This window comes from Schistocerca americana, chromosome 2 (genome assembly GCF_021461395.2).
Source record: "Schistocerca americana isolate TAMUIC-IGC-003095 chromosome 2, iqSchAmer2.1, whole genome shotgun sequence".
Lineage (NCBI taxonomy): Eukaryota > Metazoa > Arthropoda > Insecta > Orthoptera > Acrididae > Schistocerca > Schistocerca americana.
In genome coordinates this window covers 1,008,311,095-1,008,455,273 of record NC_060120.1, presented here as the reverse complement: position 1 = coordinate 1,008,455,273, position 144,179 = coordinate 1,008,311,095, and the positions used below count along the sequence as shown (strand labels likewise).

Genomic DNA, 144,179 nt, shown 5'->3' with positions numbered 1-144,179 from the left:
ACGCACATACGACCATCATTGGCACCAAGGCAGAAGCGACTCTCATCGCTGAAGACGACACGTCTCCATTCGTCCCTCCATTCACGCCTGTCGCGACACCGCTGGAGGCGGGCTGCACGATGTTGGGGCGTGAGCGGAAGACGGCCTAACGGTGTGCGGGACCGTAGCCCAGCTTCATGGAGACGGTTGCGAATGGTCCTCGCCGATACCCCAGGAGCAACAGTGTCCCTAATTTGCTGGGAAGTGGCGGTGCGGTCCCCTACGGCACTGCGTCGGATCCTACGGTCTTGGCGTGCATCCGTGCGTCGCTGCGGTCCGGTCCCAGGTCGACGGGCACGTGCACTTTCCGCCGACCACTGGCGACAACATCGATGTACTGTGGAGACCTCACGCCCCACGTGTTGAGCAATTCGGCGGTACGTCCACCCGGCCTCCCGCATGCCCACTATACGCCCTCGCTCAAAGTCCGTCAACTGCACATACGGTTCACGTCCACGCTGTCGCGGCATGCTACCAGTGTTAAAGACTGCGATGGAGCTCCGTATGCCACGGCAAACTGGCTGACACTGACGGCGGCGGTGCACAAATGCTGCGCAGCTAGCGCCATTCGACGGCCAACACCGCGGTTCCTGGTGTGTCCGCTGTGCCGTGCGTGTGATCATTGCTTGTACAGCCCTCTCGCAGTGTCCGGAGCAAGTATGGTCGGTCTGACACACCGGTGTCAATGTGTTCTTTTTTCCATTTCCAGGAGTGTACTTTACTTCAGTCGTTGACCATTATTAGTTCATAAAAGTGCACAGAGCATCATGTTGTCGTCAGGTGATAAAACTACGAATACTACACCGTTGTCAAATCGTAATATGAAGTACGTCATCAGTCTATAAAGACCGAGGTATAGAGTATACCCATTCATGTTAAACCGCAGTCGGTGTTAAAGCCGTAAGATTCATACCACACACAGTCTCTTCAAAGGATTAAAGCCGATTACTGTTGTAACACGAATGTAACAGCTTTTTATAGATTAATGACGTAACTTATATTACGACATGATAACAGTATATTTATGGTTTTATTACCTGACAACAACAATTTTATATTTCATCAAACATGATACTGTGAGTACATTTATGAACCTAATTATGGTCAGACGACTGAAGCTGACTGGACAAATAAAGTATTTTACCAGACGTTCAAGGTGGTATTGTGACATTTTTCAAAAATATATGAGCTGTGGGGCACCACCTCCTGAAAATATATTGTGATTTAATAACTTCAGTTCGATTTTCTTACTAGCAGTCAATAGCCGTTCGCTTCTTGTATTTTATTCTTGGAACCTTCAGAATTTGAATGAGAGTAGTGCAGTAAGTATTGTCAAAAGCTTTCTCTGAAGCTACAAGTGTCACAACGGGCCTTCCATAAATAATGAAATATACTTTTCAGCGGGCAATTTCGCTTGGAAAAAAGGAGAATTTGTGGTGGGGCGTCGTGAAATATTCCCGCTTCAGGCCCTATAGTTTCACATTCTCCGATAGGTGGCGGCTTCCAACTGACCTCTGTGTCAGTGAGTTTCTTTTGGAGGAAAACCAGAGATTTTCAGACATTCATATGCGCTTTGCAGAATATCTATGGCGACCTGGCAGTGAACAAAAGCACGGTGAGTGTTTGGGCGAGGCGTCTGTCATCATCGCGACAAGCTCGCGCATACTTGTGCGATATTCTGCGCGTCGGCGCGCCGAAACAGCTGTGACACCTGCAACATGCGGACACTCTCATTCGAGGTGGCTGACGGATCACAAACTAACATCTCGCTGCACTACTGCACATCTCTGTCGGTAGACCTGACACACTTGTCTTCCAGATGGAGTACTCAGATGTATGTGCCCGCTGAGTTCCTCGCTACCTAACAGAAGTCCCTGAAGAGCAACGGAGGGCCATCTATGCAGAGTTACTTGATGGTGGACACTCAGCCAGCAAAGTCATGGCGACAGTCTTCTAGGGCTCTGAAGGATTTCTTCCCTCGTGACGCAACGATCAGCTCGGAATATTGTGCCATCCTCAGAAAATTTAAGAAACGACTTCAGCTGTTTTGTCGGCACAAAAATGAAAACGAACTTCTTCTTCATGACACCGCACGGCCTCATACAAGTCTGTGCACTTGAGAAGAGATAACAGAACTTCAGTGGACTATTCTTCCTCATCCATCCTACAATCCGGATCTCGCACCTTCCTACTTCTATCTGCTTGATCCAATGAAGGATGCACTCCACGGAAAGTAGTACGTGGGTGAAAGGGGTCGGGAGGGGGGGGGGGATGGTTATTGATGCAGCAAGACGTTAGCTCCGACCTCTTTTTTTTTTTTCATGAGAGAGAGCGGGCTGGTGTTAGAGCTTTGCTCTTTTCAGCCGTGGGATATTTGTGCTGTTGGGGCTCCATTTATTTGTAATTTGGGAGAAGATGATGATCGATTCATTTGATTCATACTTCCTTATGTTATATATGCTTTATATATGCTTTATATATACTCTTTCTTTCTTTCTCTCTGAGGGGGTGGTTTTATAATCCCGCCATTTGCCTTACAGGTAAGGGAAACCCCTCTAAAACCTCACCTGGGATTATTGGTTTCAGTTTAGATCTTCTTCTTGATCTCTTCTTTAATTCTAATTTAGTCTTGTTCTAGTAAGTGTCCAATATTATCTTCTGGTCCTGTCTGTAAGTTAAGTTCGTCAAAATCTTCTTGTGTGTGTCTAATGCATTGCATTATGGTGTGTGTCGGATATTTATATTGATATTTGGGGAAGTCGAAAGTGATGATATTTTCTTGTAGCAGTTCAGTTGTCAATGTGCTGGAGTGCAGTCTGTTCAGGCCAATCTTGCTTGCCAGTTCGATAAGTCGACTTTTTAGCGTTGTGATTTTTTGCTGTGTCATAGACTTCACTGTTTCTTGTATAGGTGCCAGATCTTGTGGCTAGTCTTAGGATGCGCCTCTGTGTATTTAGTATCCTATCGGTTTGGTATGCGTTTGCTATCCATACTGGTGCTGCGTATTCTAGTACTAGTCTAATGAGTGATTTATATGTATATACTAGTGTGTCGTTTGGGGCTCCGTTGAATTTGCCTTTGATCAACTTTAGCAGTCTTCTCTCCTCCTGGCTTTTGTAATCACCTTATCAATGTGTGGTTTCCATGAGAGGGTGGAGTCCATAATGAGGCCTAAATAGTTTGCGTTTTTTGTTGCTTTTATTTCTTGTCCCCATAACTGTGGTCTGACATCTTCTGGTTTTTGTTGCCGGTTTTGAGTGTAATTCCGGTGTCTGAAAACCACTGGCATTTGGTTTAATTAGTCATTGGCTGAGCCATTTTTCTAGCCTATTTAGATATGTGGTGTTTGTGAGTTGCAGTTCTTCCGTTGTTCTCTCGTGACACCAATATACTATGTCATCAGCATATAGTGCAAGACCTTCATTGCAATGGTTAGGGCGAGGTATGTCTGCTGTGTATATGCTGTATAGCAGCGGTGATAGTATGGCCCCCTGTGGTACACCGGCTTCTGGTGAGAAAGTATTTGAAAATTTGCCTTCTACTGGAACTGCTGATGGTCTATTGTTTAGGATGGTCTTGATAAGCTGGACTAGTTGTCTGGGTACGCCAAAGTCTATTAGCTTGTGGAATAGGCAATTATGCCACACACTATCGAATGCCCTTTCGATGTCAAGATAGATGGCTGATGCACAGTCTAATCTATTGATGTCTTTTGTTACATGGTTGACTAGCCTCAGGATTGGATCTATCGTAGAGTGTTGTTTCCTAAAGCCAGCTTGAATGTTCGGTATTATATTTTGTTTCTCCGTATGGTGTTGTAGGCGGTTTTGTAGGATGCTTTCGAAGCATTTTCCTATTACGGATAATAAGGTGATTGGCCTGTAAGGATGTCGGTTTGTTGACTGGTTTCCCCGGTTTAGGGATCATAATTATTTTTGCTGTTTTCCATTGTGTCGGAATTTGTCTAAGATTTAGTGCAGCATTGAAAAGACAGTGGAGTGATGTGGCTAGGGCTTTCTTTGGTGCCAGTCTTAAGTGTTGTCTGGTGATCCCGTCCAGGCCGGGGGTGGAGTTTTTGCCTTTATTTAACGCTAGTTCGACCAGTAGAGCGGTACGATGCGAGCATATATGCCTTGCCAGTACGGTGGAGTAAGGCCGTCGCATCGAATGGAGATTATGTTAAAAAATAGGGTTTTGTGTCCAAAAGAGTGGGGACTAATATGCTGAATTCGAGTCCCGAATAATGCCAACCCGCTTTCAGAAACCAATTACTTACTGAACGCCTCTTTCACATAGGTAGATTTTCCTTTCTTCATTCTGGCTTCTAAGACACATCGTGGTGTCAGTTTTGAATCGCTTGTTTCTACGATTCTCCAGGGTTCCGCGAAGTCAGCCTCTACCAGTCTTAGCAATCTTTCATAACCACATAGTTAACTGTAAAACGCTGAGCCTATAATATCTCCACTGAATTTGCTGAAAGTATCACATGACGTTCGAGCATAGTGCTTGTGTGTTATATATTGTTGGTTTCTTACAGCATGTGAGTTAATGATATATTAAAAACCCACATCGCGTCATAGTTGCCCCCTTCATGCTATGCTCGGCACTGCACATGAAGGCCTTACACCAACACCAAAGACATTATTAAGTGTTAACAACAGGAGACGCATGAGACAATACACATTTTTCCAATCCAGGTGGGAGGACTAGTGACATCTTTTTCGAAAAAGGACATTGAAGACTACGTTAGGTAACAGTTCCACGTTGCTATAATCTTCTTTGCAGTCCTTATCTTTGCGTTCTTCTGTGGCAGCTCGTCCTCTTTCACCTCTCCATCCTCTGTTCGTCATGGAAGCTTTTAAGGCTGCCGATCGCTGCCATGCACGTTTTTCCGGTCTGACACGCCGGTTCAAGATCTTTATCACACTCCCCCCCCCCCTTTTAAACATTAGAGTTGCTGTTAAGTGTATTAAAGATCTGTCAGCCGCTTCTGATTCTCACCAAAGACATTTTCGTGAAATTTTGATCTTATTTTTCTAAATGATTTGGGTAATTTTATTTTTCTGGTATATTTCGTCCAGTCCGCTTAATCTACGCTATCTAACTATGGATTTGTTACCTTGCCAAGGACCTTTCGAATTTCTCGCCTTCTCTTAGTCCCGACATTCTTGTCATGCGGAGGCTTTCGATAGCATATTGACAATCTGTTTCAGTTGCATTGTTCGAAACTTATTGACAGTCTTTTATCGTCTGTCTTTCTTTCCTCTCTTTTCTTCGTCAGTTACAGTTACATTATTTCTTCGAGCCGTGTAAAGCTGTCAAAACTTTCTAACTTACCCTATTTCCGTTTGCTTTTTTAGTAGGTTTGTTTGATCGCTAGCTGCTTTTAGTGTTTTTGGACAGGATTTTCGAGATTGCCACCAAATGCAAAGCAGTTGACCCTGACACCGTTTTAGGTTCCTCCAATTACTCTACGTACACATAAATGATCTGACGGACAAAGCGAACAGAAATCTGCCGCTGTCTGCTGATTATGCTGTGGTGTACGAGGAATTTCGTCGCTGGGTGACTGTAGGAAGATACAAGATGACATAGATAAAAGCCCAAATCTTTTATCCATTTGGCGATGAAGTTCTCGAAAACATAACTGAAGATAACTACAGAGAGTCCATCATCATACCTGACCTGTCTTTCAGATCAACTCATTGGTGGCCTCCACCATACATCTTACCTTCTAACAGTTCCCCATTAACATCTGCTGGGTAATTTCGTTGTTCTGTCATTAAATCGGAATTTTATGAGTAAGTCGAATAACAATTATCTGTCGATTATTTCGTATGCTTTCTTCAAGCGCACCAAGACTACTCAGGGATTTTTGAGGAGATTGTTTTCCAGTACTCTTTTCGTCCACCACACAGATGCAAATAGACTGTCAACAGGGTAATATCACCCAGCCTTTAGAAAACGAATATCATGCATGGAGCAGACCTGGAACATTACTGAATTCATTTGAAACCTGGTCGTCAAGGAAGGCAGGATTCGGCTACGATTGTGGACGGGATCGTTATCAGCTACTATTGGTTCCCTTTTGCGATTACACACATTTATTTTAAAACGGTAATTCCAGACTCAGCAATAAATAAAGATATGACACGTTATTAATGAAAGAATAAACAACTGCGTAATTAATAGTGCTTTCAGCGCGTTAAAATTTACCTAGGGAGCATGAAATACAGACACAGCAAACAATGTTTTAAAAACAAGCCAATGTGATCCCAATTAGAATGTTAAGGCAAGTAACCACAGTCACGGCAGAAGGCCTTTAACGCGAATTACGGTAATTAAAAAAATTTATCAGACACACTGTAAAACAGCAATGCAATAGCAAAGGTTAATTTAAAAGGACAGGTAAATGATCACCAAACGGGTGAGACAAAATGATAGTGAACTTAGTAGCACTACGATTTAAACCTACTGTAATGCCAAAAATGGCAATTATATAAAAAGATTTAGAAACATACAATAAAACAGCAAATACAATAATAACGCACAAGGATCAGTCGCAGCTGGTGCACCAGGAATCGACCTCTGAGAAGGTCCGGCAAAAAAACACTTTCGCGAGTGACGAGATAGGCAGCCAAGAATTGCATTCACTCCACAAGATGGTAACTCAGACTAGTGGCAGTCTAACGAATGACTAATGATAATGTTGCTGAGGCTACCTGACGTCCAATAAACCAAACGCAAAGATGTAAAAATACATCAAAGCCGGAACCGGCGGGCTGGACTCCGTCGGCCAAATACTTTGCTTAGAGCGCCTGGAACGAGAAAGGAATCACTACCACCAGAGTAGAAGTATCGCCAACCAACCTCAATCAAGAAAGCTGTCAAAACTACACGCCTTACCGGACAGCAGCGCAAGGCGAGGAAACGTCCACTGCCGTTACATACACTAACCCCCAAGGCAGGTAACTGGGGCGTTAGCGGCCACGAGGCAAGAAAAATGCCGCTGGTTGAACTTAACAGATGGTAACACACTGAACGCAATAAATAGTAATTAGAAGCCCAGGAAAGCTAATCAGATCCGCCTTCCCTAAACACTCCACTCGCTGCTCTTCACCTCAGCAACACTCCGAACAGCAACACGAACCCAAGTCACTGGAGAGTCGCAAGATCTCACAATGGTGGAGGTTTCTCTTCTTGAATCCAAATGCACTCAGAGCTGGCAGGATCCCGTTTACGACGAGGTCGTGCACCCTTATGACCAGAGACCTCCGATCCTGCAGTCCATGCGTGCTGCCAGCAGTCCCAGCGTGTTCTCGCACTGCGCTGATGCGGCTCCTCCTGAATCCCCAACCGAACTGCACACTGACACGACCTGGAAGAACGACGACGTCACCTCAAAGATAGGGCAACAGTTACTGCATATCGATAACCACCGCTGCTGCCACTAGCGGACAGGCAATGCTTCCGAAACCAAGTGGCGGCAGTCAACACGAGAAGAAGACAAACAACCCCAGCCATGTCAACTAAACGATACGGCCTGGCCTCCAACAGAGGGCGGGCACATACGAACAGCACCAACGCGAGCCGCAGCGTGGCTCAATTATTAATTCTGAAATATTTCTAAGGCCACGTGAAATATGGCGCTCTCGAGATGTATGCGAATCCCTTACCTTGGGAGCCACTAAAAGCAGAGTGCTCCCCACAGAAAATATTTGTATGAGCCCAGACGTTCCAGTTGAATGTCCGAAAAGGAATTGCTAAGAATGTTCTCGCAAATTTCCGGTAGCGCTCTAATCAACAGTTGCACCTGAGGCACTAGGCTGATTGTTAGATGCTCTTATGCTGCCTTCTTAAAAGAGAACGTAGCACTTGCGTTGCAATGGCAGCTTTTTATTTTAATAACCTTGTCTCCTTATGCACGAATTATGCGTAAATGATAATTATCAGTGTTCCTTTTTTTTGGTAATCTTGCTGACCTTTGGCAGTAGAAGTGTTCGTGTTTTTTTTATCCATAAAAGATACTAAATTAATTTTCTCATCGCTGGTGTTCAAATAATTCGTCTCAATCTCGTGGGCTACCTTCCATTGAACTACTATAGCTGTTTTACTTCCTCGCAGGATTGTGTGTATACCACAAAAGGAATCGTACCAGTAGAGAGCGTCACGGCCTTGACATGCCGCTGGCTTGGGGCCATGTCTAGAGGCAGTGGACATGCATCAACTTCGCTTCAGCTGCTCGTATGCTGGGTGGCAAAATGTAGCTTCAACAGATGACCCATAAGGTACTATTTCTGTCCCACACGTGTAAGACATTCTCCCAGTAGTAAAGACAGCATTCATAGCAGATAAATAGTCAAGTGTGAGGGGCGAATGCTACTGGCCTCCGTTTTGAGTGTCATGTCTTGTCATTCAGTTTCTTTGTTGTTGGTTCACTTCCTCCTGCCAGCGGTAAAAACAACTTTTTTTTAAACAAAAAGGTTAAATACACACCAATACGAAACATTTGCATTTGTCTCTTAAAATTAATAAAAAAAGTCCATAACAGTATTTACAAAAGCTTAAACTTTTCACGTTCTACGATTTTCATTAGAATAAATAAATTAAAAGGTAAAATAGAAATGTATACAGGGTGAGTCACCTAACGTTACCGCTGGATATATTTCGTAAACCACATCAAATACTGACGAACCGATTTCACAGACCGAACGTGAGGAGAGGGGCTAGTGTAACTGTTTAATACAAACCATACAAAAATGCACGGAAGTATGTTTTTTAACACAAACCTACGTTTTTTTAAATGGAACCTCGTTAGTTTTGTTAGCACATCTGAACACACAAACAAATACGTAATCAGTGCCGTTTGTTGCACTGTAAAATGTTAATTACATCCGGAGATATTGTAACCTAAAGTTGACGCTTGAGTACCACTCCTCCGCTGTTCGATCGTGTGTACCGGAGAGCACTGCAACATACATCGCGTTTCTACAGAATGACCTGCCAACGGTGCTCGAAAATGTCCCACTGGAAACGCGTCGACGTATGTGGTATCAGCATGATGGTGCACCTGCACATTCCGCAATTAACACTAGGCTGACCCTTGACAGGATGTTCGACGGGCGTTTCATAGGACGTGGAGGACGCACAAATTGGCCAGCCCGTTCTCCTGATCTTACAACTCTGGACTTCTTTCTGTGGGGTACGTTAAAGGAGAATGTGTACCGTGATGTGCCTACAACCCCAGAGGATATGAAACAACGTATTGTGGCAGCCTGCGGCGACATTACACCAGATGTACTGCGGCGTGTACGACATTCATTACGCCAGAGATTGCAATTGTGTGCAGCAAATGATGGCCACCACATTGAACATCTATTGGCCTGACATGTCGGGACACACTCTATCCCACTCCGTAATTGAAAACGGAAACCACGTGTGTACGTGTACCTCACCCCTCATGGTAATGTACATGTGCGTCAGTGAAAAAGACCAATAAAAAGGTGTTAGCATGTGGACGTAATGTGCTGTTCCAGTCTCTTCTGTACCTAAGGTCCATCACCGTTCCCTTTGGATCCCTACGTAATTCGGTGCTCTCCGACACACACGATCGAACAGCGGAGGAGTGGTACTCAAGCGTCAACTTTGGGTTACAATTTCTCCGGATGTAATTAACATTTTACAATGCAATAAACGGCACTGATTACGTATTTGTTTATATGTTCAGATGTGCTAACAAAACTAACGGGGTTCCATTTAAAAAAACGTAGGTTTGTGTTAAAAAACGTACTTCCGTGCATTTTTTTATGGTTTGTATTAACCAATTACACTAGCCCCTCTCCTCACGTTCGGTCTGTGGAATCGGTTCGTCAGTATTTGATGTGGTTTACGAAATATATCCAGCGGTAACGTTAGGTGACTCACCCTGTATATAAAGACGTCCACTACGATACATATTTAGAGCAGCAAAACGATAGGTATTCAGTAGGATTATGGAGTGAGCTTACGATTACAGGATGCTCTTGGGCTGTTATGTGGAAATGAGAGCAAGTGTTGGCCTAGATACTAAGAAACAAAAGGGAGTAGCGGTTGGTGTCTAGGAAGGGTAACACGAAGGAGGGTGCCGATAATAATTGCAGTTTTGTATTCACTAAATAAGTTTGGCGCCCAGGAAGCTAACTCCATACAACAGAAATCAGTTGTTTTAATGAGGAAGTGTGCTTGCACACTCCAACTGTCTAGTTACAGGGCAGTGTTAAACTAAAATTGAAGTAATGCTGACAATACTATGAGAAACTATTAGTAATCACTTATTGAAAGAATGCACATAATGAATACTGAACTACAGTGTCACTAGTCTAACCTAACTCAGTGTATGATGACCGCCTAATCAAACAGTTGTTCAATCTGGTCTGGTGTCATGGACAATTTCTAAGTTCAGATTCTTAATAGATAAACGCTGCAAAGACACCCGGCGATGACAGCAGCAACTTGGTGTACTTGCTGATAACTGCTGTCCACTCGTTAGTAACTGCAGCTGAAACTGGAACTGACCCATTGGCAGTGAGCGGCCGCTTAAATTTTCGAACTTTTGAGTGAGTCAATCATTGAGTGAGTGAATCATCACCCTATGTTGCTTCATACACTCCAAGACAGAAAAAACGGCGCACCATGGAGAAATCCAGACACATGTGATATAAATACACAATGTGATCAAAAGTATCCGGACACACCCAAAAACATAAGTTTACCATATAGGTGCATTTTGCTGCCACCTCCTGCCACGAACTTCACATTAGCGACCTCAGTAGTCATTAGACATCGTGAGAGCAGAATGCGGCGCTCCGAGAACTCACGGACTTCCAACGTGGTCAGGTGATTGTGTGTCACTTGTCTCATACGTCTGTACGCGAGATTTCCACACTCCTAAACATCCCTAGGTCCATTGTTTTTGATGTGATAGTGAAGTGGGAACCTGAAGGGACACGTACAGCACAAAAGCGTACAGACAAACTCGTCTGTTGACTGACCGAGACCGCTGACAATTGAAGAGGGTCGTAATGTGGAATAGGCAGACATCTCTATCCGGATCATCACACAGGAATTCCAAACTGCATCAGAATCGACTGCAAGTGCTATGACAGTTACGCTGGAGGTGAGAAAACTTGGATTTCATGGGCGAGCGGCTGCTCATAAGCCACACATCACGCCGGTAAATGCCAAACGACGTCTCGCTTGGTGTAAGGAGCGTAAACACTGGACGACTGAACAGTGGGAAAACGTTGTGTGGAATGACGATGACGGTACAGATTGTTGCGATTCGATGGCAGGATGTGGGTATGCGCTGGTGATATGGTGTGGTCGTGTCTATCATGGAGGGGGCTTGCACCCCTTATTGTTTTGCGTGGCACTATCACGGCATAGGCCTACAATGATATTTTGAGCGCTTTCTTGCTTCCCGCTGTTGGAAAGCAATTCGGGAATGGCGACTGCGTCTTTCAACACAATCGAGCACTTGTTCACAATGCACGGCCTGTGGCGGAGTGGTTACACAACAGTAACACCCTTGTAATGGACTGGCCTGCACAGTGTTGACCTGAATCCTATAGAACACCTTTGGGATGTTTTGGGACGCCGACTTCGTGCCAGGCCTCACCGACTGACATCGATACCTCTCCTCAGTGCAACACTCCGTGAAGAATGGACTGCCAATCCCCAAGAAACCTTCCAGCAACTGACTGAACGTATGCCTGCGAGAATGTCATGGAGGCTAAGTGTGGGCCAACACCAAATTGAATTCCAGCATTACCGATGGAGGGCGCCACGAGCTTGTAAGTCATTTTTAACAAGGTGTCCAGATACTTTTGATCACATAGCTTATATACGTATACTGACAGACAAATGAATATTATTTCAGAAAAACAGACAATTTATTCAAGAGAAAGTGCTTCACAAGTTGAGCATGTCAATAACGGCTTGGTCCAACTCTGCCCCTTATGTAAGCCATTACTCGGTTTGGCATTCTTTGATAGAGTCATTGAATATCCTCCTGAGGGGTTCCATGTCAAATTCTGTCCAACTGGCACGTTAGACTGTCAAAATCCAGAGTTAGTTGTAGGGCTCCAAACTTTTGGAGAGATCCGGCGACATGGCTGGTTAGAGTTTGGCTAGCAGGAAGACAAGCAGTAGAAGCAAGCCATCGCTGTGTGTGAGCGGGCAGCATCTTGTTGAAATGTAAGCCCAGGATGACTTGTCAAAAATGATAACAAAGCGGGGCGTAGAATACCGTCGCAGTGCTGTGATGGTGCCGCCTATGACAACAAATGGCACCGCAGGCCATTACTACCCACTATCGGGCCATATGATCTGTTACAGCAACAGGTTTAAAAGTGTTCCAGAGCAAAAACAGTCTCGGTTGCGAAATATATATCCGGTTACCTTGGTGTCTATTTTACACTGTATCTGGTTTTGTAACTGATGGATTGCGTATCTAGCTACTTTTACACAATCTGATAATGACCCAAAACGGTGAAACGCGTCATTGACATTAAATAAGTTTGAACCGTGCACGGCTCATGTACATCCCATTAATTGTTTGTCATCTTCTATTACGGTAGTTCTGCCTTGTTTTCTTATTCCATTTACTGGCGTCTCTAACTTTCTGCCTTACTTGCCAGTAAGTGGCAGCAGCAGCGCGTATCGATAAGCGCACTGTCGTACCATCTTCGGAGCGACCGATAGTATATCCGGGTGGTCGTGTGTCGGGTAGTCGGTGAGTGGGAGACGCACCAGCACTGCAGTGGTGACGGAGCAGCAGTCGCGAACGGACCAGCAGTCCAGTCGGTCTGTTGGCGTGGAGCAGCAAGCGAGCCCCCGTCGCGCAGAGTCGGGCTGGAGCCACTGGCGGCGTGCACGCGCGGTTCGAGTGTGTGGTGCTGCTTGTGAGTGCTGCGAAGTTCGGACTTACTATAGAGCCTCAACTGTTTACATTTCTTCGTTTGATCCTGGTTGTCGCTCTTGGGACATTCCCATGAACAACAATGTGTGTGTATTTAAGTCGGTTAAGATTCCAGCCATCTTACTGTGGAATTTTACTTAATTTATTCGCTGTTATGGAAGTTCACCAGCGGTATCTTCTGATTCGTCGCCGTTGACGTTCCGGTTACCTGCCCTGGTCATTGACGTAATTTTAGGCAGTGTATTTTCCTCGTCTTGTTGTTACTGCCCAGTGCGGCGTGTAGTTCGGCAGCTGAGTTGCTGTTGGTCGTTGTGGGCGCCAATGTTCTGTGTGTCGGGTATTGAAATCTTCTGGTCGTTTTACTCGTTGCGTGGAGCGGAACTGATTTGGTTGATTGGTTGGTCGGCTGTCTGTCAGTTGGGTTGCCTCCAGATTAAGAAGTCGTTGGACAGGCTGCCTGTCTCACCTAAATGGGCGTTAGAGTTACAATTCCAGGCTAGCCCTCGGAAACTATTGAGCGCCGTTCCTTGTGTGTTGTGTAGTAATTTCCCTGTTCGGATTTTAGTTTTTTGGTTGATGTGTGGCTTTCAGCCGAGTATCAATATCTCTTAAATTAATGTTCTTGTCTTGCCCTTAAGGCATAGATTGTTATATTTTTGTGTGGGGCATTCGGCCGAATTATACTGAATAGGTTTTAAGATAAGATCATCTGCCTCTTATGTCGAAACTCTTCCTAGGCCTTAAGCAATTAAACATATTTTCTGGTATGTGGCCTTCAGCTGAGTATTAATATATCTTAAATTAATGTCCTTGTCTTGCCCTTAAGGCATGAGATTGTTATTCTTCATTCTACATGAAATGTTTTAAGATTTGGCCTTCTGCCCATCAAAATTGAAACTCTTCTTCTAGGACTTAAGACGTTAAATTATTTGTTGGTGACCGGCCTCCAGGAGAGTTTTAATATCTCTTAAATTAATTTTCTTCTCTTGCCCTTAACGCGTAAGATTGTTATGTGTTCGAAGGGGCCTTCAGCCCAATTTGCGTGAAATGTTTTAAGATAAGGCGTTCTGGCTTTGGATTGAAACTCCTCTTATTGCTTCATATGCGACTACCAGCCTAGTTCCATTAAAATTAAATAGCCGATAAGATTGAAATTTAGAAAATATTCTTGCGTGAAACCTCCAGTAGAACCTTGTATTTCAATTTTGCTTAAGCCTTGTGATTTGGATTTTGAATATGGCCTTCAGCCGATCCTACGTTAGTCAAAGGAGGTCTATTAAAGTTTTGGGTGCTTTGCATCCTTGTTGTAATATTGTGTGTTGATAAATAAAGTTTGTATGTTGAGTGTAACTGACAGGAACTCATTTTGGCCCCTTTCCACAACCTAATCCGCTCTGTCCTGCTAGTCCAGGCATTTCAAAGCTCGCAACCGAGACTGTTTTTGTTTCGAGTAGAATTGTCTTCAAGTGATGAGTCCCGTCTGGGGACACCCCGAACACTGGTGGGATAGCAACTTGTCGCCTTTCACACGGCCTGGCGGGAGTAACGATCTGGGATGCCATTTATTTTCTTAGTAGGAGCTCTTTGGTTGCCATACGCGCCACCCTTGCAGCTCAGCGGTACGTTGACGATACTCTTCGCCACGTTTTCTTGCCCTTCATGGCAAGACATCCTGGGCTTATATATCAGCAAGGTAATGCCCGCCCGCACGCGGCGAGACTTTCTACTGCCTGCTCTCGCGCTTGCCAAACCATACCAGGGCCAACAAAGTCGTCGGATATCTCCTCAGTTGACCACGTTTGGACCATTACGGGCGGAGCCCTCCGACCATTTGGGACTTTTGACGGTCTAGCTCGCCAACTGGGCAGAATTTCGCATGATATTCTTCTGGAGAACACTCGACCCTATCTGGCAGTGTCATACCGAAGAACTGCTCCCATACCGGCCAGAGGAGGATGAACGCGTTATTGACTTCTTCAACTTGCGAAGTTGCGTCTCTTGAAGAAATGACCCATTTTTCCGAAATTGTGATAGTTTGATTATCTGTACATGTGCATCTACCGATATCCGTCCCATTCGAGAGACTGTATCTAAATATTGGCGGATGAAACGAATATTTGTAAGTCGTGTGGCCGAAGCGTAGCCGGCCGGAGTGGCCGAGCGGTTCTAGGCGCTACAGTCTGGAACCACGCGATCGCTACGGTCGCAGGTTCGAATCCTGCCTCGGGCATGGATGTGTGTGATGTCCTTAGGTTAGTTAGGTTTAAGTAGTTCTAAGTTCTAGGGGACTGATGACCTCAGAAGTTAAGTCCCGTAGTGCTCAGAGCCATTTGAACCATTTGAACAGGGGCGTAACATGGTTCCGTTATGTGCGCCATCTACGTGGCCGTTGAGCACATCTCTTCGGCGCCACGTTAGAGGGTGGCCTGGTGTGTGACGTCGTCTATGTATATGTATACAGCTGTGTACCGTATCTGCTCTGCACTGCAAAGGATTCCATAATAAGATTTACAAACTGACCACCTCTGTAGGAAAGAGTAATAAGTTTGTTTTGTATTTTCCCGTCCCACCTACAGTTTTCCACTGTATGGTCTATAAGCTAGAAGTCAAGAATAAGTTTAAGGTAAATAGCGTGCTGCAACGTGAGATAAAATCGCTCCACACTGCTCGCTTCTTTTCTTTCACAGTCGAACTGCCGAGGTGTTTGTGGGAATGCAGCCACAGGAACACGATAAGGGGTTTGAGGCTCTCCCTTTTGCTTACCCAGTTCAAAACAGCACCTTCACTCTTTGCTGTCCAAACAGGTAAAATCCTCACAGAAGAGCAGAGTCATTCGAATAAGAGCGTTCCTCCCATTTCGATTCAGAGAAGAGTCAGCCGTGGTGACGTGATCTTTCAGATTTCTCGCGTGACTGACTAATGTGTTTTAGGGTGTTCACCCGAGCTGTTGTTCCATTTTCGATGAGCGACCTTGTCGTTCTCTTCATGTGGTGTGAGCAGCGCTACTACGTGTACTCGCTGCCTTAATTCAGACTCTGAGCTATTACTGGTGTCACGCCGCTATTTAAAATCGAGTTCCAGTCCTGGAGCACGCTACGCCCTTTGATGCTCAATTGCTTTCTGGCGCCTGCGCTGTTAATCCAAGAAATGCACATTCTCTCGGCGTTTTCCAGCTTCCATAGAAACGGGTGACCTTATAATAAGCTGGGTGCCGGATCCAAAGATTCTTTACACTTTACCGTCGACCCGCTTTATTAGATTTTGTGACCTTTGTTTCGATGGACTCCTTAATTAAGCTGCCCCAGAAACTTCGCGTTTCTATCAAGATACTGGTCTTTGCTGTTTTAGTTGCTGTGCTGCTTGCACCTGTCCTAATAGCTTGCCTTTTTTAACAAGCTATAATATCACGTGGAACCGATTTCTCATACACAAACATCAGTTAACCGTAGTTGCCTGGTGAAACGTTGTTGTGATGCCTCGTGTAAGGAGGAGAAATGCGTACCATCACGTTTCCGACTTTGATAAAGGTCGGATTGTAGCCTATCGCGATTGCGGTCTATCGTATCGCGACACTGCTGCTCGCGTTGGTCGAGATACAATGACTGTTAGCACAATATGGAATCGGAGGGTTCAGGAGAGTAATACGGAACGCCGTGCTGGATCCCAACGGCCTCGTATCACTAGCAGTCGAGATGACAGGCATCTTATCCGCATGGCCGTAACGTATTGTGCAGCCATGTCTCGATCCCTGAGTCAACAGATGGAACGTTTGAAAGACAACAACCATCTGCACGAACAGTTCGACGACGTTTGCAACACCGTCGACTATCAGTTCGGAGACCATGGCTGGGGTCACCCTTGATGCTGCATCAAAGACAGAAGCGCCTGCGATGGTGTACTCAACGACGAACCTGGGTGCACGAATAACAAAACGTCATTTTTTCGGATGAATCCAGGTTCCTTTTACAGCATCATGATGATCTCATCCGTGTTTGGCGACATCGTGGTGAACGCACATTGGAAGCGTGTATTCGTCATACTGGCGTTATGGTATGGGGTGCCATTAGTTACACGTGTCGGTCACCTCTTGTTCGCATTGACGGCACTTTGAACAGTGGACGTTGCATTTCAGATGTGTTACGCCCCGTGCCTCTACCCGTCATTCGATCCCTGCGAAACCCTACATTTCAGCAGGATAATGCACGACCGCATGTTGCGGGTCCTGTACGGACATTTCTGGATACAGAAAATGTTCGACTGCTGCCCTGGCCAGCACATTCTCCAGATCTCACCAACTGAAAACGTCTGGTCAATGGTGGCCGAGCAACTGGCTCGTCACAATACGCTAGTCACTACTCTTGATGAACTGTGGTGTCGTGTTGAAGCTGCATGGGCGGCTGTACCTGTACACGCCATCCAAGCTCTGTTTGACTCAATGCCCAGTCGTATCAAGGCCGTTATTATGGCTAGAGGCGGTTATTCTGGGTACTGATTTCTCAGGATCTATGCACCCAAATTGCGTGAAAATATAATCACATGTCAGTTCTAGTATAATATATTTGTCTAATGAATACCTGTTCAACATTTGCATTTCTTCTTGGTGCAGTAATTTTAATGTCCAGTAGTGTACCTGGCTTTCGAACATCACAAGTTTCTATTATCATAACAAAGAATTTTTATCTTTGTTGATGGGATCTAAAAGCGTTGGATACCATCTTCCTGCAGGAGAGTACGTCTACAGATCTCCCCGAAGACTGAGGCTGCGTAAGACAAATAGGGTTTATAGAATCTGGAGATTCCACACACACACCGTCATATTTTCGAAAAAAAATAGATAGGTGCGACAACTGTTACATAATCAGCTTAATAGCTGATGCACCTAAATTGTTGAGAAGGATACTACACAGAAGAAAGTAAAATTGAAGAACTAAGAGGACAATCAGTTTGGCCTTAGGAAAGGCAACCCACCACACAAGAAGTTCTGACGCTGCAGACGATAATGAAAGCAAGACTGAAAAGAAAAATTAAGACAAGTTCGTAGGATTTTCCGACGTAAAACGTAGGAAGATGTATGAAATTCTCAGAAAAATTATATTAAGCTATAGGGAAAGACGGATAATATTCAAAATTTATATGAGCTTTGAAGGAAGAATAAGGATGGAGTAACAAGAACGAAGTTCTCAGATATAACTGATAACATCTACGAAGAACAAGGAAAAACAGAGGTTATCCATTCCATTTGACAGAGAAGTCCATATAAGGATACTAACATCAACCAAGATTTTCATGATAACTTACTACAGCCCATACTGACAAATAAACGGCTGAGACAAGGGTGTAGTGTATCATCTACATTTTTCAACGAATATCTGGACGATGCAGTACGAGAATAGAAATCGTAGTTTGGTACTGCGATTGATGGTGACATTATTTTATCTTGTCTCTTGTATGCAACAATGCCACACTTCTTGTCGAAAAAGGAAATGATCTGCAGAACGGAATACATTTGTTGGGAAGAATAGATAAAGAATATAACCTATTGCTATCAACAAGAAAATTACTCAAGCGTTGAAACGTTGAACAGAAGAGACCTCAAAAGTTCGAAAATTGTCGTTAAAAAACAAGTTGGTTTAACTGCCCAAGATGAAACATTACATGTGAATATATTAGAGATACAGAATACAAGATAGCAAAATTCTGTCCTATATGTTGGACAGTAAATAAAAATAATACACGGAAAGGGACACGTTTGTTATTTTATAACAACATGGCTGTTACTAATTTCTTGTATGGGAGTGAGACATAGATCACGTATAAAGAGAGGAGAAGTAGTGGAAAAGGGATCTATCAGAGCAGTAAAATGATGTCACTGATCACACATAATTAACAGTGATTACATTAGGAATGAATTAATATAAATAAGGAAAACACAGCAAAATGTAATAAACAAATTAACAAGATTAGTGACTAATTATTACCTTTCTAAGTCATAAGATACAAACATATAAGGAGAAGAATTCAAGTAATAACGAGGAAATGAAAGATATCGTAAAAGGGGAACGCTTAGCGATTGAAGTGTAACAGAGGAAGTGCATATGGCGTATTTCAGCGAGATGTAGGTGTAAGGAAGTAAAATACTACCGTCATCATCTTGCAGCATCCACTCTCGAAATTTTAACGGTATATGTGGTATATGTACGTAACCTCCCTTGCCACTGCTGTTTTGGCCGGCCGTGGTGGCCGAGAGGTTCTAGGCGCTTCAGTCCGGAACCACGCGACTGTTACGATCGCAGGTTCGAATCCTGCCTCTGGCATGGATGTGTGTGATAGCGTTACGTTAGTTAGGTTTAAGTAGTTCTAATTTCTAGGGGACTGCTGACCTCAGATGTTAAGTCCCATAGTGCTCAGGGTCATTTTTGAACCACTGCAGTTTTGTAAAGCATATTTCAGGCTGACAGAACGAACTCTTTATGAATCATGGTGCTCGTTTTTGGGACGTCTGGTAAGGTTCCCAGAGCAATATTCTAGGAATCCGTCAAACGAGTGTGTTGTACTTTCGTAATACGGAGCTCCACAAGTATAATAATGTTAATGAAAGGTTTATTTATACAGCTAAACCATCAGCTAGTGTATCAATATTATTGAAATGTGTCACAGTTTTTGGTCTACGCGGCCCATCTTTTGGCACTGGATGTGATTTAGTTGGCATAATAATAACTTAAAACAGGCGAACATCAGTATTTAAGGAGGTCATTTTTTTTCTCAAGGTCTGATCGACCGCCAGACATAAACCACAGTGAAAATCAGAAATGTTTATTTGCTACATTTAGCTACACTTTCCAGCTACTACTCTACATAGTCGCCGCTCCAACTAAGACATCTGCCATAGGGTTGTAAAAATTTTCCAGTTCATTCGGCTGTGCTTTCCTCCAATTCTCCAAGCAGGTCTCCAGCACGTTCTCTGCGCCAAAATTCTATTAACGTAGACAGCAGTCCATGCGAACAAAGAAATGAAAAACAACGGAGCCAAGACCGGACTGTATGTTGAGTGATTAAACACTCCCCAGTGAAAATGCTGCAGGATGTAATGTATCTTTCTGTTTTGACACGTGAAAGAGAGAGAAATTTTTAATTTAATAAAAAATATGCTGTGCATGAATATGAGTTTGCCTCTGGGAAGACACATTACAAATGCGATGGCACAATATAGTTAGTAATTTCCATCTGAAAAATATTAATTCACTAATAGATTCGCCGGCCCGAGTGGCCGAGCGGTTCTAGGCGCTTCAGTCTGGAACCGCGCGACCGCTACGGTCGCAGGTTCGAATCCTTCCTCGGGCATGGATGTGTGTGATGTCCTTAGGTTAGTTAGGTTTAAGTAGTTTTAAGTTCTAGGGGACTGATGACCTCAGATGTGAAGTCCCATAGTGCTCAGAGACATTTGAACCACTAACAGATTCAACAGTGTGATATCAAACGGTTGCCGACAATTACTGGCAGACACCTGATCTTTAAGAATTAAAATATTATTATTTCAAAAGGGACATAACATTATATTTGGCAACATTAACTTTAACGACATCGACGACGAAAACAGTTATAAGAGGAGGAAGCCTCTGTTTTCTTAAAAAATCATTTGTTTCTTCAAGGAAAACGAATGTTGTTTTTCCCTAGAAATCTGTTTTACCTTTCATATGCTTATCTCTGATTTTTTTTAGAGTTGTCAATTAAGCCTTGACGATGTACATTATTCATAATTGAGAAGTTCGTTAATTGGTGGCGGCAGGAATTCATGGAAGGGCCAAGCGTCACGTTCAACATCACTTGCGGTTGACAACGTCTACATTCATTTCGTGAAAACATTCATAATTTTGCTTTACAATGAAATGAAATGCCGGTTAACAACAACCAATAATTACAGAGCCCTAGAAGGGATTTAAAATCTGCATCGAAATATATCCCCCTAAAAAAAAAAAAAAAAAAAAAAAAAAAAAAAGTAGAGAGAGAGAGAATAGAAGAAGAAGGAGAAGAAAATTACAAGTTCACCATCAATAATCACAGAGTGCCGTATGGCCTAGAATTTACTTTATAACTCCCTTAAAAAGTTACAATAAGATCGAAATTAAAATTATCAATCACCAGAAGGCTTAGAATCTGCCTTGAAATTTTTAAGTATTAGAATACGGTCGAGATCGATAGAGCCCCACAAGGCTTAGAAATATTTCATTTTAAGCAGATTAAAAAGAAAAACAATACAAATAGATCATGGTACAAAATGGTTCAAATGGCTCTGAGCACTATGGGACTCTGTGGTCATCAGTCCCCTAGAACTTAGAACTAATTAAACCTAACTAACCTAAGGACATCACACACATCCATGCCAGAGGCAGGATTCGAACCTGCGACCGTAGCAGTCGCGCGGTTCCGGACTGAGCGCCTAGAACCGCTAGACCACCGCGGCCGGCGGATCATGGTACACTGGTGTCCAAAATTAAAGCAGATATTTCCCCGCCCTGCGTCTAATTCACCATACAATCATACAGACTGTCAACCAAATATCCGTACGATCTTCTGCACGGAAGATGGCATTCTGGTCAACGGGCAACCTTACCAAGATGACGTCAGGGCATCTGTGAAACGAGGTGGTGTTTGCCGGATAGCCCCACATCCACATTCGCTTTGTACACAGTCAAAGACGGGGACAGAGAAGATGCCTACGTCACTCTCTGCGGTGGTGGGCTACAAAAAGAAAGGAAGCAGGACAGTCGCAAATTGAAATGGCCCAATGGCTTGGTGTGATTCGTTGTGTTGTTTCTCGGATGTGGCGACAGATTATAGACAAAGAAACTGTACCCCCAAGACCAGGACAGGGCCGACCATGTGTGACTTCAGAACAGAGGACCGTTATGTGGCTGTAAATGCACTACAATGCTGCCTCAGTACTGCACTACAACTGACATGTGAGCTCGCAGCATCCACTGGACGTGTTGCATCGAGGCAAACGGTGTACAGAAGACTTCGTCAGGGTGGCCTTTATTGTCGGAGGCCTGTTGTACGTCTATCTCTGACGCGTCTTCACAGAAGGGACTGTCTAGAGTGGAGTCATCAACATGCGAACTGGACGGTCCAACAATGGGTCAATGTTCTTTTCACAGTGAGTCCCGGTTTAGTCTGAAGAGTGATTCTCGATGTATTCTATTCTGGAGGAAACATGGCACGATTTCGGAACACAAACATTGTGGAAAGAGACCGACATCGAGGAGGATTATGTTTACCACTTGAACCCCTCTTCATGAAATTGTACCGGTGAATCGGCAAGGTTTATCTGCTGCCAGGTATCGAGACTAGAGTTTGGGATCTCATCTGCGGTTGCTGCGAGATGCTGTGGGCTCAGACTTCATTGTGATGAACGATAATGCTCGACCTCACACAACACAGGTAGTTGATGTTTTCTTGGAAACACCAGATACTGCACGCATTGTGTGGCTTGGCTGAATTCCATAGAACATGCCTGGAATACACTAGGGGGACGGGATGCATCACGTCACCATCACCAACCATTCTCCAAGACTGAGTGCAGGTTTGCAGGAAGAATGGGCGTTATTGCATCAACATGAGACTGATTACATCTTTCACAGCATGCCTCGTTGTTGTGAGGCCTGTATTGCTTCTATATGTGGTGAACCCCACATTGAGCACGCTAACCAGTTGTCGGAATTCGTGTACAAATCCGTTAAGTTGGAAAAAGAGAAACCTTTTGTCTACCGTTATGCATGTTTCAGTTGTGTAATTTCTGTGTTCGTTATACTGTTTCTATCTTTTTGTCATCTGTTTACACTGTTCTGTGGCAAAATAAACGGAACCTTGCAAAATTTCTATTTGTTTCTTTACTTTGGGACACCAGTGTACTTTACAATCCTTCCAAAACGATTTGAGAGAGTAACTGCCCTGCTTAAAAACAACTAGGCCACAGTGGTAGCTACAAGGAATACAACAAATGTAAAAACAGTTGCGGCAAGCTGGCCTATAAGACCTTATAGGTTTGGTAAACTGGCAACAATACCCACAGACAAACATTTAAACAAGAGGGTAATATTTAAACACAAGATTAATCCAAGGTAATAAAAACTACTTGCCTGCTCAAATCAACTACTCGTACAGTGCTAAGATTGACTGCTAAATCAAAAGTTCACTAGATACAAATGCTGCACCTTATCAATATAGGGCATTCATGAACAGCTCACAGTGTCCGCTACATGACGGCTGTCTCCCTGTGGGGTTAGAGCTAACGAACAACCCACTGAATTGACAATGAAATTCCCAAACACAATTTAAAAAGTGTAACTCGTTGCTATAACTACTCTGTCTATTCCAACATGACTCGTATTAGGTGGATCCCTTCACAGATCCACTAAAAAACGATACCACAAGCGCCGGCCGCAGTGGCCGAGCGGTTCTAGGCGCTACAGTCTGGAACCGCGCGACCGCTGCGGTCGCAGGTTCGAATCCTGCCTCGGGCATTGATGTGTGTGATGTCTTTAGGTTAGTTAGGTTTAAGTAGTTCTAAGTTCTAGGGGACTGATGACCTCAGCAGTTAAGTCCCATAGTGCTCAGAGGCATTTGAACCATCGATACCACAAACAACTCAAACAATACTAAAACCAGTCACTGTGTACTAACAGGAACTAATTGCAAGTAATCAGGGCCATGCAGAATCCAGAAGCGGCCAAAAGATCCAATACACATCGCCCGCTGAGACGACTGACCAAACAACGGTCGTTCCCAATGAAATCATACGCAACTGAAAAGGTTGCAGTTGAATCGCCAACTGACAGCTTGCCGCGCGGAGTGGCCGTGCGGTTAGAGGCGCAATGTCACGGATTGCGCGGCCCGTTCCGCCGAAGGTTCGAGTCCTCCCTCGGGCACGAGTGTGTGTGTTGTTCTTAGCAAAAGTTAATTTAAGTAGTGTGTAAGACTGGGGACCGATGACCTCAGTAGTTTGGTCCCTTAGGAATTCACACACACACACACACACACACACACACACACACACACACTGACAGCTCGTTGCCAAGAGGTGACTTCGATGGAGGGCAACACAGTGGAAGGCAGCTGTGCCGCACTTTCGATGGAAAACCAATAGCCAACAGCCTCAGCCTTTCGTGGAACGGAGCCTTTGGTCACTTCCCGCATAATCGGCCAACCGTCGTCCCGACCGCTTCAGCTCGGAGCTCCAACTTCCTCAGCGCTGTTCAAATGAGACCCGCCTGCCGCGAAAATTCAGGCCACCGGCGGCAGAGGAGAAACCAATCATAGGAAGTCGTCCGGAAGAGAAATCGACACGAGCTCAGTAATAAAATATTTTTAATAAGATGAAAGTTCTGTTTTTAATAAGCTATATTTTAAGGAGCGTCTTTGTTGCAGCTGCAGTGTGAGGCTGAGCATTGTCATGAAGAAGGACAACAACCGATGGCAACATTCCTCTTCGCTTGTTTTTAATTGCCCTTCGAACACTATTTTCTCGATTCGCTTGAAGCACTCATGAACAAGGTCATCGACCGACGCTCGCTTCCTTCCCTGACCGCATGCATCATGTAAGTCTGTACGTCCTGCTTCAAAGTTCCTGTACCAATGTCACACTTTTGTGTCACACATGGCAGTTACGTTATGTGGGCTGCAGGCAGAACCTCCCGTCACGAAGAAATCGACTGACAGCACGCGCTTCATATTTAACGCGAAACTGTTGTTCTAGGCATCTTTATGTACTCATTATGTTCTCAGAACTGAAATTTGCAACGTGACGCGACCGACGGGCATACTGGAGACGCTCTGCAACCCACATGCGCAAGGTTTCATCGGATTTTCACTGTCGTTTTAATATCGCGACCGATGGGACCTCGAAAAAAAAATAGCTCACTTGTGAAATGTTACTAGCACACTTTTTGCATCTGCAGCTCTTGTCTTCCTTTCTATGTTTGCAATTAAATTATTAGCTGTAGGTTCCGCCTTTTATGCAAGAACACTGTTTCTTCTTTTTACCCAACAACACACACACAAAACACAATGGTATATACTCACCCACAATAACAAAACTGTCCACAGAACAGGCAACATATTGAAGATACAGGGACTTCAAATGTGGTTCAGGACAGACAACACAACAAATAAAAAACTCACGACACAAAAGAAACGCGCAGATAAATTCAACAGATCAGGGATATATGAACTCACATGCAACGGTTCCCAATGAGTATATAAAGGAAAAACTTGAAGGAACTTTAAGACAAGATACTTAGAACACCTCAGAGCCCTAAAAAGTAACAGCACCCATAGCACATTTGCTGACCATTTAATAGCCCATAACCAACACCCAGCTACAAAAGGAACAGATTTAAAAACATCGAAATCCTGCCACCGTGCATACCACACACTTACAATAGAAGAGAACGTCCACATACAGAAAGCAGTGGCAGAAGGGAAACAGGTTTTAAATGAAAATAATATACTCTGTAAAGGCACATTATTTAACACATTAAAGCTACAGAAAAGGCAACACAAACAGCTGAAGGGGCTTACACACACACACACACACACACACACAGAGAGAGAGAGAGAGAGAGAGAGAGAGAGAGAGAAAGTAAACAGAATTCAACTTCGCCGTCCACCTTTCTCTCGGGAACAAATGCACTCCGACGGAGTTAGCAAACACAACAACATAGTGCTCACAGCGTTTTTCCGAAGTGAGGATGCGTCTGTAAAAGCAAAAGTACACAAAGAACATTAATATGTGTTTGCAAAGCCCTCAGAGAACAAAAGAAGAAGGATCAGTCACAACAAAACGTGAATAATAACAAATACGAGAACCTTTTGCCATACCAAAACCACGTTTTTAAAAATTAAGGGGGTGTCTTAACTCGCCGATGAAAGTGACACTTACATCGTTTAGTCTGCACATGACAAGCTATCAGTAGAGGACACCATGCAGTTGTTTCTGCAAAACCGTATAATGTAAAATCACTGTATGAAGAAAAATGAATGAAAACATTATTTAGGTCTCACTTTGTTAGACCAGTTACAACAGTTACAACTCAAAATATGTTCACTTTTTACAGTTTTTAACAAACAAAACCCGTTGATGATGGCGCTGAGGTCCCGAAACATGTTTGGGTAAAAAGGAATAAACGGTGTTTTTGCATAAAAGGCGTAACCTGCACCCCGTAAGTTACTACCACGCCTGCAAAGGCGGCATATACACTTCTTGCAACACCTTCTTCTTATTACTCTCAAGTCGCAGTTGTTCCGAAACTTACGAAACTGCACTAGTGGAAAGAGTATTCCACTTGCCTGTCGGCTATTGTGTTGCAGACTGATTGCGTTACTAAACTTATTGCGAGCTCAATGACCACCAACAACGTGAGAAGAGGTATTCTACGCCTATGTTGGAAGTCAGTTATTTCTCTAGGGTCTCCTTCACTGAACCTCACTATGGTACCTGTCTGTAGTATCCTACAACTAGTGTTGTGGTCATTCCACTTCAGGTAACATCGGGCAGTCATAGCGAAATGTTTTACGACTGTTACAGTTCCAGTGAAGTAAGTATAGGCCGCCCGGAGTGGCCGACCGGTTCTAGGCGCTTCAGTCTGGAACCGCGCGACCGCTACGTCGCAGGTTCGAATCCTGCCTCGGGCATGGATGTATGTGATGTCCTTAGGTTAGTTCGGTTTAAGTAGTTCTAAGTTCTAGGGGACTGATGACCTTAGAAGTTAAGTCCCATAGTGGTCAGAGCCATTTGAACCATTTTTTTTTTAATATAGCTGGTGGCTTTTCCGCCCATATGTGCTCGACAGTTCGTTTTACCTCTGCAGGTCTTCCTGAAATGCGCTATAGTTCCTTGCCGTCGCAACTTTCCTACTAATTGCACCAGCATATGCGGTCCGTCCAACGTTATCCACCGGATCATTTATACAGGGTGTAACGGGTATAAGTGCCGATATGTCTAACGCTGACTGGACGGTGCACCGAACAACATCACATCGGTATATACGTCCTCTGCAGACTAATAATTACAGCTATTAAAAGTCATATGTTTTTAGGTTGGTTAATACGTCCAAGTATGTGTGGGAAGAGCAAGGCATTAATGCTTATTGTCCCACGGGGCAGCGGGTCAGGTGTTGAAGTGCGAGCGCCAAACAGTCGGTCTACACCGATAGGCTTAGCCCACTTATGCGGTAACGGTTTTCAGTCACGAAAACGAATTAAAGCCTTCAATAAGACTTCATCTACTATAAGACTTATGTTCCAAGAACTGTCCCTTGTTCTAGAAAATTTCAGGTTTGAAACAAGAGTTTTACTTCTCAACAAGATTGTCTAAACCTTCTGTTTATTCTTTATTGTTTAATTGGCAACGTTATTCCTCGTAGAAAGAAATAATTTCATTAGCGAAGAACGAAGAAATTTTTTTATGAAGTAAAAATATCGAAGGCACATGGCCTTTTCAAGTTGAAAGCAACTCATGCCTCAACGATGTTTCTGGAGAATATTTTATTTCTGTTTCAAATTAAAAAAGAGAAGGTTATTTCATCAGCAAGAAAAACCCTTGATGGTTAAGGCGACTTCTTGCGATAAGCAGGAGATCCGGGTTACAAGTTCTCAACAGTCACTACCTATTCATTATGCTTACGTTACGTCGCAAAACTCGAGAAGGCAAAGAATTGGTAGGACTGTTCAGTTTATCACTTATTTGCACGGATGTCGAGATGTGACAGCTGACGGCGGCGTCTCCTTCCAGGCCGAAGGCTATCGAAGGCTGTCTTGTCGAATCATCAACAGCAACTGAGTGTCGTTGACCTCTGTGAAACCATCACTCGGCTGGGATTTCGATACACAAGTGGGTGGATTCAGAGGATCCTCTGGAACGTTAATCAACCTCAGAAAAAATTAACCACAGGAATAGACAAGGATGCCCACTTCCACCCACCATTTTTAACGTGTATTTTGCTGTGGTCAAACATTGGTTTCAGTCAGTAAAATGGCTCTTGTTGTAAATAACGTATATTTTACACATTTGGTGTTTGCTGACAACCGAGTCTTTATAGGCAATGTCGAAAATCAAATACAGACAGCGATACATATGTTCGTCATATGATTACTCAAATCACAAAAGTAAAAGAAAAACGTTGGAGTGCCGATGGCTATAACCAACAATAGAAAGGCAAATACATGAAGAAAATAAATTTAAACCTGTCGGAAATACTCTAAAGTATATAAAATCAGATAGTGTTGGAATGAAGCTTCAAAGATTTATGAAATTCTGTAATACAATGCGACGAACATTAAAGAATACAGTTGGAAAGGAAACGCTACTGAAACTTTAGAAAGTTATAGTTCTTCCGTTAGTGACAAACTGCCTGTTGCCTGTTGGCTTCTGTATTAAGTTCTTCCACCGACGTTTGTCTGATGATTTTTCTGACGTTTCGCCAGCACGAGTAGCTGGCATTGTCAGAGCTTGGCTCTCCATTGCTGGTGGTGGACAGCAGCCGAGCTCGCGGCCGCAGACCGTATGTACCTGGCGCGCCAATCTCCACGGGTTTCTCCGGGGTCATTTCCGGTGCGTTTCTCTTGCTAGCTGCGACGATCGTTCGCTGCGGCACGGGACGCCAGGATCCGTTTCCCTTGAGGTTTTCTTCTCTCTTGTTGAAGTGTATTTCTACAGCTTCGTGCTGGCGGAACGTCAGAAAAATCATCAGACAAACGTCGACCGAAGAACCCGAGACAGAAGCCAACAGGTAGCTTGTAGACAAGTGATCACGAAAGCCTTAAAAATCTTCCGTTACTGTTGTTCGAAAGCAAAAGCAGACCAGATAAGACAGAATGTCTGATATGATATTTCTCCGCTATAAACGGAGTACTCGCTCCTAGCACAGGAGAATTTTGACTTTAGACAGGAATTAAATGTGGAGTCAGTTTCAGACGTTATGAGAAATACAACATAAAGTGGAGGTATCATGTTCAACGTATAGAAGACAGTAGAACCACAAAAATTGTTCAGCAATATAATTCCACAATCGAGACGAAACTTTGGGCACCGTTTAAAAAGATATCGTGAACAGTTGTAAGGCGGAGCAGGCCAGTAGTTCAAAGTCGAGGGCGATAACATATGGATGGGGCTTATAGTTTCCAAGTCCAGGTTATGGCACCACCTTCTACATACATTATCTCATCGGAAGTATCCGGATACCTATTAGTGGACATTAACATGGTGTGTATCCACCTTTCGCCTTTATGACTGCTTCAACTCTGCTGGGGACACTTTCAGAGAGGTGTCTGAATGCCTGTAAAGGAACAGCAACAAGTTCTTGCTCAAGAGCAAGGTGTTCCATTGAGTTCAGGAGACAACCATGTGCAGGCCAGTCCACTTCGCAAATGTTATTGTGCACACAACAGTGCGTCACAGATCCTGATTTACGACAAGGTGCACTGTCAGGCTGGTGCAATCATCGTCTCTGAAGTTTTCCTCTACTGTACCAGTGCTGCTAAATGTGTGCATCTCCTTCCGAGTTTAGCGTTTTCTTAAGCACAATACAGAGGGACCAGTCCCCAACCACGAAAAACACCTCCATTCTGAAACACCCCAGGAGTTCGCCAAACTCAACCCCTCCTTTCAAATTTCCATAGGATAAAGCGTGATTCAGCACTTCTAATTACTCGTTCCCAGCCGTCCACCGTGTGCAGGCGTCGCTATTTGAACCACTTCAAGGGTCATTGAGCGCGGGCTATAGAAATTTGTGGCTTATGAGGAGTTCCACACCTGTTGTATGCCATTCCTTCTAACTCCCTTCGCACAGCCATTGCGCTAGTTGGATTGCTCGTCGAACTTTGAAACTAAAGAATGATTCCTTCTGTTGATTTCACACGATTTCTTACAACCGCCCTCAACAATACTCGACGGCCCGTATCCGTCAGTACACGTGATCTGCCTGCTCTTGGTTTGCCTGTGGTTGTTCCTTCCCGTTTCCACTTCACAATCGCGTCGCCAACACTCGAACTGGGCAGCTTTAGAAGGATGGAGATGTCCTTGATAGAGTTGTTACAGTGGAAACTCCCAATCTCACCCCGTTCAGATTTAGTGATAGAACGGCCCAGTGGATACGGTGTCAAAATCTGTATTGTTGACGTCAAACTGTCGTAGAACTATGGAACATGTTTTATGCTCAAGAATTATGACGTTCTTGGAAAATGAACATCTGATCTATAAAAATCAACATGGATTCGACAAACAGAGATCCTGCTAAACTCATGTCGCTCTCTTGCTCACTCAGATCCACAGCGTAGTTGACAACGACACTCATGCTGATGCCGTGTTCCTTGATTTCAGTAAAGCACTTGACACCGTCCCTCATTGCCGTTTAATGAAAAAATACGAGCTTACGGAGTATCGGAGCAGACTTGCGTTTGGATTAAAGACTTTCTTGCAGAGAGAACTCAACATGTCGCTCTTAACGAAACAAAATCGACAGATCTAAAGGTAATATGCGGAGTACCATAGGGAAGTGTGATGGGACCTCTGCTGTTTACTATATATATATATATATATATATATATATATATATATATATATATGATCTAGTAGAAAGCGTCGACCCTCTTTAAGGCTAATCACAGATGATGCAGTTGTCTATATCAAAGTAGCAACTTTTATTTTATTTTTAGACAACATAGTTGTGTGGAGATAACAGCGATTGGTTTACTTATAATTAATTATTCAAAATGACAGTCACAATCGCATTATTTATTTTGTCGCCAACCGGTTTCAACCCGCGATAGGGTCATCTTCAGGGCAATTCACACCATTTGGTCGCTCGCTGGAGTCATCACCCTGCCTGTGCACGGTTGGTAACTATGCACAGTACGCTGTAAATTGCCCTGAAGATGACCCCATCGCGGGGTGAAACCGGTTGGCGACAAAATAAATAATGCGATTGTGACTGTCATTTTGAATAATTGATTAAAAGTAGCAACGTCAAAAGATAGCACGAATTTTCAAAACGACCTGCAGAGAATTGATGATAGTTGCAGGCTCTGGCAGTTGACCCTGAACGTAAATAAATCTAACATATTGCGCATACATAGGAAAAGAGATCCACTGCTGTACAGCTATACTTTTGATGACAAACAGTTGGAGACAGCGTTTGCCGTAAGATATCTAGGCGTAACTACCCAGAGCGACCTTAAGTGGAATGACCATATAAAACAGATAGTAGGAAAAGCAGACACAAGACTCAGATTCATCGGAAGAATCTTAAGGAAATGTAACTAATCCACGAAAGAAGTGGCTTATAAGGGGCTAGTTCGCCGATTCCTGAGTATTGTTCATCTATCTAGGATCCCTATCAGGTAGGACTGATAGAGGAGATAGAGCAGATACAACAAAGACCGGCGCGTTTCGTCACCTGATCGTTTAGCTGGCGAGAGAGCGTTACGGAGATGCTAAACAAACTCCACTGGCAGACGTTACAAGAGAGGCGTTGTGCATCAGGGAGAGAGCTAAGATTGAAATTTCGGGACAGCACTTTTCAGGACGAGTCGGACAACACATTACTTCCCCCAGATACATCTCGCGTACTGACAAGGAGAAAATTCGAGCAATTACAGCCAATACAGAGGCTTACCGACAATCATTCTTCCCACGCGCTATTTGCGAGTGGAACAGGGCTGGAGGTATCAGATAGTGGTGCCAGAAATACCCTTCGCCACACACCATTAGGTGGCTTGCGGAGTATGGTGTAGATGTAGATTGCGTTGTGGTCGTGTAGTCGTGATTAGTCGTGATGTTGGACGGTAGAGCTGTATATCAGTGCTGAAATTTCCCTGGTGGCACACTTTTTTTTTCACCAAAATTATAAACTTTTTGTGTGTCTATCCTTGTGCCTTGAGCTCTGGGGGGCTACGGCCGTTCACTGTCGTAAGAAAATGAAACAGCCGTCTTTATGGTGTCATTTAATGTGTAGCTACCATTTTTGGCGCCTCAGTGCACCATCTTCAGGCCTTAGTTGATGCTGAAGAGCTTATCACGATTCATATATACAATGCATCAGTGGCGAACAGCTGCTTTACGCAGACTACCTGTAACTGTGATGTCGTCTCTCCAACCATCAACTCAGCCACTGGTCCATCCTACAAATAAATCTTAGGGAGCGTGATGGGACTTTCCCTTGTCAGGTGACGTCAAATGAGCAGTCCACGTTCAGAGTCACGGAGCTCACCTGACCCACCCATTCCGCTGTTACGGCTTCTCTAGTGACAACATCATAAACTCCACCTAATTTTATACTGACGAATCCGCCTCTCGCGACATCAAGTAGTGAATTTCACATTACATAGGAATGTCCGGATACTTTTGATCAGGTAGTGTACTAATACTGACCGTAGACTGGACGCGGCGGGTCTTCGTAGGAGGATAGTGGTTGCTAACGACTTCTGTCTCTGCTGTTCTGCTTCTCAGTTTGCCTACGAACGGTTCCTACTTACGGTCTGTTCTTATACTCAAGCTAGTTAAACACGCCCCGTTAACCAATTTCTTATACGAGGGTCATTCAATAATTAAAGAGACAAATTGGTCTGGGGAAAAGTATGGCAAGTTTGGTACTTTTATGGCTTTATGTTCCCATCATTGGGATGAGCCCTGATCAGTTGATGTATCAACATTGTTTGTTTTATAACCTCAAAAATACACTTCAAGATGACGAGTCCGTTTGAAACGTCCACATTAGTTTAAGAATGTTCTGTTATTCGTTTTTTAATTGCTGAAGGCGAGAAACCAGATACTGTAGAATGTCTAAAGTTTATGGTGAAATTTGGATGAAACGTACTAATTTTTACGACTGGGAAGAGCAATTCAAAAATGATCGCGACTCAGTGACTGGGGAACACCGTTCTGGCCGACCAGTTGCAGTTTCAACTACCGCACTTAAAAGTCGAATTGATGACACTATTCGTGCCGACCGCCCTGTGACTGTGGAAATGACAGTTCATAACATTCAAGTTAGTACTGGTACAGTTCATAACATTATCTGTAACAAGATGAAGTACCGCAAGATGGGTCCCAAAGGAGTTGACGCGGCTACACAAGGAAACAAGGTTGAGGGTGTGCACAGAGCTAAAGGAACGTTATGAAAGAGAAGATGAGCACTTCCTCAACAAAATTTTAACTTGTGATGAAACCTGGGTTCACTATTATGAGCCAGAGTCAAAAAGACAAAGCAAGGAGTGGAAACACACAAATTCACCTGTCAAGAAAAATTTCAAAACCCAAGCATCGGCAGGAAAAGTCATGTTAACAGCGTTTTGAGATGCTGTAGGTCCAGTTTTTTGTGATTATCTCGAATAGCAGCGTACAATGAACAGCCAATACTACTCGGATTTGTTTTTAAATACGAGAGGGAGACATCGTGGATCTCAGAGAAGTGTGATTCTCCAGTAAGACAACGCAAGTCCTCATATTGCTCAACTAACCCGTCGAACCATCGACAAAATGAGCTGGGAAGTACTGCCTCATCCCCCTTACAGTCCTGATTTAGCGCCTAGTGATTTCTATTTGTTTGGTGCACTGAAGGAGACATTAACTGGGAAGAGATCCAGGACAACGAGAACGTGAAAAGGTTTGTTGTCGATTGGTTCAAAAATCAAGATGAAGAGTTCTTTGCATCCGGAATAAAATACCTTCTAGCCCGTTGGAACAAGTGCATAAATGTTCAAGGGGATTATGTTGAAAAGCAGAAAAAGTATTTTTTTGTAAAAATAAACGCTTTTTTCTCCAAACCAATTTGTATCTTAAATTATTGGATGACCCTCGTATTTAGGAGACAAAATTTATAGATATTCAGCAAATTAAAGCTTATCCAAGCCCAGGTAGAAATTTATTTACAATGAAGAAGATACTGCCTTCTTAATTTCAGGTTTCTATAAAGTCAGTGAATGTGGTGCTGGACGCAGTCAATGAAATTCTCACAGCATTTAGAGCCATTACATAATCTTCGCAGCTTGCTTGTAGAAGCACTCTCCTAAATACCTTGTCTGTAGAGGCTCTGTCCCAAGTGTGAAGGGTAACATACATAAATTGATAGAGTTTGGGGTACAGTGTTTCCCAGAATTACTTACAGTTTCTTTAGAGCCAAAGATATACATAAATACACATGTGCACAAAGAGGAACTGCGTGTACAACATAAGCGTTTAGCAGACAAGAAAACTGGCTCACCAGTGCGGCATCTAGTTCTGCATCTACATCGTTACACATATTCCGCAAACTACTATATGGTATATGGTGGAGAGGACCATGTAATACTGGTAGTCATTCCCTATTCTGTTTCAATCGCAAATGGAGCGAGAGGTGTAGGACTGTCTATAATCCCCTCCCTACGAACCCTAATTTCTCTTGTGTCTTTGCAGTCCTTACACAAATTTACGTTGGCGGCAGTGCAGTCGTTCTGCAGTCGGCTGTAAATACCGGTTCCCCAAATTTTCTTAACAGACTTCAACGGAAATAACGTCGTCTTCCCCCCAGGATTTCCATTTCACTCTACAAAACATCTTTGTAATACTCGCCTGCTGGTGAAATCCACCGGTACCAAATCTAGCATTATGCCTCTGAATTGCTTCGACCTCTTTCTTTAACACACGCAGCTGCAGATCCAAAACACTTCAGCAGTACTGAAGAATGTGTCGCCCCAGTATTCGACACAGGGTGTCCTTTGCATGAGGTTCGTGCGAAAGTTCGTAGCGCTTTTCAGCCAGTTCAATAAACACAAGTCACACGTAACAGAAACTTTAGTCAACAACAATATATTCTCCTTCATTATTTACGGTAGTCTGCCAACGCTAGGCTATCTGTTCGATTCCGCGAATGTAGAACTCACGTGGTTTTGAGGCGAAGAACTTGTCAAGACAATTCGCGGTGCATTTTCATACAGAATGAAAGTTCCCTGAAGACTGTTCCATGGAGAACGGAAAAGGAAAAAATCTGAATGCGTGACATCAGGCAAATAAGGTGGGTGAGGAATGACTTACCAACCCGTACATACAGTGTTTTTTTTTTTCAGTCTATCAGAATGAGGGAGGGAGGTATCGTGGAGTAGCATTACTTTACACAGTTTTCCTTGTCGTTGTTCTTGGACTGCGTCTGCAAGACGTCTCGGTTGTTGGCAGTCAGTATCAGCAGTCATGGTTACACTTCGGGTACGTATTTCGCAGGACAAGACACCGTCGCTGTTCCACCAGATGCATGACGTTATCTTTTATGGGCGTGCAGGTCTCTGTAGGGGAATTTGGGTTTTTCTACTTGGTTTGGGACTAACGATTCCTTTCATGTTGGCACTCCATTTTCTAGAGTCCACAGCTCCACTCACTACCTCCGGATTACAGAATGACAAAATTTAAACTACAAATAAAAATGTGAACCACAAATAAAAAATGACAGTCGACAAATAAACCCATAGCATCAGGAATACCAACATTCAAAACGAAAACGCTACGATCTTATGCTCCAAGCCAACAGACGAGCTACATTTTCTTAGTATTCTCACAACAAATAAATTCAACCATTCGCCCTCTCTGCTACCGATCCTAAGTGCTAGTCCCATTTCATATCGCTTTCGAACGTTACGCTTAAACATTTAATCGACGTGATTGTGTCAACCAGCAAACCACTTCTACTGTAGTCGCGTATTAGAGGATTGCTTATCCTACCATCTGCACTGACTTACATGTTTCTGCTTTTAGATCAAGCTGCCATTCATCAACCCCGTGAAAAATTCTAGGTCACTCTCTAACCTCACTCAGCGACGAAACATTCCCGTACACCAAACAGTCATCAGCAAACAGTCGCAGCCTGCTGTTCACACTATCCATCAGGGACGTCCAGCAGTAGACGCTGTGCTACGGAAAGCGAGCGTAAAGACAACAATTGCAACCATGAGTCCCAATCGCTTACAAAGCGTTTTTACATACGTCACAGAACTGCGGGAGACCAAGACAGAATTTCGAGAACCGTTTCCAGCTGTCTCATTTATGTGTTAGGCCGACTCGATTTACCTTGCCCGAACAGTTATCAGCGGTAGCTTTACACGAGTGGTGTCTGTAAGTCAGCTATCCGATTTCGTCTATAGCATGGCCGTTCGGCAAAGCTGATTTGAAGCTCTGGCCCGTCCCAGGTACACAGAGCGAAAGACGAGGGCAACAGCAACAGCATCAACACGTTCACAAGGTGCTGAAGTGTACTTAATCGCAGTGGACAGAAGCTTGTAAGTTACTCTTTGACTTGCTTTCTATGGTCATCTACTGGCCTTCGTTTACCTCTTCGACAGTTCAACAGCCACTCTCAATTTGGCACTGGTTTTATCCGAACGGACGACGCCAATGTCATATATGCCTCCATGAGATGAGTACTGTATTGCATGTAGTCTATGGCTCACTTTAGTGAGCTTTGTACTAAAGTTTGATTTTTATGTATGTACGATATGTTATGCCCCCTGAGAGCCGGCAACCCATATTACACCACAGAGGATGAGGGTGTCTACGTGCAAGGTGTACCAAAAGCACCATGGTAAATACCGGTTATTTACATGCAAGATAATGGAAATAGACATTCCGAGCAATACTTCCTGCAAGGGGAGCTCGACCCACGGTCTGCATGAAATATTACTACGCCAAAACCAGACTGGCTGGAGACAGCTATTTAGGGACTAGAACCAGCCCCGAAGTTTAGTTCACTCCGGATGCCGACGTCGTGTATTTCGACCGCTGAACATTACGTCTTCGTCTCTGAATTGGACTCTTAGTAGTGTGTGTGTGCGTGTTACCACGAACCTATGTGGAAAATCAGAAGCAAAATTTTGTTTGCCTCAATTAGGAGACTATTACTGGCATCGTTATTGTTATCTTTCGTTTGTTGTTCAGTCATCAACCTTGTGAACTTACTTCAATAAAAGCTGTGTTTTTGAAAAATTGCGTTCCCGGCGGAGGTTCGAGTCCTCCCTCGGGCATGGGTGTCTGTTTTTGTCCTTAGGATAATTTAGGTTAAGTAGTGTGTAAGCTTAGGGACTGATGACTTTAGCAGTTAAGTCCCATAAGATTTTTCACACATTTGAACATTTGAAATATTGCGAATTGTCAGTCACAACACGATACTATTTGAAATTTCTCTTGTATTTGAACACTTACATCAGGGCTTAACAACTGGCCGGTTTTGAGCGCGAGTACTCGCGTCTGCTCAGGCACGTGCTCGCGAGCAGGTGCAAGGTCGCGGAGTAGGGAGGGAGGGGAGGGAGGGGAGGGAGGGGAAATGCGCGGCACGTTTGAATGTGATCTCGCGTTCTTGGCAGATTTAACTAGCCATCTGAATGCTTTGAACATTTTACTACATGGTAAAGATCTGCTAATTACTCATTTCATAGATCGAATACGAGCTTTTAAAATGAAATTGACACTTTGGGTGAGTCAGCTGGAAACAGGATATCTAGCTCATTTTCCTAAATTACCATCCATGCAAGATGTTCACAAAAACTGTGAACGTTATTCACATAGTTTAGTTGCCCTTAAGGAAGAATTTGATCAACGCTTTCAAGATCTGACAGCACTAGACAGTGATTTTGATCTGTTCTCCTCTCCATATTCAGCGAATATTCAAGAGATTCGTCCTGAGCTGCAGCAAGAAATTATTGACCTGCAGTGTGACAGAGAATACAATTTTCAGAACAAGAAAAACATTTTGGAACATTTTGGACACTTCCCTCAGGATAGATTTCCTCGTTTGCACAAACTGGCGGCTACAATAATATGAATGTTCGGTTCCACGTATGTTTGTGAACAACTGTTCCCGAGCAATGAAATGTAACAAGACACGCATGAGAAACGCATTGTCTGATCGAAATTTAAACTGCACGCTGCGCCTACAATGCACAAGAACAATTATACTGAACATAGACGCAATTGTAAAGGGCAAAAAGTACAAGATAACCGAGAATCCCACACTTCAGTGACACCTTTTATTGTGTAACAGATCACAAATTAATACGAATGTAGAGGCATACACTAAGCTAATAAAATTATGTGGCAGATGTACATTCTCCTTTATTTGTTTCATTTGTCGCAGTAATAATTCGTTAGTGGTATCCCTGCAGGTGGCCGCAGATTTACATTGACTGGCGACAGCTGCTGTGTGCCCCACGACTTTCCCCACTCTCCGCTCTGGTCCGGTAGTGGGGGTAGCGTGCTCATGCTGCTCCGTGCTCGCGCCTTGCTGCTCACAGCTTGCTCCGCAAGCACGTATGTTGTGAAGCCCTGACTTACATGCACACTTACGTATATTTTCTATCAATTTCTTGTGAACTTCATTCCACGGCTCCAGTCTTATGAAATTTTGAAACGCTTAATAAAGAATTGTGCGATCAAGAACTTTCTATTTTTAAAAATTGTGCCAAATATGAGTGGTTGCCTGCCTCTACGATGGAAATATTGCTACATCAAGTAACAACAACAGCATCGGGACACCTTACCTCTGCCAGCTACTAGTGAACTGTGACGCTGCAAAATACGGGAAACACTTCGATGGCGGGCGCTAGGCAGTAATACTCCACTTAAAAACCAGTCACTGACAAGAAGTGAATTAACACGTTCATACGTGCGAGTGCGCATATCGATAGTTATTGCGCTCGCCTATCTTTGATATTTCTGTGACATCTCTGTCCGACCGAGAGAGGGTGTGGTCGGAGAAGGCGCTTTAAACGGCTCTGGCCTCGAGGAAAAGTCAATCGTTGACTGCAGTGAGTATGAACGTGGCTGCTGACTGGTCACAAAACGAGGAGTCGGCTTGGCCGGTGATTGTGTGCGAGACCGCGCAGTCAATTTGGATCTACTGTACACTTCTGCTGATTTCAAATGGCTCTAAGCACTATGGGACTTTAAATCTGAGGTCATCAGTCCCCTAGACTTAGAACTACTTAAACCTGACTAACCTAAGGACATCACATACATCCTTGCCCGAAACAGGATTCGAACCTACGACCGTAGCAGCAGCGCGGTTCTGGACTGAAGCTGTTAGAACCGCTCGGCCACAGCGGCCGGCGCTATTGATTTTGAAGTGGCACTGGTTACATGGAATTGCCTCTCAGAAAAGAAGACAACCTGGACTTAACGAATGTTGGTCAACTTCTCTATCATGTGGGCAGGTTGTCGGGTAGAGAAGATCGTATGGTGAGCAATTTGTGAAGTTAATACTCCCTGCGTTCTCGAATGTGGTTAACGAGGCTCGTTTATAATGTTCGCTATGCCTGACAGTTTTAGCTACCGTCATTGCAGTAACAGTTGGTTCACATTCAATATCAAGTGGATAAGATAATAATCAAGCCTGTGTCCTATTGGGTGCTTTATCTGTTGCAGTGCTGGCCACAATTGCTGGCCTGTAATTACGGTTTTGAGGGTTTTGTTGGTCGGCCGTTTAAGCCACAGTTAAATTGACGTTGCTGGAGCCGATAAACTCGTATGAATATAACTTGATTTCTGAATGCTGTAAGTTGGCTTCTGCGTAATTCTAATAATCTCGCACTTCAGCGAACTCCTGCATGTATATTTCTCTTAAAATAGGATTCCTTGCACAACTGTAATTGAATACTAGAGCGTTCTATTTAATTAAAAGCCTTCAGGAGGTCAGTCCTTCTGTTTTCTTTTAATCGACTTGCGTGTTTGTTAAATTGTTTGTAGTTATAGATGCACGTTATCTAAAAATTTTATAATTGTATTTTTCTCTAAATGCAAGAGGTCGCCTCCTGTGCAAACTTACCACATACTGTAGTCGCGTACATAAATTGCCTTCTGCGAATTCTATTTTCCTGTTTCTCAGTTTTCCTCGTAATTTAACAAAAATATGTTACCTAATGATCTTCTGATAAAAAAAATATTGTAACTGCGTGTTAAATCGCTTTCTGCGTCTCTTGTTATTTTGGAATTTTCTTCAGTAGTTTTAAAAGAAGTTATCTTTTGATCTTCAGAATAACATTTTTTTTGTTATTGTAATAAACAATTACCAGTAAAATCTTGTGCGATATTCCTGGCAAAGAAATTTACCCCTGGCAGTTTCCACTCCATTTCTACCTCCCCTCTCCTCTATCAATAACTTACAAATTTGGCGTCTTTGCAACGTGACAACAACAGCATTAAATAAATCCGTTATAGCTTCAACAACAACTGCGAACTTAAAAATGGCTGTGAGCACTATGGTACTTAACAGCTGAGGTCATCAGTCACCTAGAACTTAGAACCCCTTAAACCCAACTAACCTAAATATATCACACATATCCATGGCCGAGGCAGGATTCGAACCTGCGGCCGTAGCGGTCGCGCGGTTCCAGACTGAAGCGCCTAGAACCGCTCGGTCACTCCGGCCGGCAGCTGCAAACTTAGTTTGGTGACCTTTCGTAATGCCCGTGTTTTAAAGATGTCCTGTTATTTCCAGGTTTCAGATAATACAGTAAGAGCTCTTCTCTGATAATCAGCTATACAGTGTCGCCTAGGATAGACGTCTGCGTAAACATTTTCTGAAGCCGACTTCATTAAAAACTGTTTCTCACATCATTGAGGATATTAGCATGGAAAAGCAAAGAACTCAAGAAGGAAATAATAGAAAACTATTCTGCAATGATTTTGTGTTACATTACTTTTGTTAACCCACAAGGGGAAGCCACGATGTTCGGATAACGGATTTACTTCATACTTTGTACACTTTTGGTAGTCCATTAGGGCAACATAATGTGCAAGTAGAAAGGCTTACTTAGGCAGTCTCGAAAAAATCTTGAGCACTAGACGGCAGCGGTCACTTGGTTATCGTTCAAGCTCCGTAACACAGTCAAAATATATTTAAAAAATTCCGTAACCGGTGTCTCTCTGGATCGAGTTCCCTACATTTGTTTCTAAATTTATATTTTTTTCGCAACTGGTCATATTATTTCATACACATTACATTTGAAAGGCAATCTGATGAAAAGACATGTGTATTTGCCTGAACTTTCATTGCATTTCCAGTGTTACTTGGTTGTTTGCTAATTTTTACTGCCACAATAAATATTATGTTTATACCTATCGGCATGTAAACGACCAAACAAATGAAATTTTCCTGAAAATGCATGCATGTCCTGATTCACGAAATCTGTTATACCTGCAATAGAGTAAGAAACCGGAAATTGCTTTGCACGTGTACATTTCAACCAGGAGACACACATTTCAAGGACAAGAGACAGAGTAGGAAATCCCAAGTCGAACACCGATAAATGAAAGTGTACATGACCTTATTCAATCATACGTTGGTTACAGTATAACAGACTATGACGGTACTCTACGATTAATCGTGCTTACGAGATTATAAGTTGCAGGACGAAATTTTTCAGACGGACACGGAAAACATAAATTAAAACAGATTCTTTCACATAAATTGAAGGAAATTTTCCCGTGTCCACAAGGAATCTTCAGTGTTTAGAAGGAGAAACAAAGGTCGAAGTCATGTTGAAAAATTTCTCTTTCTTCTTTTAATTTGGATAGGAACTATGCGTAACGGAACGATTTAAAAAATATAGGAGCCGAATATTGGCGATGTACGATTGAATGTATTTTAATAGCATATTCGCGAAAAGCAATTTCTCGTTCGTTGGCAACCAAATATCAACAAATCTGAATGCGCTTGATACAGTTTTTAACTTATCTATAGAAATAAAAGTTGCATAATATTATAAAAATCCGTGAAGAGCGAAATATAACTGGAAATTTCAAAAAAGATCGTGTAAGAAATAACATTGGAAATTAAATAAAAGTCCGTGCATCATATTAACTTTCGAATGTGACGTGTATGAAATAATATCACCAGTGCTGAATAAAATAGAAATGAACAGAAAAAAACCATGAGCTGACTCGATTCAGGCATCCACCTATTACGTAGCCTTTTTTTTTTCATTTTCTTCGTTGTTGATAATTGTGTTTGGTCGTTGCGGACGTCACATCACATCCTTTCAAGTTCTTTTTTGTTTATCCTTCCACTCAGTGTTTTATTACAGAGGCCAACCAGCCCTCTGACTGAACACGCTGAGATACCGCGCAGACAATAGCTTGAACGCTAATCACATGACCGCTGCCATCTGGTGCTCAGGGTCTCAATGTACCAGTACGTCACTGACGCGTAAAATTCCTCTTGCGATTTTCACGAAACTGCCAAACTAGTACGCAGTACTATTCGCACATTATGCTGTCGTAATGGACTACTAAAAGCGTACGAAGTTTGAAGTAAATCCTAGGCCCGAACGTCGTGGACTCCCTTTGTCAATACCCTATAGGTGGTAACTCATTATTGGATAATTTACTGGTAACACTGATTTACGTCCTCATTTACAGCGGGGTTTACAAGCGTATTGAAACACCACAAGTACAGCACATAACAGTGCGTAATACCGTGTAGGGAATCAGTTGGCATTCAAAACAGTTCCTGCATTGTTTTCAAGGAAATCTTATACCATGTTTCGTGCAAAATAGTGGCAAGTTCGAAGGATCACGCATCCTTCTCTCCAAGGCAGATCACAAGGGCTCAATAATACTGAGATCCAATGATTGTGATGGTCAGAGGAGGTGAGGCAATTCATCCTCATCCTCGCAAAACCAGTTCTGGACGATGCGAACCCTGTGAACAGGGAACCTGTTGTCTTGGAACTGAGCATCATCACTGAGAACCTGAACAGCAAAAATCGTCCCATCATCATTGGCAGTAAAGCAACCTTGCAGAGAAACCGTAAGATCCATGGAATACAACAATGTGGCTGCTCCAAATCATCACCAGACCCCCACTATGTTTCACTCGGGGTACATAAACATGACTAGAATTTGAAAACAGTCTTAAACAATACCAAATGACGCAAGACCTTCTTGCATTGCTCCACAGTCCAGATTTTATGGCTTCAGCACTTTTTTTCTTGTTAGGGGCAATTGCATCGCTGATGAACAGTTTTGGGATTCCAGCTCACCCTACAATTCTCTACTCATGGCACTGTATTTTAAGTGTTAACAGTGTTCGTGAGTGCGACATTTAGTGACTTTTGCAGCTGCTGTCCTCTTATTTTTCAGTCACAGTCCTCTTTAATGAACGTCCGTGACGATGCGTCAACACAGACTTCCGTCCGCGTTGTGCGTATCCGAAGATGCTTTTCCGCTTTCCCTGTATGCGATATAAATCTTGGATGTAGTGTCTCTTGAACCACCAAACACGTCAGCTCTCTTGGTTATAGAAGCACCACCACATGAGCGCCAACGATTTGTCCACGTTCGAATTCACATGTCTCCGATATAACGCGGTAATAAACGTGCATGATACTGTTTTAACCACAACTGACACTTGCACAGTACTCATACCATCTGTATTTATGTTTAACCATTCTTTCTCGTGGTGTTTCCATACTTCTGTTTAACCCCTGCTTCCATTTAGTTCATCTCATTTTATTATTTTGAACTGCTTCCTTTGTACTACAGCCTATTTGTAACACAGTTCACATAATGGTCTTCATTAAATGCAAAAAGTGTATGATTACTATTCCTGATATTTTTCTTTAGGTTTACATACCTCGGGTCGAAACACGGTCGCGGGTTAAAAAAGTGATCCAGGAAGTTTAGAATAAATTTCTTGTATTTCCATCAATGATTACAAAACGTTTGGTGCTTAGTCTACAGGTTTCGGTCAGCAACGAATATCCGTATAAAACAAATCTGAAGATGGTCATTCCTGACCGAAACCGATAGTCTAAGGTTCAAATGGCTCTGAGCACTATGGGACTTAATATCTGAGGTCATCAGTCCCCTAGAACTTATAACTACTTAAACCTAACTAACCTAAGGACATCACACACATCCATGCCCGAGGCAGGATTCTAACCTGCGACCGTAGCAGTCGCGTGGTTCCGGAATGAAGCGCCTAGAGCAGCTCGGATAGTCTAAGGACCAAATGTTTTGTGATCATTGACAGAAATACAAGAAATTTATTAACTTCTTTACTACAAACTAAATAGCATCAGTCTGTAGTTTACGATACCCTATTCGCCGACAGACTGAGCTTGAGCCCATTGCGTGCTACATGTCGAATTCTGCGACACAGGTATGACCCGTCTTCTAGTGGCTGTGAACGCACCCACTCCGGTGCTCTGTGCTCTCAGAAACAAAACTAGACCTCGCTACTCTGTAGAGCGCTCGTGTGAACATCCCAGAATCCCACATGGTAAGTCGAGGTTATCAGCACAGTGGGAAGTGGTCGCAGCTGGAGTATTACACCCATGATGCTTTTCCGCTTTCCGTATGAGGCACTGTTGTTGCTGGAAGATTGCTCTATTGATCCACCTATGTTACACATGTGAGTGAAAATTGCGACATCATTATTGATGGAAAAGTACTGTAATAACACACGTATATTATACTATTATACCCAATGTCGAAAAGTATCGTGTTTATCATTGCCGGAAGATTACTCAGTCAACCCACCTAAATTACTCCTGTGGCGGGAAAACTGCTAGGTGGTCGCTGCTGGAAGATCATTAACTCATCTATATTACGTCCATTGTAGGAAAAATGCAATGTGACCGTTTTAGGAAGATTACTCTGTTAACCCACATAACTTACGCCAATTACGAAAAATGTGCGATGTTGCCATTGGTGGAAGATTATTCTATTAACCCACCAATGCTATGTCCATTGTAGGGAAAAAGGTATGTGGTTGTCGCTGGAAAATTATGGGAAGCTTGATACGCAGCCATTGCTGAAAGGTTACTGTATCAACCTACCTATATTACGCCTACTCTGCGTAAAACGCGATGCGATGATTGTTGTAAGATTATTTTATTAATGACAGCACACACTATCATACAGTACAGCGTGCGCAGAAAGCATTTTGTATGAGTTTCACAAACTTGTAATCTCTTCTACTCAACTTGCAAATACACTACCCAACAAAAGTTTGGAATACTATCGTGAAATGTAGTCTACGATACTGGAAGTCTCATTGACCTAGGCGCTTCACGCATTATCCAATTAGAGCCCATATACTGGGCGGTATTAATGGTTTGCTTTGTGGGCGTTCCCAGTCATGTAAACATACCACTGCCGCAGCAGTACACGGCGATCAGAACGGTATCAACAACAGCTCCAATCAGTTTGTGTTCAGTACCGCATTAACATGCCACGCAGAAGCATAGAAGATTTGGATTGAGTGAAGATATCTCCTATAATTTTAGAAGTTCATGCACAGCAAGATGTTGCCAATCGGTTACATGTGACGCACAGTTGTGTGTGTAAGGTGTGAAGAAAGTACAGAAAGACGGGAAATATGAACGACAGACCTCGCAGTGGTAATCCTTGTATGACAACATCAATGCATGATCGTTTCTTCCAACTGTCGGGTCGCAGGCGCCCCAACATCAACTGTCAGAAATATTAGAAATGGTTTCTCCTGGGCAAAAGGGATTCGTATCTCAGACCAAACAGTCAGCACAAGATCGCATCAGGATGGTCTTCATTCCAGAAAATCAATGAAGTTTTGCACTGAACCAAAGGATCTGACACAATCAAAGGACCTGGGCTCTGGTACATCAACACTAGACCATTGCAGAATGGAGTAATATCATGTTCGCTAACGAGACCAGGATTGGTTTGCGACCGGACACTAGACATGTTAGGTTTCAGAAAAGCTCTAGACGACACCAGGAACGACGAAACGTTCAGGAAATCCATCCGTTTGCAGGTGGAAGCGGAATATTCTGGACAGCAGTGATGATGGGACGGCGGACTCCTCTATGGCAATCAGACTGGTTCCCGATACATGAAAGAGATCCTACGAACGACTGTAGGGCCGTACAGAAGTGAAGTCGGTGACAACTTCATCCTAGTCCACGGCAATGCTAGGCCGCACCGTACTCTAGCAGTGTCTCGATATCTTCAAAGATGGAAGATCTGCCGAATGCAATGGCCAGCACAGTCCGAAGACGGACTGCAATTGGGCATGCATGGAGCCCGTTGGAGGGGCCACTGAACAGGTTCCGGATACAGCTGACAATTTTCAGTACCTCATTCAAGCCACCATAGAAGAATGGGACCTCATACCCCAAAATAAACTTGATTGTATCGTCCAGAGCATGCCTCGCGGAGTGGAAGAACTTATTGTGTAACGGGATGACATACTCACTAAAAAAGGCCGATCATCATCATCATCATCGTGAGGTAAAGATTTTCTCTGTTTTTGTTTTCAAGATGTACAGTTAAGAGGTAGCCTGCTTTGTTTCATAAACATTTTTTGTAACAAACCAAAATCGTTCTTCGTTTCTGAAGGAATTACGTGTATTTTTTTTTAATACGGAATCGTTCAAACCTCAATGGATGTACCATAAGACATTATTGTTGTAGACTCTATGATACTGCCAAATTTTTTTGAGGTGTGTTTAATTTCGTGTGAGGTAGAGCAGCATTCACATGCATGTAGTGTACTCGTGCTCCAATTCTAGGAATATTTTTCAGTTAAATCGATGGGTGTAGAATTTGTCCTCACATAAACTTAGTCACTGATAGAAAAAAAATACATAAGTGTAATCCCTGTCTATCACTGGTTACCGTTCGGCGTAAGATCCAGATAACATGTTTTCTAAATATACAGTCGATTATCAGTTGGATGTAAATCGTAATGAGGAAAAAAGAAGAAAAATAAATAACTACATTAATAGGAGAGAAGATCACTATTTGTTTAACATTCTTTTATCTGTAGTTGTCTGGAGTTCATAATTCTAGGTGTTAGTGTCATCGCTTCTAGATTGCGGAGACCCGGGTTCGATTCCCGGCCAGGCAGGAGATTTTCTTCGCTAGGGGACTGCGTTGACTAGACGCCCTCATCATTAATCTCATCTTCATCGATGTGCATGTCGTTGAAGATGCATCAAATACACAGATTTTGACCAGGTGCCCGAACAAACGTGGATGGGGTCTCCTGGCCTATAATGTGATACGATCATTTCACCTGTAGTTATTGTTATATTTAACCTTCCAAATTCTAGTTGAAACTGTACGACGAATTCGAATTGTCTTAACTTTCAAAAAATCGAGTAAAATACATTAATAATTTGATCTATGTTGCAAAATAGAGCACGTAAGTCTATTTCATGCTCTGAAACTTTTTCCCAAAGTATTGTACCTTCTGAACCTCAGTGTCAAATATTTCTTACGCTATTCCAATGTTCGGAATAATTAGAAGTACTGAACCCGAGAACGGTGACTATTTCTGCTAAATAATAGTGCAATGACAGAAATCGACATATGAAAGAAATTACTTTAAAATTAATAAATATGAACGCATATTAATGTATCCACTCGAGGTTAAGATTCTGAGCATGAGTCGTTTCCTTCAAAGGCATGTATTGTCTCTAGGTTTCTGAGTTACAAGTCGTTTAAATGAAGACTTGGTGTTGTGGGCTGGGGACATCCACTTTCATGAAAATCTCGCCGCCGCCGAAAAATGCGAATAAAGGTGTCCTAGTAGAACTGATGCGTGGATGCTAGGGCAGCACACACAACGAAAGTAAAACAGAACAGTGAATAGAAAAATATATTACTCAGCTTTGATCATGTTGGTTGCAGCAGTTGCAGAATGCAGGCTTAGCCTGTCTGTCCTGCGTTGACTACAGTACCTTGAACACAAACAAAGTAATGTTCTCTGAACTGAAATCGGGATAAAACTGATCTTCTGTCTTCACGTACTGTATGGAGAACGGTTCCAAACTACCAGTACTCAGTAAAATCTCTGTCTACACACGATAATTCTATTCACTGCTCTGTTTATAATGACGACTAACCGTTGTCTATCTACCAGCCGCTGTTTGTATGTCACTCGACGACCTACAGCCTGAAGACACGACGAACGCACTGCTGCAGCTCCCTAGTGAGACTCGGACTTACAGCTCGCAACTGACAACTTCTGCACGTGCAAGGAAGCACGTGTCTCTCTTCCTGGTGGCGCAGCCGCTCCAGGGGACGTGATTCTTGCGGGCAGAAAGATTGGTTTCCGCCCAAACAGGTTCCGGCGGGCGGACGTCCATAGTATTTCTGCTTCCAACTGCCGCAAACTCTTCTTTTCTGGTATCTCAGTACACCACACTTGGTTTGTCAACAACATTGACATTCAAAGACTGTTGCAACAGATCGCACAAAACCACCTGTCCAAAAAATAATCCTTCCTTTTATATGTAAATACCTCATTATTCTGAAAAAGTCAGTCTTCAAGTACGTTCACACCAGTACGTCACAAAATGGTTTTGTGTATAACATTACCTTTCCAGAACCAGTCCTGCAAATAACAAGAAATAAAGCTAGTATGAAATTAAGTTTTCAGAATAAAAACATTCTTAGTTGCAAAGTTATTTGATACCAATGATGCGTTTCATCCTTGTGGGGCATCATCAGATTGTGTGAAAGTAGCTCGATATACAACGCATCCGTCATAAAGCCATAAGAAACGGATAATCGATGCAACAGTAAATGGATATGTAATCCATCCTGTACTGTTGCAGCCATTTTCCATTTTATATTACTTTATGATGCATGGGTTGACATACACAGCCACTTTTACACAATGTGATGATGCCCCAAAAGGATGAAACGCGTCATTGTTATCAAATAACTTTGCAACCAAGACTGTTTTTATTCTGAATTAATTCGAAACTGCTTGTTGCAGCACACTGCCACAATGGAATGTTTACAATCGCCGGTGTCGTCTTACAAAACAGTACAGGATACATACACTAATCTCTCCTTTTTTAGTTTTTAATTTTGTTATTGTCGCAACGAGACCGCGTCAGTTCGTCATCACCGATTTCGTCCAAATTCATGGTATATCCTGGGCTTCACCAGAAATGAAATTGACAGAAGTGGAAGCTTGATATGACCGAGCGTTCGGAAAAAAAAACATAATTTTTGGTGCGGATAAAGGGAAGCATGAGCCATTTATGTTAGCGTGGTTTCCAAGCAATGGCTGACGCAACGGAAAGAGCCCAGAACTGCAATCGGAGGATCGTAGAACCGAGTCTCTGCTAAGACACTTTCTCTTTTTTCTTTATTTCCAATTTTTAAGTTAATTCCACTGCAATGAAACTGAATAATACTCAATATAATCAATTTATTAATATTTTCATAAAAGTCATGGAAAGGAAAGGCAAGGGAAAATTTTGGGATGCAAATATATTTCCTGGAGGGGAGTGCAAGGTGTATCCGACAATTTCATCTGTATAATTAGATACTCTTACTATTTTACACTTGATGATTTACTCGTGCTGGGGTGATATTCATCGTAAAACAGGGGAAGCAGTAATTTCCTCGCCATTTTCACGCGTTACAAAGGCCGCATTTTTACGATAACAGGACTGTTTTGAAGCTTCTATGGAAAAACAGATGTGGTTTACATTCCTGAAAGCTTCTCTCTCACCGTACAGTTTTGCAGCAACCCACGCAAAACCAGGAGCTGTACAGATGAAATACAATTCCTTCCTGGAAATTTATTTGCAGCCATCAAAATATTAATAAATGAATGTATTGATTTCATTTATTTGCAGTTTATGTAACGTGGAAGGCGTAAAACATCATCCGGTATTGTACTGAATGCGCTCTCAGAAAATTATTTTCAACAGTTAGTTCAGAAGCCCACCCGAAACGTGAATGGTTGTGAAAACATACTTGACCTCTTAGCTGCAAGTCATCCTTAGCAAACAGGGAGCATGACGGATATGGGGTTTAGTGACGACAAGGTTGTTGTAGCGGGACTGGATACCATAACTGCCAAACCCACCAAAAATAAGGGCAAAGTACATGTTTTTAAAAAATAGAATAAAAATTCGCTTGACGCGTTCCTAAGTTCCTTCCACTCTCACTATGCTAGCGTAGACCAAATGTGGTATAAATTCAGAGAAACAGCATCGACAGCAATTGAGAGACAAATGTCAAATAAATTAATAAGAGATGGTACCGATTCAACATGGTCCAAAGAACAGCTCGGAACACTGTTGCAGAAGCAACGAAAATAGCATGCCTTTTTTAAAAGAACGCAACATCCCCAAGACTGGCGAGATTTTACAGAAGCTCGAAGTTTAGCGCGAACTTAAATGCGAGATGAATTTGGTAGTTTCCACAACGAAACTGTCTCAAAATCTGGAAGAACACCCAAACACATTCTTCTTGTAAGTAAAGTACACCAGCGGCAAGATGCAGACAATACCTACACTGCGCAATAAAAATTGTGATATTAGTGATGACAGTACCACTAAAGCAGATTTACTAAACACAGTTTTCTGAAATTTCTTCTCCAAAGGCGAAGAAGTAAATATTCCAGAATTCGCATCACGAGGGACTCCAAACATGAGTAACTTAAAAGTAGATACCCTCGGCGTATCGAAGCAGCTTGAATCACTTAATTATGGCAAGGCCTACGGTCCAGATTTTATTCCAGTCAGGTTCTTTTCAGAGCATACTGATGAAATAACCTGTAAAGTTGCATAAGTCAGACGAATACCCAGGAAAGGAAATAGGAGTAATTCGCTGAATTAGAGATCCGTATCGCTAACCCCGATTTGCAGTGCAATTGTGGCACGTATACTGTGCTCTAAAACTATGAATTACGTCGCAGAAAACGATTTATTGTCAAACAAGCAACGCGGATTCAGTAAATATCGTTCTTATGAAACGTAACTAGCTATTTATTTTCATGAAGTAATGAGTTATATCGACAGAGGATGTAAGAAAGATCCCATACTTTTAGACTTCCAGAAAACTTCTGACACCGTCCTTCACAAGCGGCTTTTAATCCTTTTAATCAAACTGCGTGACTATGGAGTCTTGTCTAAGTCGTACGAATGGATCCATAATTTATTATCAGAACGGTCACAATTCGTAGTAATTGAAGGATTGGTTCAAATGGCTCTGAGCACTGTGCGACTTAACTTCTGAGGTCATCAGTCGCCTAGATCTTAGAACGAATTAAACCTTTCTAACCTAAGGACATCACACACATCCATGCCCGAGGCAGGATTCGAACCTGGGACCGTAGCGGTCGCTCAACTCCAGACTGTAGCGCCTAAAACCGCACGGGCACTCCGGCCGGCAGTAATTGAAGGAAAGTCATAGAGTGAAGGAGAAGAAATTTATAGTGTTCCCCAAGAAGATGTAATGGGTCCTCTGCGGATCTACGTGAACAATAAAGCAGACAATCTAAGCAGTCCTCATACTACATACTTAGGGGCTACAATTACGAATGACTTAACAATGACAAGGATAACCTTCTGGGGAAAGCAAAACAAAAGAGTCAGATTTATTGGTAGAATAATTAGAAAATGCAAAAGAGCTACTAAAGAGACTGCCTGCACTACGCCTATCCTCCCTCTTCTGTGGGATGGCTGTGCGGTGTCGGCTCCGCATCAGGTGGGACTGACGGGGGACATTGAAAAGTACGAAGACGTGCAGGAAGTTTTGTAGTGTCGCGAAATAGGAGAGAGAGTGGCACCGACATGATACACGGATTAAGCTGGCAGTCATTAAAAGAAAGGGTTTTTTCGTGGCGGCTGGGTCTTCAGTTACCAACATTCTTTTCAGAGTGTAAGAATCATCCGATTTAAAAAAAAAACTCATAACTATTATGCTATTTCAGATATGTGCTTTAACAGCGTACTGTTGGAAAGGGCAAACTCTCGACCTTTACATGGTTCCCGCTAGGTAGCAGCAGTGTGCGCCCAATTCAGTTCTAGTAAAAATGGTGTCGGGACAAAAGAAAGCGTTTTGTGTTCTACGTTTTCCGCAGTGCGGGTCAGTAATAACTGTACAGCGTGACTTTCATACTAAGTATTGTGTGGATCCTCCTGCAGCACAGAAAAATTAGTGGATGACATGAACAATTCTGAGAAATAGGTTGTTTGTGTAAAGGCAAATCGACGGGCCGTCCCCAAGTGTCTGACACAGACATCGAAAGCATCTGCCATTACAGGAAGCATGTATCTCGATATGCTTGAGAACTTTCTTTTCCCACAACTGGAGACGGATTCGAACGACAGGATGGGGCACCGCCATACTGGCATGCCGCACTGGACCACATGATTCAGCTTTGCATTACTGGCCTCCAAGGCCACCGGATCTGATTGCATGTGATTATTCCTTGCGGGGGTTTATAAGAGACTATGTTTATGTGCTTCCGTTACCAACAACAACAACGAATGAACTGAGACATCGCATAACAGCAGCTGTGGAAGCTGTAACGCAAGATATGGTCGCTGCAGTGTGGGAACAATTTGAATACCGCATTGACATATGCCGTGCATCTCAAGGGGAGCATTTTCATCACCGATGAAAAGGTATGAGAAAAAAACTTTTTGAGTTTCCCGTTCATCAGAAAACAAAATTTATCGTATATGTTCATTAGTTTCAGAAATATAGACGTGCCAAATCGGATGATTATTTTTGATAAACCCTGTATTTCGATGGCGCCCATCCACATAGGGAGAAATGATCGTCCTAATAAAATAAGAGAAACGAGAGCTCACGCAGAGAGATTTAACTATTCATTTCCACATGCGCTCTTTGAGAGTGCAACCGTAGAAGAGTAGCTTGAAGGTGGTTCGATCAAGCATCTTAATTGTGAATTGCAGAGTAATATCGTAGATGTAGGTGTAAAAAAAAAAAATTGAAAGAATGGTCCCTTGCATTACCGTTCTGCCGGCCGAAGTGGCCGTGCGGTTAAAGGCGCTGCAGTCTGGAACCGCATGACCGCTACGGTTGCAGGTTCGAATCCTGCCTCGGGCATGGATGTGTGTGATGTCCTTAGGTTAGTTAGGTTTAACTAGTTCTAAGTTCTAGGGGACTAATGACCTCAGCAGTTGAGTCCCATAGCGCTCAGAGCCATTTGAAACATTACCGTCTGCACTCTCTCCGCTGAGCCATCCGCCTCCTGGTACTTGTGCTATCGTACCTTGATAATGCCTCGCCCCACTCACGTCAAAAATGCTATTTTTTGTAAAAGTTTGATTGTCTGGTACTCCCACGTCTGTCCCTTCCGTTTTGTCCAAGCCCTGCATGTGCTATAAATCTGGACGAAATTGGTGCCGATGTTTAGTCGCGATCCTCTCGTTAGACACTGATAATTTTAAAATCGTATGCTTATGGGTTGGTGATTCACCTTATAGAAACTTTTTGAAAACTGGTTCAACCCGATGGGTGGTAGGCGTCTTCTGTCGTCGTTTACATAGGTGGCAGTAGAAAAAAGCGTTTTTTTCCTAGCAAATAAAGTGAATTATTGGACTAATGAAAAGAGGAAACACGGCCTTATTTTTTTTCTTGACGGTTAAGGCACATCTCATAATTTCATGACACCGCTGAAATTAAGTAGGAACACTACTGTTATGTCCCCCTTCAAATCTATTCAGCAGCACGTGAACAACAACGACGTGAGGTGGTAAAGAATTGTAAAAAAATAATAAATAAATAAATACATCAATGAAAAGGTTTTAAAGGCGATAAAAAGGTCTCCAAGTACTTCAAATAGCTATTTTCCTGATACCTGAGCAGTTCTAAACACCACCTATATTAATCCAGTTATGTTATGAAAGTGACCTGGTCACTCTATTAAACTACCCCAACTACGCTCGTTGTAGGAAAGATTGTGACGTGGCTACTGTTTGAAGATTGTTCTGTTTCAACGTTTTGGAGACCTGTAATTGCTAGAAAACTTCGAATGAGGCAAGATACTCCTATCCTTGCACACAAAATTAGCGAACGTTTTATCACTAGCCACTGATTGTGTACAAGAGCCTTTGCCCCTAAGGCAGAGAGTGGGTTCAGCAGTTTACAAACTAGCCGTATCAACAATACAGAGTTGTTGCTAATCAGCTCGATTTTTATAACGAAACAAATATACCACGTGTGTGTCTATTTAATCAATATAAAATTTAATTCTCTTCAGTTAAATAAATGAGTAACCACCTGCTCATTCGAAACTGCTCTTCCTAATCACTTCGTCCATATTAACCAACATTTTTCAAAGTAGGCAGGAACTTGACAACCAAAGCACGTTTCTAGAACGGTTTGGCGTTTACGTGAGAATGAATATCGACTGCGGAAGAGGAAATCCGGCAGCAAGAGTCACATTTCCCGAATCGATATAGGAATGTTTGCATGACCAATCAGTAACGGCATTGGGAATTCTGTTTACGGAAATCGGATTCGGGAGGCGCATATGAACGTAGTAACTGCGATAATCCAGCTGCTGCATAGCACTTTGCTGGCTTCCGTTCGCCTAGAAACCAATCGGCAGAGAGCAGGGGGGTAGGTGTAGGGTCGTTTTCAAAAACCTACTCATCCGTATAAAGAAATTTTGCAGTATATGCTAAAGTAAATAAATAAAAGCAGACTAATGTGACAGCAAGTTCGGAATGCAGATAAAGAAGAATTTAGTTAAGCTTCGGGAGGTATAACTGATTAAATTAAGTAACAACTTCACCATCTTAGGAAATGTAGAGACAAATAAGGAGCTGTTACTTAACAAATATGCAGATAGAAAAAGAGATTGCAGATGCAATGGAAACAGTAGGCAGCAAATCTCAAATGGAATGAGGCAGCTTCTAAAGATAAGCCAAGAACTACAAACTAACTTTTCTGGACACTTCTTAGAACATGATTAATTAAACACAACGTTAGGAAAATGTCTTAGAAATGATGTCAGTATTTACCAAGAAAAAGCGACAAGAGAAAAATTTGAAAAAGAGTTAAGAAAACTGAATTGGACCTCTTTTATACATATTCCAATTTCGTCAGTTAGGATAGGCAACACAACGACTAACAACAGACAATGAACTGTACAAAACATCCGAACGTATTTAAATGTCTGTATACTGCAGAGATCTAACTATGAGGCAAAGGAAAAAGCCGGTCTTACAAGTTCCCGTAAGCACAGATGACTGTTTAGAAACAATGAACTAAACTAAAGGATGGAACCCTTTTTTGTATATACGCTAACTTCGTCACTTAGGATACATGGCGGAAAGACCAACAACAACCTGTACAAGCCATCCGAGACTGCTTTAAATGCTCGTATGTTTCAAGAGATCCAACCATTCGGTAAAGGAAATAGCTGGACTTAGAAGTCCACGTGGAGCATTTGACTGTTTAGACACTATGAACTAAGTTAAAGGACTGAAAATAAAATATGGATTACTGCTTTGATTGGGATTCATACTTGTCGAGAAAACTTTCTATTCTGTTTCTATAAGCCCTGTACTAATCGAACTTCAAAAGGGTGGAGATTGATTCTACAAATCTTAGTGTGACGAACAAATTATATGTCAATGTTGCAGCTTTGCAGCTTCCATTAAACCTTTCAAGGAAAAGGAGGAGGTGGGGGAAGGGGATAAGATCGTACAGGATCCGCGTGGGGGAGGGGAGACGGATGCGATAGGCGAGGCGGAGAGCATGGTGTTCAAGGATTTGGAGGGATTTATAAAAGGTAGGGGGGGCAGAGATCCAGGCCGGATGGCCGTAACAAAGGATAGGGCGGATGAGAGATTTATAGGTGTGGAGGATGGTGGAGGGGTCCAGACCCCATGTAAGGCCGGAAAGGAGCTTGAGGAGACGGAGTCTGGAGTGTGCCTTGGCTTGGATTGTCCAAAGATGGGGAGTCCAGGAGAGGCGATGTTCGAGGATGACGCCAAGGCACTTAAGGGTGGGAGTGAGGGCGATAGGACGGCCATAGACGGTGAGATAGAAATCAAGGAGGTGGAAGGAAGGGGTGGTTTTGCCTACAATGATCGCCTGGGTTTTGGAGGGAGTGACCTTGAGCAACCACTGGTTGCACCAAGCAGTGAACAGGTCAAGATGGGATTGGAGAAGGTGTTGGGAGCGCTGCAGGGTGGGGGCAAGGGCAAGGAAGGTGGTGTAATCGGCAAACTGGAGAAGGTGGACGGGGGCTGACGGCGGCGGCATGTCTGCTGTGTACAAAAGGTCCAGAAGGGGGGAGAGGACGGAGCCTTGGGGCACACCGGCGGATGGGACAAAGGTGTAGGAATCTGTGTTATGGATGGTGACGTAGGAAGGACGGTGGGAGAGAAAGGAGCCGATCAGATGGACGTAGTTAATGGGAAGGGCGAAGGTTTGGAACTTGAAGAGGAGACCGGAATGTCATACACAGCCATAAGTACGTTCGAGGTCCAGGGAGAGGAAGATTGCGGAGCGACGGGAATTAAGCTGGTCGGAAAGGAGATGAGTGAGGTGAAGGAGAAGGTCGTCGGAAGAGAAGGATGGCCGAAAGCCACACTGGGTAACGGGAAGGAGGCGGTGCTGGCGGAGATGCTGGTGGATGCGTCGGGTGAGGATGGATTCCAGGACCTTGTTGAAGACCGAGGTAAGGCTGATGGGACGGTAGGAGGAGACGACGGACGGCGGTTTGCCAGGTGTAAGGAACATCAGGATACGGGAGGCTTTCCACAGGTCGGGATAGTAACCGGTGGACAGGACTACATTGTAGAGCCCGGCCAGAGTGGAAAGGAAAAAGCAGGAGCTTCACGAAGGTGATGGTAGGTGACACGATCGTGACCAGGAGTGGTGTTGCGTTCGGTGTGGAGTGTAGCAATGAGATCCTTTGTAGTGATAGGGACATCGAGTTCCGTGTGTGCAATGTTGTCCAAGTACTGGAAACCAGGTGCGAGGGGAGGGACAGAGGTGTCAGTTCGATCATGGACATCCGGGAAGAGGGAGTAATCGAACTGGTGATCATCGGGGATGGAAAAAACATCGGGGAGGTAGGATGCAAAGTGATTTGCCTTACTAAGGCTGTCAGGGAAGGGGTGATCATCATGGAGAAGAGGATAGTAGGGGGAGGGTTTAGTTCCAGTAAGAAGACGGAAGGCTGACCAGAACTTGGAGGAATTAAGAGATAGGGTAACATTTAAACGGGTGCATGTCTGCCGCCAATCCCGCCGTTTCTTAGCCGCGAGCAAATTACGAATGTGTCGCTGGAGTTGCTGGTGGCGTCGTAGTGTGTCCGGGTCATGCATGTGGAGGAAGGCACGGTAGAGATGGCGGGATTCACGGAGGAGGAGGACAGCCTGTGGGGGTGAGGTAGGATGGTGGGGGTGGATGGCGACAGTAGGGACGTGGGCCTCCACAGCCTCAGACGAGGTCTGCTGGAGAAAGGAGGCGGCATGGGTTACATCGTCAGGGTGGTGGAGGGTGAAGGGCTGGCTATCGATCTGGGTGGAGAGGGTATCCTGGTAGGCATTCCAGTTGCCACAGGAATAGTCATGGACGTACTTAGGGGGAGGGTCATTACGAGGGTCGGGGCGGGGGCGACGACCGTCGGAAATGGTGAAGAGGACAGGGAGATGGTCGCTACCAATAGGCTCCAGGACATCCACCGTTATGCGGCCGAGGAGGTTGGGGGAGGAAAGGATATCTTCGGGAGTGGAGTTGGATTCGGGACAGGTGTGCTGGGGGATGGGTATGAGGTCGCCTTGAAGGGAGGAGAGGAACCGATGCCACCGCCGTAACTGGGCGGCGGAACGACTATGGATGTTGAAGTCGGCGGCGATTACGTAAGAGGAGAAGGTATGGTCGATGTGGGAGAGGAAGTCGAAGGGAATAGGGGCGTTAGGGCGGACATAGATGGTGGCGCAGGTGACGGTAAGGCCGGGGAAGAAGAGACTAAGACTCAGGTGTTCGGTGGGGTCGGGAAGGTGAGGTTGGAGCCGAACGGGCATCTGGCGGTGGTGACTAATGGCAACTCTGCCACGCGCAATCGGGAGGGGATTATCGGAGCGGTGCAGGAGGTAGGGCGGGGTGTGGATGGTGTGGTGGGGTTGGAGGAAGGTTTCATTGAGTAGGAAGGCATCCATGCAATGGGTGGCAAGGGTGTGCAGGAAGAGGTTCTTGTTGGCAGGAAGGGAGCGGATGTTGTTGAAAAGGATACGGTGCTGTCGCGCCGTGACAGGGAATTAGACAAGGGTGTCAAGACGGGAGAAGGTGAAATGGGCCTGGTTGTTGGAGTAGGTGGCATACATTTTTAAGTGGAAAATGGAATGGGCGGCGAGGGAGACCTGTTGGAGGGTGTGAGGACGCTGGAAAGGGTCGACGTTTTGTAGGACCATGGTGAGGAACCTGATGATGTCCTCAGCGGTGAGGGGGGGGGGGGGGGCGTCCAGAGGACTGACAGGGACGGTGAGTTCAGGAGTGGTCGGAGGGGGTCGGGGTTTATGTAAGGAATACTTCAACAACCTACGTTTTGTTGATGTATTTGCACTGTTTGCCTCTATTGCACACAAATTTCGACAAAGTGTGGAAATTCTAAATGTAAATAGTATGAAAGCAGACTGTAAAATCAATTACAGTAAGACTTAAGCAATATACAGCGTGGTCCATTGATAGTTACCGGGCCAAATATCTCACGATATAAGCATCAAACGAAAAAACTACAAAGAACGAAACTCGTCTAGCTTGAAGGGGGAAGCCAGATGACGCTATGGTTGGCCCGCTAGATGGCGCTGCGATAGGTCAAACGGATATCAACTGTGTTTTTTTTTTTTTAATAGGAACCCCCATTTTTATTACATATTCGTGTAGTACGTAAAGAAACATGAATGTTTTAGTTAGACCACTTTCTTGGCTTTGTGATAGATGGCGCTGTAATAGTCACAAACGTATAAGTACGTGGTATAGTGAAGGAAAACCGCCGAGTGACACTGAATGACATAGCAACATGTTTACAGATTAGTCATGGGTCAGCACACCACATTGTGCATGATGTGCTCCAGTTTCATACAATGTGTCTACAAAATGGGTACCACGGCCTCTGACTCCTGAAATGAGAGAACGACGTATTGATGCTTGTGAAGAACTTCTTCGGCGCTTTGAACGAGCAGGTGGTGGCTTCCTTGCAAGAATCGTTACTGGGGACGAAACCTGGGTTCACTTCTACCAACCGGAAACGAAGAGAGCGAGCAAGGAATGGCGCCGTTTCTCATCACCAAAACCAAATAAATTTCGAACAGAACAATCAGCAGCGAAGGTTATGCTGACTCTCTTTTGGGACGAAAAAGGCGTCATTTTGGAGCATTACATGCGTAGAGAGACCACTGTCACCAGTGCATCATGCACAGATCTCCTAAAAAATCACCTGCGGCCTGCAATCGAATCAAAGCGACGTGGTTTGCTGTCAGCAGGTGTCCTTTTGCAACATGACAATGCAAGGTACCACACTGCCCGTACAATAGTTGCAACAATCACAGACCTGCATTTTGAGTGTCTTCCTCATCCAGCATACTCACCAGAGCTTGTTCCAAGTGATTTCCATATGTTTGGACCACTCAAAGACGCAGTGGGAGGAAAGAAGTTCCGTTCTGATGAAGAGGTACGCAACGCGGTGCATGAGTGGTTATGCGGACTACCAAAAGAATTTTTTTCTAAACTAATTTATGCGCTTTGTAAGCGCTGGAGGACTTGAAATGAGCGTGGGGGAGATTATTTTGAAAAGTGATGCAGCTTTGTACCACTTCTGCGCAATAAATAGTATTTAGAAAAATATTTTAGGTTTTCATTTGACTCACCCTCGTATTTACGCCTACCTAGGCACGATATGTTATATTGAATTCAAGGTCACCTGGAAATATCTACACTAAATGTCGTTTATCTGCAGATCTTCTTACATTTCGCTATATTTTTCTTGCATCGCATTTTTGTTATATATAACAGCGTCATTAGCGGAAATTCCTATGTTATCGGCCAGATCATTTGCATAATTATACCGTGATCAGGAACGAATCTGTGACAGTCTCGTAGGATACTCTCTAAGTTATTTATACAGTACCCGATTGAAAACTATCCGGACACCTCTATGCAATTCGGAAACGACCACTAGATGTCACGAACAGGTGGACACCCCAGTGTAAAAGTAGGCGGAAAGAACTGTGTTGTCAGCATAGAAGCAGTAACAACAGAATGCATCGGTTAAGCTTAGGAGAGTTCAGTGACTTCGAACATGACTAGTCATATCTCTCCTGACTGATATGTGCATCTGAGACAACCCTTCTACAGCTGCCAAGTAGTCTGTTGCTGATCTAATTATGAAGCGAAAGTGCAAAGGCAAGACCTCGCATACCTTATGTACCGATGGACAGGGACCGTCGAGCATACCTGAGTATAGTTGTAAAAAAATCTCATGAAATCAGCGGAAAAAGAGTCACTCGTGAGTTAGAAAGTGCTTTCAACAGTCCAGCTAACGCAATAGTTGTGGGTAGGAAGCCAAAAATAATGGAATACAATGGTCAAGCAGCTGCTCATTAGCCTCACATTTCTGCAGTCAGTGCTAAGTGTGCTTGAGGTTGTGTAAAGAGCCACGCCACTGGAATGTGGATGACTGGAAATGAGTGATATGGAATGATGAGTCACGCTGTAACCTGTGGCAACCCGATTGGAGGGTGTCTGTTTGGCGAATGCCCGATGAACCTTACCTGCTGCCAAGTATATGCCAGTACAGAGCAGATTGTGTCAAGGTAGGGAAGTGATTTTCGTGATTGTGGTGTGATCCTCCTGTTGCGCTTAAGTAAATGCTAAATCTGGAAGGATATCTGCACATTGTACAACATTGTGTTCAGTAGAGGATCAATTCGGAAATGATGGTTGCATCAGCATAACAATACACTATGTTGTGAAATTTTAAAATTTTCTCATGAAAGCGAATGTTTGTTGAAATTAAAGGCTTACAGTTGGCCGTCCTCACCTACAGTCCACGATATTTCGACTGGGCACCACCCAGTCAGTTATACCGGAGCCAAGGTAGCCCCTGACGGTCGGCAACCCATATTACACCACTGACGATGAGGTTGTCTATGACCAAGGCATACCAAAAGCACTATGTTAAACACCGACTGCCGGCCGGGGTGGCCGAGCGGTTCAAGGCGCTACGGTCACAGGTTCGAATCCTGCCTCGGGCATAAATGTGTGTGATGTCCTTAGGTTAGGTTTAAGTAGTTCTAAGTCTAGGGGAATGATGACCTCCCAAGTTAAGTCCCATAGTGCTCAAAAAAAAATATTATTTACATACAAGATAATGGAAACAGACATTCCGAGCTCTACTTCCTGCAGGGGGAGCTCGAGACACGGCCTGAAGGAAAAAGTATCACTACGCCAAAGCCTGACTGGCTGGAGACAGCTATTTAGGAGCTAGAACCAACCCCGAAGTTCAATTCACGCCGGATGCCGATCTCGTGTACTGGGACCGTTGAAGATAACGTCTTCGTCTCTGATTTGGATTGTTACTAGTGTGTGAGTGTGAAACCATGAACCTTTGTGCAATATTAGAAGTGAACTTTCGTTTGCCTAAATTAGGAGACATTTACTGGCATCGTTATTGTCACCTTTCGTTTGTATGTTCAGTCATCAACCTTGTGAACTTACATCAATAAAAGTTGTCTTTGTGAAAAATTGCGAATTGTCAGTCACAACAGTCATCCTCAGGTGAGCCATCGAACGCTGACAAAGACAGTCTCCGTTCGACAATACATAGCGTGCTGTGAGTACTCCGCGCATGCGTCACAGTCAATTTGACAGACAGACCACGTTACCCGATGGCAGCGCCCCCGCTGGTGGAACCACGGAACTCAAACGTCCACAGCGCTGCCACTCGCCCTCTGTCGTCTTCAATTTCATTAAGTCGTTGAGATGATAGGATTCCACGCATTATCCAGCTGATAGTCGCTATCTTTATTTCCACGTATTTTTTAATAATAGAGTCCCAAAAGGATACTGCTGTTGAGAAAAATTATTGTTATATCATACACGGAATTTCTGGTTCCAAGATGCTACTCCAGGCGGGTGTAAAATGAATGTGCGCAACGGAAAATAATAAACGCTGAAAACGAAGATTTAGCCCTGTCTGACTACCTCCTGAAGTAGATCTTAGGATCTCTTAGTGGACTTTAACATATAAATTACAATCTAAACATAAATGAGTGATGAAGGCAACTAATCCTACTAAATAATAAACGTTGTTCCTGCTTATATATTTATTCTAGATTTTTAAAAAAAACCTTTATATTACAAAGTTTACATTTCCTAAGTAAAATTACCGATCAGTTGCCCAACTCTGTCCCTTATTATGCCTGCGCGGTCTAATATCAATAACGCGGAATAACTAACATCATCTATGTACCAAACACTAGAAGACACTTCTTTCAAAGATAGTCTACGGTGGTGTGGAACCTCAGTGGAAATAAACTAACGTGATCACAGCTGTTTCGCTTTTATAGCCCTAATAAGCCGAAGCAATTTGCGATATCGCCGTATGTACTACAACCGGTGCGTCGAAGTGATGGTTCTCGTACTCTTCTGCGACGATGGAAGAACTCCAGCCACAAATAAACTCTTTTAAACACTAGGACGGCGGAAGGCGGTCCTTTGACTAATATACTCTAACACTGTCTTCTCCTCTTTGTGTTCTACAGACGAGAAACGCGAACTTCCAACCACAAGGACGTGGTTCAGATAACGTCTCAACGTAAGTATAGGCAGAGGAAGTGCTCTCAGTTACTGAACGCTGCGTACTCAACGACGACTTCCAACCCGGAGGTGAAGTCCAGAATCGTATAGGTTCGCAACAGTGCAGTGCCTAACTGTTCTAACTGTAAACTCTACTGAGAGAAAAGACAGCAAATCCGTCTGTAAAACAAAAGCTGATTTCGAGCGACCATCACACACGGCCGCTCAAAAGGAAGACTTCGTCTCTCCAGCGCTGGCTTTCCAGCAAGGCTCGGCTCCCCATCATCGTAATTTCGAAAACGAATCATAGTCCCAAAACCACGGAATATTCTCCCTCTCTCCAGATTCTTCCGAACGCCGACCAACCATATTTTAGTCTTTTGTCGTCCAGCGCGGAAAGTTCGCGAGAAAAAAAACCTATACTCGTACAATGGTACGCTTCTGAGTAAAAATCCTTGGAAATAACCTAGCCTGCGTGGTTTCGAGATGCCGCTTCTTCGTTCCTCTCACCTGCGTCCAAGATTTTCAGCGTTCGGAAGTATTATCCGGTTATCTCTCCGGCCCCTACTACAACAGCGACCGGCCATCACCCTATTGTGCTGCAGAGCTCAGGTGACACGACATCTGTCTAGCTACTTCCTGTGTTTAAACAGGACCAACACCTGTGCGGGCCTTCCAGCCAGAGCTTCAGTTCTACCTGTCGTTTCATCTCCACTGGCGTTCCAAACTCTGCTAGTATAGGCAATCATTCATTACGCCGTTTTTATAATAAAGACACTCCGTCACCTTTCATGCGTTAACAACTATTTACAAGGCGTACGTGACAATGTCCGCCTCCTTTGAATATTCGTATGTACGATGTACAACCTGTCACATGATACCTAATTGTGTTTGTAGACCACGACAAAGTATGTGGATGAGTTCTTGTAAGGTGCGAAATTATAGCCACCTTACACGGTGAAGAAGCTATGTTTGGCAATAGCATATTTGCTTGGTTACAGGAGACGAACACAGCGTTGGTATTCGGTGTAGCGTGCACTTGGTGTGGCCTATACAAGCCACACCACACTGGCATGGGATTTTGTAAATTCCACTTTTCAGTTACAATACGAAATTATAGTGCCTATGCAGATAAGGAGAACGCTGCATTGTTTCTTCTTAACAGTACAATCACTGAGATATCGTATACATCTGGTGATAACAGGCAATGAATTTCAATTAAAATGCCTTCCAATGCATGGGAATTACATAGTGTGGGTACGAGTACAGACTGTGGCGCAATAACGATGATATGTGGAAGTTTCGGTTTGGCCCTGGGTCGAATAGCCAAAGCGGTTAAATGTTCCACTAGAAAAAAAATAATAACAAGAGAAAGGAAAAAAACACGCTTAAGGCGACTGCTCGCGGAAACCGGGAAATCGGGGTTCGAGTCCGATCTGGTTTCAGTTTTCGCTGTCGTCATTCCCTTATTCAGCTGATGATATTCGAATTCCTTCACTGAACCCTGTAGATCGGTAGTCTTTGATCGTGTGCGAAAAACCACTTCCTTCTGTAAATTGCGGTGGATTCTTGCTATTTTAAAAGGAATATTACCAACAAAGTGATGAAAAGCTAGACACTTGCCGGCGTTCCCTCCTACTTATCCACTACCTGGTTCTTGGCTTTAACTGACGGAGCCCTGTTAATGTGCCAGATAGAACACCCATTTTTCCTGAACACTATCTTCAGATGAGAGAGTTCTCTACGCAAAATAGCAGCTCCTGAGACTGTGTGAGCTGCCTGTACAGCTCCCAATCATTGTTGGTGATAGGTAGCTACAACTCAATGGTAATAAATACACTTCAGTATGTGTGGCCTTACGATAAACTGAATGCCCTAGAGAGCAATAATCCCTCCTATTTTCCTCAAAATTTCGCACATCATTCTCCACTGTAGATTGCCGAACGCTCTTTCCGGTTCGACAAATCCTACGAACGCTCTCGGTTTCCTTCAGTCTTGCGCCTTTATCGAACGAAACGTAAGGACTGCTTCTCTCATGCTATTACGTTTACTAAAGCCAAACTGATACCTGTGTGGGCCCACGTACTGCCAAGATTCGCTTCGACTACGCTGCAGAAGTTTTGCTGGGAAGCCCTTATACATACTTCATACATTCCAGATACCTCCTTTTGCGATTTCCATATTTCTGAACTCCTGAGGAAAGAGAGTTGTGGCCGTCGATTTACTTCGGAAGAACGAGTTCACGTCTTGTGTGGAGTCATGGTTCCATAGGCAACTGCAATCATCTTTCCATGAGGGATTTGAGAGTTTTCTCACTATGGCACTTGTGTACTAATAGGTATGGCTGTTAGTTTTGAAATAACAAACAGTTTACTTACATTTTTCCATTTGTTTTCATTTGACTCGCCCTTATACTTAAATGGAAAGGCTCCTGACAGTTGATAAGTCGGCCGAGTTTCGTGTATGGTGTATTTGCCCGCCAAAGGACGCAGCGAGGAAGGAAGTGTTGGACTAAATCGTATGTGGGGTCATCAGTGTCGCTATGAGCTGTAAAACTAGGCCCACCTAATGAATTTTAGAAAGGCCATATATTCTTGCTGGTATGCAACCACGCTCCACAGTTCATATTTTCTCTGAGCGAGTTATCCAAAAACGTGGCCCCTTGGCTCTGAGCACTATGGGACTTAACTACTGAGGTCATCAGTCCCCTAGAACTTAGAACTACTTAAACCTAACTAACCTAAGGACATCACACACATCCATGCCCGAGGCAGGATTCGAACCTGCGACCGTAGCGGACTCGCGGTTCCAAACTGACGCGCTTAGAACCGCACGGCCACACCGGCCGGCCGTGGCCCCTTCCCCCTAAATACTTTCACAGGAGAAAAATTCACATAAAGGAGACTTTTTAAGGACAGAAACTACAATAGAAGTCAAAAATATTAAGACTAATTTAGTTAAACACTGTTCAGTTCTGAACCGGATTCATCGCTAATGTCCAGGTATACCTGTAAAACACCTACAGGGTGTTTCAAAAATGACCGGTATATTTGAAACGGCAATACAAACTAAACGAGCAGCGATAGAAATACACCGTTTGTTGCAATATGCTTGGGACAACAGTACATTTTCAGGCAGACAAACTTTCGAAATTACAGTAGTTACAATTGTCAACAACAGATGGCGCTGCGGTATGGGAAACTCTATAGTACGATATTTTCCACATATCCACCATGCGTAGCAATAATATGGCGTAGTCTCTGAATGAAATTACCCGAAACCTTTGACAACGTGTCTGGCGGAATGGCTTCACATGCAGATGAGATGTACTGCTTCAGCTGTTCAATTGTTTCTGGATTCTGGCGGTACACCTGGTCTTTCACGTGTCCCCACAGAAAGAAGTCACAGGGGTTCATGTCTGGCGAATAGGGAGGCCAATCCACGCCGCCTCCTGTATGTTTCGGATAGCCCAAAGCAATCACACGATCATCGAAATATTCATTCAGGAAATTAAAGACGTCGGCCGTGCGATGTGGCCGGGCACCATCTTGCATAAACCACGAGGTGTTCGCAGTGTCGTCTAAGGCAGTTTGTACCGCCACAAATTCACGAAGAATGTCCAGATAGCGAGATGCAGTAATCGTTTCGGATCTGAAAAATGGGCCAATGATTCCTTTGGAAGACATGGTGGCCCAGACCAGTACTTTTTGAGGATGCAGGGACGATGGGACTGCAACATGGGGCTTTTCGGTTCCCCATATGCGCCAGTTCTGTTTATTGACGAAGCCGTCCAGGTAAAAATAAGCTTCGTCAGTAAACCAAATGCTGCCCACATGCATATCGCCGTCATCAATCCTGTGCACTATATCGTTAGCAAATGTCTCTCGTGCAGCAATGGTAGCGGCGCTGAGGGGTTGCCGCGTTTGAATTTTGTATGGATAGAGGTGTAAACTCTGGCGCATGAGACGATACGTGGACGTTGGCGTCATTTGGACCACAGCTGCAACACGGCGAACGGAAACCCGAGGCCGCTGTTGGATCACCAGCTGCACTAGCTGCGCGTTGCCCTCTGTAGTTGCCGTACGCGGTCGCCCTACCTTTCCAGCACGTTCATCCGTCACGTTCCCAGTCTGTTGAAATTTTTCAAACAGATCCTTTATTGTATCGCTTTTCGGTCCTTTGGTTACATTAAACCTCCGTTGAAAACTTCGTCTTGATGCAACAACACTGTGTTCTAGGCGGTGGAATTCCAACACCAGAAAAATCCTCTGTTCTAAGGAACAAACCATACTCTCCACAGCACACTTGCACGTTGTGAACAGCACACGCTTACAGCAGAAAGACGACGTACAGAATGGCGCACCCACAGACTGCGTTGTCTTCTATATCTTTCACATCACTTGCAGCGCCATCTGTTGTTGAAAATTGTAACTACTGTAATTTCGAAAGTTTGTCCGCTGAAAATGTACTGTTGTCCCAAGCATATTGCAACAAACGGTGTATTTCTATCGCTGCTCGTTTAGTTTTTATTGCCGTTTCAAATATACCGGTCATTTTTGAAACACCCTGTATATTGTTGACTCAATCTAGCAACATTGTTAATATTAAATAAGTTTTGAATCGACGTAAGAAATAAATAATGCGTCCATTAGAACACAATTATCCTGAAATCGTAATAAGCAAGCGAAAAAGTGGCTAAATTGTGGGATTAGTTCTCTTCTACATTGTCATTAACAAAAAACTTCGTTAGTGCCCTCAAGCTTTTTGTCTGAACGTTTTGTCTCTACGTAAGTCGCTAAAACTTATCTCTAACGAGTGTAAGTTTCACAATTTCATCGATATCTGTATGACGTCCAAGAGTAAATTTTTCGAACGATTTAAGAAATTTCGGGGAATCGCTGTCTAATCGGCTCTTGAACGACTCAGTCAGGCTTCGAAAGATTTAAAGCATGACTTTTGAAACTTACTGAGGCGTTTTGAAGTTGATGTTTTCATGATCACCTTGCTCGAGACGTTTTGGAATTTTCTGGAAGGATTTTACGGGCGCTCATTGGCTAGGTTATCACCGCTGCTGCTTTATGCTGACGCAGAATTTTATTTTAATCAAGATCAAGATCATTAACAACTTGAACACACTTACGGCAAATTTTCTCAGATTTACAATCACGTGAAGCGCATAAAACATTAGTACTGCTTCTATTTTTTCACACGATTCGATGACACACCCTTAAAATCCTGTGGTTAAATTTTTTAGTTCAGTAAGCGTTGTTAAATTAAAATAGCGATCTAACCTTTGTAAATAATCAAAAAATGCTGATGCTTCGGCCGACCGCTACAATGATAATTATGTACTCTTGAGATACAGCACTGTTGGACATATATGGTCTCTTAATTTCTTCTAATATTTCGGATAACAGTTCCTGTTCCAAACGAGGCAGGCACAGTCAGTAAGTTAGTGAAAAACAAAGCTAATAAGAAAACAACAGCAAACCTAGCGAAGAAAAAAAAATGAAAAGGGTCACTACGCCGTATTATGGAGCAGTCTCGCTGAAGATCGCGAACATTTTTAAACCGCACTGTGTTAAAACAGCGTTCCAGACAAACAATCTAGCAAGGTATAACCTGAAACATGACGTCGGTAAAAATAAAAATAAGCTTGAAAAATTGGGGTTTCTAAAATTCAATTCGCATCTACATCTACAGCTAAATCTACATGGATACTCTGCAAATCACACTTAACTACCTGGAAGAGAGTTCATCGAACCACCTTCACAACAATTCTCTATTATTCCAATCTCAAATAGCGCGCGGGAAAACAAACAACTATATCTTTCCGCGTGAACTTTGGTTTCCCTTATTATGTAGGTTCGGCGTCAATAAAATATTTTCGCACTCGGAGGAGAAAGATGCTGATTGAAATTTCGTGAGAAGTTTCTGCCTCACCGAAAAACACCTTTGTTTTAATGATGTCCACACCAAATGCTGTGTCATGTCTCCCCTATTTCGCAATATTACAAAACGTTCTGTTCTTCTTTGCATCATGTGATACAAAGTATATTGGATAGGCAGGAAGAACATTTTCGGAGAAATACTGGGAACAAAAAGATGCATTAAGACTGGGTAATTACGTATGACGAATCAGATGTTGAAAATCATATTTACGAAACAGCCCATCCCCATAAGGGCACAGAAGACGACTTGGAGATTTAGGACATAGAAAACAAACACCGACTGTCTGAAAGAATTGGAGGTAGAAGTTCATGAAAGGGAAAATGGCAGTATTCTGAATGTGCGAGTAATGACAACGAACTAAGGTTTATTAGTTATTAGAGAATTATTTTAAGGCAGATACGTCGTTATGAACTGCCTCTTTTCCGAAGCAGGTATCAGCCGACGACTGTAAGCTTAGGAAATGAGGAAAATATAGGCGACCAATATAATTGGTATGCGTGCGACAGCATGCGTGCCTAATATGCACATCAAAAAAAGGTTTGCATCACCTCGGTTCCGAGAGTTCCGGAACCTGTATAGAAAATTGGAATAGAGATCAACATAAACATCATTTCCGCCCTTTATACTGCTCATGAAAACCACACACTGCATGTTGTACCACCATACAACGGGACCTTCAGAGGTGGTGATCCATATTTATGTACACACCGGAACCTCTAACACCCAGTAGCACGTCCTCATGCATTGATGCATGCCTGTATTCGTCGTGGCATACTATCCACAAGTTCATCAAGGCACTGTTGTCCAGATTGTCCCACCCCTCAACGACGACTCATGGACAGTGTCTAAGGCTTTCAGCCCGATCGGTTTGCCTGGTTGAAGACATATGCGACACTCATCGCTGAAGAGAGCGCCATGCCAATCCCGAGCGGCCCATTCGGCATGTTGTTGGGCCCATCTGTGTCACGCTGCATGGTGTTGAGGTTGCAAAGATGGACCTCGCCATGGACGTTGGGAGTGAAGTTGGCATCATACAGCCTACTGCACACAGTTTCAGTCGCAACAAGAAGTCCTGTGTCTGCACGAAAAACGTTATTCAACATGGTGGCGTTGCTGTCAGGGTTCCTCCGAGCCATAACCCGTAGGTAGCGGTCATCCACTGCTGTAGTCGCCCTTGGGCGGCATGAACGAGGCATGTCACCGACAGTTCCTGTCCCTCTGTATCCTCTCCATGTCCGAAAAACATCGCTTTGGTTCACTCCGAGACGCCTGGACACTTCCCTTGTTGAGAGGCCTTCCCGGCACAAGATAACAGCGCGGACGCGATCAAACCGCGGTATTGACCATCTAGGCATGGCTGAACTACAGACAACATGAGCCGTGTACCTCATTCCTGCTGGTATGACTGGAACTCATCGGCTGTCAGACCCCTCCGTCTAATAGTCGGTGCTCATGCATGGTTGTTTACATCTCTGGGCGGCTTTAGTGACATCTTTGAACAGTCAAAGCGCCTGTGTCTGTGGGCAATATCCACAGTCAACGTCTACCTTCAGGAGATCTGGGAACAGTGCAACCTGTCATGAGTCAGAATCTGTGAGACAATGGTTTATGGACAATAACATTCCTCCAATTGACTGGTCTCTCCAGAGTCTCGAGCCGAACACAATTTAACATCTATCGGATGAGTTAGAACGTCAACATCGTACCACACCCCAGCGTCCAAAATCACTAACTTCTCCGGTTTCAGTTCTGGAGGAAGAGGTAGCTGCCATCCGCCATAGACATTGAGACACACCATTGAAATTGTCCCCAGCAGAGTCAAGCCGTCACTTAGGTCAAGGACGCATACGCCCCATGTTAATATCAGCTAATACGTGTTTGCATACTTTTGATTCTGTAGAATATATTGGCTATTTCGTCCACTTAAAAATACCGTGTTAAGCTTGGAAGTCCTGCAACCAGTCACAAAGTTCCTTCCGGTTTCGCTCTCATTTTGATCACTAAGTGACACTGTGGAATTGCGTTCAATGTCTTGGTAACACCTTAAGGAAACGCATATGACCTACGACGCAGTGGACCTCAAGGACAAGCAGACTCTTAAGCGTTTAACAAGATCGAGTCCGGAAAACTTGTTGAGTCCTACAGACAGATTTTCGTTCTCATTTACGATTCTAACCCGCGTGGAAGAAGCGTGTTCCATAATTGTACTAGAGACCTGGATTACGTGTGCCTATCCGCGTCCCCTCTTGAAAGGAGAAGGACTTGTGGCTTCTTTTCAATCGCTTGAAACTCTTCCTTGCTACAGCCACCTACGAGAAACTGCTGCTAGAACCATAAAGATTCCTGCAGAAATCCCTTGGAGCTCAGCTGCAAAATCAGTTCGATTTACCAATACCATTTCAGACGAAAAATGTTTTATATATAGGAGTTATTTAGAAGAAAAGTCACGTCACAGAGTATTATTTTTCGCCCAGCAGCAGGACCGCACATGAATTGCACGTGTGGCGCACAGTTTTCCTGTCGTAGCTAGACCCTATAACCAGATTAAAAACTTCCCCCACCCTCTCCCCCGACCCTTCTCCACCACCGCCCCTTTAGGCCCGTCTGGAACTACCGAGTGGCTGTTGTTTTAGAAACTCGTGAAACGCCAACTTCAGGGCTAAAATAAGCACTGCCAGGAGTTAACCTAAACTCTGTGTAGGTTTTAATTACCAACTCCAGCTCGCATGATCTCATTCTGCATTTCTGAGTAAATTTAACGTCGCGCGAGAATTGTGCCCGGAACGAGACAGGGCAGCATTGCACTACAATTATCTGTTTTGTTATTCCTGCGGAATTTTATAGATACGGAGTAACTCTGCTGTAAGAAATACATTGGAAAATAGTTCGAATGCTAAAATTATTCTGCGAATTCACTGCAGCTGAGACGGAATGTTACCAGCTGCTTCTAAATCAGCAGTTGTATTTATTCCAAAATTACGAAAGGAACTTGTACAATTTTCCGGAAGTGATTATATGAAAATCTTAAGAAGGTTGCGTTTCACTTAGCGTTTCAAAGCTGGCTGAACACTACTCTGTATTTCATCTCGCAACTACTGTTATGGTAGTTGAGAAAGCTTTTCATCGCATTTTAGAGTAAAATATAATATTTAACATTTAATAATGTGCTATGGACAACATTTCTTAATGGAAATCGCTTTCGAGAACAGCTGCGTTCAAGTCCCCATGAGGATGTTCGTTTTTATCATCTGAAGAGTTCTCAGAAATTACATAAGGAAGAATGGCGGTGCGTTCCCTAACTTCGCGCATTACTAACTGTTACTCTGTACGTTACATCTTTATCTTCTTTCATTATTCTACCGTCAAATTGAAAGACCGGAACCCGGCGAACGGTCTGCCAGACGGAGGCGCATAGCCATACGATAAAATAAATAAAAATAAAAATGAAGAAACCGACAAAGAGACCCAATTTTCTCATCTAATGAAAAGACCGAGTATATGATTTTTAAGGATGAAAATCAGACAAATTGGATTTTGTTCTAATTCTTGTTTATGAGTAACCTATTTTCTGTTTATTAGGCCATCCTTAAGTTAAAACGTATTTCGCTAAAAATCGAAGGATAGTCCATTATTAAGATGACGTGCCGCATACGAGTTTACAGAAAAGCGATAAATGTAGACATTCTTTACCGATTTTGTGCAAGCGCTCCTGGCATACAGTAGTTACGAAAGATGATGTAACACTTTGTCTTCTGGATTGTGCTATAACCACTTTGTCCTTATTTTAGTTCCAAGTTAGGAATATACTACAGACATTTGGGGGAAGGTAGAAGTACAACCAAACACATTTTAAATTCCGCACAAATTTTATGTCCACATGCATTTCATAAATATAATTTTATTGATTTTTCTTTCATATAAGAGACTACATGGAAAACACTCGACCTAAACTTGTCGCTTCTGACACATTGAAAGCACGTAACTGTAACCAACCAATGTAATCTGTAGAGAATTGTAGCCATGCTTAACTACTTTGTAGCAACTTTTCAATTAGTTTTTACTTAAGTGATAAGTGTAAAAATGAAGTGAACAAAAATAATGGAAAAGTGGGCTGTAACTGAATCAACAGCAATAATCTACTTACGTTCGTTAGCAGTGGGTCTGACAGTGTTACTAGTAGTAGTGACAGCAGCATTAATTTCAGTCCGCCATGTGGGGGGGGGGGGGGGGGGGGGGATTGTTTGGGGGAAGAGACCAAACTGCAAGGTCATCGGTCTCATCGGATGAGGGAAGGACGGGGAAGGAAGTCGGCTGAGCCCTTTCAAAGGAACCGTCCCGGCATATGCCTGGTGCGAATTAGGGAAATCACGGAAAACCTAAATCAGGAAGGCCGGACGCGGGATTGAACCGTCGTCCTCCCGAATACGAGTCCTCCATATTTCATGTATAAATCAGCTTCACATTTCTGACTACTTTACAAATGAGCTAATGTGAAAATATTTGGTTAAGCATCTGAGAAAGAAAAAGTTTAGAACAGTTTTGAAATTATGTTTACAGTTCGTACGAAGTCACTAAGTACTCTTGTTACCAAACACTGAATGTGCATAGTCTCGTCATTTGCACTCCGTTTTAAGTAAAAACCAGTCTTTTCTCTCATCTCTGTACCACATCACATCTTCTGAACTACGTGTCTTACAGTGATATAATTTTGCAGGTATATTCGGTGGTACGAGTGGATACCGTCTGGAAAATGTGTTGCAGAGAGAGTTTGTGTTAAATGAGTAATAAATTAAAACGTCGTGCCTGATGGAACAGTTTTACTGCATGAGCAGTGAAAATAAAGTAAGCGATGAACCTTGTTCCTCTCGCCGTATAACGGCGGGTGTCAGCGAGAAAAAGTTTGCTAATGCTCTGTAATTAAGATTAATGTTTGCTGCAAGTCACTAAGTGCTCTCATTCTTAAATACTGGATAAATGTAGTCTAGGAACATGTGTGCATTGAATTATTGTGCCTCAAGACATATACACAGATTCCAACTTCAATCCTTGTCTCATTGTGATAGAAGTTTAATGTAAGATTAGACTTTTTAATGTGAAGTAGTGGCAACATTTAAAATTTTTCAATTCAGTCAATACGTATGGGAAATATTAAAAATAAAATATTTGTTGCGCCTGGAAGTCGTTAGTTATGCATCCTGAAACTAAGATTTGGTAACCGTCCACCGGAATATGCGTGTAGCTCGTCCTGCATTCAAGACATTAACATTAAAATTAGCACAACGTTCTATGGAAGAAAGACACACAAATGATTAACACCAAAGCTATTTATTGGCTGCCTGACTAGTTTCGGGTTTTGCTCAATTTCACAAGCTACCTACTATAGACAACAAAATTTGTTACGTATCGATAATATGGTACGTACTTACATATTTTATATTAGGGTATGTTCGGTGTGGACAGCTGTGTGTCACACTTAAATATATCTCAGATCTGCGTTAAAAAGTGTCACAATTCTAGTTACACGTTACTCTCTTATGTTAATATATGTGCATAATATATATTTCTCTTAATTTTGGTACCTTCATTATCCAGCATAATGTGATACACGTGACAAAGATATCTACATATAATGGAGAACTTGTTCTATTTCACTATGTCAAGTCTTACAGCTGTCAAATATTGAAAAAATACATTTTAAAAATACTTAAAGCCGAAGTTGCTATTAATTTACTGCCTGAATATTTGTTTTCTTCAATATTAGATAGCTGCAAGACGCGACATACTGAAAACGTTTACACCTTCGTGTAGTTTATCCATGTTGCAAATACGTTATTTCATACGATAGTAATCACTATTTTTTCCAACACCAATCACTGCACACAGAACACAATCTATACACACACTATCAGTTAACATCAGGACAATGGCGATGATGTTTGGATTCTATTTTGTTTACTGGTGTGTATCATTGCTGTAAAAGGAGACCTTCGGTATAAGGTTTTCCTGGCAAAAGTGTTGCAATGACGAAATGACAATGGTGTTTCATTATATGATTGTACTGTATATTTTCCACATACCTACCTTGTGTTATAAAGGTAATCTTTCACTGTACAGAATGTATTGCTTAACAAGCACTTATTACCACCATTTTGAACACGTCTTTTTAAGTCTCCTTTAGCAATGTATTCTACAATTTATACCTCGTTGGAAAATACTGTTTTGAATTCTTGTTTATTCTTTCTTGGTAAATTTCAGTCTACGTTTCGTTCCATGGTCATGGCCAGACCTGCTTTGCTTATGAGCGTAACTGACTGATAAAAGCCGGTCTCGGTGGCCGAGCGGTTCTAGGTGCTTCAGTCCGGAACCGCGCGACTGCTACGGTCGCAGGTTCGAATCCTGACTTGGGCATGGATGTGTGTGATGTCCTTACGTTAGTTAGGTTAGTTAGGTTTAAGTAGTTCTAAGTTCTAGGGGACGGATGACCTCAGATGTTGAGTCCCATAGTGCTCAGAGCCATTTGAACCATTTTTTACTGATAAAAGTAGTCATAAGGTGTAACTAAAATCTCCGACATTTTGGCTAGAAGTTTACAACGAACTCGATTACTATTTTTGGTAATTAATTCTATGCCCCTTTTCCGTAGTTTAAACATCGTGCTCTTATATTTGACATTTTCTCTCGTAACAGAATTTCGTAGTGGAAGATTATCTGTGTCTGAATAATTGGCAGCTAAAAGGCACTGGCTGTTACACGCTGATGACAGCCAATAAATAGCTTTGGTGTTAAACATTTATGTGTCTTTTCTTCCATAGATCGTTGTGCTAATGTTAACAGACGTCTCGAATTCAGGACGAGCTAAACTCATAATCCGGTGGACGTTCACAAAATCTCAGTTTCAGGCTGCCTAAATAAAGACTTCCAGGCGCAACAAATATTTTATTTCCAATAGTTCACATAATTATTTACGACGAACTCGATTACTATTTTTGGTAATTAATTCTATGCCCCTTTTCCGTCGTTTAAACATCGTGCTCTTATTTTGCACATTTTCTCTCATAAGAGAATTTCGTAGTGGAAGATTATCTGTGTATGAATAATTTGCAGCTAAAAGACACTGGCTGTTACAAGCTGATGACAGGACTCTAAGGACATAACAAGATAATGGAGTTCCAGACTGTAGCGCCTAGAACCGTTCGGCCACACAGGCCGGCAATGGAGTTATCCTTACAAGTATCTTTATGTGTTCAGTCACTTAACAATCAATATTTATTCCCAGAAATTTGGTGTGTATTATTCTATCTATAGAAGAACTACCTACATTAATTTACAGCATTTTCTTTCCTGTGCAAATACAAATCGATAACATCGGTTTTCCCTGCGTACAGTGTAAATTTCATTCGTATTGTCCAACTGTAATCTTCCTATGGGGTTTAATTTTCATTCTATACAAGAGGTTCTCCCGTCTCTTCAGCGCCTGTATTGCTGCCGTCAATAACAAAAAGAATGTTTCTCCTATGGCTAACTTATGGTTGTATATCAGGAATAATGTTGGTATTAATATGCTATGCTGAATAATTCCTATATTTATGTATTTTGGTTGTGATAAGTATTTTACTAAACATTTAACCTTATCTGAGGTATCTGTTATCTACACTCTGCTTTCCCTATCTGCTGAATATGATAGGAGTCAGTCGTTACCTATGCCTTTTATTTCTAATTATTCTGTCTGTAGAGTTGTATGGTCAACAGTAAGTGTTTTGAATAGATATATGGAGCACTCATCCTTATCAAAAGCATCAAGCAGCACTTCGGTAAATACTGCCGTGGCTTATTCTGTACTTCTGTTATTTCGGAAACAGAACTGTGAAGGACTTAGAAGGTTATACTTATTCGAGTAATTCATTAGCCTCTCATTCACATATGGCTATTATTTTTTAAAATGGTGGCAGTAAGGGAATGGGTCTGTAGATATGTATGTTTTCCGGATTGCCTTCATTTAGCGGAGTCGCAGCTGTCACCTGGAAAGTTACGAGATGTGAATGAATTATTTCTTATATTTGTTAATGGAGACTACACGCACTATATGCGTTGTTTCACCACACATATCCAATATTCCTAATATGTTATTTTTAGTTACTGTACAGTTTTACTGGCTTCGTTCTCTGTGTATGATAACAACGTCACAGTACCTCGAAGGTTGATTTGAATACTACAGTGCTTTACTAGACACGATTCTATTGAAGGAGGTATGCTCTTGCCATCTACCATTTCTCGAGCTTTGAACTGACTTTGTTGTTGCTGTGGACTTCAGAGCAAGAACTAGTTTGATACAGCACACTGTCACGCGTAAGACTATTCATTTCTACTGCAACATACCTGCTCAGGATTCGCCTTACCAACCACTCACTTCTTTCGGTCACGTTGTGCCATTTCTCCCCAGTTAGCTTCCGTAATACCTCATTCACTTACTGATCCATCAATATTATCTTGAGTATTCTTTTGTAGCACCAGATTTCAAAGGCATCGTGTCTGAACTTTTTATTGTCCACGTTTGTCTTCTGTAAACTCTCTTCTCCAGACACACACAAGATGACATACACTGACATTGTCTAACAAGTATTTTATTTCAGGCTTACAGTGTTGAAATGCACAAACCGCGTAGCCGTGGTTTGTGCATGGTTCACCGGAAGGCAGCACTTGTCAGTATCAAGCATTCATGTCATCACTGGTTCAATGTAATAAAATGTAGGAAAAGACCGATTGACTTTAGAACAGAACGTCAGGGCACTGTTGGATTTTTTTTTCTTTTGCAGAAACGAAGAGTTTAGCAGAGTTATAGACTTAGTGATGTTTTACTATTCTTTTCGTTCGATGTGGGCCGCTTGCAGACATAGAAATGCAACGTGGTGGTCGAGGCTGTGAGAGTGTCTTTGTCACGAAGTCCTAGGAAATACAAGAGGAGAGCCGAAAAGGGCATATCACGCCTTGCTCTTCAGAGAATGTTCTATGCTGGCGTGAAATTATTTCCATGCAAAATGACAGTGTTGCGCAAAATGACGGAAAATGACAAGGTACGGCTATCACAGTTTCAACTTCGGCTAGTGTAAATTACAATGCCGTGAGTCATAACACACGGTTCAGCGATGAAGCTTATGTTCACCTGAAAAGTAGCGTCAACAGGCATCATATCAAATTTTTATCACGAGGAGTTCCTGATGTTGTGCACGAGATTGAAAAATATGGAGAAAAAGTGAGTGCGGTGCCATTTACAGCCATGGAGTCATCGGGCGAATAGTTTTCAACGACGCAGTTAACAGTGCATGCAGCATGGATATGCTGCAGAACAATTTTCTTCCACAAATTCATGCAACTTAGTTACGAATGGAGACACAATGGTTCATTCAAGATGGAGCACGTCCTCATACAGCAAACACTATTCTGCATTTCCTGCACGAACATATCTGACACCGTCTGATGTCCCATCGATATACGGGACGTTTCCAGGGCGCTTCAATATGACCACCACACAGCCAGCTATTAATCCCTGCGATTAGTTTTTATGGGGCCATTTGAAGGAGATAGTCTACTGCTATAAAGCACGTAATCTAATGCAACAGCAAGCGGCTCACGCAACGGTTTTCCAGGAAATCACAGCAAACTTCTGTCGTACGGTAGTAGGAAACATCACAGTTTGTGTGGAAGAGGTGGTATGTCAATAAGGTTGACACATTGAACATTTACAGACAGTTTGCTGAGCATACACATTCTGATAGGTAATGTAAAAAAGAAAAAAATTACGCCATTTGGTTATAAAGCGTTATAGAAACAATTTTGAATATATAATATTTCGCCCGCCACCTTGCTCCTTCGGAAAAGACTAACAAACACTAAAACTTATATTTGGTTTTAAAAACTATTTCTTTTTTGGAGATGCTTTACTTTCTTCTGCCAGGCTGCATTTTATATCCTCTCCACTTCGGCCACAGTCACCCATTTTCCTGCCCAAATATGAAAAGTCAACTGCTACCTTTAGTGTCTCATTTTGTAATCTAATTCCTTCATCATCAGGTAATGTAACTCGACTACACTCTATTGCTTTTCTTTTCCTTTTGTTGTTCACTTTATAATCTCTTTTCAAGACATCGCACATTCCACAGAATTACTCTGCCAAGTGCTTTGCCGTGTCTAACAAATTTAGACTGTTATCTGCAAACTTTTAAGTTTTAATTTCTTCTTCCTAACTTTAATCTCCGTTCGAGATTTCTCGTTGCTTAGTCAATGTACGGAATGACGTTAAGGATGGACTAAAAACCCCTCTAATTTCCTTCTCAGTTAGTGAATCCGTCTCATGTCCTTCGACGTTCGGCTGACTTACGCAGCCAGTTATTGGGGGGGGAGGGGGGGGGGGGGCTACAATTTGATGTGATTTTCAAACCATGGTGCAACTTGATTTTTCACAAACAAAAATAATTACCAGGGGTGACAGCAGCGGTGAGTGACAAAATAAGGTACTAGACCGAGATGGGGAAAGAGCCACAGACGTTTGGACTTATATGTGCGTCTGCGGGCTTCCGTGTCCGTTGTCATTCAAGCTAAAATCTTTTATCCTGTTAGTTCGCGACATGTATCTCTTTAACATCTACGTACACAACCGACATTTCGAGCTCTCCCCTGAGACCTTCAAGATCTTCTGGCGTTCATGGGTTAAACGAACATTGTGAAAGGCCATCGCCACGTTCACTTATCAAAGGGTTTTCCCGCGCTTGTTTTGACTAAGTGAGGCTACAGGCTGAAATTCTTGCGGTTATTATTGATGAGCGATCGACATTTAATAGAAAGCGGAAAAGTGGAGCAAGAGAGGGGGAACGTTTATCAAAATATTATGTTCGCGGCGCAGAGTTGATTTCCTGTTCGATTCTTCAGTTCATGCACAGTGGCTGCCCATTTACATTCTCGATAGCGGGAAGCCATGAAGCTGGAAGCCTGTAGCAGTCTTCTCTACAGAAATTAAATTCGTTCTTGGAAATCTCAATCGCTTCTCGTACTTTGTTTCTAAAATGTTACCTTCCTTCACTAGCAACATACCCGTTGAAATTTGTTTTAACCGCGCGTTGTGTTCTTGCTCTATAATACCTTCCTTTACTGTCCTTCCCGTTTCGCCCATATACACTTTTCCACAGCCACACGGTAATTAATGGACTCCCTCAGTGTGGAGGTACTCAGGTGCGTCCGTTTTGCGTTGGAGAAAGGTCTTGTCTTCTAGGACATAGATCTGGGAATACGCTAGGGCACATAGTGTATAGAAGCTCTGCTAACACAAATACATGTTTAAATGCACTTGGCACCACCACCTACAACAGAAGACAGCAGTCCGCTGCACTGTGTCTTAAAGTGCCTTCCACATAAGTGATAATGACAGAATGGAATCATAGCTGACTTTCATAAAGAAGACACTGAAGACCAACAACTCTGCCGGTTTTGGACTGGTAGGGATTTCAAAAGACGTTGTATTAATCATAAGAAGGACGAGGAACCACGTCTCGCTCCGCCAGATTACCGCATCTGTTCCTAGAGTCACTGCACGCACAAGCAGAACACTTCGGAAAAACGGTATATACACTCCTGGAAATTGAAATAAGAACTCCGTGAATTCATTGTCCCAGGAAGGGGAAACTTTATTGACACATTCCTGGGGTCAGATACATCACATGATCACACTGACAGAACCACAGGCACATAGACACAGGCAACAGAGCATGCACAATGTCGGCACTAGTACAGCGTATATCCACCTTTCGCAGCAATGCAGGCTGCTATTCTCCCATGGAGACGATAGTAGAGATGCTGGATGTAGTCCTGTGGAACGGCTTGCCATGCCATTTCCACCTGGCTCCTCAGTTGGACCAGCGTTCGTGCTGGACGTGCAGACCGCGTGAGACGACGCTTCATCCAGTCCCAAACATGCTCAATGGAGGACAGATCCGGAGATCCTGCTGGCCAGGGTAGTTGACTTACACCTTCTAGAGCACGTTGGGTGGCACGGGATACATGCGCACGTGCATTGTCCTGTTGGAACAGCAAGTTCCCTTGCCGATCTAGGAATGGTAGAACGATGGGTTCTATGACGGTTTGGATGTACCGTGCACTATTCAGTGTCCCCTCGACGATCACCAGTGGTGTACGGCCAGTGTAGGAGATCGCTCCCCACACCATGATGCCGGGTGTTGGCCCTGTGTGCCTCGGTCGTATGCAGTCCTGATTGTGGCGCTCACCTGCACGGCGCCAAACACACATACGACCATCATAGGCACCAAGTCAGAAGCGACTCTCATCGCTGAAGACGACACGTCTCCATTCGTCCCTCCATTCACGCCTGTCGCGACACCACTGGAGGCGGGCTGCACGATGTTGGGGCGTGAGCGGAAGACGGCCTAACGGTGTGCGGGACCGTAGCCCAGCTTCATGGAGACGATTGCGAATGGTCCTCGCCGATACCCCAGGAGCAACAGTGTCCCTAATTTGCTGGGAAGTGGCGGTGCGGTCCCCTACGGCACTGCGTAGGATCCTACGGTCTTGGCGTGCATCCGTGCGTCGCTGCGGTCCGGTCCCAGGTTGACGGGCACGAGCACCTTCCGCCGACCACTGGCGACAACATCGATGTACTGTGGAGACCTCACACCCCACGTGTTGAGCATTTCGGCGGTACGTCCACCCGGCCTCCCGCATGCCCACTATACGCCCTCGCTCAAAGTCCGTCAACTGCACATACGGTTCACGTCCACGCTGTCGCGGCATGCTACCAGTGTTAAAGACTGCGATGGAGCTCCGTATGCCACGGCAAACTGGCTGACACTGACAGCGGCGGTGCACAAATGCTGCGCAGCTAGCGCCATTCGACGGCCAACACCGCGGTTCCTGGTGTGTCCGCTGTGCCGTGCGTGTGATCATTGCTTGTACAGCCCTCTCGCAGTGTCCGGAGCAAGTATGGTGGGTCTGAAACACCGGTGTCAATGTGTTCTTTTTTCCATTTCCAGGAGTGTAGATCTCATGTTCCACACAGAGAAAAATAAAGGATATTTTCCAACGCAAAAGTGACGGACCTGATTACCTTCACACTGTGGGAGTCTGTGAAGTGACGTGCGGCTGTGGAAAAATACACTATGTGATCAAAAGTATTCGGACAGCTGGCTGAAAATTACTTACTAATTCGTGGCGCCCTCCGTTGCTAAGGCTGGAATTCAATATGGTGTTGGCCCACCCTTAGTCTTGATGACAGCTTCCACTCTCGCAGGCATACGTTCAATCAGGTGCTGGAAGATTTCTTGGGGAATGGCAACCCATTCTGCACGGAGTGCTGCCCTGAGGAGAGGTATCTATGTCAGTCGGTGAGGCCTGGCATGAAGTCGACGTTCCAAAACATCCTGAACATATTCTATAAGATTCAGGTCAGAACTCTGAGAAGGCCAGTCCATTACAGGGATGTTATTGTGTAACCCTCCGCCGTAGGCCGTGCATTATGAACCGGTGCTCGATAGTGTTGGAAGATGCAATCGCAATCCCCGAATTGCTCTTCAACAGTGGGAAGCAAGAAGGTACTTAAAACATCAATGTAGGCCTGTGCTGTGATAGAGCCACGCTAAACAACAAGGGGTGCAAGGGCCCTCGATGAAATGCACGACCACACCATAACACCACCGCCTCCGAATTTTACTGTTATCACTACAAACGCTGACAGGGCACTCGCCATACCCACACCCTGCCATTGGATCTCCACAGTTTGTACCGTGATTCGTCACCTCACACAACGTTTTTCCACTGTTCAGTCGTCCAGTGTTTACGCTCCTTATAGCAAGCGAGGCGTCGTTTGGCGTTTACCGGCGTGATGTGTGGTTTATGAGTAGCCGCTCGACTGTGAAATCCAAGTTTTCTCACCTCCCACCTAAATTAGTACTTGCAGTGGATCCAGATTCAGTTTGGAATTCCTGTGTTATGGTCTAGATAGGTGTCTGCCTATTACATATTACAACTGTCGGCGGTCTCTGACAGTCAACAGACGAGGTCGGCCTGTAAGCTTTTGTGCTGCACGTGTCCCTTCACGGTTCCACTTCACTGCCAAATCGGAAACAGTGGACCTAGCAGTGTGGAAAGCTGGTGTACAGACGTATGACACAAGTGACACCCAATCACCTGACCACGTTCCAAGTCCGTGAGTTTCGCGGACCGCCCCATTCTGCTCCCTCACGATGTCTAATGACTACTGAGGTCGCTGATATGGAGTACCTGGCAGTAGGTGGCATCACAATGCACCTAATAACAAAAACATATATTTTGGGGCTATCCGGACACTTTTGATCACATTGTGTAGATATAAACGAAACGGGAAGGACCTTAAAAGAACATAATAAAAAACATGAAAGCCACACGTGGTTAAAGAGAAGCGTGAGATCTGTGGTAATGGAATATCAGCAGAGCTGCGGCCAACACACTGATTTCAACAACTTACATCCACTGAAGTGGAAAATGTCGTGGTATACCTCCTAACATCGTATCGGGCTCCCTTTGGCCTCGAGTGGTGCAGCAACTCGATGTAGCATGGACTGAATAATTTGTCCCCTACAGACATATTGAGCTATGCTGTCCCTAAAGCCTCGAATCTTTGGGAAAGTGTTGCCGGTGGACGAACTCACCTCTTGGTTATGTCCGATAAATGTCCGATGTAATTCATGCCGGGCGAGCTGGGTTGCCAAATAATTCCCTCGATTTGTTCAGAATGTTCTTCAAACAAATCTCAAAAAGTTACGGCCCGCTAACAACGCGTATTGTCATCCATAAAAATTCCATCGTTGTTTGGTAACATGAATTACATAAATGGCTGCAAATGGCCTCCATGTAGCCGAAAATAACGATTTCCATTCAATGATCAGTTCAATTGGACCGAAGGACCCAGTCCATCCCATGTAAACGCAGCCCACACCATTGATGAGCCACCCCCGGCTTGCACTGTGATTTGTTTACAACTTGTATCCGTGGCTTCGTAGGGTCAGCGCCACATTCGAACCCCACCAACACCCCTTACCAACTGAAATCAGGATTTTTCTGACCAGGTCGCGATTTCACAGCCGTCTAGCATCCACCCGATATGGTTACGTAGCCAGGAGAGGCGTTGCAGGCGGTGTGGTGCTGTTAGCAAAGGCTTTTCAGTCAGTCTGCTGCCATATCTCACTAACGCCAAATTTCGCGGTACTGTCCCAACGGACAAGCTCGTCGTACTCCAACATTGATTTCTGCATTTATTCCAAGGAGAGTTGCTTGTCTGTTAGCAGTGACAACACTAGGCAAACGCCGTGCCCTCGGTCGTTAAGTGAAGGACCTCGGCCACAGCGTTTGTCCGTGGTGAGAGGTAATGCTTCAAATTTTGTTTTCTCACGCTCAAATCTCCAGTTGTTTTGTGCACCGGCCATTTATAACTGTTCTCGTCAAAATTCCTCTCACCATATTCCCCATTACTTGCAGGAATATGTTTGAAAAACCCATTTTAAGCAATGTCTTAAATAGATATTCATGACTCACACGCTCAAACACTTTTGCGAAATCGATAAATACTAGGGCTCCTTTTAAGTTGATCTCAGAGAAAATGGCGATAGTATCTCTACACTCACTTACCATTGCAATGATACTGCGGCCTGGTAGGCAGGTTTGGTCTCTACTTATTACGGGCTCCAGAACATTCGTTATACGTTAATTGATGGCACGGGCTATCAGCTTGTACTCGGTATTCAGCAGGCATATTGGTCGTGTTGTATTGATATCTTTGGTACCCTTGCCTTTATGAATAAGGACTGTAAGACCGTCTTTAAAATCTTTGGTTGTTGGCTCTCCGTTTAATACTTCATTTACAATATCTCTAAATTTTTCACTCCAAATGTGCCAGAATTCCCTCCAGACATCATCACTTTCAGAGCTCACAGATAGGGTTTACCCATATTCTGTAGTTCTGGTGTCACTTTTAATTGCCGTTTACGCATCTTCTACTGGACGACAGCACACAGCACGAACTACATCACTGTTTTGGTCGATACTCTATCGATACAGTGTTTGGTACCGATCTGAGTGTCTGACATCTGGAGGTTTGTGTGCCAGCGCACTCTTGACACTGTAGATCTCCATATATTGAATTCACTAACGGCTTCCGAAGTGGAATTTCCCATGCGTCTACAGGTAACTCCAGCTACCATTCCGCGTTCAAAGTGTGTTAATTCCCGTCGTCAGGCCATAATGAAGCCGTAGACCTATTTACATTAATCATTTGAGCGCAAATGACAGTTCTACCAATTTACTGCCTTTTTATACTTCGTGTGTGCGATGCTACAGCCATCTGCATATGTGCACATCGCTATCCCGTGACATTTGTCGCCTCAGTGTGCAAGTAAAATCCGAGAAGCGGTTGAGATTTCCAAGAACGAATGTAACTTCAATAGAGAAGACGGCTATGGACCCCCACGTTCATGGCTTCCCGCCATCGTGGAAGCAAATACGCAGGCACGGTAAGCAAGGAGAACAATCGACGAACAGGAAGCCACCTCCACGGCCCGGCAACAATATTTTGTCAAACATTCGCGCTCTCTTGCTCTGGCTGTTTCGCTTTCTATTCGATGACGATGACCCACCAATAGCAGCCGGATGTATTTCACCCTATAACCTCATTTCTTCAGAACAAGAGTGCGAAAACTTCCTGTGGTAACTAATGTGACGTTAGTCTTTGACAGTGTTCAGTTAGTTACGAGCACTAAAAGATTCTGAAGAAGATTCCAGTGGAGGAGTCGAAACGTCGATTGCCTAAGAACAAATTGCAGAAGACCATTAAGTTTCCTAACAATTTAAACCCCCCTATGAACCATGGACCTTGCCGTTGGTGGGGAGGCTTGCGTGCCTCAGCGATACAGATAGCCGTACCGTAGGTGCAACCACAACGGAGGGGTATCTGTTGAGAGGCCAGACAAACGTGTGGTTCCTGAAGAGGGGCAGCAGCCTTTTCAGTAGTTGCAAGGGCAACAGTCTGGATGATTGACTGATCTGGCCTTGTAACAATAACCAAAACGGCCTTGCTGTGCTGGTACTGCGAACGGCTGGAAGCAAGGGGAAACTACAGCCGTAATTTTTCCCGAGGGCATGCAGCTTTACTGTATGATTACATGATGATGGCGTCCTCTTGGGTAAAATATTCCGGAGGTAAAATAGTCCCCCATTCGGATCTCCGGGCGGGGACTACTCAAGAGGATGTCGTTATCAGGAGAAAGAAAACTGGCGTTCTACGGATCGGAGCATGGAATGTCAGATCCCTTAATCGGGCAGGTAGGTTAGAAAATTTAAAAAGGGAAATGGATAGGTTGAAGTTAGATATAGTGGGAATTAGTGAAGTTCGGTGGCAGGAGGATCAAGACTTCTGGTCAGGTGACTACAGGGTTATAAACACAAAATCAAATAGGGGTAATGCAGGAGTAGGTTTAATAATGAATAGGAAAATAGGAATGCGGGTAAGCTACTACAAACAGCATAGTGAACGCATTATTGTGGCCAAGATAGATACGAAGCCCACACCTACTACAGTAGTACAAGTTTATATGCCAACTAGCTCTGCAGATGACGAAGAAATTGAAGGAATGTATGATGAAATAAAAGAAATTATTCAGATTGTGAAGGGAGACGAAAATTTAATAGTCATGGGTGACTGGAATTCGAGTGTAGGAAAAGAGAGAGAAGGAAACATAGTAGGTGAATATGGATTGGGGGACAGAAATGAAAGAGGAAGCCGCCTGGTAGAATTTTGCACAGAGCATAACTTAATCATAACTAACACTTGGTTTAAGAATCATGAAAGAAGGTTGTATACATGGAAGAACCCTGGAGATACTAAAAGGTATCAGATAGATTATATAATGGTAAGACAGAGATTTAGGAACCAGGTTTTAAATTGTAAGACATTTCCAGGGGCAGATGTGGACTCTGACCACAATCTATTGGTTATGACCTGTAGATTAAAACTGAAGAAACTGCAAAAAGGTGGGAATTTAAGGAGATGGGACCTGGATAAACTGAAAGAACCAGAGGTTGTACAGAGATTCAGGGAGAGCATAAGGGAGCAATTGACAGGAATGGGGGAAATAAATGCAGTAGAAGAAGAATGGGTAGCTTTGAGGGATGAAGTAGTGAAGGCAGCAGAGGATCAAGTAGGTAAAAAGACGAGGGCTAGTAGAAATCCTTGGGTAACAGAAGAAATATTGAATTTAATTGATGAAAGGAGAAAATATAAAAATGCAGTAAGTGAAACAGGCAAAAAGGAATACAAACGTCTCAAAAATGAGATCGCCAGGAAGTGCAAAATGGCTAAGCAGGGATGGCTAGAGGACAAATGTAAGGATGTAGAGGCCTATCTCACTAGGGGTAAGATAGATACCGCCTACAGGAAAATTAAAGAGACCTTTGGAGATCAGAGAACGACTTGTATGAATATCAAGAGCTCAGATGGAAACCCAGTTCTAAGCAAAGAAGGGAAAGCAGAAAGGTGGAAGGAGTATATAGAGGGTCTATACAAGGGCGATGTACTTGAGGACAATATTATGGAAATGGAAGAGGATGTAGATGAAGATGAAATGGGAGATACGATACTGCGTGAAGAGTTTGACAGAGCACTGAAAGACCTGAGTCGAAACAAGGCCCCCGGAGTAGACAATATTCCATTGGAACTACTGACGGCCGTGGGAGAGCCAGTCCTGACAAAACTCTACCATCTGGTGAGCAAGATGTATGAAGCAGGCGAAATACCCTCAGACTTCAAGAAGAATATAATAATTCCAATCCCGAAGAAAGCAGGTGTTGACAGATGTGAAAATTACCGAACTATCAGCTTAATAAGTCACAGCTGCAAAATACTAACACGAATTCTTTACAGACGAATGGAAAAACTAGTAGAAGCCAACCTCGGGGAAGATCAGTTTGGATTCCGTAGAAACACTGGAACACGTGAGGCAATACTGACCTTACGACTTATCTTAGAAGAAAGATTAAGGAAAGGCAAACCTACGTTTCTAGCATTTGTAGACTTAGAGAAAGCTTTTGACAATGTTGACTGGAATACTCTCTTTCAAATTCTAAAGGTGGCAGGGGTAAAATACAGGGAGCGAAAGGCTATTTACAATTTGTACAGAAACCAGATGGCAGTTATAAGAGTCGAGGGACATGAAAGGGAAGCAGTGGTTGGGAAGGGAGTAAGACAGGGTTGTAGCCTCTCCCCGATGTTGTTCAATCTGTATATTGAGCAAGCAGTACAGGAAACAAAAGAAAAATTCGGGGTAGGTATTAAAATTCATGGAGAAGAAATAAAAACTTTGAGGTTCGCCGATGACATTGTAATTCTGTCAGAGACAGCAAAGGACTTGGAAGAGCAGTTGAATGGAATGGACAGTGTCTTGAAAGGAGGATATAAGATGAACATCAACAAAAGCAAAACAAGGATAATGGAATGTAGTCTAATTAAGTCGGGTGATGCTGAGGGAATTAGATTAGGAAATGAGGCACTTAAAGTAGTAAAGGAGTTTTGCTATTTGGGGAGCAAAATAACTGATGATGGTCGAAGTAGAGAGGATATAAAATGTAGGCTGGCAATGGCAAGGAAAGCGTTTCTGAAGAAGAGAAATTTGTTAACATCCAGTATTGATTTAAGTGTCAGGAAGTCATTTCTGAAAGTATTTGTATGGAGTGTAGCCATGTATGGAAGTGAAACATGGACGATAAATAGTTTGGACAAGAAGAGAATAGAAGCTTTCGAAATGTGGTGCTACAGAAGAATGCTGAAGATTAGATGGGTAGATCACATAACTAATGAGGAAGTATTGAATAGGATTGGGGAGAAGAGAAGTTTGTGGCACAACTTGACCAGAAGAAGGGATCGGTTGGTAGGACATGTTCTGAGGCATCAAGGGATCACCAATTTAGTATTGGAGGGCAGTGTGGAGGGTAAAAATCGTAGAGGGAGACCAAGAGATGAATACACTAAGCAGATTCAGAAGGATGTAGGTTGCAGTAGGTACTGGGAGATGAAAAAGCTTGCACAGGATAGAGTAGCATGGAGAGCTGCATCAAACCAGTCTCAGGACTGAAGACCACAACAACAACAACAATTTAAAAGATTTTACTTTCAAATTGGGTTTGTAATCTGACACTGCCCTTCTGAGACAAAGAGTCATAGTGTCATTGTATTTAGCTCATAATTATTTACTGGTGTTATGGCGAAAGAAACGGTTGGAGTGTAAAGTGACTAGGGGCTCTATTTGCATAGTTCCGTACAAATTTATGCACATCGATTCTTCGTCCAACGCGAGAACCGAACATCTTAACAGTTTTGCGGTGCAATCGATATCGATACTGGCAAGAAATCTATCAGGGGAATTCCAAGACTTTCGATAATGTATTAATTATGATTTTTACGTTTAGGTTTAAGTGTATTTTGGTGTTCGCTATTGCAATTTTGCATTTATTTTATTGATTTTGGAGTTACATTTACATGCTTTGATAACTGGCAATTTTAAATGATTTGACGTCGAGCACTCTCGTCCATTTTGCGATTACTGTTAAGATTTGCAGAAGTCTATCGGGGAGAAAAGGGCACACCCGGCTATGGGGCTATTGTTACCCGAATGTTTGTTCTGTGTATCACTTCAGTTGATACTTTATGGGATACTGAAACCTCATCCTAACCAAGCGCAATCCTCTATCAGTTATGAGTATTACTTTGCTTTGAAACGTTACAGATGCTGTATGTACCGTAAGCATTGACTGCGGAGGAGTGTTTGTAATGAGAATGAAACGAGTTGGCGTGGAAGTCGGGCGGCCTTCTCCTGTCATCGGTAGGTGCCAAATGTCTCGTTTTTAAAGGAACAGGAGATTTCACTTCACGAAATATCTGTAAATTATACACACGAGTGGTGGTGGTGGTGGTGTGTTGGGGCTTATGGGCGCTCAACATCGAGGTCATCAGCGCCCTGACACACATTAAAAGGAACGAATGTGGACAGACCTAAGAAAACTAAAGCACACACTCAAAGAAAGCAAGAAAAGAAGGAAAATGCTACATAAGAAAGTAAAACCTAAGGAAAGGGGAAGCATAGCAACAAGAATGACACAGGAAATTGTTATTGGCTGGCCACTTACATAAAATATGGGCGAGCTTGTCACACAGTGAGCAAATTAAAATCCTCTCCCTAAAATCTTTGTAAAAACATTTGACAGGGCACAGAACTTTAAAACTTTAACGACATTCGTCTGAGTGTTGCCTAAAAGAGACGGCAGGTCCGCTGGCAAGTCAGCTGCGACCCGCTGGTCAGAAAATAAAATGCAATCCAATAAAACGTGGCGCACAGTGACCTGGACGCCGCAAGCACCACACATTGGAGGGTCCTCTCGCCGGAGCAGGAAGCCATGCGTCATAGGGCTGTGGCCTATTCGAAGCCGAGTGAGGAGAACCTCGTCCCGTCGACGGGGCTGAAAGGAAGTACACCACACACTCGTTGTGGGCTTGACTATACGGAGCTTATTGTCAGTCACTTCCAGCCACTCATCCTCCCACCGACATGACTCGTGAGCTCAACAGCAAGGTGAGTGCGTGCAAGGGGATAGCACACTGGGATACTTGTGGGGCGAGACACGCCTCCTTGGCTGTGAGATCTGCCCTTTCATTCCCAGAAATGCCAACATGCCCCGGAACCCAGCAGAAAGGTACAACCTTCCCCAGTCGCTGTAGTCGGAGAAGGGCATCCTGGATGGTCTGGACAATTTTGTCTGCCGGATACAAACGTTGCAATGAGTGAAGGGCACTGAGTGAATCGGAACAAACAAGAAATTTAGGAGAGGAAGAATGTCTCATGTGCTCCAGTGCCCGCAAGATCGCAAACAATTCTGCATCAAAGACAGTAAAAGTCTGAGGCAGTCGGACCTTGAGGACACGATATGGAAAAACAACTGAGCAACCAACAGAATCCCCTTGTTTCGACCCATCCGTAAAAACAGCTACATAACCGTGGTGCTCAGATAAAATGGCAGAAAATGCTGCATTAAAAACGGTGGCGGGAGTGCAATCTCTCTTGTACTGCAATAAATGTAAAATCACTCCGGGCCTCTTCAGTAACCAGGGTGGCAGGCAGCTTCCTCGTAAATCACTCTATGTATTGCTGCAAACCAGATAAAAATTCCTACAGTACCCTCTGAAATTTTTGACGGATTACGAATATAATGTAAGTAAAAATATTTTTACGTGATATAATTACAAATTAACAATTTTAAGATTTTGTACTTTACTTGTACCTACTGTGAAACCGCGCTTCTCGTCAAATTTCGTCATGCAACGTCAACGGGAAAGGCCCTGTAGGTTTAGATGAGTAAGCTGCTGAGAATTTATCCGGATTGTACGACCGTGGTCCGTGGATCTCTTCTATTCCTGACGTTTCGTCCCAAGCTACGTTGGACATCTTCGGAGGTGCTCCTGGTTGTGCTGAGTCGGCAAGACTTAGCACAACCAGGAGCACCTCCGAAGATGTCCAACGTAGTTTTGGAGGAAACTTCAGGGATGGAAGAGTTCCATGAGCCACGACCATACAACCAGGAAGAATTCTCGGCAGCTCAAACATCCGGTCGTGAAAGCCTTCGTTGTATGATTAGATGAGTAAGTTTCTGATCTTCAAAAAATGGTTCTAGCTTACTAACACTAAATAAGCAATACAAGACGATAAAAATCAACAAATAAGACACCAGCCATAGCTGGACATATCGCATAAGGAATGGTAGCAGTAAAGACATATAAAATTTTCAATCTACACAAAAAAATCAGTGGAGCCTCTTCAACTTACACCAGGTCCTTCAGCGGCCTGGTTGTATGGTGCTGTAGCTTGACCACCTCAGACAGTCGTCTGCAGAACACGATAGGTCACGCCAGATACACTTTCCTCTAATTATCACTCAGTAAAAGATTCCTTACCTTGGAGCAGGTGACTCGCGGCTGGACTACACAGCATGAAGCCCACCACCACCCGTTGCCACAGACCAGAACAATGCCCCATATTGACAGCAGGCCACCACAAGTCCCAGCTGCCAAATCACCCAGTTGCTTCACTGCTCTGCTCCACGTTTCCCGCTTCATACGTCCAGCCAGCTGCTCTCTCTCCAATTTGCTAGTTGTAATGCTTCTTAGCAGGCCCTGTTGATACTCTGCTCTAATGTTCAGAGCATCTACATAGGAATGACGACAGCGGCCACCTTGTATTTCACATACACAAAGCTTTGCTGATGAAAGAGCTCTGCCGGTGCGCCATGCCTAGCCCAGTACGAATCCAAGACCCGTCTGCCGCTGTGCACGGTGGGTCGATGCTGGCTCACGTTGACATTACCGCGACAATTGCTCTCGCCACACTAGAATCTGCTGTCCCACGTGGCCTCACATCACTTCAGTGTGACGCTGCATCCACAAACTACAGCGTGGTTCAAAAAGAGCGCCCGTTTGCAAACGGATAGTAAATTTTTGTAGTCGGTTGGTGAGATTGTTTTGGTTTGTTTCTATTTCCCGGAACATTCCGATTGTTGACTCAGTCTAAATTTCTCGCGTTCAGTGTCTAACCATGGAGCAGTTCATTTGTGCGCAACGTGTGCTAATCGTGAAAACGTTTTATCAGAATGCATAAAGTTAAGCAGCAATTGTCAGGCGACTTCGCGTGATTCTAAGGCGTGACTAGGCACTCAATAAATCAACACTTCGTAATCTTATGAAAAAGTTCTTTGAGAAGTGTTCAACAGTAACCTTAAAAGGCCATGGCTTCGTCGTTCTGGCCGTAGTGAGACGAACATTGCGGTGGCTCGTGGCACATGAAGTCAATTCGTCACCGCTCCCTAGACTTAAGACTTAAGTTGTTCGTACGGAGAATTCTTCGGTATGATTTCTATTACCACCCCTATAAAATTCAGGTGACGCAGCAGATAGGACGACAGTTTGTTAACTGTGTTCCATGAATGACCAGAACTGCCTCGCATAATACAAGAAAGGGAAACGCATCAACATCGAATGACAGTTCGGTGCGGCGTTAAAAAAAAAAATGAAGTAGGACAAGATGTGACAATCAATTTGCACCTGGACACCGATACTGCACGATGGTAAGGAAGCTTTTGTGGCCTCATTTGGATGGAAAAGTCATTGAAGAGTTGTCGTTTCAGCAGCGTGCTGCCACGTATCGTACTTCTCTCTGAACACTTCAGTTGCTCCATGAGCAGTTCCCGGATCGCCTCATTTCGCGTGATGCTGATCATCAATGACCACGGACATCATGCGACTTAACTCCTTGTGACTTTTTACTTTGGCGTGTTCTTCTGTCAATGCTGTACGCCAATAAAGCCTGAAACATCCATGACCTGAAGGAGGAAATTCGATGAGTTCTCAGAGAAATGAATGTGGAAACTTGTCGTGCAGTCATAGCGAATTTCGTGGATAGATTTCTTGCATGCCAGCACAATAGAGGACGTCATATGCCTCACATTTTTCATACATGAAATTCGAAGGGTAGACGGACATGTTTATGTATTTTCTTCCTGTAAAAATAAACTCTTTACTTTTATATATCAAAACCGGCGCTCTTTTTGAGCCACATAGGAGATACCTGTGTCCTCAGCAGTGGCAAGAACACAGGAGCCATACTGGCACCGCCTACTTGGCGAGGCTGCAGTTCAACGTTGTAGTCAGTTACTAATTCAAGCACACTGTCTTATCAATAGTTTCTCTGCAGTACTTGAAAAATGCTCGTTCACAAAGCCGTCTGGCTTGTGTGGCTCATGGGTCATTTGTTGCACTATGCCCACCACTTACCTGTATGTTATTGTTCCTTTACTTTGAAAGTTTTCTGTATAAATTATTTTCGATGATTTGGAACTCGTACTGGCTTGGTTGGTTGTAACTTTGCTGTCATTTAGCTTTGGGTGACTTCGTGCATTTACAAGTGCGATACAAACGAAATATATCTGCCTGCCAGAATACAACATTAACTTGGCCTTGTTCTATAATTTTCCTACCAAAATGTGCAAACTCATTAAAGTCTGAACTTTACTATTAATCTCTTTAATTAAACAAATAAGCCCCTGTACGTTAATGATATGCGTAATAATTCTGTTCATCAAATGCTCCCTGCGCATTGAAAAATTTCGTAGTAAACTGATCCTGAAATGAAAATATCTTACCTCGTAATGTAATTGCTTGGAAACGTGGTGCTTGCTGCTCTGTGCGCCAGCTGCAGATTTCTAGCTACAGCTGCTCACAGCTTACTGCAATGCTACAGACAACAAGTAAACCATTTTATACACATCATTGAGTGAGACAACTCTTCAGATAGCAATGACTTGGATCGAAGATGTGGACAGTGCTCTTAGATGAAATATTCCACTAACAAACTGTTCTTAAATTATCTAATATATTATTACTTGTGTGCAATTCATGTTACAATACTCATTAACACTGACAATGAATAAGATTGATGCCAAACTCTTACTCTCAGGAAAAAAAAAAAAAACAAATTAATAAACACGAAAAATACCTTACAGTGAAAATTACTGAATATTTAGCGAAAAATATACTGTTCTCTGATATGGATATCTCATTCAACAATGGTTCTAAACTACATGCGATTGCAGTGCCACTAAGTAAAAAATATTACCTTCATTCCTGTTCATACGATATTCTAATTTCAATACATCTTATTTCATTCTAAATCAGTATTCGGATCTTTCTCCTCTGATTCACAATATTCCAACACAAATCATTTTAAATAAACACAGATAGACTTAACTTTACGTCTACACAGCCACGAGTCCTCTGCTCATCGTCTGTCTCACTGCACCACTAGCGATAAAACTCCCGCTCTCCTTTCTGCCCAGTAGCGATGGCCACATCTTCCAGCGACACAGCTACTCTGACCAAAGACTGCCTGCTAACAGTAAGCGATTCAAAATTGCCGCTTAGAGTTTGAGACATCCGGACTAGGGACAAATTCCGAAAGTGCAAAAAACAAACTCCCAGTAGACCTGTTTCAACTTCTCTCTCCCCATTTCTTGCTTTATGAAATTCCAGAGTCCTTTGCTTCACATTTGTATTACTTTTTAATTAGATATTTTTTACAAGAGCTTTTTCCTGATGTAAATCGTTCTTTTTCAGATTGAGTGGCGATGAGAGGCTGATTTCAGACATGCTGCAGTGTGTACGGATCCTGTTTCTAGTGTCAGGTGAGTACTAACTGCATGTTTAGCCCAGTCTTCCACAAGACGTGCCTTTCCTCTCTGAAATACTTGTGTTAACCTGTGTTTTCACTGCGCAGAACTGTCTCATGCAACAGTTTCGGAAGACAAGTTTCATATAGTGTAAACAGACCTTTGATGTACATCAGGAAGCTAACAGTTTTCACTAAATCTTCTGATCGTCTATAATTTAACATATTTTCAAATACTGGGACACCGTTAGAGGAAAATACTACCTAGACATCTAAAATTAGCGCCAAAACCAGACATCAGTGTACAAACTTGTTACAATGGTAGCTGTTATCCAACAGCCACAATGGCCGGTATTGAGGCCCATCGAACAAATTTCCTGAAAATAAGGTGAACATTGGAGCCTTCATCTTATCTTCGAGAATTCAAAAAATTGTACAAATGGCTCTAAGCACTATGGGACTTAACATCTGAGGTCATCAGACCCCTAGACTTAGAACTACTTAAACCTGACTAACCTAAGGACATCACACACATCCAGGCCCGAGGCAGGATTCGAACCTGTGACCGTAGCACCAGCGCGGCTCCGGACTGAAGCGTCTAGAACCACTCGGCCACAGCAGCCGGCTTCGAGAATTCATTCGAGCCTAACTGCACATGAGGAGATTGCATAGGCATGATTTCAACTCTGTAATAAATTAGGAAAATCAAAAGCATCGCTCCTTTTCCCATTCACTCCTGAATCTGCCTGGTTTACTAGTGGATTCATCTTATTTCCTTTTCACGTTAAGATTATCTCCTTTCTCGTAGTTATACAATAGATTCTAGAAAATAAGAAGACCATCGTCTTTGGTTGGTTGGTTGGTTTTGGGGAAGGAGACCAGACAGCGTGGTCATCGGTCTCATCGGATTAGGGAAGGATGGGGAAGGAAGTCGGCCGTGCCCTTTCAGAGGAACTATCCCGGCATTTGCCTGGAGTGATTTAGGGAAATCACGGAAAACCTAAATCAGGATGGCCGGACGCGGGATTGAACCGTCGTCTTTCCGAATGCGAGTCCTGTGTCTAACCAATGCGCCACCTCGCTCGGTCGTCTTTGGAGAACAGCACTTTGCACAGGTGTTTGCGTAGCAGTATGCTTGTGACGTAATGTTTCCCACTACATCCCGTAATAATTATAGCAACAATAATATGTATTCAGTTTTTGTAATTCTTACCACCACATTATAGAGGGATATACAATGAAGTAACAAAATTCATGGGATATTCTAATATCCTGTCGGGCCACCTTTTACCAAGCGTAGTGCTGCACTTCGACGTAGCATGGACTCTACAAATTGTTGCAGAATTACTGAACCATATTGCCTCTACAGTCGTCCATAACTGCGAAAGTTTTGTCGGTGCAGGGTTTTGTGCACGAACTCACGTCCCAGTGAAGTGATAATTAAATCGAAACCCTCAGCTGCCGATAGGTGTTGTTGTTATGCATCAAAGGGGACAGCTGAAAATGTGTGCCCCGACCGGGATTCGAACACGGGATCTCCTGTTTACGTGGCAGACGCTCTATCTATCTGAGTCACCGAGGACACAGAATGTAGTTACGTGTCACAAATGTTTGATGGGATTGATGTCGGACGATCTGGGTAGCCAAACCATTCACTAGAACTGTCCAGAATGTTCTTCAAACCAGTCGTAAACGTTTGTGGCCCAGTGACACGGAGTATTGTCATCCATAAAAATTCATTCGTTATTTGGAAACATGAAGTGCGTGAATGGCTGCAGATTGTCTCCAAGTAGCCGAACATAATCGAGGACCCCGTCCATACCATGATAAGACAGCACACACCACTATGGAGTCACCACCAGCTTCCACAGCTACAACCAGGGTCCAGTGGGATCTGCGCCGCATTCGAACTCTACCATCAGCTCTTACCAACTCGTCTGACCAGGTCACGGGTTTTCAGTCGTCTAGTGTCCAACCGGTATAGTCACGAGCCCAGGTTAGCAAAGACACTCGCGTCCGTCGTCTGTTGCCATAGCCCATTAACACCAAATTTCGCTGCACTTTGCTAACGGATATATTCGTCATACGTCCCACACTGGTTTCTTCCGTTGTTTCATGCAATGTTGCTTGTCTGTTCGCAGTGACAAACGCCGCTGCTCTCAGTCGTTATGTGAAGGCGTCGGCCACTGTAATGTCCGTGGTGAGAGGCAGTGCCTGAAATTTGGTATTCTCTGCACACTTTTGACCCTGGCGATCTCCGAGTATTGAATTTCCTAGCGATGTACGAACTGGACTGTCCCATTTGGCTAGCTCCAACTCCCATTCCACCTTGAAAGTCCGTTAGTTTCCGTCGTGCGACCATAATCACGTCGGAAACCTTTAAACATGTGTCACCTGAGTGCAAATAACAGCTCCTCCAATGCACTGTCCTTTTATACCTTGTGTACGTGACACTACCGCTATCTGTATGCGTTCATATCGCTATCGTATGGCTTTTATCATCACTGTATACAGTTAGGCACTCACATACGATATAATATGGTAGTAAATATTTGCATATTCTGTTCGTATGCGACCATTCTATATCTACCGTTAAACCTCTACCTCGATTGCAACCAAACTGGGTGCACATATCTGAAAGAAAGCTCTATGGGGAAAGAACGACAAAGTTTCAGTAGATATGGGGCAGGGGATGAAACGGCTCAAGAATGTCTGGAGCAGTTCTCGCCATATTTTGTATTTACATTGTGATTACCTGTATATTTGCATAACTATTTGTGTAAAGATGTTATGGGGTTAAGATGACCCTATCGCCATTAGTGATTGGGGTACGAGTGAGAAGCTCTGACATGTAAAAAATATTCGATAATGATGGATATTAGCATGGAATTAATACTTTTCGGGTTGCTGGAAACTTTGGTGACCGTCACCGCGAAGTTTCACTCCTACGATTGGGAGAGATGGTTCTGGTTGTAAAAACAATGAATGAGTGTAACTCCTGAAGTAATTTCTGCAAGTTCTACTAGACATAGCACATGTATCAGATGCTATCTGTAAAAAATGACCGTGACGGTGAGATAGCCGTAGCACCAGTACGGTTGTTGGTTGGGGGTGAAAAAGGGTTACATAAAAGCGTAACTCAGGATCGCCTGATGCAGTTTCAACCCATCTTGGTATATACATGACACATTATTTGCACAGAAGTGGTGTGACAGTAACATCCCCTACCATCCCTCGGGGTAGCTGTGGGGGTCAAATGGGCTGACATGTAAGAGTGTTCGACTTGTTGCTATTTATGAACATAGTTCGCTTGTAACTGCAATTGTCTCTTATATGTGTCGTTCAGTGCCTTAACAAGGTTGCAAAAATTAGCACTGAAGCGAGCCGATAATTTTGTCAGCGTGTTTGCGACCAAAGATCATGTCACACGGCTGAATGCCACAGATTACTTTAACGCCATCTGGAGCAGCATGTTGTAAAATAGCAGAGAATAAAACAGTTGTTAGCGACAGTCCTTTTTCTCGAAACAGTCCGTTACTGTTGTCAACATGCTTCAAAGTAACCGGATGTAAATGGCAAGACTAATCGAAGAGTGCTACGATATTGACAACACAATAGTAATGATGTATACGCATTACAGAGGAATTTCAAGCTCGTTCTCGCCTAAATAAGATGACCATCGTGTTTTCGGTGAAGACAGACAGCGAAATAAAGGGAGTGATATAGACAGTCCGGCCGAGGAACCTGTGTACACTGGTTCAATGAAATAAGATAAAGTGCCACCTGACGATATTCTATGTACCATAAGGACTGTAATCAGTACCCGACGAACCTGAAAACCTTAATCGGTCTTGTGAAATTAAAGGAAGACACTATGCCACAGTTGTGAATAATCTCCCATCACGACGTTGGTACGAAACTTGCGGCTGCAGCAGAAGCTTTATACTCACAATGGCGCGATTTCGAATAAATCGTGGGAGATTCCGGCAACAGCACCAGCCCTCAACATGATCACATCTTCTTCATGTGAATGTTGCTGTGAGGAAGATGTTAACCCCATTTTCGTCTGCTGCGACAGTATAAATCAAGAAACTACTAAAGTAACGCAGCGCCTGATGTTCCCTGGCAATGCTTTGCCCACAAACACTAAAACTCTTTCAGCAACAGAAGACATGAAAGTGTAAAATTTCCTATACGAAAACAGAGGGATGTCTGTCGGTCAGATTCAAAGGAGTTCGTTCCTGATCTTCCAGTCTTATTGTTTTCCATTGTTCCCCGTACATATTGCATATTACCCATCTTTGCCTAAAGCTTACTCCTACTTTTCTGAGAATTTCTAACATTTTGCCCTAGTTTACATTGACTAACTCTTTTTCATGTTTGATAAATCACAAGATCCTATCTTTATTTTCTGTCGTCTTGCTTTCGTTATTATGAAGATGACTATAAAGCCGAAATCATGATTAAATAAGATAAATGAATAGTAATTTATTGTCAAATGGCGGCAATTTCCTTCAGAATCTTTCTGTTTTATTTTAAGTAGAAATGTATAAAGCCATTCGATACAGCAGCCTCGAATTGTGGTAGTGCGTCATGACACTGTCATTTAATTCTCCGAGTGAGGCGTCGGACAGGTAGCAAAATATGGCTACTCTTCACCTAGACTAGTTTTTCAAAATGCTCCTTGGCTATGAATGAACACCAGAAGAGATTATGTGGATTTTATTATTAAGAGAGATGATCTCCATGTGCGAAAGATGACCTAAAAGGTCAACATATTGGCGTGGTTGATGTTACAAGACTTACTGACGATCTCTGGGTAGGAAAGTGGACAGAATTCAGTCATATCATGAAAAGGAACCTGGAAATGGATCATAGGTGGGGAGTTAAAGTTGGGGTTGGAGAATGAAACAGACAGGTTTTTATTCTAGGATCTGGGGTATAGGGAAACGATGGGGTTGTATTTATGTTGGTGTTGAAAATGCTGAATAAGAATGTGTGTGACAACAAACAAGAGTAAGTTGAGAGAACGTAACATTAGAAAGGTTCTAGGGGGGTATGGATTTAAGGACAAAGAACTTACAGCTTTACGATACATCAATTTTAAATTAAAGAAATACTATCTGGGATACTGTCTTAAAGTTGTCATCGACATCAGAGAGATACAGGATGGCGGTGTTGTGTCGTAGGATAAAGCAGCGGTCTTGTTTAATATTTTAAGAATAAAAACGTGTACCTAATGCTATTTTTTTAATTTATTTGTAACTATGTTTTGATCAGGCCATGTTCAGATCTGAAACTGAATGGCAGTTGCTACCAATGACGTCATTGTGGGGTCCTGCCCACTCGTCTCTTACCGGGTGCCTAAAAGGATGCTGTGTTCTCGGATAGCTGTTCAACGTCTTCAGCAAATCACATTAATAGTTTTTGTTACAATAAAGAAGTTTGACAATACTTAACTTTGTATTTATAAGAACGTGTCGCAACCGTTGGGCGACATGCAAACAATCAAAGTGTTTTGCTGTATACCATTTCCATGTAAGCAATTGATCTGGATCAGACGTCACAGCTATCGTAGTATTGTCTAGTACTGTGTTGGTCGGCGAGTTCCGGTCTCGTACTTTGCAGCCTAGCACTGTGCCGCCTAGTACTGTGCCAATACTGTGCGGCCGAGGCTGTTTTTTGTTTTATCTTCAGCCACAGAAAAAACATACAAGAAACATGAAGACATAAAAACAGATGTACATGTAGGATAAAAACAGGACACAGACAAAGGAAAATGAAATGAAGTCGTTCACGGAAGGCACCGGTCGCACAGGGAAGGTCAGCTCAGTGCACAAACGTAGACAGACTGTTGAACACGTCAACGTAGGAGCACTGACGAAGAAACGCCGTTGCAGTAAGGCGAAAAGAAACACAATGATGGCGATCTCCGGCCGAGGGTGGCAGGAGCGGCGCTCATATTCTCTTCATGTAGAGGCCGCTCCGGTCACGCTGCGGCTATTGGCTGACACCGTCTCACGGCCTTCTCTTCTCTTGTGTTCTTCATCTTCATGCCGGCTCTTGTCGATACGCTGGAACAGTCATCTCTTGCGTAACTTTTCAATTGTAACGTAAAGAGAAAATGGAATATTTTGTGACGGTCTCTCCTAATTGCCTCGTTCTGCATATGCTCCCGTTAGAACCTAACTGAAACTAATATTAGCTAAATACTAGGGTTGTCCAGAAAGTAAGTGCCGATCGATAGAGAAATAGAAACCACAGTGAAAATCAGAAACGTTTTATTTGCAACAGTTAGGTACACCTTCCACTTACTTCTCTACATAGTCGCCACTCCAGCTTCAAGTGTCGTTGTAGTATTGTGTCAACTTTCCAATACCCTCGTCATAGAAAGCAGCCGCCTGTGCTATCGGCCAGTTATCTGCACTGGTCTGCAGCTCGTTGTCTGTGGAAAAATTTTGTCTTCATAGCCAGTTGTTCTTGTGAGCAGAGATGAGACTCAGGGGGAGCCAATTACGGGCTGTATTGTTGGTGATCAAACACTTCTAATCGTAAACACTGCTGGAGCGTCTTCATTGCCCCTGCAGTGTGCGGCCCAGAATTGGCATGAAGAAGTAACTGCTCGACAGTTGTGTTACGTGGGCTGCATGACACAGGCGAAATCTCCAACCAGGCCCTCATACTTGGCAGGAGACGCTATTCCCTGTGCATCTTTGCGTGCTCACTGTTCACTCAAAACTGAAAAGAGTGACGCGAGACGATCGACGGGCGTACTAGAGACACTGCCCAACACATCTGTGCAAAGCTTTACCGGATTTTCCCTGTGGTTTCCACTTCACAACCGTTCGGAACTTACTTTCTGGACAACCCTCATAATTAAGATTCCAAAAATACCATAAATCAGTAGCAAAATAATAACACAGCAAATGAATAGAATTAGGTCCTCAGTTGCGATACATGAATCCCGTACACCGTCATAAGTAAGCAAACACGAGCCGATTTACGAAGGCAATCTGAATAAACTGTCTCTTTTGCAGATATTCCATATTTACATTTTCCCAAGTGTTCGAGATACTTTCCGCATAGGCTGTGCCGACCTGCTAAATGTATAGAAGGCGTGTCTATGAATACCAACCACGTATGTTCCCACACTTACTTGAGAAAGAGTTGAAACACCGGAACAGAAATCTAGAACAGATGGCACGAACGTCTTATTTGCGGTTTTCGTGGCATTTCTACATTTTCATCAATGTGCATATTCTGCAAACCACTGTGAAGTCCATGACAGGAGGTGCTTTCTATTGTGTCAGTTATTAGAACTTCTTTCAGAATCCTTCAGATTCCACTTACATGTGTAATACACTTTAAATCCCCCTGTGCGCGCTGTAATTAAGCTAATCTTGTCGTTGCGATTCCTGTAAGTGTAGTTAGATAGTATATGTAGGACAATCGTAGATTGATCATTTCAAGCTAAGCCGGCCGGAGTGACCGAGCGGTTCTAGGCGCTACAGTCTGGAACCGCGCGACCGCTATGGTCGCAGGTTCGAATCCTGCCTCGGGCATGGATGTGTGTGATGTCCTTAGATTAGTTAGATTCAAGTAGTTCTAAGTTCTAGTGGACTGATGAACTCAGAAGGTAAGTCCCATAGTGCTCAGAGTCATTTGAACCATTTAAAGCTACTTCTCGAAACTTTATAATTATTCTTCGGAAGAATTGATAAAATTCTTCTGTATTTGCGACCGCATTGTCAATGTGTAAAATTCTCCCGCGTTTCGGCCACTTTTACTCAGTGACAATGCGGTCACATACAAGACTGTTACCGATCATGACAGTGGCCGCGGAAGCCTATGCATACATTTCTTAGGGATAGTTTACGTCTGTCTTCAAGTTCCTGCCAGTTTAGTTTCTTCAGCAGATCTGTGCCACTCTCCCATAGTTCAAACATACCTATTACCATTCCTGCTGCCCTTCCGTATAATGTCAATATCCCTCGTTAGTCCAATATAATGGGAGCCCCACACACTAGATCAATTTTGGCATGTTTGCGGGGTCTCCTGCAACGCTGCCAACCCGCAACGTATCACCGCTATGCGGGACATCGTTGCAGCTACGCAGGCACACAAGCCAAAACAGCCGAACTTCGCCTGATCTGCAAATAGCAGGCTAGTTCACAGGGGGCGCACAACAGCAGTAGATGATGATGATTATGTTTGTTTTGTGGGGTGCTCAACTGCCCCGTATAAATTCCCAACCTTTACTCAGTCCAAACTCGACACATTCATGAATGATGATGAAATGATGAGGACAACACAAACACCCAGTCATCTCGAGGGAGGTCAAAATCCCCGACCCCGCCGGGAACCGAACCCGGGACCCCGTGCTCGGGAAGCGAGAACGCAACCGCGAGACCACGAGCTGCGGACAGCAGCAGTAGAGACTGTCACATATAGTGACCTTATGCTGCATCCGCCTTGTGATTATCCTCAGCCCGTCCGAGTCCACATCACTAGACCAATAGCTATGTGGTAGCCACCGCCACGCGGGTATACCTGCCCTCCTCAGGCGAGCAGCAGGCAGTTCCGTCTCCGCCAGCAGAATTAGAAGTTCGCCAGCACCACGCCACCGTCCGGGCTCGAGGTCGCCCTTGCCACCTGGGACCACCGCGCATCGCGGTCCGCTGCTCCGGCCGTCGACTCTGACGCTGGAACTCCTTGTTCTGCTCGTCCGATGGGACTTTACTTTTCTGCCTACTGCTCATGTCTAAGTAGATAGTCTGTTCCTTTTTTTTTTGTGGTTTTAGGGCGCACAACTTCAATGGTCATTAGCGCCCTGACTACTCTAAGAATGCACCGCGAGGCACAAGTTGACCACAACAACTAAAAGGGAAAACACGATAAAAGACAAACTGACAGGCATAGGATTAAAAAACAGCATCATCAAATGTCCTTAGCGAGGTTTGTCAAATTGATAAAACGAAGAACACGAGCAGCTGCTCGTGGGTCATCCGCTAAAATGGCATCGAAAGTATTTGGCAGGTTAAAATCGAGGCGCAGTGTGTTAAGATCTGGACAGGACATTAAAATGTGTCTAACCGTCAGCAAGTGCCCACATGGGCAGAACGGCGCCGGCGCAGCCGTCAGCAGATGGCGATGGCTGAATCGGCAGTGTCCAATTCTTAACCGGGCTAAAACGACCTCCTCCCGCCGAGAAGGGCGTGAGGAGGGCGTCCAAGCCACGGGAAGAGGTTTTAAGGCCCGAAGCTTGTTGTCGGTAAGTGCAGCCCAATCGGCATGCCACAGAGATAAGATGCGCCGACATATCACCCTGCTAAAATCGGACGAGTGGACGCAACAAGAAGCTGTCCGAGGCTGGAGGACTGAAGCCTTGGCCGCGGCATCTGCAGCTTCGTTCCCAGGGATACCGACATGGCCAGGAACCCACATAAAGCTAACTGGAGAACCGACGTCCACCAGCTGCTGAAGAGAGCGTTGGATCCGGTGTACGAAAGGGTGAACCGGGTACGGATCACTGAGGCTCTGGATGGCGCTCAGGGAATCTGAGCAGATGACATAAGCAGAATGTCGGTGGCGGCAGATGTAAAGAACAGCCTGGTAGAGGGCAAAGAGCTCAGCTGTGAAGACCGAACAATGGCCATGGAGCCGGTATTTGAAACTTTGTGCCTCGACAATAAAGGAACACCCGACCCCGTCATTGGTCTTAGAGCCATCTGTATAAATGAAAGTCATGTCGATGAACTTCGAACGAAGTTCCAAAAAACGGGAGTGGTAGACCGAACCGGGGGTGACCTCTTTTGGGAGCGAGCCGAGGTCAAGGTGAACGCGGACCTGAGCCTGGAGCGAAGGTGGCGTGCGGCTCTCGCCCACTCGAAAGGTTGCAGGGAGTGAAAAAGTAAGGTGTTGAAGGAGGCGACGAAAGCGAACGCCAGGGGGTAGCAGGGCAGAGACATACAACCCGTATTGACGGTCAAGAGAGTCGTCAAAAAAGAACGATAAGACGGATGGTCGGGCATTGACAGTAGCCGACAGGCATACCGACAAAGCAGTATATCGCGCCGGTAGGTGAGTGGCAATTCGCCAGCGTCAGCATGAAGACTCTCTACGGGACTGGTATAAAATGCTCCGATCGCAAGTCGCAAACCCCGATGTTGTATGGAGTTGAGGCGGCGTAAGATGGATGGCCGTGCAGAGGAGTATACGAAGCTCCCATAATCCAGCTTGGAGCGGACGATCGACCGATATAGACGAAGTAGGACGGTTCGATCCGCTCCCCACGACAGACCACTGAGAACACGGAGGACATTTAAAGAACGGGTACAACGGGCGGCCAAATATGACACATGTGGAGACCAGCTAAGTTTCCTGTCAAATGTAAGGCCTAAAAATTTGGTTGTCTCCACGATTGGGAGAGCAACGGGACCGAGTCGTAAGGACGGTGGGAGAAACTCTCTGTAGCGCCAGAAGTTTATACAGACCGTCTTCTCGGCAGAAAAACTGAAGCCATTGGCGACACTCCAGGAGTAAAGACGGTCAAGAGGACGCTGAAGACAGCGCTCCAGGACACGTGTACACTGCGCGCTGCAATAGATGGTAAAATCGTCCACGAAAAGGGAGCCTGATACATCAGCTGGGAGGCAATCCATTATTGGATTGATCGCGATGGCGAAGAGAGCGACGCTCAAAACTGAGCCCTGTGGCACCCCATTCTCCTGGCGAAAGGTGTCGGACAGGACAGAACCCACACGTACCCTGAACTGTCGATCCATTAAAAAGGAACGAATAAAAAGAGGGAGGCGACCGCGAAGGCCCCATGTATGCATGGTGCGGAGAATGCCCGCCTTCCAACAGGTGTCGTAAGCCTTCTCCAAATCAAAGAACACAGCCGCGGTCGGGCGCTTCCGCAAGAAGGTATTCATAATGAAGGTCGACAAGGTAACCAGATGGTCAACAGCAGAGCGGCGCCTACGAAATCCACATTGTACATTGGTAAGTAGGCGTCGAGACTCGAGCAGCCAAACCAATCGAGAGTTAACCATGCGCTCCATCACTTTACAGACACAGCTGGTAAGCGAGATAGGTCGATAACTGGAAGGCAAGTGCTTGTCCTTCCCCGGCTTAGGAATCGGGACAACAATAGACTCGCGCCAGCATGCGGGAACATGTCCCTCAATCCAGATGCGATTGTATGCACGAAGAAGAAAACTTTACCCGCAGGAGAAAGGTTCTTCAGCATCTGAATATGAATAGAATCTGGCCCTGGAGCAGAGGACCGTGATCGGCCAAGTGCGTTTTCGAGTTCCCGCATGGTGAATGGGGCATTATAACTTTCACAATTCGAGGAGCGGAAGTTACGTGGCCTAGCCTCCTCTGCCTGTTTGTGGGGGAGGAAGGCAGGGTGGTAATGAGCGGAGCTCGAAACCTCCGCGAAAAAGCGGCCGAAGGCATTGGAGACAGCCTCAGGGGCCACAAGGACGTCATTCGCGACCTTCAAGCCAGAAACTGGTGAGTGGACCTTAGTGCCAGATAGCCGGCGCAGACTACCCCAGACAACAGAAGGAGTAAAACTGTTGAAGGTGCTTGTGAAAGCAGCCCAGCTGGCTTTCTTGCTTTCTTTGATAAGACGACGACACTGAGCACGTAATCGTTTATAATTGATACAATTCGCCACTGTAGGGTGGCGTTTAAACGTGCGTAAAGCACGTCGACGAGCACGTAAAGCGTCTCTACATGCTGCGGTCCACCAGGGGACCGGTACGCGACGTGGAGAAGAAGGAGGGTGAGGGATGGAATATTCAGCAGCAGCGAGAATGACTTCCGTGAGGTGTGCGACCTGACGATCGCAGCTTGTAAAGGTTTGATCCTGAAAGGTCGCCGTGGAAGAGAAGAGCCCCCAGTCTGCCTTGGAGATGGTCCAATTAGAGAAGCACGGAGAGGGGGTATGCTGCAGGAGATGGATAACACGGGAAGTGGTCGCTCGAATATGTATCAGAAAGTGCATACCACTCAAACCGGCGTGCAAGTTGGGGAGTACATATAGAGAGGTCTAAATGGGAATAGGTGTGAGATGTGTCCGTAAGAAAAGTAGGGGCGCCAGTATTGAGGCAGACAAGATCGAGCTGGTTGAAAAGGTCTGCTAACAAGGAGCCCCTCGGGCAGGATGCTGGAGAGCCCCAAAGGGGATGGTGGGCATTGAAGTCTCCAGTTAACAAAAATGGTGCAGGTAGCTGAGCAATAAGTTGCATCACGTCTGCCCTGGTAACGGCAGATGACGATGGAGTGTAAACGGTACAAAAGGAAAACGTAAAAGTGGGGAGAGTAATGCGGATGGCAACTGCCTGCAGGCCGGTGTGCAACGTGATGGGATCGTAGTAAATATCATCCCGGACCAGCAACATAACCCCTCCATGAGCTGGGATACCTACCACAGGGGGTAGGTCAAAACGCACAGAGGTGTAGTGTGCCAAGGCAATTTGATCGCATGGGCGTAGCTTCGTTTCCTGGAGGGCTACGACGAGCGGACGGTGCAAGGGGAGCAGCAACTTCAAGTCCTCTCGGTTGGAGCGAATGCTGCGAATATTCCAGTGAATAAGTGCCATCGTAAGAAAAGGAAGATGAGAGAAGTGGTCACCTCGAAGGCCGCTGAGGGCCTGGCTTCGAGCGAGCACTGCCGCCGCTATCAGTAGGCGGACAGTCATCGTCCATAGGGTCTATAGGGTCATCGGCCATCTCGGGAGGATGGCCGGGAGGGGGAGCTTCCTCCGCCAGTGAACGGCCAGATGTACGGCTACCAGCGGTGCGGCCAGGCGAAACGGATGACGGCCTGGGGCGGCAACCGCTGGGTGGCGCAGGAGAAGAAATGCGCCGTGGCGGAGAAGGAGAACTGTGCTTCCTATGCGCCTTTTTGGAAGGACGTGTAGTGGAAGTACCGGTCGAAGGCTGGGAGGTCGAGGTACGGAGGAAGTCTGCACGGGATGGTTCCTTCTTGAAGGCCCGTGCATCTGACTTCGATGCCTTCGTCTTAGCAGAAGCTGAGGAAGGTGCTCGTGTCTGTGGGGTGATGGGAGGAAGAGGAGACGTCGACCGCGCGATCTTAGCACTGGCCGAACGGACGACCGTGGTGCTGAAGGTCAGATCGCATGTCTGGGTTGCTACCTCCCGGGTAGTCCGAGGAGAGGCGAGGACAGTACTGTATTTCCCCGCTGGGAGCAGCGTGGGCTTCCTACTAGCCAATAGCTTGCGAGCAGCCGAGGTGGACACTTTCTCTTTGACCCGAATTTCTTGGATACAGCGTTCTTCCTTATAGACAGGACAGTCGCGGGAGGAGGCGGCATGGTCACCTGGACAGTTCACACAACGAGGAGACGGAGGTGGACAGTCACCCTCATGGGCATCCCTGCCACAAGTGACACATTTAGCCGCATTGGAACAAGACTGTCGAGTGTGATTGAAACGCTGACACTGGTAGCAGCGCGTAGGTGTCGGGACATAGGGGCGAACAGAAATAACCTCGTAGCCCGCCTTGATGCGCGATGGCAGCTTAACACTATCGAAGGTCAAGAAAATTGTCCAGGTCGGTACAAGGTCATTGTTGACCTTTTTCATGACCCTATGGACAGCCGTCACGCCCTGCTCAGCGAGGAATGATTGAAGCTCCTCGTCAGTCAATCCGTCGAGGGAGCTAGTATAGACTACACCTCGAGACGAATTCAAAGTTCGGTGGGCCTCCACCCGGACAGGGAACGTGTACAGGAGGGTGGCCCGAAGCAGTTTTTGTGCCTGAAAGGCACTCTCAGTTTCTAGTAATAAGGTGCCGTTACGCAACCTGGTACAAGATTTGACAGATCCGGCTATGGCATCTACGCCCTTCTGAATAACGAAAGGGTTGACACAGGAAAAATCCTTTCCGTCCTCAGATCGAGAAACTACGAGGAACTGTGGGGCAGGCGGTAGTACTTTTGTCACTGTTGGCTGGTCACGTTTCCGTTTTTGGGTCGAAGTCGAAAGAGATGGAGTAGAATCCATTGCGGAGGAATCCCCCATGATTGCCAGCGTCTCCGATGGCGCGCTCCTTCCTTGTGGGGACCCTCTCAGAGGGCACTCCCGCCTTAGGTGAATGTTTACACCTCAGGTCACACCTCCCGAGAAACAGACGGAGGGACCAATCGGCATGGTCAGAAGGTATCAGCTCTGGCAATCACCCCTCCCCGGGCCTGGCCTTTACCAGGGGGTACGCGCGTGCCTTACATGTCTACCCAGGGCGGGGACTTACGCGTTACCCCGTCACCGGCTACGCGTGCGAACGCGTGGGTCAGCCTTCAGGCACGCACAGGGAGGAAGGAAGAAGAGGAAAAAGAAGAGAGAGAGGGAGAAAGAGGACAGACTGTCTCAAACGCCGAGGCGGAGACCAGAGAAGGCAAGGAGAAGAAGGCAATGAGAAGGCAAGGAGAAGAAGGCAATGAGAAGGCAAGGAGAAAAAGGCAATGAGAAGGCAAGGAGAAGAAGGCAATGAGAAGGCAAGGAGAAAAAGGCAATGAGAAGGCAAGGAGAAAAAGGCAATGAGAAGGCAAGGAGAAAAAGGCAATGAGAAGGCAAGGAGAAAAAGGCAATGAGAAGGCAAGGAGAAAAAGGCAATGAGAAGGCAAGGAGAAAAAGGCAATGAGAAGGCAAGGAGAAAAAGGCAATGAGAAGGCAAGGAGAAAAAGGCAATGAGAAGGCAAGGAGAAAAAGGCAATGAGAAGGCAAGGAGAAGTCAAGGGAAACAGCAAGGAAGACAGTTAGGTGGAGAAGAGCAAAGAAAGGAACCAACAAAAGGAAGGAAGAAACGAGAAGTGAAAAACCAAAAAGACCACGATGATAGGTTGTGGAACCGTCCGTCTCCGGACGCAGGTGCTAACTACCCCCGTGAGGGGGATGGACTCCTTTTAGTCGCCTCTTACGACAGGCAGGAATACCGCGGGCCTATTCTAATACCCGGACCCGCAGGGGGGTAGTCTGTTCCATTTGCGAGAGCACTTTTCAGAAGACATTCTCAGGCAGGGATTTACTTACGTTATTTTCCAAGGACGTTAAGTTGTCAAAGAAGTCATTCCTTTATTTTGAAGAAGGATTTTTCGTATTTGTTTTGAACTGCAAACAGATCGCAGAACTTAGGGGATGACAATTATTGAACTGATTGAAATAAAATCATCATAACTTCTTAATGGTTTGTCGCGTGGGACCAGCCGAGCGGTCTAAGGCGCTGCAGTCATGGACTGTGCCGCTGATCCCGACAGAGGTTCGAGACCTCCCTCGGGCATGGGTGTGTGTGTGTTTGTCCTTAGGATAATTTAGGTTAAGTAGTGTGTAAGCTTAGGGACTGATGACCTTAGCAGTTAAGTCCCGTAAGATTTCACACAAACATGAACTTTTGTTTTTCATAACGGTTTGCGTTAGTACGTTCGAACTGCATGATTGGCAGCGGGGTATGATGAGAAACAGTATGCGCTGCGTGGTTTGGTTTAGCGACGTGAACAAGCAAAATTGGTGCAATTAGGGACTGAGAATCCGCATTTCACGATCGAGAAGTCTCTTCACCCTCAACAGATGACTGTGTCGTGAGCAATATCCAGTCACGGAGTAATCAGGGCTATATTCAATGATGACACGGTGACTATGTATGGTGCAGGTTTTGGAAGATGATTTCATCCCCATTATCCAAAGTGACCCCGATTTCGACAGTATGTGGTACATGCAAGACGAAGCTCGACCCCATCGAAGCAGGATCGTGTTTAATGCCCTGGAGTCGTACTTTGGGGACCACATTCTGGCCCTGGGGTACCCGCAGGCCTTTAAGATGGGCCTCTATTGGCCGCCATATTCTCGGGATCTGAACACATGCGAATCCTTTTTGTGGGGCCACATTAAAGACAAGGTGTACAGAAATAACCCCAAAACCATTGCTGTGCTGAAAAAAACCATTTAGGAAGTCGTCGACAGCATCGATGCTTCGGCACTTTAGCGGATTATGCAAAACTTCGCTATTCGTCTGCGCCACATCATCGCCAATGATGGTTGGGATACTGAACATGTCACAGCCTAAATCCGAATGTCTGTAGTAACGCTTACATGTTGAATAAAGTGTGTGCACGCCGTGGTTTGTAATTAATTTACTTGATATTTTAAACATTTTGTGGCTATTAGCTCAGGACCCGTGTATGCAGTTATATAAAATGTAATAGTCATCCACCCGGTTGCACACAATTTTTTTTGATAGTCTTAGAAAAATCGAAACCTAGTTAACGTGTTTTTTAAAATAATGTGTGCAACCGGTTGGCTGACTTACTTTTTATATAACTTATTTACGTTTTTTTTTCATATAGATCAATAATTATCACCCTGTATCTTTGTGAAAATAAATTAATTTTGTCAATAAATTAATTTTTGAGTGTAATAAACTGACTGTGAAAGTGCCCCAAGCTGTAACACTTCAAAGATTGTATGATTGGGAGAACAAGTGTTTTGAAACTTCCTGGCAGATTAAAACTGTGTGCCGGACCGAGACTCGAACTCGGGACCTTTGCCTTTCGCTGGCAAGCGCTCTACCGAATGAACGAAAGTCTGCCATCTGCTTTATCTACAACTGAGCCTACAGAATCATTACATTTCATACTGCTACAAACAGTTACACCTAGTTATTTGTATGAGCTGACTGATTAAAGTTGTTACTCGTTGATACTTTGTTTAAATCTGGACGTTTAATGCAATTTCCCGATCTTTGTACCGCTTTGGAATCTTACGAAAATCCGACTGAATGTTAGTCATAAAAGCGTCATCTGCGAAAAGTCTCACGTAATTATTAATACTGGGTGCCAGGTCATTAATACACAACATTAGCACCAAGGGTTCCAGTCTGTTTCCTGAAGTTACTTCTACATCTGTAGATGATTCGCCATCCAAGATAACATGTTGCTTGCGTTCTACCAAGAAATCTTCAATCCAGTTACAAATTTCTCTTTCCACGTTCGTTATTTCAATAATAAGCCTATGTGAGGTACTGCGTCAAAATGAAGACATAGCTGCCTACATCCACGACTTCCAGGATGATATGCGAGAAAGTGCTATGTTTTTGAAAGCCACGCTGGTTGGTATGAAGGTCATTCTGAGCGAGATACCTCGTCTGAGCTCAGAATATGTTCTAAGGCCCTACAACAAATGGCTGTGAGGGATACTGAACAGTAGTTTTTTTGGATCACTTCTGCTGCTCTTCTCATAGGTGGATGTGACTGTGCTTTCTTCTAACTTCTGGGCACGATTTTTGTTTTGGGGGATATGCGGTTAAAAGAGAGCTAACTCAATCTCAAATTCTGGAACTGGTAGAGATTCTACTGGGTCCTTCAGCTTTATTCAATTTTAGTGATTTCAGCTGTTTCATAACACCAATGACACTAACTTCTATACCACACATCTTTGCAGTGGTGCTAGAATTGAATTCAGGCATTATTCCTGGATATTCCTTTGAGGAACATTTTAATACGGAGTCAGCATTTCTGCTTTTTCTTTACTACGCTCAGTTTGAGTTCTGATCACGTCTGGACACTAACTTTGATATCGCTAACTGACTGAATAAGTATTAGCACATTTCCCATCCCCGCTCCTGATTTCACAGACATGTTCCATTTGATATTAATCGTAAAAGTACCGTTCATTATTATCTCCATTAAACACGTATTGATTAACCACAGCTCATGAATACCAAAGTCTACCCATATTTCTCCTTCAGGTTACCTAATAACGAACGTTGTCTCGGTCAAGAGATCCGAGCTCCACTCACTACTTTCCAAATCGTCGAAATCACTGCTATCCTCCTGAAACATACGCCTTAAGGCATCGGCGAGTAGTTTCTCTGAAGTTCTTATGTGGTTTACGGAAAACCGGAAAGCAGAATTGCTCAAGGTAGAATTGCGCACAGCCCAACGTGTTATTCGCCCAATTCTCCGCGGCAGGGCAAACACCTAGTCAACACCTCACTGTCGATTTCTAGTAACAATTTCCGATGTTCGAGATATAATTTGAATTTTTCTAAGGCGAACAAGACCGCCAATGACTCCAACGCATAGACCGAACACTTCAGTTCATAGCAGGCAAGGCCTTAGAAACATACGCCACTGGTTGCCTGTCCCCTTTTCCCTCCTGAAGGAGGATCGCTGCAATGCCGAAATTTTAGACATCCATTTCAGCTATAAAAAATCGCTGAAAATCTGGGATGGCCAAGACGAGAGTATTACTCAGTGCGGTTTCAAGAGCATCAAACGCTGTCTTTCTTCGCTGAAATGCCTCTCATTTCTTATATAACTGATTTAAGGGTGCTGCCGACAGAGCGACGTTGTATATAAATTTCCGAAAAAAATTTAACATTCGAACCAACCAGACAATATCCTTCTTATTTGTGGGAAAAGGGAAATTCTGGATGGTCTTGGTATGATCTTGGCAGACCTCCACTCCGCCAGCATAAAGTAAGTGTCCTAAGAATGAAATTACCAGAAGGGCTAGTTTAATTGTCAAACTTGCGTCACGCAAACGAAGCAATATTTATTTAACATGATAAAATTTTCTCGGGTTTCCAGTCGCGTCTAGTGGTTCAGAATCCACGAGCTTTCGCCGACTTCTTCTCGGCCATGTAGCAGCGCTGTTTTAAGTGACGTCACTGTTGCTCGCTCCAGCGCCATACATGGCAAAGTTTTCATTGCGCGCTTGCCGCGCCCGCTTCAACGGTGGCCAAGTTTCAAGTTGTGCTTAGCTGCAGGCCGCCGTCTTTATTGAGTATGTTGACAGAAATTTTTAACTCGATCGCTTCCTTTATAACAGTGTCCCAAAAACTAGTAGTCCGCGTAATAACAAGTGTCTCGACAAATGAAACACGGTGTCCGTTTTCTAAAGCATGTTCCGCCACTGCTGATTTCTCAGAATAGCGTAGACGAAAACTTCTCTCGTGTTCAACACGACGCTGTTCAGTTGTACGTTCAGTCTCTTCGGAAGCCCGAAAAAGTTTTATCAATATATATCGCCGCGAAGCTGTATCTTCGAATCTTATTTAACATGCTCGAGACGCTCATGGAATGTTCTGCTATACCCGTATAAGTCCTTTCAAGAAAATACTAAAAGGCTTCAAATCACCATCCAAAGGAATCTGATGGTGAGCTTGGTTAAGATCGAGAAACATAACATAATATGCCCCTGAAAACCATATAAAACAATTATCTAAATCTGGCAGGGGAACAGATTGTAAAAGTCCTTTTGATTAAGGGCACAATGGCCGGCCGCGGTGGCCAAGCGGTTAAAGGCGCTACAGTCTGGAACCGCGCGGCCGCTACGGTCGCAGGTTCGAATCCTGCCTCGGGCATGGGTGTGTGTGATGTCCTTAGGTTAGTTAGGTTTAAGTAGTTCTAAGTTCTAGGGGACTGATGACCTTAGAAGTTAAGTCCCACAGTGCTCAGAGCCATTTGAACCATTTTTTAAGGGCACAATAACCGACTATTGGCATGTAGTCTATGCTATTTCCCTTTAGTACAAGCAAGATAGGTGATGCATAATGGATGGTTGATGGCCTAATAAACTTGTCTCCAAGCATTTTATAAATTCTCTGATGCAGCTCCACTCCTCTTTTGAGGGGTTAGCCGGTAAAGACCTAGACAAATGGAAATGTCACCGGTCAGTTTTATTGGGTACTGAATCTTATCCGTGAATTCTTGTTATCTTTTAATACATCAGGAAACTGCCTAAGCACCTTCAACAACTGCACGACCAAATCTTGCTCCAAATGATCAAGCTGAAATCCACCATCCGAACAGGAAACATTATTAAGGCCTTGGTGCAGCTTTGTTTATTCACATAACTGATGAAGTTTATCTGGTTGAAATTTAAAATAAAATTGCCTGTAATAACAATCGAGAACCATTTTCGCGCCATGAATTAAGTTGCAACCTAGTAGAAGCTTCGTATACAACCCTTTAGCAACCATCAGATTCACTGTCCATGACCATCCTTGAATTTTTACACTAGCCCACACATATCCCATTAAGGGTAGTATCTGTCCATTAATGATATGAGAATTCCAGCCGACTGATTGCTAAATGAGCAAGCTTGTAGATATCATGGTACTTTAATTACCTACGGTAACCCATAGCAGAGAGATTACTCCCTGAATTCACCAAGGTATAAACAGATTCGTGATGAAGAGCTATGCATACGAACTGCATGAACTGTTTCACGACAGCTCTGGTTTTGGTGCAAACCAACATTTGCGCTGGCTCACGCTTCCTTGGCCTCACTTGTCCTCGAATTCCGTTCGTTGAAATGGACACTCCTGGGCAAAATGTCCTGGCTTCATACAACAATAACACTTCCTAATAGGAGAAAATGGTTCAAATGGCTCTGAGCACTATGGGACTTAACATCGGAGGTCATCAGTCCCCTAGAACTTAGAACTACTTAAACCTAACTAGCCTAAGGACATCACGCACATCCATGCCCGAGGCAGGATTCGAACCTGCGACCGCAGCAGTCGCGCGGCTCCGGACTGAAGCGCCTAGAACCGCTCGGCCACACCGGCTTGCCTAATAGGAGAGTTCCCACAATTATTTGATTCGTGTATCCACTGATCTGTAAAACCAGATCTACTAGTCCGATACTTTCCACTGCATGTTTCATCACCAAAACGGATACTCCCTATATTCGTCGCAAAATTATCAACGTCATTGCACTTACTACCTTTCTCAGAGAACAGGAAACTTGATCGATCTTTGGGTCGCACTCCCTCTAAGACATTGCTTACAGTGACCTGTAAAAGCCCCTATGACAGCTTAAATTTGCTCAATATGCTGCACTTGGTTCTCATCATGGGCCTGCGCACAAAAGAAATGCTGACACACAAGTTTGATCTCCCTTCGACTAGATAATTTTTCCTGCACAATCTTCTTATACAAATCCTCCAGTGTGTCTCTATTCTGGATAATTGTTCCAACCATCCTATGCAAATAACCCCGAGCTAAAGGATATATGACCCGAATATTGATGAAATGAGCAATCTGAAATAATTCCAGGTGGTGTTCCAACTGAACAAAGAACCACAGAAATCATTTTCTGTAGACAAATCACTAACAACTTGGAGCACTGGCAAAACAGGATTAGGTAGTTTAGCAAACTGATGATATACCTCAACACAGCCCACCCCCCATACCATATTTTCACCTACTTCTTTACTTTCATTCCAATAATGGTTTTCTTCCTTATCCTCAAACAAGATATCCATTTTGGCTGATTGAGTTTGCCTTTCATTTACATCACTTGCATAATACTGCTCTGTTACTCACCGATTCTGGAAGACTGTTTCTTTCTAGTGCTGTCTTGAATGTGCAAAGTCTTGAATTCGGTTGCGCCAATGACTGATTTCATCCTACACACGATAAATCTGAGCATGCGAAAGATTACTACTCTCCAGGAAATCCCTATTTCCCAGAACAGTGGAGACCACAGCAGCACAGTCAGGGCGTTAGTTACCTCGTCATCATTGTCCATGGTGACTCACAGTGGACTGTGCAAGGCTCCACGTAGTTTCACACACACACACACTGAACCTTCTCACTTGTTTAAATAACCCTTGTGGTTCTATAGCTTATAACAGTGTACCTCTGCATAGAGGAAACATATCTTAACCAAGGCAAACGTAACTTGCGAATAATGTTAATTTAGTGTGCACACGTACAGTCACGCTCTACTACCACTGAAAGGCAGAGAACGGTTCACTGGGAGTGGAAATGTCAGACGACCAAACAAAGATCATTCACTTAAAGATTGAAAAGTTTCGTTTACATAGGCCAGGATTTCATTGTTTTAATTAAACGCCCAAACACAAATAACAGCCAAAAGATTCAATAAAACAGAGATTCTGAAGGAAACAGCCAGATCCCTTACAATTCACCGGCAATGTACTCAGCAAGAAGGTCACCGCCAGTACTTCTGGTGTTTCACCACACAACTTCTGTCTAAATTCGCACAGCTGTTGGCCATACTTTCTGAAAGGAGAAAATTAGATTACATATAACAGTTTTATGTGGGAACCAGGTCAGTTTCTCTAGTGATTCTTAAGCCCCAAAGATTAACAAAATGTAAACAGCTGGAAACAATGGTAATACAAAGAATTCTACAATGTGATAACTATACCACCAAATGAGCTTAAGACAGGTTAATAAAATGAATCAAATAGTGGTCCACAGCTTAAATAGGGCAACTAGTTGCTCATTATGATCCACGTTTTTTGTGAAACTCATTGAGAAATTTATGTTAAACTCAAAATAACTGACTAACAATTGTCTCCAGAAATCAGAATTTCAATAATAATATCTTAAAGTCTTCGGTAGGAAGCTGACAACCTTAGTCAGGAGACTTAAAAATATAAGGTGGTGTGAATTAAAAGGAGTCTTTAAACATAAAAATAAATAATATGACTCGCAAAACTTTAAATGGCAAACAAGGCAATAGACAAATCGGAATTCTCAGATTTGCGCTGTCGTACAAGAATGGCAAAAAATTTGTGCAATGATCCTGACCTAAACTTGGTGAAACAAGGAGCCAACCGAACTGGTGCAGTTACGGCTCTGGTTCAAACGGCTCTGAGCACTATGGGACTTAACGTCTAAGGTCATCAGTCCCCTAGACCTTAGAACTACTTAAACCTATCTAACCTAAGGATATCACATACATCCATGCCCGAGGAAGGATTCGAACCCGCGACCGTAGCGGCCGCGCGGTTCCAGACTGAAGCGCCTAGAACCGCTCGGCCACACCGGCCGGCTGGTGCAGTTACATGTGTGCTTCTCAAAACACACAAATTTTGAGGGCAAATGTTCAGGAAGATGCTCCTTGTATGTGCAAGTGTTAAACAAGGTGGGCCCTGCACGTTTCCACAGACAGTGCATTACTGCTTGCAACTACTGCTTGCGACCAATCATGCATCTTAGCCCAATGCATATTATTGTCGCAAAGCCTCCATCCAACACGACCACTTTCTCATGTAGTCCGTCACTGCCACGGTACGTGGCGCACGATCAGCGCTCGGCCAGGGTTGACTCTTCCAAACTCTGTGTGAGGTCAAAAACCAACTGAATCCAACATGGACGCCAAACACTTTCAAGCTTCACTGGTGGGCAGGCAGCACCCTCTCAGGATACTCTCCTGAACCCATTGCTGGGTACCTAGAATGGAGCCGGCCCGGGGTGGCCAAGCGGTTAAAGGCGCTACGGTCTGGAACCGCGCGACCGCTACGGTCGCAGGTTCGAATCCTGCCTCGGTCATGGATGTTTATGATGTCCTTAGGTTGGTTAGGTTTAAGTAGTTCTAAGTTATAGGGGACTGATGACCTTAGAAGTTAAGTCCCATAGTGCTTAGAGCCATTTGAACTATTTTTGAACTAGAATGGATAGCTTCTACAGAAAGACACTCCTCATATAAGGCTAGTTTTGATAGCTGAGACGCCCTGCTAAACCCGCAGGACAGGTAGTTGGAATTGTGGAAAGGGGCTGTCAGTTACACTAACACATATAACTTTATTTATTTGACCAAACATTACAGTAAAAATTCTTGAACTTAGTTATCGGCTGAATACGCCACACTATCTTACGCCTTAAGGGCACAACCACTTTAATTTTTTTTAAAACGGCTAAAAGCCATTAACTCAAAATTCAGACGCCAAAAAGAATATTTAGAAGGCAGAAGACCTCACGTTAAGTAAGTTCTATAATTTGGCTGAAGGCCCAAAATCTAACACTTCTGCAGTCACGGACTGTGCGGCTGGCCCCAGGCGGGGGTTCGAATCCTCCCTCGGCATGGGTGTGTGTGTCTGTCCTTAGGATAATTTAGGTTAAGTAGTGTGTAAGCTTAGGGACTGATGGACTTAGCAGTTAAGTCCCATAAAATTTCACACACATTTTTTTGAATCTAACACTTGAAAAGTAACAACCTTAATTTAAAGACGGCCGAAGGCCGATGATTTAAGAGTCAAGGTAAAATTAAATAAAATACACAAGACAGAAGGCCCCATGTCTTAAAACTCAGGGTAAAATAAATTTAAACAACAAAGCCTTATCTTGAATTAGGCTGAAGGCCCCAAACAATCTAACACTGGACAGGCAAGGAATTTTAATTATAAAATGGCTGAAGGCCCATTACTTAAAACGCAATTAAAATAATTTTTATGAGGCAGAAGGCCCAAGGCTTTTAAACAATATATTAATCAGGCTGAAGGCCCAAACAGTCTAACACCTGACAAGCAAGAAACTTTTAATTTTAAAGCGGTTGAAGGCCCATGACAAAGCACCATTGAAAACAATTCAACTTTAATTCGAAACCTTTGACTTTGAGCCATACAAATACACACAACAGAAAATAAGAAAAGGCAGTTCAGCTAACGGCACTCAGTAGTTTCGGGGAGTTTCGGGGATCGGTCAGCACTTGAAATACTAACGTTCACTTAGATGAGACAGGCAGTCAACGGCCAGGGCAGGTAACTGGAACGTTAACGGCTACAAGGAAGAAAATTCCGCTGGTGCACTTCAATTGCAAATAACCAAATACAGTTAGACTAAACTGGATGGTGGCTAAACCTTCGAAAACACACACGTTGTTGCTCGCGGTAATGTCCCAGCAGCCAACAACGAGAACCAAACGTGAACTAGCAATGGCAACACCCCCCATACTCCGACACAGTGTAGAGACCCCCAGCGGGCCCGGCCAAAATACGCCGCGTGGAGATTTCGTCGCTGCTCCACGCCAACCGACCGACTCCCACACATCAGCACTAAAGTAACTGAGCAGTCGACATCACAAGCTACACACAGTTTCACGAACACTTGCACGAAGGACTAAACAATACTAATGGCGATGTTCCGAAAGGATAGGCTAAACACGGTTGGCGAAGGCGTGTTTGTTGCTGTCAGAAGTAGTTTAACTTGTCGCGAAATTGAAGTAGATACTGCCTGTGAGTTAGTATGGGCAGAGGTCATTGATGGCAACCGGAATAAAATAATAATTGGATCCTTTTACCGACCTCCCAATTCAGATGATACAGTTGCTAAAAGGTTCAAAGAAAACTTGAGTTTGATTTCAAACACTTACCCAAATCATACGATAATAGTTGGTGGTGACTTTGATTTAACGTCGGTATGTTGGGGAAAATACATGTTTGATTCCGGAGGTACGCATAAAACATCGTCCGAAATTGTGCTAAACGCATTCTCTGAAAATTATCTCGAACAATTAGTTCATGAGCCCACGCGAATAGTAAACGGTTGTGAAAACACACTTGAACTCTTAGCAACAAATAATCCGGAGTTAATAACTAGCACCAAAACCTATTCAGGGAACACAGGGCTGCCGTAGCAAGATTGAATACTGTAACCCCCAAATCCTCGAAAAATAAGCGAAAAATATACCTATTCAAAAAAGCAGATAAAAATTCACTTGACGCCTTCCTGAGAGACAATCTTTACTCATTCCAAATTAATAATATAAGTGTAACTAGATGTGGCTTAAATTCAAAGAAATAGTATCGGCAGCAATTGAGAGATTTATACCAAATAAATTAACTAACGACGGAGCTGATCCTCCTTGGTACACAAAACGGGTTAGAACACTCTTGCAGAAACAACGAAACAAACATGTCAAATTTAAACAGATGCAAAATCCTCAAGATTGGCGATCTTTTACAGAAGCTCAAAATTTAGCGCGGACTTCAGTGCTAGACGCTTGTAACAGTTTCCTCAACGAAACTTTGTCTCGAAAGCTGGCAGAAAATCCAAAGCGATTCTGGTCGTATTTGAAGTATGTTAGCGGCAAGAAACAATCAATGCCTTCTCTGCGCGATGGCAATGGAGATACTAACGAAGACAGTGCTGCCAAAGCAAAGTTACTGAACACAACCTTCCGAAATGCCTTCACAAAAGAAGACGAAGTAAATATTCCAGAATTCGAATCGAGAACAGCTGCCAACATGAGTAACGTAGAAGTAAATATCCTCGGAGTAGTGAAGCAACTTAAATCACTTAATAAAAGCAAGTCTTCTGGTCCAGACTGTATACCAATTAGGTTCCTTTCGGAGTATGCTGATGCATTAGCTCCATACTTAACAATCATATACAACCGTTCGCTCGACGAAAGATCCGTACCCAAAGACTGGAAAGTTGCTTAGGTCACACCAATATTCAAGAAAGATAGTAGGAGTAATCCACTAAATTTCAAGCCCATATCGTTAACGTCGATATGCAGCAGGATTTTAGAACATATATTGTGTTCGGACGTAATGACTTACCTCGAAGGAAACGGTCTATTGACACACAGTCAACATGGGTTTAGAAAACATCGTTCCTGTGAAACGCAGCTAGCTCTTTATTCACATGAAGTGCTGAGTGCTATTGACAAGGGATTTCAGATCGATTCCGTATTTCTGAATTTCCGGAAGGCTTTTGACACTGTACCACACAAGCGGCACGTAGTGAAATGGCGTGCTTGTGGGATATCGTCTCAGTTACGTGACTGGATCTGTGATTTCCAGTCAGAGAGGTCACAGTTGTATTTGACGGAAAGTCATCGAGTAAAACAAAAGTGATTTCTGCCGTTCCCCAAGGTAGTGTTATAGGCCCTATGCTGTTCGTTATCTATATAAATGATTTGGGGACAGTTTGAGCCGCCGTCTTCGGTAGTCTAAGATGACGCTATAGTTCATCGACTAATAAAGTCATCAGAAGAGCAAAACAAAGTGCAATACATTTAGAAGAAATTTCGGAAAGTTATGAAAAGTGGCAGTTCACCTTAAATAACGAAAAGTGTGAGGTCATCCACATGAGTGCTAAAAGGAACGCGTTAAACTTCGGTTGCACGATAAATCAGTCTAATATAAAAGCCGTAAATTCAAATAAATACCTGGGTATTACAATTACGAACAATTTAAATTGGAAGGAACACATAGAAAATGTTGTGGGGAAGGCTAACCAAAGACTGTGTTTCATTGGCAGGACACTTAGAAAATGTAACAGACCTACTAAGGAGACTGCTTACACTACGCATGTCCGTCCTCTTTTAGAATACTGTTGCGCAGTGTGGTATCTTTACCAGATAGGACTGACTGATTGCATCGAAAAAGTTCAAAGAAAGGCAGCACTTTTGTATTATCGCGAAATATGGGAGAGAGTGTCACAGAAATAATACAGGATTTGGGATGAATATCATTAAAAGGAAGCCATTTTTCTTTGAGACAGAATCTTCTCACGAAATTCCAATCACTAACTTTCTCCTCCGAATGCGAAAATTTTTTGTTGACACCGACTTACATAAGGAGGAACGATCACAAATATAAAATATGGGAAATCAGAGCTCGTACGGAACGATATAGGTGTTCATTCTTTCATTGGAATAACAGAGAATTGTGAAGGTGGTTCGATGAACCCTCTGCGAGGCACTTCAATGTGATTTGCAGAGTATCCATATAGATGTAGAATGGCAGCGGCTGTGCAATAACAAGAACGAATCACGAGTCGGCACACACACGCTACCCATAAGCGATCGCCGGCCAACATACACGTCGTCCGTCCGACAAGACGACAGACCGACGGCCAACCAAGATGGTCCACACTCAAGTCGGCCGAGTCATGGCTGTCCGGACCTCACTACAGCATCCTAAGTCAAACACTGTCAGGTCCGGACTGGACTGCCAGAGCCTCCCAACTCATTGGCAAATCCGAACTAACTCCGAACACACGACAACTGGGAAGTAATAGCAGTCAGCAAAGATAATACGCCAGGGCTTATATCGATCAGCGCCGATGCTGCCGCTCACGGACAGGCAATGCGGCAACTCGCTGACACCAGTAATTGAAATTAACATAACGAGGTGGTAGCACAATAAAAACAGGATGTCAAATGAGATATGGTACGAACACGAGCCACGTACGGCTCAATAGTAATCATATGTGGTACTGAGTCAAATGCTTTTCGGTGATTGGGAAATACTAGCATTACATCTAGCTGATTTCCTTGATCCATCATGTGAGAGAAGTGGGAGTCGGGCTTCATATGATCGAAGTGTTTGAAATACATTCTGGTTGGCATAGACTAGGACGATTTGTTCGGATTACCTTATTATGTTTGATCTGAAGACATGCCCTGAGATTCTATAACTAATGAATGTCTAGGATGGTAGTACGGCGCATTTCTTCTGCGACACTTCTTATAGACGAGTGTGAACTTTGCTTTTTTCCAAAAAGTGGTAATGGTCGATAGACCTACGGTATATTCAGGTTAAAAGACAAAGTTAACTCTTCCCGAAATTCAGTATAAAATCTGACAGGCATTCCACCGGTCCGGGAACTTTGTTCAGTTGTAACAATTTAAGCAGTTCTCAAAGCACTTGCAGTACTATCTACTCCAATACACTCTTTCAGTGGTACGAAAATTAAATTGGTGCGACGCGCGGGGTTAGCCGAGCGGTCTTAGGCGTTACAGTCATGCACTGTGCGGCTGGTCCCGGCGGAGGTTCGAGTCCTCCCTCGAGCATGGATGTGTGTGTTTGTTCTTAGGATAATTTAGGTTAAGTAGTGTGTAAGCTTAGGGACTTATGACCTTAGCAGTTAAGTCCCATAAGATTTCACACACATTTGAACATTTTTTTTTAATTGGTGCATTACTCTTGGGTTTTCCTTTGCAAAAGAATATGTAATTATATAGAAAAAAGAGAGAATTGTGTCCCTGTAATAGAAATGACGAGTACATACCAATGTGTTGGCAACCTTCCTTATGTAGTGAAATTTCGCATTCATTGCAAGCTTGTATAGAACACATATCTGAAAACAGCATCTTACCTTAGGTAACAACTCAATTATTTATTAAATTCAGTGATGTATAAAATTACACGTAAAACTTGCTAAAGTTAGGTGAGACAGATTTCCAGAATTTTCACATTGAATGCACCAGAAACTGTTAAATACACATTCATTTTACAAAATCAGCCACAGAACCACAAACAAAAACTGACGTCGGTTGGAAAACGTAGAAGATAATAAAACATTCCATCGCACCTAAAAAAAAGTGTTGCAATAAATTTCAGGAACGAACTACAGATTTATAACACCACGACAAAAATCATGAACGGCAAGTTTGCTAGTGAAAATATTAATTACCTCAAATGGTTTTTGTGTAATTAATGGCTAGCTATAGGTTCAAGGAAATGATCTTATGTAAAATAATAGTAAATAAGTGAAATAGCACACTTTTAGTACTTCTGTATATTACTTTACTATGAAAAAGAGATTGAATCCAACAGAATAATAGAATCTTGAAACGCTCTCAGTGAAACATCTTACAGTGTACCCTGAGGCAATGTGAATTCTTTGGTAAGCAATGCAGTCGATACACCTTCGTATTCGTTTGCTAACTTGTGCAAAAGGTATTACGAATGACATACGAGTACTGATTGTGTGAAAGGTCCAGCAAACGAAAGAGGAACAAAGCCACACAGTAGATGTAAAATACAATACAGTTTCATTTGCAACAAAAGTTTTCCGTTTAAAATAAGATTTCAGTAATTTTCAGTTGTAGTTCGAATTAGAAGGGCGTTAGCATTACATCACAAACGTAGTCATATTTAACAAGAAACAGATCCTAAAGCATTTCATAGTAGAAATCATTTCTAGCAGCGTGATGTGTCATTGACAAAAATCTTAACTGGCGCGCTCCCTTTTTCTTCTTTGAATCTACAAAGAATGAAAACACTCGGGAATTGCGACCCAATTCTCTGGCGGAAATGATGTCCTCGTTTAACAGTAGTGAACTAGAGACTGGTAAGCAAGCTTCCGGCCCTTAACACGCCAGTAAACTGTCGCGCGCTAGGCACGACGTGGAAATCACAGGGTGTCGCGCTCGTGCCATTAACCGCTCTGATCGTCCCATTTCGCCGAAGATTGCATGCAATTACGTCGTAAATGGTCTCTGCCAGCGGCGCTTCCTATGAGACAGCTGTATTCTGGTCACGAGCAGCTCCTTTGCCGCCCCGCACTTCCAACAATTATTATTCCCAAACAACTGCCACCATTAGTTTGCACGAAATGAATCCCTTACACCACTCCGCCAGAGAAAATTACGAAAGGCGTTTTGCAAGACAATGAATAACTCGATAGTAATTACATCAGTCAGGTGCAGTCTGCTTTTCGTGTTACAAAGCCCTTCCAATTTGATTTTAATTTCGTTAAACGTCACTTACAACAGCAAAATACGTGTTCAGTGGGACCTGAGCTGATTCTGAGATAATTTCCTAGTTATCTGTCTGTGCATTCATAATTCCAGAAATCGCTCCCTAATTCTCCTAAGTGGAGCTCACAACTTTGGATGTAGCTCCCTTCTATCTAGTTACAACGAAAAACCGTTGTAGAAAGAAGACGTGTTAGAAATGAGATTGGTGCAGAGCTTCAGAACATAAACTCCAAGAGCTCAGGTAGCAAACTAGTTCCAAGCAAAGAAGAAAAAACTGAAATGTGGGAGAAATATGCATCAGGGCTATAGAAAAGAAACAAACCTGATAGCGATATATGGAAAGTAGACGAAGATGAGATGTAGGATATGGTACAGCGAGAAGTATTTGACAACCACTGAAAGACGAAAGCCGGAACAAGGCACATGGAGTAGACAAAATTTCTTTGGAATTATTAGGATTCTTGGGAAGGCCAACTTGGCAAAACTATTCTACCTGTTATGTACCGGTAAGATGTAAGAGGTGTGTGCAGCAGGCGAAATACCCTTAAACTTCTAGAATGTAATAGCCCCAATTTAAAAGAAGGGAAGTGCGGAAAAACATGAATTCTATTAGGCCATCAGTTTCAAAATTCAAATGGCTCTAAGCACTATGGGACTTAGCATATGAGGTCATCAGTCGCCTGGACTGGGAACTACTTAAACCTAAATAACTTCAGGACCCGCACACATCCATGCCCGAGGCAGGATTCGAATCTACGACCGTAGCAGCCGCGTTGTTCCGGACTGAAGCGCCTAGAACCGCTCGGCCACAGCGGCAGGCCGGCCATCAGTTTAGTAAGTCATGATTGCAATACACAAATTCTGATGTCGCCCAAAGATCGCGATATACATCGATACCACAGACATCAGCATACATCGCTGCAGTCCGCGACGACGAATGTGAGATGCTGCAGAAGACTCGCTCTCTCTCTCTCTCTCTCTCTCTCTCTCTCTCTCTCTCTCTCTCTCCGTCTTAGCACAGCAGCGTCCTCGCATAGAGGTCAATATAGAGCCGAGAATTAAAACACTGTGCTCCATTACGTGCCCTCAGCTGAAGTAATTCACGTCATCGAGTATGACTAAATAGTAATTCAAGTGTCAGATGGAGATGTATAACTGTAAATATTGAACATTATACTTCAAGAGAACAGTCTGTTAATTAATGCGACAAGCGATGCTTCAACAGACCATGACACTTGTAAATTATCAAGCACTCCTATGAGGAATTTTTTTATCATTCATGGGGTGAAGTGAACAAATATTTCATAAGTTTTAGCTGTGATGAGCCATCTCCCAGGGCAATCTAAGAGCACACAGTTATGGCCGAACGGCAGTAGTTTCATTTGGTCATAACACAAGAATTATTTGCAGAAGAAAGAAAAAACTGGAGAAGGCGAACTCGCGATCCATCATACGGGATTCCGGAGAAATGTAGAGACAGCCGAGGCAGTACTGACCCTACGATTTATCTCAGAAGGTCGACTGAAGAAAGGCAACCCTGCGTCTGTAGAGTTTGTAGATTTAAAGAAAGCTTTTGACTATATTTGCCGGAACCCACTCTTTGCAGTTCTCAGGGGAACAGGGGTAAAATGTGGGGAACGAGGGTTATCGGCAACTTGTACAGAAACCAGTTTGTTTGCAGCCTATAATGAAACACAACCAGAGTACATGACACGTGCAAGAATTATTAGAAGGTCGAGGACGCAGAGCGGACAAAATGAATGACAGCGGGCATGGTCATCGGTTTATTTGAGCAACCAAAAGAAAACGGAGATAATTAAAATCTGGGAATGCAGATCCTCTGATTTTCAGAGTAGCACATATATACTCTTTGCTCAGAAAAAAATTATGTTGAAATCAGAGGAATAACTGTGTAGATAGACCCGTGCTCGTTTCGTTCGTCGTAGCGTTTTCTGTCCCGCTGTGAAAGCTACGCTGGCTTTCACGGCAGAAATATAGATGCTGGTGTTTGCACAGAAACAAACAAACATGAGAGACTGTTTCGAAACATATGTTACGGCATGTAATTAATTCTCTTTGCGCATCATTAGCGCGTCCCAGGCGCATGACCATTCCTTGCAACTGACCGGTAATCGCCGGATTACGGTCGCCGCTCACAAAAGCTCTAACAGCGAGTGTAGCGAATAATCTTCCGTAAGTCTCCCGGCACCACATCATTACCGGAGCATTACGTTTCTAAAAGCTTCACAGACCACACTAAAGGATTATCTCCATCCGAATCAGTGGTCTCTGCAGTAGATAATTGTTCGCCCTCGCAGTCTGGGACTCTGCGCCGTAGCTTTCGCATAAATTTCCGTTTTTCCATCGTTCTATTAGTATGCAGGTTTATCGACGAGATTTACATATTAATGTTTAACCTTTAACAATACAGCTGTTGCTGAGGATTCACAGCAATCTTCTGTTGTTTGTTCTTACTGTCCAGAGCAACCCACATATACAGAGCGTACCTTTGGCGTACGATAGAAATTTACCAAGGAACATGGAAAACCTTTAAAAAAATGTTTTAACAATGATTTAATTCTTTTTTTTTCTATAACGCCCGTAAGAAACAGTAATTCTCGCATAGATTTTTTTCCAATTTGGTTTTTTAAAACTCTCTCTACAGCAAAAGACAATGTTTTTCTCCGAATATATTTCAACTCCCGTTTGTAACATAATTCCTCTGTATGATTGTAACGACGAAAGTTTTCCCAAACTTTGTTTTGCGTATGAAAACTCGCGGTACCAGGTGAAAAAGGTGTAAAAAGCAGTGTATTGTAAGAGTTCTACAACTTGTCCAGAAACTAGACTTTTAGAAGCACAAGAAAGAGAAGTAGCAGTTGAAAAATGCGTAAGTCAGTGTTATAGTCCCTTCGTATCTAATTCAGCCAATACATTGAGGGAATCTGGAGAGGGAATTTATTTCTGGGAGAAATTACAAGTCTCAGGTTCGCAGGGAACAATGTATATCTCTCAGACACGACAAAGCACATGATAGAAAAGTTAAACGGAATAGAAAATGTGTTGAAAAGACGTTATGAGGTGAACATCTACGAACGTAAACAAAAGGGCAACGGAGTGTAGTAGAATAAAATCGGGAGATGCTGAGGAAATTAGATTAGGAAATGGGACACTGAAAGTAATAGATGGTTTATGATATCTGCACGCCGAAATAATTGTCGACGGCTGAAAGAGAGTGTGTACAAAATTGACTCTCAAATGCAAGAAAACCGTTCCTGGAAAAGAGAATATAGATTTCAGTGTTAGAAAGTCTAATCTGTCAGTTCAGGGTGGTCCAAAAGTCCGTTAACATTTGAAAGTTCGATACTTCATGGAATACTACAGGTAGAGGGATAAAAGTTGAGACACATGCTTGAAATGACATTGGTTTTATAGAAACCAAAAACAGTGCACAGAATGACCAACAATTGGCGCTTCACGTGATACAAAAGCAATAATTAGTACTACAATTCATTTTTAGCGAAGACGACGTTTCTTATATCATGCTCACCATGTCCGTGTCATTCATCAACAATGCCTATAGTCGAGGGACAATGTTGTGAACAGCATTGTACAGCACGTCAATAGGTATGGTGAGAAACTGCCGTCGCATGATTCCTCTTAACATCCCTAATGAGAGCGAACGATCGCTGTAAACTTCCGACTTCAGGAAACTCCGCAACCAGTAATCCCATGGACTGAGGTCTGGGAACCTGGGAGGTCAAGCCTGAAGTACGAAGCGCCTCAACACGCGATCCTCACCAAACGAAGTACGCAAGGGATCTTTCACACATGTAGTAGTATGGGGTGGAGCGCCATCCTGAGTAAAAATCCTACTTCCATGCAGGCGCTTGTTAATGAGGCTAGGTACGATGCTATTCTGTAAGATGTCGGCGATCCTTGCGCCCGTCACGCTGGCAGTTTCAAAAGCAGCATCCACATTTGCAAGAAAAAAACAAACCAAAATGATTCGATCACGACTTATGTGGTAAATTCACACCACACCGTGAGCTTCTCGTCATTCAATAGGTTTTCCACAGCAGTTCTAGAATTTTCAGTAGCCGAAATTCTGCAGTTGGGGGTGCGAAATGGGCATCGTCGGTCCACAACAGGGTAGTCAAACACCTTCCCCAATTTTCTGAAGTGTCCACACCACAAATACTCTCCGCGTCACATGATCAATGGCTAACAGTTCATGATATCGCTGGATTTTGTACAGATAGCATTGGAGGATTCGTCTTAGAGCTCTTCATACAGTGGTGCATACCAGTGCGATGTGTGATTGCACTACGGGGTCAACGAGATGTACATGCCCTCCAACGAACTTGTGACGTCACACTAGTTGGTTTGTCCGCCACACTTCGGTTTCGTGCAGGGCCCACGGGAAATCAATATTTAATTGAAAAGATACTCTCTGAAGGCGTTAATGTTCTCATACGCTATCGAGAACTTACATGCACTTAAACACGTAGTCAAGAAGCCTTAATCTCGTCTGAAATAATTACTCGCTCCATCCCCCCCCCCCTCCCTCCCCTCGGAGACGGCTGACGCTCGTAAAAAAGGAAGTGGCGCGTGATGTGACGTACACGCCACAGCCTGTCTCTCTCGTGGACCCCGCATCACGAGCGCTGACGTTACCATGCCGAGATGAACCCCTTACAGTCTACATTTCTTCCCGAACTGTCCGAACAGCAGCAGCATTTGTGTCTGGTCGCCCACAACGGAGCCGATCGTGTTAAAGAGCCGTGACCTCGAACTTCGCGATCATTTTGTTCACAGCGACAGAAATCGCAGGATCTTTACCCTTCTTATGGCGATAGGATCCTAAAGCTGCATTGGCGGATTCTCCATTCTGAAAGTAAACTTCTACTAACAGTGCCTCTATTAGTGAAGTCAACATGCCGCGATAGCTGGCGCATCGGACTCCCTCTCTCATTAGAGTTCATTTAATACACGATTCTCACGCAGCGTCACTGACGTGTTGCCGTTTAACGCCATCTGATGGCCGGGTTTTGCACTCGTTTTTGGTTTCAATAAAACTCCTTGTCATTTCAGGTATGTCTATCAAGTCTTAACTATTATTACATATATATTCTGTGAATTAGTCCATTTTGAAATGGTAACAGATTTCTGTGTCACTCTGTATTTCGCTGGACTGCAGTTCGTACGAAAGTGTAACGATAACAATAAACATTTCAGACAAGTTGATAATAGATTTTGAAATGTGGTGCTACAGTAGAATGCTGAATATTAGATGCGTAGGTAGAGTAACTAATAAGATACTAAACCATACTGGATAAAAAAGGAATTTATGGCACAACCTGTCTAGAAAAAGGGATTGTTTGATACGACACATCCTTAGGCATCAAGGATTAGTTATTTTGACCACGGAGGTAAGTCTGGGGTTTAGGAATTATAGAGGGAGACCTTGCCCAGGATAGACTGCATCAGTGTAGTTTTCGGGCTGAAGATCACAACAACGCACATCTATGTCAGATATCTACAGTGGTTTCTCCCGTGATTTCTAATCATACCTTCTTCTTCAATGATTCTTTTCATGGAAATTTAGGCTGGAAGCCATATCACATGTTCCAGCACCCTGACGGGGAACACTTCTTCATCAATGTCTTCTCTTCCTATCCCATCTCAACCCACTCAGCTTCGTACTTAAAGCGGGAAACTAATTTCAGTAGTTTTTTATGCTATCGAATTTTATAAGACTATGCTACAGCTACAACATGGTCTTTATGTCAGTAGAAGAGTATGTCTAGAGCAAACAGTAGTCAATCGAATGTTATGGTTCTGCCCGTCACCTCTACGTTTATATTTCCTCCATAACAAACAGCACAACTTAAAGTATTACTTTCCTAACACTTAGTAATATTTTTCGTAAATCGAGCCGCATTTCTAAAGGTAGCCACACTTGCCAAAAGTAGAAAACATGCTGACACTATAAGAAAACAGCGAATGTATATTAAATTTCAATTGGAATATTATCACAGAGTCCAGATTATTTGTTATGACAAGACTCTACTGATGACAAAGTTGTAAACCAACTAAGCACTCATTAAATAGGAGGAACGTTTAAGAAGTAATTCAACATATATTTTACTCTCAGACAATTTGGGTTGAAAAAATGTGGAATTTGTTGTGTTGCATTGTGGAACATTCTCGCTTCAGCTGCTGTAGTTTCATGTAGTTCCGATAGGTGGCTGCACTATACGTAGCATTCAAAATGGCGTCTGTAACGGAGGTTCATTGAATTCCAAGCAGAGAGCTGTCCTTGAGTTTATTTTGGTGGAAAACCAAGGCATCAAAGGTATTGATAGGCGCTTACAGACTCGGAGATCTGGCAGTGAACAAAGGCGTAGCCCGAGGTGTCTGTATTACAGCAACAAAGGCCCGAAAACCTGTCCGATATACCGCGTTGCGGCGGACCCCACACAGCTGTGACTCCTGCAATGTTGGTACTTGCCAACACTCTCATTCGTGCTGATCGACGGATCGTACGCAAATACCTCGCCGCTCAGTTGGACGTCTCTGTTGGTAGCGCTGACACACAAGTCCGCAAGTTGGGTACTCAAAGGTGTACGCCCGCTGGATTCCTCGTCGCGTAACGAAGGCCATAAAGAACGATGAAGGACCATCTGCTACGAATTTCTTGTTTGTTACGAGGCTGATAGTGACAACTTCTCGTCGAAAGTCGTCACAGGGGATGAAACGTGGGCTCATCAATTCGAGCCCGAAACAGAACGGCAGTCGATGGAGTGGCGCCACACCACCTCACTTCGGAAGAACAAGTTCGAAGCCCTGGCCTCAGCCGGTAGAGTTATGGCGTATGGCGACGGTCTTCTGGTACTCTAGAGGGGTTATTCTGTTTGAAGTCCCCCCTCACGGTGCAACTCTGAAGTGTATTGTGCTACCACCAGGAAACTGAAGAAACGACTTCAGCGTGCAAACCAACTGCTCCTTCCTCAAGATAGCACAAGGCCTCGCGTAAGTCTTTGCACACGAGAAGAGCCCAAGAATCCTAATTGGGCTGTTCTTCCTCGACCACCCTACAGCCCGAAACTAGCACCTTCCTACTTCCGTCTGTTTGGCCCATTGAAGGATGGTTCAAATGGCTCTAAGCACTATGGGACTTAATGATGTGTCGACAGAAGTGTCGACACAGTGTTATTTTTAGGGGGCCGATAGGCACGCTATCTAACGCAGACGGGCGTGAATTCTGGAAGAGGATAACTATTGAATGGTAGCAAGAAAAGTACGTAGCTGCTTTATACTTAACTTTAATGACTCCTTGTGATACATCTCTCTTGACTATACAAATGCGACTCGTAATATACATGCACTGTTACAATTGGCGCCTTGCTAGGTCGTAGCCATGGACTTAGCAGAAGGCTATTCTAACTGACTCTCGGCAAATGAGAGGAAGGCTTCGTCCGTATTGTCGCTAGCAATGTCGTGCGTACAACTGGGCGAGTGCTCTATCGTATATCGAGACCTGCCTTGTGGTGGCGCTAGGTCTGCGATCACACAGTGGCGACACGCGGGTCCGACATGTACTAAATGGACCGCGGCCGATTTAAGCTACCACCTAGCAAGTGTGGTGTCTGGCGGTGACACCACATTCCTCCCCCGCAAATCGGCGAACGGTCGTGAGATAAGGCTTCCGCCCGCCGTGGGGAGGACCCCATGTTGACGTATTCGATGAGGTGGGGAGCCTAACAACAGGTGAGGCTGTGCCACCCGCACCCGGCCATTCGGTCCGAGGGGAGCTAGGAAACGCCGGAAAACCTAGTCCAGGGTGCACGTCAACATGCGGGGTATGCGCCCGTAATGAGACAGGAGGGGCCGTAGGGTCGACCTCCATTGCGTCGGGGTACCCGACGCGCGATGACGGCATGTGGTCCGGAGCGGACAAGAGGTCCATGGCGGAGGACGGCTGGTCACGGGAAGCGATCGGCGGCGCGTGACCCAGGGAGGCGCTCGGCGGCTGCAGCGAAGCGTCGAATGCGGGCGGCGCCGGCGGGAGAACAGGCGGCGGCGGCGGCGGCGGCGGCTGCGGCGGCGCGTCGCCATGGGGCAAAATGGAAGGCATCGTCGGTAACACCTGGGGATGAGGCGAGCCAGTAGATGGGTCCCCAGGGCGCTGACCGGACGGCACCGTCGCTGAAAGCAGACGGGGAGCGGCAGAACCCGTGCGACGACAGAGGTGCAGCTGATTGAGATGCCGACGCACCTCACCAGAGGCCCCCAAAACCAAATACATCGCGCGGCCGAGGCAGCGAAGAACGCGCCCTGCGAGCCAACGCCGTGAACCTCGATAGTTGCGATAAAATACAACGTCGCCTGGAGCAAAAGCAGGAGTCTGCCGCTGCACAGGAACCTGATGCGGCGGATGCAGCAAAGACATCAGGGTTCGATGAGGACGACCGTGGAGCAACTCAGCCGGCGAGCGACCATCTCGGGGCTGAGAGCGATACGAAGACAAAAAGAGCAACAATGCGTCCTCCCGAGAATGCGACTCTGTCAATTTCAACATCTGTGACTTGAAAGTCCGGACCAATCGTTCAGCGGCACCGTTTGACTGAGGCGAAAACGGCGCGGATGTCAGATGTTGAATACCATTGGCCTGGCAGAATGACTGAAATGCTGCGGACATGAATTGTGGGCCATTGTCGGAAACAATAGTCTGCGGAAGACCTTCAATGCAAAAGATAGCAGACAACGCTTGGATGGTGGCGGAGGACGTCGTGGAAGACATCCGGACAACAAAAGGAAAATTATTGAAGGCATCGACCAGAACCAACCATCGAGCATTCCAGAATGGACCAGCAAAATCAATGTGCAAGCGTTGCCAAGGGGAAGTGGCTTTTGGCCATGCAAAGACTTTCCGCGGCGGTGCGGATTGTTGGTCGGCACACGCCATGCAAGAAGAACACATATTCGTAATCGCAGCATCGATTCCGAACCAAGTACAGTGCTGACGAGCAAGTTGTTTCGTTCGCACTATACCCCAATGTCCTTGGTGAAGAAGCCGTAAGACAGAGGACTGTAGCGAACGTGGGACCACGACTCGGGACTGATAATTATCAGAACGCAACAACAAAACACCACGTCGAACAAAAAGTCTCTCCTTGTGAGCAAAAAAATCGGCGAACCAACGGATCCTCGATCCGAGACTTTGACAAAGGCCATTGCGTAGCAACAAAACGCAAAACAGTAGCAAGGACAGGGTCAGCAGCTGTGGCTGTAGCTACACGACGAACATCAATCGGAAACGATTCGACCACTTCATCGGTTTCCGAATCAATGAACATGCAAGCAAGTTCGGAAGAATCGAATGCTTTATCCTCAGCAACAGGCAAACGGGACAACGCATCGGCGTTTCCGTGCTTAGCAGTGGACCGATACAAGATATCGTAGCGGTACTGCGAGAGGAAAATAGACCAGCGAATGAATTTCTGCGCTGTACGTGGAGGTACAGGCTTGGTCGGATGAAAAAGCGATGTCAAAGGTTTGTGGTCCATGATGATGGTGAAGTGACGACCATACAAGAAATCATGGAACTTAGTAACACCAAACACGAGAGCCAAAGCTTCTTTCTCTATCTGCGAGTAATTTCGTTGCGCAGACGAGAGCAATTTGGACGCAAAGGCAATAGGGCGATCATAGGAGCCAACTTTGTGCGCAAGCACAGCACCGATCCCGAAATCCGATGCATCCACCATCAACAAAAGGGGTTTCTGGAGATCGAAAGGCGTGAGGCAAGTATTAGAAAGCAACGCCGATTTCAACTGGCGAAAGGCGCGTTCGCATTCCGTCGTCCAGACGAACGGAACACCTTTACGGCGTAAGCGATGAAGCGGAGCTGAAATGGAAGAGGCATTGCGCACGTATTTATGATAATAGTTAATTTTACCCAACACACTCTGTAGGCGGCTAGGTGAAAGCCGAACTGTCGGGACCATTCTGGCCACGACTCGTGCGCCGCGTTAAAACTGCGAAACGGCGGTGCAACGGCATGGTGTGGCTGCGGGAGCGGTGAAGCGGCGGCTGCCGCATCGGTTTGAATGGCACGTTGACCCTGGACGAGCTGTCCAAGGGCATCCAATAACGCCTGCGTCTGCTGATTCTGCAAGCGATAAAATTCGGACAGTACATCTGGCGAAGCCATGACACAAGTAAATGTAAGCAATGAGAAAGAATCCCATCCTCGTCCCCAAATGATGTGTCGACAGAAGTGCCGACACAGTGTTATTTTTAGGGGGCCGATAGGCACGCTATCTAACGCAGACGGGCGTGAATTCTGGAACAGGATAACTATTGAATGGTAGCAAGAAAAGTACGTAGCTGCTTTATACTTAACGTTAATGACTCCTTGTGATACATCTCTCTTGACTATACAAATGCGACTCGTAATATACATGCACTGTTACAATTGGCGCCTTGCTAGGTCGTAGCCATGGACTTAGCGGAAGGCTATTCTAACTGACTCTCGGCAAATGAGAGGAAGGCTTCGTCCGTATTGTCGCTAGCAATGTCGTCCGTACAACTGGGCGAGTGCTCTATCGTATATCGAGACCTGCCTTGTGGTGGCGCTAGGTCTGCGATCACACAGTGGCGACACGCGGGTCCGACATGTACTAAATGGACCGCGGCCGATTTAAGCTACCACCTAACAAGTGTGGTGTCTGGCGGTGACACCACACTTAACACCTAAGGTGATCAGTCCCCTAGACTTAGAACTACTTAAACCTTACTAACCTAAGGACATCACACACATCCATACGCGAGGAAGGATTCGAACCTGCGATCGTAGCAGCAGCGTGGTTCCGGACTGAAGGGCCTAGAACCGCTCGGCCACAGCAGCCGGCTCAGTGATGGATGCACTCCACGCGAAGCATTATATGGGTGATGGGGAGTTTTGTGGCGGCGTTCGTAGCGACAAACAATTCGCTGTAGAAACGGCTTACGAAGTCACCGCCACACTTTTAATAGCGGGCCGACCGGTCCGCTGAAACAGTAAACAGAAAGATGAAAACCCAAACACTCTCATTAACTAAAAGTCGGTACTTATCTTTATTAACGAAATACAGAAAAACAGTAGTGAACTCCGTGTCTACAGAAATCTGTCTAGTTCGAGTCGGAGCGGCTAGGTCAGCGTCGGCTGACGACAAACAACAACTCTGCTGCGATGGACACACAACTGACTAGCAAGTACACAATTCGGTGGCGAGTATACAACTGAGCGGCGAATACAGAACTGTCCTAGCGCTCGCGACTCCAGCGCTTAAGAAGCCAGAAGCCAGCGTTGGCGCGCGCAGACTTGCGGCGATTTGCTGTCTCGCTGGCGCTGCTTATGCGGACGGCGTCCGGACTTTGATGCTGCCAACCTTTTGGCAGCGGGCTCGGGTGGCATTACTGGCTAGGATATAACACTCCTCCCCCCCAAATCGCCGCACCGTCGTTGAATAATGACGTGGCGAGCGTCGACGGCGGGGGAGGGGTCTGGCCGCAGGCGTAGCAGAAGAGACCGGGGCGGAGACTGTTGTCGGTGGCAGTCCCCGGTCCGCACCCCAGCATTGGCTGCGCGGGGCCTCGGGAAACACCGACTGAGAAACGAGGTCAGGGTGCACGCCTGTGACCACGGGCGCAGCTTCTGGTACTGGACGCGACGGGGCGTCGGGACCCACGAAGAGAGGCAGCGTCTCCTGACGCTGCGTCGACGGCTGCTGAGTGGGCGCCGGACAAGACGTTGCGGTGTCAGACTCCTTGGGGGTGCCCAAGGAAAGCGGCTGCAGGACTGGCTGCACAGCCACCGCTTGGGAAGGCGGCCCGGCTGAGGGGTCGACGTCCATCAGCTCCGAAGGCGGTGGCGACTGAAGAGGGACCGCAAGCGCCGGAGCGACCACCTGGGGCGCGGGAGGCATCAACGGGACGGGCTGTCGGCGTGGTAGCGGCGACGGCTGCTGCTCCTGCCCTTGGGGCGGCAGCGAAGTCGGAAGGCGCGGCTGGAACCCGCCGCGGACCAAATCTGTGGACAAAGAACGAGCGGCAGAATCCGGGGGGCCAGCGCGGCGCAACTGGTTCTGAGGCCTCCTGTGCACCGCAGTAGCACCTTGAACAGTATAAAAACCGCGACCCTGGACACTTATTACGGTACCACGTTCCCAACGACGGCGACCGTGATAAACTCTGAAAAAAACGGCGTCGTTGCGCTGAAAACGCGTGCGATGCTCAGAAGCGGCGGGTCGATCCGGGGGGTGCAACAACCGTAGTAGGGTGCGATGACGACGGCCGTGGAGAAGCTCCGCAGGCGAAGGTCCGTCACGTGGCGTGGTCCGGTACGACGACAGGAACGTGATGAGGGCCTGCTGACGAGAGTGCGTAGCACGAAGGCGGTCCATATGATCCTTGAATGTGCGTACAAAACGTTCCGCTGCACCATTCGATTGAGGGTGGAACGGCGGAGTAAGAACATGGCGAATGCCATTGGCAGAACAAAAACTTTCAAATTCAGCAGAGGTAAATTGTGGACCATTGCCAGACACTAAAACTTCTGGAAGACCCTCAATACAAAAAATTGAAGTCAACGCCTGTATAGTTTGTGCAGACGTTGTAGACTGCATGGGCACAACAAACGGAAAATTACTAAATGCATCTATCACGATGAGCCAACGAGAATTCCAATATGGACCAGCGAAATCAATATGTACCCGCTGCCAGGGACCGGCAGGGCGTGCCCACTCAAAATAGCGTTGAGGCGGAGCAGATTGGTGTTCGGCACACGTCGAACAATCTGTAGACATCTGCGTAATCTGCTTATCAATGCCGATCCATGTACAATGACGGCGGGCAAGCTGCTTGGTGCGGACCACTCCCCAATGACCTTGATGCAACAAGTCGAGGACCTTGTATTGGAGCACTTGGGGAACCACTACACGAAGCTCGTCATTCTCGGTGCGTAACAGCAAAACTCCGTGCGAAACAGACAACAGATGACGTTGCGGATAATAGCGACGAACCACAGGATCCGATATGTCCTTTGCCTTGGACGGCCAACCACGTTGAACAAAACGTAATAGTAAACTCAGATGAGGATCCGTAGCTGTCTCACGTGCCACCTGACGATAATCAATCGGAAAATCCCGGAGGGATTGATGCTCATCGGCGTCAATCTGATGGCAAGAGTCGTCAGAGGAATCGAAGACATCATCCGCAGCAATCGGCAATCTAGAAAGCGCGTCAGCGTTTGCATGCTGAGCTGTAGGGCGATACAGTATCTCATACTGGTATTGTGATAACAAAAGAGCCCAACGTTGTAGTCTCTGAGCTGTCCGCTGAGGAACTGGTTTAGACGGATGAAACAGTGACGTCAGGGGCTTGTGATCTGTTACTAAATAGAATGGTCTACCATAGAGGTAGTGATGGAATTTTGCGACACCGAACACAATAGCCAACGCTTCCTTGTCCAATTGGCTATAATTACACTGAGCTTTGTTTAGCAATTTAGATGCGAACGCAATAGGACGTTCGGTGTTACCGACTCGGTGAGACAACACAGCACCGAGGCCGAAAGAAGAGGCATCACAAGCTAACACCAGAGGCTTGTTAGGGTCGTAATGGACCAGACAACGATCATTCAATAAAGCCTCTTTAAGCTGCTGAAAGGCTGATTGGCAATCAGCTGACCACACAAACGGAACATTCTTACGGCGGAGACGATGCAACGGTGCAGCAATCTGTGATGCATTAGGTATAAACCTAATATAATACGTCAATTTGCCAAGAACTGCTTGCAATTCATGCAGATTGCGAGAGGCGGGCAAATCACGAATGGCTGCTAAATGTGACTGGGAGGGATGAATGCCTTGAGCATTAATAACATGTCCCAGATACTCCAACTCTGTAAGGAAAAATGAACATTTATCGATGTTGCAACGTAGGCCTGCCTGAGACAACACTGTAAACAAGCACTCCAAATTACGGAAATGTTCAGCAGGCGTCCGACCGGACACAACAATATCGTCTAAATAGTTGCAACACGATGGCACATTAGCTAGAAGTTGTGACAAAAAACGCTGAAAAACAGCTGGAGCTGACGCACAACCAAAAGGCAAACGCAGAAAACGGAACAACCCCAACGACGTGTTTATGACAAAATACTGTTGTGATTGCTCGTCGAGGGGCAATTGCAAATATGCTTCACGGAGATCAATTTTGGAAAAGAAACGAGCTTCCCCTAACTTATCCATCAGCTCGTCTGGTCTAGGCAAAGGAAAAGAATCAATGACAGTCTGAGGATTAACTGTCGACTTAAAATCAGCACACAAACGTAACTTGCCAGACGGTTTATTTATAATAACGAAGGGAGAAGCCCACTGGCTCGCTGAAACGGGTTTAATAACACCGTTGTTTTGCCAACGACGAAGTTCATCTTCTACAGGTGCCCGGAGGGCGTGAGGCACTGGACGTGCACGACAAAATCGAGGCTGAGCATTATCTTTTAACGTAATATGAGCGGCAAAGTTCGCAGCACAACCTAGTTCGTCTTTAAATATGTCACTGTATCGTTTACACAAATCGGTTATGCTGTCTTGAGGAACAACAACAGAATTAATTTGCAACACATTGTCTTGGATAGACAGGCCAAACAAGTCAAAACAGTCTAATCCGAAAATGTTTACACTGTCTGTAGCACGGAGCACTATGAATGAAACTGTTTTTGTATTGCCACGGAATGTGGCTGGCACGCTACATACACCTAACACAGGAATTTGTTCTCCACTATAAGTAGCCAAAGAATATTTTGCCGCTGAAAGTTTAGGGCGGCCGATAGCCGCATACGTAGCACTATTTATGAGAGTCACAGACGCACCAGTGTCTAATTGAAAATTGACGGTCTTATCCTGGATGCGTAGCTTCACAAATAGTTTATTACACTGTCTCTGGATCGGTGCAGTGGAGGCGGAAGACATAAAATCAGCGCGTTTAGCGCGTGTTCGCTGCTTACGACAACTCGTGGGTTGGGCGGGTGCAACAACAACTCCCGCTTCACTTGCAGTCTGTACATTACTTTTTACAGCGTTTGAATTACGCTTGGGTCGCATAGCAGAGGGCTGGGTGGGTGGCTTATTGCGAACAAGTTTATTACCCACACGAACCGTGGAAGAGTCTTTAAACGCGACCTTCTGGGCGGGCTGGCTTTGAAGAACATGAATATCCATGGGCTGGGCAGCACTAGAATTGTTCTTGCGTTTACGCAAACAAACAGTCTGGATCTGTCCTTTCCTTTGACAAAAGTGACAAACCGCGTTTCTTAACGGGCAACGTTCACGAGGATGAGCAAGAACACACTTAGGGCAAGACTTAACTCTATCATTTTGCACACGCGGCTGACGAATGTGTTTAACATGACGCGGCCGGCTAGTGTTTACAGTCTGACTCTGCCGGTGGGGCGGCGGGCGTGACATAACTTGCTTAGCACAGGCAATTTGAGAAATACATGGCTGATCTAACTCACACTCAGCATAGTCAAAAGTATCTTGGGCTTCAATGATGTTCATCACAGTCTCTAATGACGGGTCAGGCAACTTTAAGATAGCAGCACGAATACGAGAATCTGCAATGTTTTGAGTAATAGCGTCTCGTAACATGACATCACTGTAGGAAGCTCCAAACACACAATTAAATCGGCACTGACGGGTGAGGCCCGTAAATCTGTTAACCACTGTTTATTAGATTGATGTGGCAGTTTCTTTAATCTGAAGAACTTGAATCTGGCTGCTGCCACATGAACTCGCGACTCGAAATACCCAGCAAGCTTGTTAACAACAACGTCATAGTCTAAAGCTTCTGGCTGGGATTCCGGGAACAACTTACAAAGTAGTCGATAGATTTCCACGCCTGCAGTGCAAATTAAATAAAGCTGCCGCTCAGTACCTGTGATTTTGTAGACTGTCATGTGCGCCTGCAACTGCGCGAAATATTCTCGCCATTCTTCTCTTGATGCATCAAAAGCACGGAAAGGTGGTGCTGCCTGTGCTTGTTCCTTTTGTGTTGGAGGATTAGCCGCTTGTTTGGCGATTGCTTCCACCAGACTATGTATTTGCTGACTCTGTAACAAGATCAACTGTTGTAATTCGGCAGACATAGTGAACACAAATTAAACCAGCCCCCAAAATTTTATCGCTATAATTAGTATAACCAGAAACAAGTTGAACCAGGCCTGCACACGAGTTCGGAAGTCCTCGTCGCCAGTTTTGTGGCGGCGTTCGTAGCGACAAACAATTCGCTGTAGAAACGGCTTACGAAGTCACCGCCACACTTTTAATAGCGGGCCGACCGGTCCGCTGAAACAGTAAACAGAAAGATGAAAACCCAAACACTCTCATTAACTAAAAGTCGGTACTTATCTTTATTAACGAAATACAGAAAAACAGTAGTGAACTCCGTGTCTACAGAAATCTGTCTAGTTCGAGTCGGAGCGGCTAGGTCAGCGTCGGCTGACGACAAACAACAACTCTGCTGCGATGGACACACAACTGACTAGCAAGTACACAATTCGGTGGCGAGTATACAACTGAGCGGCGAATACAGAACTGTCCTAGCGCTCGCGACTCCAGCGCTTAAGAAGCCAGAAGCCAGCGGTGGCGCGCGCAGACTTGCGGCGATTTGCTGTCTCGCTGGCGCTGCTTATGCGGACGGCGTCCGGACTTTGATGCTGCCAACCTTTTGGCAGCGGGCTCGGGTGGCATTACTGGCTAGGATATAACAGGGAGCTTATTGACGCAGCAGGACTTTGGCACCGACGTCTGTATGTAGACTGGTACCATGCGGGGCTAGAGCCCCTCCCAGTAAGGTGTGGTAGAGTAGTCCCACTGAACGGATATTATATTGAAAAATAGGATTTTGTACCCAAATAAATGAGGTACTGGAATCCTGTTAAAACGCACAGGCTTTGAGAAAAAAAATGTGTTGCATTACTTAGTTTATTTATTTATTTACAGGTCAAGTTCCATAGGACCAAATTGAGGATCAAATCTCCAAGGTCATGGAACGTGTCAGTATATGAAATTACAACGTAAGAGTAATAAAAGATACAAATGAAATGCTTATGGACCCAAAAAAGTTAAGCCATAAGTTTAAGTAAACGCAATGAACAATATAACATAAGTATCGGCTTAATTTATCCAGGAACTCCTCAACAGTATAGAAGGAGTGACCCATGAGGAAAATTTTCAGTTTAGATTTGAAAGCGCGTTGATTATTGCTAAGATTTTTTAATTCTTGTGGTAGCTTATTGAAAGTGGATACAGCAGTATGTTGCACACCTTTCTACACAAGAGTTAAGGAAGTCCAATTCAAACGCCGGTTGGATTTTTGCCGAGTATTAACTGATTGAAAGCTGCTTATTCTTGGGAATAAGCTGATTTGCTTACAAGAAACGACAGTGAAGAATACACACACACACACACACACACACACACATACACATATATATATATATATATATATATATATATATATATATATATATATATATATATATATATATATATGCATTGAGTGGCCAGTGTCGAAGTACCGAGAGGTGAACAAGAGTCGACAAGAGGTTCGCAAACTTACACCACTTACTGCCCGAACTGCCCGTTTCTGAGCCATAAATATACTTTTAGAATGGGAAGAGTTATCCCAAAACGTAATACCATGCCTCGTAATCGAATGAAATTAAGGAAAGTAAAGTAATTTTCGTGTCGAATGATCACTTACTTCAAATACCGTTCGAATAGTTAAAATGGCAGCATTAAGTCGTTGAACAAGATCCTGAACGTCGGCTTTCCACGACAGTTTACTGTCTACCTGAAGACGTAAAAGTTTGAATTGTTCAGTTTCACTAATCACATGCCTATTCTGTGAAATTAAAACGTCGGATTTTGTTAAATTGTGTGTTAGAAACTGTAAGAGGTGAACCAATTGTGAGTTACTCCCCGTATTCCGTAATCGACCAAATTCGGGAGCAATATTTTGTGATCAACAGAATCAAACGCCTTATTTAAATCAAAACATATGCCTAGCGCTCGAAACCTTTTGTTTAACCCATCCAGAACCTCACAGAGAAAATAGAACATAGTATTTTCACTTGTTAAACGACTCCTAAAGCCGAACTGTACATTTGATAGCAAATTATGTGACATAAAATACACTGATGGCACAGAAACAGCTCTAAAATTGTCTACATTATCCCTTTCCTCCTTTTTTTTTTTAAGCGGCTTTACTATTGAGTACTTTAATCACTCAGCAAACTGACCATTTCTAAAGGAAAAATTACAGATATGGCTAAATATGGGGCTAACATGTGCAGCACAGTACTTTAATATTCGGCTATTCACTCCATCACATCCATGAGAATCCTTAGTCTTCAGTGATTTGATTATTTACGCAACCTCCCACTTGTCTACATCACAGAGTAGTATTTCAGACATCAATCTCGGAAAGGCATTTGCCAAGAGAGTTACATGTTTCCCTGCAGAAACTAAATTTTTATTTAATTCACCAGTAATGCTCAGAAAATGATTGTTAAAAACTGTACGTACGTCTTATTCATCAGTAACAGAAATATTTTTACTGTGAACTGACTTTATGTCGTCGACCTTGTGCTGCTGACCAAATGCTTTCTTCATAATTGACCATACAGTTTTAATTTTATCCTGTGAATTAGCTAGTCTATTTGCGTACCACATACTCTTTTCCTTTATAATAACATTTTAAGCACCTTGCAATACTGTTTGTAATAGGCTACATTTTAATATAATTCCCGCTGTTCTAAATGATATCCTTATCACGCTACTCAGCCACTCACGCTGCCTTTTAGTGCTAGTATCCCGTTTAGAACGTTCCAATGGAAAGCAACTCTCAAAGAGCATGAGAAATGTGTTAACAACAGCATTATAATTGTCATCTATGTTATGAACATTATAAATACCCTACCACTCTTGTTGCTTGTAAAAAAACT

The 144,179-nt window shown here is 44.1% G+C and overlaps 1 protein-coding gene across 1 annotated transcript; it reads left to right on the top strand.

Moving 5' to 3' along the window:
• Positions 1 to 77,596: 77,596 nt before the first annotated feature.
• LOC124594623 (testis-specific gene A8 protein-like) lies at positions 77,597 to 137,279 on the top strand. Its single transcript, XM_047132995.1, has 2 exons — positions 77,597 to 77,614; positions 136,821 to 137,279. Exons 1-2 carry the CDS (start codon positions 77,597 to 77,599, stop codon positions 137,277 to 137,279), a joined length of 477 nt encoding a protein of 158 aa, XP_046988951.1.
• Positions 137,280 to 144,179: the final 6,900 nt, after the last annotated feature.